General features: G+C 42.4%; 1 protein-coding gene across 1 annotated transcript; it reads left to right on the top strand.

The window, feature by feature from the left end:
- Window positions 1-31112: 31112 nt before the first annotated feature.
- Window positions 31113-131342, top strand: LOC124788441 (solute carrier family 22 member 7-like). Its single transcript, XM_047255713.1, has 9 exons — window positions 31113-31136; window positions 38355-38614; window positions 45854-46084; window positions 54071-54228; window positions 63437-63605; window positions 97639-97860; window positions 106923-107137; window positions 110184-110371; window positions 131142-131342. The coding sequence occupies exons 1-9, from the start codon at window positions 31113-31115 to the stop codon at window positions 131340-131342; spliced, it is 1668 nt and encodes a 555-aa protein (XP_047111669.1).
- The last annotated feature ends 12837 nt before the right edge of the window (window positions 131343-144179 follow it).

Here is a 144179-nt window from a genome sequence, read left to right as displayed (position 1 = left end):
GTTCGGTTGATGGGACTGGAAACTACTGTACCATCCACCATAATCCCCGGACTTAAGTCCTTGTGACTTTGATTTGATTCCGAAGACGAAGGAACCACTTCGTAGCATTCGCTTCAGAACTGTTCCAGAGATTCGACAGGCAGGAGACCGCTCCATTCGCACCATCAACAGAACAGGCTCTGCTAACCATATACTACGCCTCCCACATCGCTGGCAACGGGTTCTACACAACGCTGATGACTACTTTGAAGGACAGTGACAGGTGCAAACATGTAACCCTTTTATATCGGTCGTGAATACATAGTTGCCACTATTTATGTTCCAGCCCTCGTATTACATGTGTGATCGTTAGTAGTTTCTATGGGATTTACAGATGAAAACAGCAGCTATTTCGACATAGTGCAAAAAGAATATGATTCAACTGAAACTCTATAATAAATACTACTCAATACATAAGACGATTAACGTCCTGATGTGGAGCAGAAGCAATGGTCATAGTTATTCGTCAAGACCAATACACCAGTAGTTCTATTAGTTAGGGTCTGGGACGGAACTGACCTAAATTACGTGGCCTCTCCTTGGTAGCAGCAACCTTGATCACCTCAAAGCTGAAAGTGTAAACCAGTGCAGGTTGGTGTTTGCTAAAAGATGACCCAACACCATATTTTAGATTATAATAAGTCACACATTTTCGTCCATGGGAAGTTCACTTATTAAATAGGATGACCAGTTCGTTACACTACCAAAAACTATTAGTGCAACTACCCTGGACATAGCCCATCTTGATGAAGAGTGACTGTCCACTGCTGTAGCTGAGTGTTCGATTGTGCCACATAACAATTTTCTATTTATACGAAAATATCCCACTTCTCACTTAACACAGTCCCTGTTAAGACAACTGCACACCAGTGAATCGTTTAAGTGACTCCATCACACAGATCAATGTGTCCAACAATAGTACAGACTGATGACACTGACAGTTCATGGTACTTGTTGATCACATCACAACTCAGGTAAAAAGTGAAGTACTTGAGATTGTAGATATCAATTGAAAATAATTACATCGAATTTTGCCATTACTGGTGTGCATATTTTTGTGCAGAGAATGTACATAATTGTGCAGTACACTTGAAGACAGACATTACTCAAGTACCTTCAAACTGACTATTCTGGATGACATCTGTCTGTTTATAGATGGGCAGAAGATTAAATTGTTATTTTGAAAAGCAAATAATAGTTTAAAATTTGGCTAGGTTGGAATTTATTATGTTTGATGAACTACAACTAGTAGAGTACTTTGGATTACAGAAAGTGTTACTGGTTACAAATTCATAAGAATAAATTGTGAATCCCCTCATTTGCATGTGCGAGTGCCACACTGCCAGTTACAGTGAATTTCATGACATCATTAGTTATGATATTAATAAATCAATGCTGTAGGTCATACTGTGCTGACAAATTATAGTAACAAAAGTAAGTAGTTCAAGACTTCGAATCAAACAATGGCTATTACATCTGCGCTGGAAAATGGTACTGGCTGTGACATTTGATATGGAAGAAAATTATTTTTACGTAATTTAAAGTACTCTACTAGAATGCAGGAATGCTTAACTTCCAAATTAGGTCACCTACCTCAAATATCCTATCCCCATGAACCATGGACCTTGCCGTTAGTGGCGAGGCTGTGTGCCTCAGTGATACGGATGGCCATACCGCAGGTGCAACCACAACGGAGGGGTATCTGTTGAGAGGCCAGACAAACGTGTGGTTCCTGAAGAGGGGCAGCAGCCTTTTCAGTAGTTGCAGGGGCCACAGTCTGGATGATTCACTGATCTGGCCTTGTGACACTAACCAAAACGGCCTTGCTGTGCTGGTACTGCGAATGGCTGAAAGCAAGGGGATACTACTGCCGTAATTTTTCCCGAGGGCATGCAGCATTACAGTATGGTTAAATGATGATGGCGTCCTCTTGGGTAAAATATTCTGCAGGTAAAATAGTCCCCCACTCGGATCTCCGGGCGGGAATACTCAAGAGGACGTCGTTATCAGGAGAAAGAAAACTGGCGTTCTACGGATCCGAGCGTGGAATGTAAGATCCCTTAATTGGGCAGGTAGTTTCGAAAATTTAAAAAGGGAAATGGATAGGTTAAAGTTAGATATAGTGGGAATTAGTGAAGTTCGGTGGCAGGAGGAACAAGACTTTTGGTCAGATGAATACAGGGTTATAAATACAAAATCAAAGAGGGGTAATGCAGGAGTTGGTTTAATAATGAATAAGAAAATAGGAGTGCGGGTAAGCTACTACCAACAGCATGATGAACACATTATTGTGGCCAAGATATACACAAACCCCATGCCTAAGACAGTAGTACAAGTTTATATGCCAACTAGCTCTGCAGATGATGAAGAAATTGAAGACATGTATAATGAGATAAAAGAAATTATTCAGGTAGTGAAGGGAGACGAAAATTTAATAGTCATGGGTGACTGGAATTCGATAGTAGGAAAAGGGAGAGAAGGAAACGTAGTGGGTGAATATGGATTGGGGGAGAGAAATGAAAGAGGAAGCCGTCTGGTAGAATTTTGCACAGAGCGCAACTTAATCATAGCTAACACTTGGTTCAACAATCATAAAAGAAGGTTGTATACATGGAAGAAAAGGAATACAAACGTCTCAAAAAATGATATCGACAGGAAGTGCAAAATGGCTAAGCAGGCATGGCTAGTGGACAAATGTAAGGATGTAGAGGCTTATCTCACTAGGGTAAGATAGATACTGCCTACAGGAAAATTAAAGACACCTTTGGAGAAAAGAGAGCCACTTGTGTGAATATCAAGAACCCAGATGGAAACCCAGTTCTAAGCAAAGAAGGGAAAGCAGAAAGGTGGAAGGACTATATAGAGGGTCTATACAAGGGCGATGCACTTGAGGACAGTATTATGGAAATGGAAGAGGATGTAGATGAAGATGAAATGGGAGATACGAAACTGCGTGAAGAGTTTGACAGAGCACTGAAAGACCTGAGTCGAAACAAGGCCCCTGGAGTAGACAACATTACATTGGAACTACTGAAGGCCTTGGGAGAGCCAGTCCTGACAAAACTCTACCATATGGCGAGCAAGATGTATGAGACAGGCGAAATAACCTCAGACTTCAAGAAGAATACAATAACTCCAATCGCAAAGAAAGCAAGTGTTGACAGATGTGAAAATTACCGAACTATCAGTTTAATATGTCACAGCTGCAAAATACTAACGCGAATTCTTTACAGACGAATGGAAAAACTGGTAGAATCCGACCTCGGCGACGATCAGTTTGGAGTCCGCAGAAATGTTGGAACACGTGAGGCAATACTGACCCTATGACTTATCTTAGAAAATAGATTAAGGAAAAGCAAACCTACGTTTCTAGCATTTGCAGACTTAGAGAAAGCTTTTGACAACGTTAACTGGAATACTCTCTTTCAAATTCTGAAGGTGGCAGGGGTAAAATACAGAGAGCGAAAGGCTATTTACAATTTGTACAGTCACCAGATGGCAGTTATTAGACTCGAGGGGCATGAAAGGGAAGCAGTGGTTGGGAAAGGAGTAAGACAGGGTTGAAGCCTCTCCCCGATGTTATTCAATCTGTATATTGAGCAAGCAGTAAAGGAAACAAAAGAAAAATTGGGAGTAGGTATTAAAATCCATGGAGAAGAAATAAAAACTTTGAGGTTCGCCGATGACATTGTAATTCTGTCAGAAACAGCAAAGGACTTGGAAGAGCAGCTGAATGGAATGGACAGTGTCTTGAAAGGAGATATAAGATGAAAATCAACAAAAGCAAAACGAGGATAACGGAATGTAGTCAAATTAAGTTGGGTGATGCTGAGGGAATTAGATTAGGAAATGTGACACTTAAAGTAGTAAAGGAGTTTTGCTATTTGAGGAGCGAAAAAATTGACGATGTTCGAAGTAGAGAGGATATAAAATGTAGACTGGCAATGGCAAAGAAAGCGTTTCTGAAGAAGAGAAATTTTAACATCGAGTATAGGTTTAAGTGTCAGGAAGTCGTTTCTGAAAGTATTCGTATGGAGTGTAGCCATGTATGGAAGTGAAACATGGATGATAAATAGTTTGGACAAGAAGAGAATAGAAGCTTTCGAAATGTGGTGCTACAGAAGAATGCTGAAGATTAGATGGGTAGATCACATAACTAATGAGGAGGTATTGAATGGAATAGGGGAAAAGAAGAGTTTGTGGCACAACTTGACTAGAAGAAGGGACCGGTTGGTAGGACATGTTCTGAAGCATCAAGGGATCACAAATGTAGCGTTGGAGGGCAGTGCGGAGGGTAAAACTCGTAGAGGGAGACCAAGAGATGAATACACTAAGCAGATTCAGAAGGATGTAGTTTGCAGTAAGTACTGGGAGATGAAGAATCTTGCACAGTATAGAGTAGCATGGAGAGCTGCATCAAACCAGTCTCAGAACTGAAGACAACAACAACAACCTCAAATATAAGCATTAAATCACAGGTTTTGGCCAGTAATGAACTGTTACCCTTCAAATACAGAAACATATCATATGGAAATAAAAATATTAGTCTACATATACGTACATAAACATCAGCTGTCGCCATAGCCTGTGGTAATATTTTGATTACAAGCCAAATCCATTTATATTGTGAATGGGAATCAGACCACTATACAAAAATGTACATTGCTAACATTTGTAGTTATGATATTAATTAAGCAATGCTGTAGGTCATACTGCACCAAAAAATTATGGTAACAAAAACGGAGAAGAATAACTTAATCAGTGAAACATAAAACGAATATATTTCGATATAACTGCTATAGAATGTTGAAGGTATATGTAATCAGTGAAAAACCAAAATCGTAAATTTATAACTAAGTGAAGAACATACTTTCAAAGAAGTACTTATAGAATTGTGTATCTGGGCTGTAAGAGGAACTATAGCTAGGGTGAAAGAGGAGGGTAGTGTGAGGTTGTAGAAAAGGGCCTGATGTTTTTCTGGTACACTAAGCGAGTTGTGAGTACATATATATTTATGAATCCATGTGCTCTTAAGGTCTCGCGGGGCCAATTGTTAATAATGGAAACAATCCTGAATAATATTATTTTACAGTACTACATTTTCAAATGCAGTATTTCTTAAGAAACGCAGTAGACTTAATCACATAAATTGAAAATATTACGTGTTCTCGTTAAAAGCAGATAATCTCCACAACAGTGTTCCCATAGAAGGAACTATTTGAATCTTAAGAAATACTTACTGAAATATAAGGAAGTTGACTAACAAACCACAAATCAGATGACGAAACTTCTTCAGATAATTTTATCTTTCAAATAATTTGTGCCCCACCCTACAGAATGCAAGCAAATATAAGGATTGGAGGAAGAGTGTTGTTTAGCTGGCACATGAGATAATATGTTTTAGAGAATAATTTTTTATTTATAATCCTGTCTTAAGTAGTACGATTTAATTTTAGTGGCGCTACAACTATGACACTAATATCGTCATTTATGGGAGAGACAAAGACATATTTTTAGTTGTCTGCATGGTAATTTAATTTCATGATTGACAAAGACGTAGGCAAGAGGATAAACTTTTTATATCTAAGGATTAGGCGTAACCATTGGGAACATTTATTAATCATTTGTCATTAACCTACCGCCTCTGAGTATTTCTTTCATAAAAGCCTTTTTTCATCCAGTGATTGACACAATGCTGCGTATTCCACTTTCAGGAGACAGTAAGTGTTTCAAACTCTCAGATTTATTGGCACTAGTGCAATACAGAGAAACAGGCAGGAAGATAACAAATGATTAATCGTCATTATTAGGTCTACACATGGTAGTAAATATATAAAATTTCCCATCATTCCATACTTTGGGAAAATCTCTGACAGAATTGCATACACTTTCGAAAATCAGTTGGGAAAATAAGTTTTCTTACAAATACACAGTTGATTTAAAATTGAGAGAAAACGTTCTCACTGTCATAAAGTATGAGTCTACGGTATTAAAGGTGGCTACAGCTCTAACATAACATAGGTGAAAGAGGCATTACAAGAACCATACTGATTAAATGCTTCTCTAAAGGAAAACCTACATTCAGTCAGTAGTACTGTAGGGAATCAGGCTGGTGTGAGAATGTGAAAAAAAGGTCAGTAATGCAGGAATGGAAGAGGACAATAAAACACCGTCAGAGACAGGTAACCACTCAAACCAACCACACTATGATCCCCTCTGAGGAGAGATGTGGGCAAACGGCCGGTCGGCGAGATGGTCGCCAATCGAGCAGAATGGTAACCATCAGGCTTCCAGTCCACAGCCCTCAAAACTAGGTCCAAGCAGTATGTGGAATGTCAGTAGCTAAGTCTGGAGTGCGTATATAAGGTGTGTCGTTGGTGTGGTCTGGACTGGGCTGCTGCACTGAACACCAACGTATCTCCTCAGAGAAGATCTCATTGTTTTCAAGACATACAGTGTATAAAGTCTATAGAAAATACTGAACTGCGTACTACATCGGGTCATATGAAGAAAAAATACCTGTTAAATCTGTAGCTTTCCATGAGACACTTGATGGTCCATTGATTGTTAATTGAATTTTGATCTAGATCTTAATGATACTTGGTTTTCCATTCCCTACCGAATTTTTGGATTTGGTAGTTTGGCTCGACACATAAACTGTATTTTGTGGCAGTATGGTTCAAATGGATCTAAGCACTATGGGACTTAACATCTGAGGTCATCAGTCCCTTAGACTTAAAACTACTTAAACCTAACTAACCTAAGGACATCACACACATCTATGCCTGAAGCAGGATTCGAACCTGCGACCATACTAGCAACGCGGTTCTGGACTGAAGCGCCTAGAACCGCTCGGCCACAACGGCCGGCTGTGCCAGTATTTGTGCAGTTTATTCTACTGAGTGGAAGTGTCTGTTAAGTTGAAAATGGAAGAGCAGAAAGAAAGAGAGATTTCTCATGTACTAAGTGGGTCGAGTTTACAAACAGCTCCAACAATATGAACTTTGACAGCAGGAAGAATTCGATACTAAAGGGCAACTGAGATTGAGTAGCAAAGCGCATCTATGATTCACAAAGTCTGTAGATATTTAAAACATGTTGTAGACAATGGTGGTGAAGTTTTAGCATTTACATGCATACTCATTATGAAACATTTGTGGAAGATAGACACAAGCAATAGCGGTGGTATCAAGAAATGCAGTGATTTGTTATCAAAAACACAAAAAAACCTTGTTAATGTACAGACTGTTTGTGGCATTGGTTTACAAAGTATCCAGCATGTGCGTCATGAGGGAAAATGTCCAACATTCGATTTCCCCTGGAAAACTATTAAACAACACATTGGTTTAACCAAATTAAACGACTTTGATAAAGAAGTTTTGGCAGACACATATGGATATCAGATTGGTTTCCCTGGGGAACTGTTGTGCTCAGTGATTGTACAATGATTTGAAAAACAATGTAGGTATTTACAGCAATCTGTCATGTAGTAACCCGGTTTTATTTAAAATGTGTAGGTTCGTGACAAGGCTTTTAAAATATATTAAATTCAAATAATATACATTTACATTTTTCAGCGCAAAATCGCAATTACATTCGTTCTGATGAAAATAGAAATCATTACAACGAGTAACAGGGGTGCAAGTAACTATAAAGTATGGGATCTTGCCCATTCGTCACTAATAGGGTGCCTACAGGGTGCAGCATTCTCCGAATGCTATAAAACAGTTTCAAACAAATAACATTAATGGTTTTAATTCTAGGAAGCAATCGATAGTACTTAACTTTGGAGGTTTGCAAATAGTAGTCGCAAACGAGGGGCTATAGGCAATATAATTTAGGGTCATTGCCACGTGAACTGTTCGGGCAGGTTGACACACGTCACTCTTAACTAACGTCACCGATCCGCAGCCGGTCTGCGCGCTGGGGCTAGCAGGCTTGGCGTTTATATTCGCTTCTTCCAGGTGTCGCTCTTGGCGTGGCACGGTCCATTTCCGCTCACCATTGGCCCCCGTTTCCTCACTGCCTTCTCTGCTCTTGCGTTCCGCATCCTCGTTCCGGCACTTGCGGTTATGCTAGAACATAAAGTGCCTGTGTTTCACGGTCTGGCAACAGTACACTAACAACCACCGGTCAGCACATCTGAACAGAACTACAGGTCAAGATGCTACCATACTAACTGCACTTATGTTTCTTATGCACCAAGAATAAAATCACACTCAGAACGTTTTAGATAGCCAGTGTAAATTGCCTAACTACACATTTAACCCAGGATTACGTTAAGAAGATGAGGCAAAATAAGAATAAACGTAACCTATAGTTTAGCTAATCACTCAAAAACAATACAAAAACTCAACAAATCACTACTTAAAACGGTACTAATTCCATCGTAAAAATTTTGTATTAGATTAGGGATACATCACTGTAGAAAACAGCGCCATCTATCATTGCTTAATAAATCAAATCTGTAGAACCTCGCTACATGCTACAAAAAATACACCAGTATTCTTAATGTAAGACCCTGTCAAACAGACAAATTTAGTTGTTAGTTAACAGCACGTCTGTCATTGTGGAAGTCTTTTGGAGGATGTTATTTCTCTTCCAGCAACACCAATACTGGTATTATCGCATCTGGTAGACTACACCAAACGAGTAAGTTGTCCTGTTGACAAGGGAGACTCAGCAGTTGTTTTGAATGTGCCTGATTATGACAGTAATATTACCGGCCTATTAGATCAGGATGTAAAGTGTCATTGTATTTGTAAATTTTGAATGTGACACAGGATAACGGTCTGGCTCTCTTCTCAAGCAAAGGGTGGTAAACAGACATTCCACGTAGCTAATAATGCTGGCCCTATCTCAAAGTAATCAAAAATGCTAATATGACATTCCAAGAATTCATAAATTGATATTAATAAGTTTAGGATTTAACCTAAAATGATAACACAATCTCTCCCTCTTCCATATTACATTTAATTTACTAAAGGTCTCAAGAATCAAGTTACAATCAATAAGCAAGTTTAACTTCTTCATCTCTCAATAAATCAATTACTATTTAAACATTGAATATGTAATTAATCAAACTATATCTCTATATGTGAAAATGTTATCAATTTAAACAAGTTAATCTTTTGCAATGAAAATTACACCTACGCCATAGCTGTACAATGAACTAAGTTGGCGGAGAATGACTTTATCTAATCTATTCTCATGTACTCATTGGAGGGTGGCTTAGTAATACGCTCTTGAATTTCTGTATTCAAAGCATACACATGTTGGAGTATGAAACTGTCGCCTAATTGGACTCAACATTTCATTTCGCCAAAGCGCTTTGTACATTACGAAACAGCAACCGCGGCGGCGTTGTCTCCTTGCTGGATCTTGCTAATTCCTGACTCTGGCCGTGACTGAAAGTAATCAGTCTCAAACCCTATGCATTCTGTGGAACATTCAAATTTCACTTGTCCAAATTAATGGCAATTGCACACTCACTATGGGTTGAAGCGATGTGCGCAAAATTCAGCCAGAAGAGATTCCCGCAGGAATATTTAACTATCACTTTACGTTTGTTGCCATGATACATGAAGTGTATTGTCCTCACTTTGCAAACATAAAGTAGAGTCAGAGTCGCGCCTTTACCACATGCAGGTTTGTGGCCTGCCGCTAGACGTGAGCGCCCGCTCTCTCTGTCTCTGTGTCTTAATTCAGTTCTCAGACTGCTTTTATACGACGTTGTCATCCCCACCTTGCTTCTACTACGTCACACGTCTGGCTTCAGCCAACCGCTTCCATGCTAAAGGTAAAATCTTATTTTTCTTGCCCGGATCTCCACTCGTTAATGTGATCAGGCCTGGGCTTTCTTTTGTTAAAGCTAATTGGGTCATTCCAATGTCATTAGCCACCTGCCCTGTCCGTCTCCAAGATTCGATCTCTTTGTTGTATTACTCATGCCCCTGTCGTTAAAAGGGTAAATCGTTTGTTATTCCGTACATGAGATGTCTCTAATTATTTCCAGTTGTCAATAATGTTGTTATTTGCTGGGAATTTTTTCGGTATCGTCATTATACAGCTCATGAAAGGCCCGAAAATATGGACATCTTGTTGTGACCATAGAAAATTTTAATTTTTATTCTTGCTTTTGTGACCAGAAGAAGAGTCCAGGCTCCATAGGTCAACAGCCAGCCGACATTAAGAAATTGTCCACCAGGTTGTAGGGATAAGACAAGTGGAAGAGGCTGCCAAGTATGGCTTTCTGATCAAATAACTTATTGTTTGACTTCCTGCCAGAAGAAGCAGCAGGAATCAAACTTGCGCAATGGAAGACGCAAACACCAGGGTGATAATACAGCAAGAGAGAGTGTCAGTCACATGCAGAAAAGACTCTTGATGATCCAAATTATGTTGTGTGCAGCTAGAAACGAAAGTGTCGTGTGGAACCAAAGGCATTCTTGTGCAAGCCGACCAATTATAAACGGGAGTGTAGTGTGAACCATAGGCATTCTTCTGCAATCCGATCACTTAGAAATGAAAGGGTCGCTTGAAACAAATTAACTCGTGTACATCCAAGTACATGAGAAACGAAATAAGATGCCATGCAGCGGAGTAGTTAGAAGCAGAGATTCAGATGCAGCTTCAGAGCTAGTGCCAGCAGTTTGGAGGTTCTTCAACCAGATGCTAGCGGGGCGAGTACGCCCATAGCAGCCGATATAACTGATAAAGACTTCAACTACGAGACGACGGTGATAGACTCTGGTGGACACTCAGGAACTGCAGGTCAAGTCGGATTTTTAGTGTTTCATTGAAATAGTGTTAAACAGAGGCTGTCAGTCTTTGTCTCAATTACTTACAGAGATTTCAGTGCTAACCAAGAACAAGTGATTGCTTTGTACTTGTTTCTTATATATACCGGCAAGTAGCTTTGAAGTAGCAAATCTGAATAAATAGACTGAATCTTACTAGGTGGTTTATGGTCCAACACCTCACATAAGTATATGTGAGAATAAACTTGGTAGAAGCTGACCAGTCTTTTCTGCCTACTGCAATTCTGTAACCTATTTTGAGGAAACTTATTTGCTTTAAACCAAGGAGATTCTCTTCCTCTCATCTCTCATTTAAAGTTGAAAGCAATTTATTATTAACCCATTGTGGTTAACGTCTCAGTTGCACTACGCAGTTTGCACTTACTTCATTCTGATATAGTGAGGCTGTGCCGGACGTGACAATCTTACACATGCTGTTCCTTCCGACTTCATTTAGTACTGCTGTGAACAGTGGTTGAGGCATTGGTCATTGCAGTGCAAAATTATTATACCAATCAATTTTACATTGCCCAACTACTGGTCTAACCTATTCTAGATAACCTTTTTTTTAGTCTTGAATTTCTAATTTGAATCCTGACTTTACATGTTACATTCTCTTCATGATCTTGTCTTTAGTCCTTATAAGAGTCCTGATTTATCCTACAACTTCTTTGTTTTGTTGAGTATTTTAAAATGTTTCATGCACCCTGATATTGTCCTTTGTCAATAATAATTACCATCAATACATATTTGATAATCTCCCGTGAGATTGATTACGAGGATGATTTGAAGTTATGGAAAGGTTTTTTTGGTCCTAATATCTATAGTGCCAACCTGTACATATCTGCTACTGAAATTCAGTTCTCATTATATTAATGCAATCATTATTTGTCTTTACAAGTATGTTTTCTATATTTACAATATACCAATAATTAAATGACTGGACTTTACATACGAAATATAAACATATAAAATATGATAATTCAGATTAAATGAAACATCTTTAAATGTGAATTATATAACATAAATGCACGGGACATTCTTCAATTACGTTTTAATGAATTTACAACATTAGAAGGAAGTTACAAATGCACAGGGGTACAGGTCAACTGTCATGTAAAATTTTGTATTGTTTGTTTGAAGGAGTGTCACTTCTTTTTCCTTTTTTTAATGTTTTACCGTGACTATGCTACACACATCACTTTTTCTCAGTACACTTTTACTTTCTGCTGGTTTTCTTTTCCACATTGCTGATTAGGGGTTGCTGATGTTGATCAATGGCTGTAGACTCTGCTGTAATTGAAATTTAGTGACATCTACAGTTCAGTGATTGAGTATGACTGCTAATACATGCTCGATTTTGCCAAGGTACTGTCATAAGGCCATGACATAAGTGTCCTTGTTCCTTTTCTGGTATGGTTGCCATCAAGGATGTCGAATGTAACTCCACGATGAATGAGTACTGTATATTGCCCCAATGTGTGCTCTGCTCAAAGATTTAACCGCTGTTCTGTTGAATAAGATATTTGTTGCAGCTTGTTGACTATTACTTGTAGTGAATTTGAGAAATCTGATACTGGTGTTGAGGTAAGGGATTGGAAAAGAAAAGGAATCGTCTGTCTTCTGCCCAGATCTTAGGACCTCTCTTCTCTTTGCTTGGTGCCTCTTTGTGTCTTCTGTCTTGGAACTTGTGCTTCTCAGGCATAGGAATAGGATTTCCTGTTTAGAGGAATCATTTGAAAGGGTTACCAGTTGTTATTATTAGATACTAAGTTTGACTATATCACAGAAGTGATAAATCTCCTTTCAGATACACATGTGTCTATGGGTCATTAAGAGAAATATTCCGTATATACTTTTACAGATGGTCATAATGATATTATGACATTGTATCCTGTCACTATTGTTGTCGCTAATGATGTTTGCTTGCCTTCGTCACAGGTGTTGCAAATGTCTTAATGGCTGTATTTCCCCAATCCTTGTGGCAAAGGGGTGGTGAAGTGTGTGACACATTTCTTAACATCTGGCTAGTTGTCCACCTGGAGCATCATCTGCCCCAATGTATGGTGTGAGTCAGCTAATTCTTTCCCTTGGTTCCTGGTTTATTGCTACGCCATGTTGTGCAAACGTTTTCACTCAGACCCGTAGCTTCCTGTCGACTCTGGATTTTTTTTAACATCAGCTTTGTGGTGCCCTGCTTCCCCCAGATGTTGGTGATGACATGTGACTCGTCTTCTTGACCTCTTGACCCTTTACAATTCTTTTACATATATTTACAACAATTTTAACAATAAATGATTACATAGATAATAAAATAAATATGAACTTTACACTAAATAGTTATGCAGACTTTGATATTTAATTTTTGTATGTATGAACATGTTCATGAATAACATAGTGAATGTATATTCGATATTTAAATACTTTTTTTGAGTTTCAAACGTTTATCATTTATATGTTTGTATTACGTAAGTTTTCTTGACTTCATATATGAATATGATGGATGATATATGGACTAATGTGTTAATTTGTCATGCTATTAGTTACCTGTTTATTATTTCTTTTTGATCTACTCTACTATTGTAATTAATTAGTGTAATGAGATTTAGAGATGAATAGTTACTTTGTTATGGTTCTTCTGTCTGCATCAAGATATCTGCTGCAACCTGTAAAATAAGTGTAATTTTCCTATGTTATGTGTGGTCTATTGATTATTCTTTCGCTATTTATCGTGAAATTAGTGTAAAACATTTTATTCATTATAAACTTTAAGATGGCTGACATTATGTAAGCCTATAATCTTTCCAGTTCGTGGGTTTACCAATTCCACTGCATTGGCATGAACTATTTTATTAATTACCATAGCTCCTTTATATAAGGGATAAAATTTGTGGCAGACCTGTTTCCCTTTATCTGATAACAGATTTGTTCTAACAAGAACAACTGTCCCACCGAGAATTTTCTTGTGGATGCGCTTCTGTCAGCTCTAATCTTCCATTTTCTCAGCTGCTCATGTAATGTTTTCCAGTGCTGTTTTTATGTTCTGTTGGTATGATGGTTTTCTGGATGGGGGGGGGGGGAACAGTACCATTTCTCTTACCACATCCACAGGTATTTTGTTTTAGAGGTCTGACTAGCAGTAAATGCATAGTACTGGGTGAGATTTCATTAATGATATTTTGTAACTGATTTAATTTTGCACCCAATGTCATGTTTCATGAGCTACAGTACAACCAACACCATGTTTCAATATCTTTCATTGTCCATTCGGCACTGTTAGCGCTTGATTTGTACCAGGATACGAATATGGGTTTAATTTTGTGTCTTTTCAAAGCCGCTAAACATGATTGTGACCTGTATTGTGGCCTATTGTCTGATATTAAACATCTACATGTCCCACTTGTTTAAGGAAATCAGAGTGTAGTGCTTTACTAATTGTAATACCAGTTGCACGTTTCACTGGGGCAATGTGATATATTTTGATGCTAATTCTATAACCACGAAAATAAATGCGTTCCTATTCCTTTTTCTTGGTAATGATCCGAATAAATCTGTTGCTGCCAAATGTTTTAATTTTTTCGGTACTATAGGTGATAATGGTGGTCTGGTCAGAAATGTCACATGTTTGGCTCGCTGGCAATCTTTACATCTTTTAAGTACTTCACGAATTCGTCTCTCCATATTGAGGAAATGGGCCATCTCTTTGAGTTTCATGAAATATTTCTTTGCTGCAATGTGTCCATTACTTAAATGAGTGTACCATATATACTTATTTATTAATTCATCAGGAATGTGTATCATCCACAAATAGTGCCTGGTTCTCGTCTGTGGAACAACACATCATTCTTCAGTAGGTAATGCTGACAAATGTCGATCGAGTTCTTGTCCCTCCATTTATGCTTGACTCCCAATACTTCTTGATCCTTGTTTTGTTCACGTGCAATATTTAAGAAGGTTGTTGTAATGTAATTCTCAAAAGGTACATCTCTTATATAATATATTCCAACTTGGTCTTAATCTGTACCGAACTTACCCGCACCTTGCACCTTTTTGGTACTGTGAAAGAAAATCTGCAAAGCTGTCTGCAGGTCCTGGTATGTGTTTTACACAGAAATCATATTCTTGTAAGATTAAAATCCACCTGGGTAGCCTACCATGTGTCAACTTTATGATCCATGTATACAATTGTTTTCCTTCCAAATAGGAAATGTCGAAACTTTCGGAAACCCCAGACGACCGCTAAACCTTCCAATTTTGCAATGGAATAGTTCCTCTCTCTTTTTGATAAGACACGACTGGCAGATGCAATGGTTTTATGTACAGTCTGGCCACCTTGTTCGTAATGTTGAAATAATACTACTCCTAAATCAGTGTTGGCGCTGTCTGATGCCATACAGAAATCTTGGGTAAGATCTGGGTGTGACAGAATTGGTGCTTCCGCTAGCGCCTTTTTTAGTTTCTGAAACTCTTGTTCAGCGGTTTCATCCCATATCCATGGATTGTCTTTACCAGTTAAACTGCATAACCATGGTGTAGCTAGAGTATCTATGCAAATAAATCTTTTCAAAAATGTTACTAGTCCCAAAAAGCCTCTAAGTGTCTTCCTATTATATGGTGTTAGAAAATTTCTTATTGTTTCTAATTTACCTGGATTCGGTTTTATTCCCTGTGCAAATATGACATGTCCCAGAAAGCTTATATGTTTTGTTCCAAACGTGGATTTTTCTAAATTTATTATTACTCCATGTTCTTTAAGTGTTTGCAGTAATGTATCCAGAATGTCACTGTGTTTTTCCCATGATGACTCAGCTATGAGAATGTCATCTACATAACATGTCAACCGTTCCTGTAATTCCTTAGGTAAAATACTTCCTAAACCTCGACTAAAACCTGCAGATGAAATGTTCAGTCCGAAAGGGAGTCTTTTAAATCTATAGCAGCTACCAAAAGCAGTGAATGCTGTATGCTTCCTACATTCTGGCGCTAGTTCAATTTGCCAAAAACTACTTCGTAAATCGAGTGATGAGAATACCTTTACATTATAAAATTTTTGTGGTAAATCTTCTAGTCTCATGGGATGATCTGTTTCTGGAGTTATGATTGTGTTAATTTGTCTGGAATCTTTTGCCAAAAACTACTTCGTAAATCGAGTGATGAGAATACCTTTACATTATAAAATTTTTATAGTAAATCTTCTAGTCTCATGGGATGACCTGTTTCTGGAGTTATGATTGTGTTAATTTGTCTGGAATCTAGCACTAAACGTATTGTTCCACCCTTCTTTTCTACAACACATAACTGCCTTTTATACATTGACAGTAAATGTTCAATAACATCCTCCTGTTCCATCTTGTTTAATTCTAGAATACAGCTCGTCGGTAACTCAATGGAATGTTATATGGGCCTACTCTAAAAGGTCTTTAACATCGAATCTGTATTGAAAATTCTTGATTGCTCCCGGTTTTGGTTCAAATACAATAGCATGCTTGCCTACTATTCCATCTAAATCCCGCCTTTGTCGATTTGTTAACCCCTCTAGACTTTGTATTTTTTTCGATCTTTGTGTGAATATCTTCAAGTATGTCTACATCCATAGGCTCTGACTCACTTATCCTTAGATATCGCGGATTATCCTGACACACCATATCTCCTTCTACTTGCATCTGTAACTGTGAGTAGTCTCCACAGATTTTTTCGCGTCTCAGGTTGTCTTCAAAATATAAAGTAATTTCTCCTAAAGTGAGACTTCCTCTGTCCATATCTAGTACCGCTTTCTGTTGACTAAGAAAATCAGCTCCAATAATCAAATCAACTGACATTTTCGGCACTATGACGAAGTTGGTTTCTATTATATGACCCTGGCGGTCAAATATAAGTCCTGTCTGCCTTGTGACGTTCGACGAACGTCCTGTAATTGGACCATCTACTTTAACCTTGCGTGTTTTAAACTCTAACAACTCATTGTCGCTATTGCATCGATTAAATAACGTCAACGATACTGCCGTTAACTCACTTCCGCTATCTATAATCGTGTTAACGCAAATATCTTTTACTGTTACACGCAGTATCGAACTTATTTCCAAAATGTTATCATCTTTAACTTCCTCCAATAATGTATCCTCAATTACATCGCAATTTAATCTATTTATTTTTGTCTATTCAACTATTTGGGGAGAAGTACTTCACGTTTTCTATTCGTGTAACTGTATTTTTGCTACTTTTAGATCAGCTGCTACCTTAGCAAATATCAATTCTAAAATCTCATTCTGACACCTAGCTCTCTCTTTTAAATGTGTTTGTTCGTCACACATTTGCGTGTTCGAGCTAGGTTGGATATTAAGACATGACAACTGTTCTTTAACTGTGACAGTATCTCTCGCTTACATTCTATGGATTCAATAAATTCTATATTAGGTGTGTCTGTACTCGCACCCTGAGTCAATAAATCGTTCTCATGTTTGTTGTCTGCCACTGAAGGTTGCACATTTACCTTTGTACATCAATCGCTTCTTATGACGACGCTGTTTTCTGTAGTTGGCTTGATGATGTCACAGTTTTGGTAATATTGCCGTACTACGTCCTCATATGTTGTTGTTGTGGTCTTCAGTCCAGAGACTGTGCAAGCTTCTTCATCTCCCAGTACCTACTGGAACTTACATCCTTCTGAATCTGTCTAGTGTATTCATCTCTTGGTCTCCCTCTACGATTTTTACCCTCCACGCTTCCCTCCAATATTAAATTGGGGATCCCTTGATGTCTCAGAATATGCCCTAGTCAAGCTGTGCGACAAACTCCTCTCCTCCCCAATTCTATTCAATACCTCCTCATATAATCTTCAGCATTCTTCTGTAACACCACATTTCGAACGCTGCTACTCTCTTCTTGTCTAAACTATTTGTCGTCCACCTTTCACTTCTATACAAGGCAACACTCCATTCAAATACTTCCAGAAACGACTTCTTGACACTTAAATCTATACTCGATGTTAACAAATTCCTCTTCTTCAGAAACGCTTTCCTTGCCATAGCCAGTCTACATTTTATATCCCCTCTACTTCGAACATCATCAGTTATTTTGCTCCCCAAATAGCAAAACTCGTTTACTACTTTAAGCGTTTCATTTCCTAATCTAATTACCGCAGCTTCACGCGATTTAATTCGAATACATTTCATTATCCTCGTTTGGCTTTTGTTGATGTTCATCTTATATCCTCCTTTCAAGACACTGTCCATTCCGTTCAGCTGCTCTTCCGTGTCCTTTGCTGTCTGTGACAGAATTACAATGTCATCGCCGAACCTCTAGGTATTTATTTCTTCTCCATGGATTTTAATTCCTACTCAGAATTTTTCTTTTCTTTCCTTTGCTGCTTGCTCAGTATGCAGATTGTATATCATCGGGGATAGGCTACAACCCTGTATCACTCCCTTCCCAACTACTGCTTCCCTTTCTTGCACCTTGACTCTTATAACTGCCATCTGGTTTCTGTACAAATTGTAAATAGCCTTTCGTTCCCTGTATTTTACCCCGCCACCTTCAGAATTCGAAAGAGAGTATTCCAGTTAACGTTGTCAAAAGCTTTCTCTAAATCTACAAATGCTAGAAACGTAGGTTTGCCTTTCCTTAATCTATTTTCTAAAATAAGTCGTAGGGTCAGTATTGCCCCACGTGTTCCAACATTTCTATGGAATCAAACAGACCTTCCCCAAGGTCGGCTTCTACCAGATTTTCCATCGTCTGTACAGAATTCGTGTTAGCATTTTGCAGCCGTGACTTATTAAACTGATAGTTCGGTAATTTTCACATCTGTGAACACCTGATTTCTTTAGGATTAGAATTATTGTATTCTTCTAGAAGTCTGAGGGTATTTCGCCTGTCTCATACATCTTGCTCACCAGATGGTAGAGTTTTGTCATGACTGGCTCTCCCAAGGCCATCAGTAGTTCTAAGGGAATGTTGTCTACTCCCGGGGCCTTGTTTCGACTCAGGTCTTTCAGTGCTCTGTCAAACCCTTCACGCAGTACCGTATCTCCTATCTCATCTTCATCTACATTCTCTTCCATTTCTATAATATTGTCCTCAAGTACGTTGCTCTTCTATACACCCTCTATATACTCTTTCCACATTTCTGCTTTCCCTTCTTTCCTTAGAACTGGGTTTCCATCTGAGCTCTTGATATTCATGAAAGTGCTTCTCTTTTCTCCAAAGGTCTCTTTAATTATCCTGTAGGCAGTATCTATCTCACCCCTAGTGATATGCGCCTCTACATCCTTACATTTGTCCACCAGCCATCCCTGCTTAGCCATTTTGCACTTCCTGTCGATCTCATTTTTGAGACATTTGTATTCCATTTTGCCTGCTTCATTTACTGCATTTTTATATTTTCTCCTTCATCAATTAAATTCAATATCTCGTCTGTTACTCAAGGATTTCTATTAGCCCTCGTCTTTTTACCTACTTGATCCTCTGCTACCTTCACTATTTCATCTCTCAAAGCTACCCATTCTACTTCTACCATAATTCTTTCCCCCATTGTTGTCAATCGTTCCCTAATTCTTTCCCTGAAGCTCTCTACCACCTCAGGTCCCATCTCCTCAATTTCCCACCTTTTTGCAGTTTCTTCAGTTTTAATCTACATTTAACAACCAATAGATTGTGATCAGAGACCACATCTGCCCCTGGAAATGTCTTACAATTTAACACCTGGTTCCTGAATCTCTGTCTTACCGTTATATAATCTATCTGAGACCTTCCAGTGTCTCATGCTTCTTCCATGTATACAACCTTCTTTTATGATTCTTGAACCAAGTGTTAGCTATGATTAAGTTATGCTCTGTGCAAAATTCTACCAGGCGGCTTCCTCTTTCATTCCTTAATCCCATTCCATCTTCAGCTACTACGTTTCCTTCTCTTCCATTTCCTACTATCGAGTTCCAGTCACCCATGACTATTAAATTTTCGTCTCCCTTCACTATCTGAATAACTTCTTTTATCTCATCATACATTTCATCAATCTCTCCATCATCTGTGGAGCTAGTTGGCATTTAAACTTATACTACTGTGGTAGGCGTGGGCTCCATATCTATCTTCGCCACAATAATGCATTCACTAAGCTGTTTGTAGTAGCTTACCCGCACTCCTATTTGTTTTATTCATTATTAAACCTACTCCTGTACTACCCCTCTTTGATTTTGTATTTATAATCCTGTATTCACCTGACCAAAAGAATTGTTCCTCCTGCCACCGAACTTCACTAATTCCCACTATATCTAACTTTAACCAATCCATTTCCCTTTTTAAATGTTATAACCTACCTGCCCGATTAAGGGATCTGACATTCCACGCTCCGATCCATAGAATGCGTTTTCTTTCTCCTGATAACGACGCCCTCCTGAGTAGTCCCCGCCCGGAGATCTGAATGGGGGACTATTTTACCTGCGGTATATCTTACCCAAGAGGACGCCATCATCATTTAACCATACAGTAAAGCTGCATGCCCTCGGGAAAAATTATGTCTGTAGTTTCCCCTTGCTTTCAGCCATTTGGGGTACCAGCACAGTAAGGCCGTTTTGGTTAGTGTTACAAGGCCAGATTAGTCAATCATTGAGACTGTTGCCCCTGCAACTACTGAAAAGGCTGCTGATCTTAGAAAATCTTGTAATGTGTCAAACTTTTGGTTAGTTGTACGTGTTTGTACTTTTTTTTTATCTCGGACCTATAGTAGCCGTATTGGGTGCTGTTCAGAATCAAATATTTGCGTCATATGCGTCAACGCTTCCTCATTGTCATTTAGTTCATGAATAGGTAAAGCTTGGAGTTCGTTCTCGTGTCCATATATGTCCGTTCTGTCTCATACCAACACTTCAATAGTGACTTCCTTCCAATCTGAAATATCGGTCCTGATACTTCTAACGAACCTTTTCTTCCCTATTTCCAGTTTCGACTCCTGACCATCCTATCGTAACCTTCTTATCGCTACATTTACTATCTTGTCCGTCTCTGCAGAAGGTATATCATCTGCTCATACCCCTGCAATGCCAACTGTTAGTCATTCTGGACGCTTCCCTGGATTTGGTGGTCGTAATTCCACCTCCCTCTGCGATTCATTTATCCTGAAATTTCCTGACGTGTTTGGTTGTGGCTGCTTTCCAGCACCAACTCCCCATCTGCTTTCTCTCCATGGACCTGGAGATCGCTGATTGAAATCAGGCTGTCGGTTTTCCAGAGTTCTCCAGTTCAAATGGTTCAAATGGCTCTGAGCACTATGCGACTTAATTTCTGAGGTCATCAGTCGCCTAGAACTTAGAACTAATTAAATCTATCTAACCTAAGGACATCACACACATCCATGCCCGAGGCAGGATTCGAACCTGTGACCGTAGCGGTCACGCGGTTCCAGACTGAGGCGCCTAGAACCGCATGGCCTCAACGGCCGGCTTGTTCTCCAGTTGCCATTCCGATTATCGTCCCTGTTTGTCCTATTCCAACCATTATTATTATTAAAGCCATATCCGTTACTTTGTGGTAACGTGTTTACACTGTTCCCACCTACGTAATTATTGCCATTTCTCCCAGAATTCAAGCCCATTACCTGTCTACCATTACTGCCAGTACTGTCATTCTTATTACTTGTCCTTTCAAAGTTATTCTGTCCTGACTCGAGACGTCTTTGAGCGTCGTTTTCACACATGAATTCGACCTCTCGAAAAATATCTTTGAATGTTTCAACATTGTCACCCCCTCGTTCTATCAATGTCTGTTGATATCTCATCAGTAATTTCGTCTTGCATATTTGGATTGGACTGTCTAAATATTGATTTCGCTTAGCCAAATTCTCGAATAATTTGACTGCGGTTTTCTTTCGCGAGTTTTCAAATGAGACGTTTTGCAATGGGCCATACTTTATTCTCGTTAGTGCCTCCGGTGACCAATATCTAGCAATAAAGGCTGCACGAAACGATTCATACGAATCACAAGTCTCCGCTATCTTTTGCATAGTGTCCGCTGTATTTCCGTCCATGTGTGCACAAACGAAATTATGTTTCACAGGACAGTGTGTTGGTATCCCTACTTTGAATTGATCTATGAACGTGCGAGGGTGCAGACTGTTTGTGTCTTCCTTATAGTGCTGATATTTTCACACTGTAAGAAAGTGATTACCATCAAAGTTTCGTAATTCGTTCTGCGATGTACCTTCCGTGTTTTGGAAACTAAAATTCTGACCTAGTTTTGCATCAAATCTCCGCATACGTGTGTAATTTGGCTGCTCATTGTGTGACATTTGCGCTGCAGAATCACTTGCAGGTTTCTTTTCGCAATATGCGTGCATAACACCCGCTACGACCGGCTCTGTATCTTGTCTAGAAAGTATTTCTGGCCCGTGAGATACCGTACAGTAACCTGTCGGTGCTCGTGATACTGGTTGTGGTGTATGCGTAATGTTGTGCTTTCGCTTGGTCTGCGTACGTCACGCTTCGTGTTTGACGTATGTAACCTTGTTGTAAACCACATTGTTCCCTACTGTTACTGTACTGTTCTCGAATATGCTGTTTTGAATTAATTTCCCGATCTCTGTTTGTGTTTTCAGAAGGACATTCACATGTGCCTTTCCGTCGTGTGTCACACGTACTTTCACGTTCGTTTTCTGTTGCGTTGGTGGCGACTGCTGACTTTGCCGTCTTCACAGTAGTATCTACTGGTATTAACGTGGATTCTGTCGTCGTCTGCGACCCCCCACTAACGCTTTCTGCGTCTAATCGACTATCAGTTGAACGCATAAATTCCGACTTGAGCCTTTGATGTTCGTTTTCTCTTGTATCTTTACTGTACGAGCATCGAATTTCCGTAATGCAGCTTTAGTTGTTCCTTTATGAGACATGGTTTCAGCAATGACATGTTTCCTTTTTGTCGACGCTCTGATGGCAAAAGCTTCGACCTGTTGTTTTACTTTCTTGACACTTTGTTGGTATCTTCACGTAGCGTATTCACGTTTGCTTGTACAGTGTCGATATCTGTTTTCATTTACGCGTGCCCTGTCATAAGCGTTTGATGCGTGACTTGTGCTTCTTGAGCTTCAGTTCGGATTTGATCTAATTGTCCTTGTATATTATCACGCGTTTTCTGTATTTCTCTATTACTTTTTTTCAGCCCCTGTGTTATTTGTCCTTCTTAACACTCTGCTAATTCTTTTTGCCCTTTATTAGTTTCTTAAGGTGTTTGTAGTAAACGCTGGAACATAACCAATATGTTAGCATTTTCTAAACTTACATCATTCTCACATGTTGCCATGTGATGCAACCATTCCCCATCTCGCCTTTCGTAACAGTGTTTCCCTCTCTTCCGAACGCAGTGTATGTGCACTAACATTCTTACTTTCATATGACTGTAAAACTGTCTGATTCATTATTATCACATTCAGTTCTACGTACAGTAAATTGCTGTCTACTGATTCCACATGTGAATCATGTGCAACACTATTCACATGCCAATTACTTTGACCTGATTGAATGCCATGGGTTGCATTTTCAGTCTCATTTGGTATTGCCGCGTTCTCTGTTTCGGGTGGTTCATGTGGCTGTTGTGTGTCCAACTCGATCCTATCAAGGTTTGCCATTATATCGCTCTGTCTTGACCTATTATTATCTGTCAATTTCGATCGTTCTTCTACTTACCTAATGACATAAAATGCCTGACAGTGAACAAAGTTAAATTTGACACAAAAATGAAAACTTTTCTCTTTGAGTGTTATTGTAATGTCTAATGGTGATGAGTAGAAATTAATGATTAGCATCTCTCTGTCTTTAATTAAAAAGCAAAAAAAAAAAAAAAAGAGAGAGAAGGCTAATGCATGACCAGCATGGAGGCATATTTACAACAAAAATTTATGTTAATGTAACATCATTATGATGTTAATATAACATCGTTACGATTTAACGTGCAAATGACACGTGGAACATGAAACTAATTAACTAACTAGCTGTTGATGTATGACAAAACATGGTATACATTTACAAAGTTTGAAAACCTTAAAATTAAATCGAAATGTGAAATGAAGCAGATAATCAAAGTAGACTTAGATTCCAATTCTGATATGTTTGGCTATTCCTGAATAACTGACAGAGTTACTGGCAACAAATATTCTGGGAAAAGAAGAAAATAGGCTATTGTTGGAAAGGTAAGCCTGTATGTTAAGGCAAAACATCCCTTTTACAGGGCCTAACATTTTGGGGCAATCCTTGTTTAAAAACTATATCGTTTTCTTATCCTGTAAATTGCTATCATTAGTCACACACTAAATGACGCGTCATGGTAAGATTTCAAAGTGAGAACATGTGTAAATTATGATTTGAATAGCGCACTGACAATCTAATAAGACAAGAACTCTATTCTTCTTGGAAGTATACTGTATCTGTATGCAGTTCCGTTTCTTTGACATTTCAGTAATCGTTCACTTTGTTGAAATGTGCAAGGTACGATAGCGTGCCTTGCTTCTTTCGTCATTTAACGCCTTTGCGGTGCGATAACAAAGAAAAATGAGTATTTTTTTTTTTTTTGTAAACTTGAACATTAAAAGTGCATACGAGATGAAAGTTGGAAGTGCAACGAACAGCACAGTATCAATAAGCAGACAAGCATTTGTTTCGGTGTTCCACAGTTTATTTGCTATCGATAGAAATATAGCAAAAGTGGAGTTAAATGGCTTACTAAGGTATCCTGTTCACGACATATCCTTCTCTTCTTTGTTATTCGAAATATATCGACAAAAGACTAAGCTGTTACTATTTGCTGATGATACTGTGGTGTGGGGAACAAGCAGTAAGGAGGTACAAAAACAAATAGACATCCTAAATGATAAGGTCGAGGAATATGGAATGAAATTTAGTGTGGAGAAAAGCAAGACCATGGTGGTAACTAGAGGGGATAGAGAGGGCGAGGGACAAAATTCATATTAAGGGACGGGATATTGATATAGTGGACATCTTTAAATATTTGGGAAGTGTATTAATGAGGAATGCTCGTTTGGAGACAGAAATTAGCATAAGAATACAACAGAGTAGTACATTTTACCAGTGTGTGAGGGACTTGGTGTGGGGAAGGGAAGTGCCAATGAGATGCAAGCTGGGCTATACAAGACTTACTTCACACCAATACTAATTAACGGCTCAGAGACCTGGACTGTGATAGAAGAGAGGAGAGTAGGAGACAATCCAGTGAAATGAAGTTTCTGAGAAGTATGCTAGGGAAGACGAGGGGAGACAGAGTGAAAAATGAAGATGTTAGGAAGGAAATTGGAATGGTGGAATGGAGATGTTGACTGAGAAAATTGAATAGAATAGACTAAAACTGTTTGGGCATGTGAAGAGGATGGGAGAGGGAAGAATACCAAGAAGAATTATGGAGTCCAAGATTGAGGGCAAGAGGCCAAGAGGAAGACCGAGAACAAGATGGATTGATACAATAAAGATGTGTTTAAGGAGAAACCTGCTATGGAACCAAATTGTGGAAGAAGAATGGTGGAAGCCAAAGTAAAGTGGCGAAGCACCATTGATGTCCGAACGCGACAAGATGTTGGATAGAGGGGAAACGAAGATGATTATGACGACTAAGCTACATTAACGAGGCCAAATGTGTCGTACTATTGGAGGAGAATACGCATTCAAGACTAGAAGAATGTTCGAAATTGTGTTCCTGACACTATATTGCTCATGTGTGCTCTATAAGTTTTAGTTTTTGAGGCAGTTGTTGCGCGTACACACGAGAGAAATAATGAACAAGAAGCAATCACAAACAGTAGTGTGCTAATGTTTTGGGCTATTTACGATGGCAGCAAGCCCAAAGAACTCTGGCTTCAAAAGAACATACAGCGTAAATATGTAGCGCCAACCGCGGAGGTCAGGAAAAGAAGGGACTTGTCATCACATCACAAACTTGTAGCCGACATCCGCCATCCGATGTAGCCCAAAACATAGTTTCAACGCATATATACTTCCATGGCACACCGCGGTCATACTTTCCCATTATGTCATTGACGCGCCCATGTCCAGTTTCGATCATTGGGAATATTTATCGGCTTTTGTGGTCGTATCCTAAATTGTATCTCGTGCTTTTATCGAGTGGAGATGTAGTGGCATTATGAAACTGGCAGCTAGCGTCGTTTACGGATGTACTAATCGATCCGATCGTAATCTAAAGTTTAAAAGAATCACATTTCGTTCATAAGTGGATCCATTCAATTACTGTTTTCTTTTTTATAAATGAATTATGGTTGCATTGTTTACTTTTATTCTTCCCTGTGTTTTTCATTGCCGTAAACGCTCCGATATCCGAGCCAAACTGTATCAACGATCTCGTTGCCACACAACACACGGCTTAGTTGATGCAGCATGTCATGCGTTAAATTTCTCCCGCCGATAATTATCCATTATTCATATTTCGTCCCTCTTTAAACAAAAACGATTCTGGCTAGAACATGCGGAGACCGCTGTCTTGCTGTCTTGTGTGTGTAACTTTTGTGTGTAGATTCTGTCAATGTGTGCGTATGCTTGGATTGCTTTGTAAGTAAGACTTTGGCCCAAAACGTATGCCTGCTTGCTATTCGGTGTGTGAATAGCTAGCTAACCGTTTCGCAGTACAGTTATTCCTTCATAAAGTGTATTGTAAGTAATAAATAATCCACTGCACTTCATGAGAAATAATGATGTAGGGAATTACAAAACCAGAAGCCAAAGCAAAAACTGACATTCATTACGCCACATTAAGATTGTCCGTAACACAAACACAGGGGTTCTCAATGCTACAACCATAAGTTTTGATAACTTAACCAGTGATATAAAGTGTCTGAAAGACAGCAAAGTAAAATTTGAAACTAAACTGAAAACGTTCCTCTTTGACAACTCCTCCTATTCTGCAGGAGACTGTCTATTATTGATGTGTAAATAGCAATGGATAGGAATTACTGAGCAATATCGGTCTGTGCTTAATTAAAAAGCAAAGAGACTAATAAATGATCAACATGAGGCATATTTTAAAAACCTGGTGCTAATATAAAATGACTCATCCATATCATTACATTTTACTGTGTAACTGGTACATAGAACATGAAACTAATTAACCAACTAACTATTGGTATATGACAAAGCATGGTATAGATTTACATACTCTGAAAACTTCAAAATTAAATTCAAATGTAAAATGAAACAGATAATAAGAAATGAACTTACATTCCATTTGTGATATGCTTAGTTTTTGCTGAAAAACTGACTGTTACCGGCGAGAAATATTGCGGGTAAAGAAGAAACTAGGCTGCTGTTGGATAGGTAGGGCTATACGTTACACTAGTTAGGCTATCATTACTGGAAAAGGACTTACATGCATGTTAAAGCAAAATATCCGTTTTACGGGCTCTAACCGTTTGAGACCATTCCCTTAATCACATTTAACAGTATTGGCCATTGCTGGAACGTATTTAAAAGGTTGTACTGTTTTTTTTTTTTACTCTGTAATCTGTTATTATTGGTCGCATGCAGAGTGAGGCATCGTGGGTAAGACATCAAAGTGAGAAGATGCGTAAACTACAGTGAAACAAATGCACTGACGATCTAATAATACAGAACTCTGTTTTGCATGAAGGTATGCACTTCTGATTCTTTGACATTACTACATTCGTGTACTTTGTTGCTATGCACAAGATATAATAGCATAAATTGTTTCTTTCCTCATTATATACGTTTATGGGGTAGCAAAGAACACAAAGGAAGTTTTTTGAAAACGTGAACTATAAAAATGTTGTGCATACGAGTTGAAAGCTGAAAACGCAACGAACTAGAAGTAGTACCAGTAACAAACTAACTCTGGCTTCCGAGTTCCAGCTTCATTTGCTATCGATACAAATACAGCAAAAGCGGAAGTAAATGAATAACGAAACTATTCTTCTCTCATCACTTCATTCACTTCTTGCTTATACGAAACATATCACATTAACGAGCAAATACGCATTCAAGAAGAGGGAAACGTTTGATATTGCCTTTCTGATACTATGTTATTCACGTAAGCACTGTAGTTTGTAGTATTTAAAACAGCTGTTGCGTGCCCACGACAGACACAGTGAACAACAATCAATCTGCTAAAGATCTGGCACCCTCTCCGTTCTTTCTTTACCTCCATGGTAACAATCGTCTCACATTACTTCCTACAAACCCTGAAGTCACTTTGACACCACAAGCAACATCGACTACATGCTAGGTTTTGATATCGACAGATATAGTATGATAACCGCGACATGTCACAAATATCTTATGATTCAGTCGTAGCCGGCCGAACGATTCTACACACTTCCGTCCGGAACCGCGTGACTGCTACAGTCGCAGGATCGAATCCTGCCTCGAGCATGGATGTGTGTGATGTCCTTATCGTAGTTAGGTTTAAGTAGTTGTCAGTTCTAGGGGACTGATGACCTCCGATGTAAAGTCCCATAGTGCTCGGAGCCATATGAACTAAGTCGTAGCGTAATGAATAATGTCGAGGTCCATGGCGCCGAATGTTGTAGGTTCTCATCCTGCTATATGCATAATATCTTTTATTACAAATGTAATAAAGGTATGTTCTGTAATCTTCGATGTCATTTAACATCCCCCTCTGCTTAGACAACGAAGGATGATATGAATAATTGGCTATTTATTTCAGAATATGTGGTGATTTCCGAGGGTGTGGCTAGGTAGGAACGTAAGAGCACAGCTGAAATTGGTTCTGTGAGCAATAACATCATACTCTTCCTTATCACAAATATTTCGTAACACTCATCTCACAAGACTTCCTAAAAACCGTTGGCCTGTTACCAAGGCGAGAGCAACCCCTACCTAAGGACAACAGAAGTCGCCAGCAATTACTGCGGTTGTCGATATTGCGTGGACGCCAAAATGACGTCACATTTGCAGGAAGCGTTGTATAAAGGGTGTTACCCCAAAATTCTGTGTGCCTAAGAGTAAAACAAAGCAAGTTCAGAATCGGGGAATCCGCTGTGCTTACGAATTATGTGGTTGACTGTTATGGGTGGAATATGTTCAAATGCCAGGCAGTGAAGACATAGAGCATATTTCCTTTGGGAGCGCAGACGTGAAATGAGGGATTTTCATGGTTTAACGAGCTGAAAACTTTTGTCTCAGTTAAGCAGGTTGTCTATTAATTGTATTTCCAACGTTTCCTTGACCACTGAAACCCAGTAAGATTAGGCTGAGGCTAGTTTCTTGACTTCCCCGCAATCGATGGAATGTCCACTGCAAATACAAATTTCGACCATTGAAGATTTATTGAGCTGTAGAAAGCGGGTTGATAGCAGCTGTTCAGTGCAACGTTCTTGTATTTCCTATGTACGTTTTACCATACTTGCAAGGAATTCCATATGTACACCAGTCTTTCGTAAAAGCAGATCATCATTCACAGACTCCAGAAGACCTTGCATCTTGGTCAGTGGAACAAAAATCACATACACTTTATGCTCCTTCACCATTCTTGCAATTTTTGGAGCAATATTTCCTGCACACGGTAAGAAGGCTATAGGCTTTCTCTTCTTTCGGTTGTCTGGTGTTTCCTCTTGCAGACATATCTTAATTTGGTGTTCTTGACCAATCACGTAATGCGATTTTGTGGGCAGTGTGGAGACAGATGTAATGGGTTGGGTTGGGTTGTTTGGGGGAAGGGACCAGCAAGGTCATCGGCCTCATCGGATTAGGGAAGGATGGGAAAGGACGTCGGCCATGCCCTTTCTAAGGAACCATCCCGGCATTTGCCTGGAGTGATTTAGGAAAATCACGGAAATCCTAAATCAGGATGGCCGGACGCGGGTGTGCTCCCGAATGCGAGTCCAGTTTGCTAATCACTGCGCCACCTCGCTCAGTAGAAATAATGGGATAGCGATATACACATATACACTAATGAGTAAACACTATGACACCGACGTGCTAACGATTTAAACCCGTGCAGGTGACAGCAGCATCCCCTGGCGAGGAATGACTGTTAGTCTACGATCGCAGGTTCGAATCCTGCCTCGGGCATGGATGTGTGTGATGTCCTTAGGTTAGTTAGGTTTAATTAGTTCTAAGTTCTAGGCGACTCATCACCTCACAAGTTAAGTCGCATAGTGCTCAGAGCCAACTGTTAGTTAGACACACAGAGGGTGCGTTTAGTATCAGTGAGCGTGCTGTCCGTTGTAGAACGGGGAAGGCGCGCTGTCTCAGTCTGACTGAGGGCAGGTTAAGATGACCCAGAGGCTCAGCGCAATCATTTCGGAAACAGCACGACTTTTCGTGTGTTCGTGGAGTGCTGTGGCGCGTGTCTTCAACACGTGGTTAAACCACGTCCAGACATCATGGGGTTGTGCGGACAACCTCATTACTTATGCACGACGTCGCAGACTGGACAAACTGGTAGAACAGGACAGGCGGCGAACTGTTGCCGATCTAACATCAGACTTCAGTGGTGGGTAGAGTATAACTGTGTCTGAACACAAACACACAGTGCAGCGAACAGAACGCTCCTACAGATGGACCTCAGCAGCTGCCGAGCCATGCATGTACCAATGTTAACAAAATGACACCTACCACTGAAACTAGCACGCGACCATCATCACTGAACGTTGGCACAGTGGCAGAGTGTTGTATGGTCTGATGAATCATGATATGATCTTCGTCATTCCGATGGGAGGGCGCAAAACCATCATCTTTCAGGGGAATACCTCCTTGACACCTGTGCTGAAGGACGGAGACAAGCTGATGGTGGCTCCATTATGCTCTGGAAAACCTTTGTGTGGGCATTCATAGGTCCAGCAGAGCCCTTGCAAGGCTCCATGACAGCCAAGGAGTATCGTACACTGGTTGCAGACTACATACACCCCTTAATGATGATCATGTTTCCCGACGGCAATGGCACCTTTCATCAAGATAATGCGCCATGTCAAAAGGCCAGGAGTGTGATTGAGTGGTTCGATGAGCACAGGTGCGAGTTCCAATTGATGTGTTTGCCATCCTGCTCACCAGATCTGAACCTGATCGAACACATCTGGGATGTGACTGAACGTGATGTCAGAGGTCAACGCCCCATCGCCGTAATTTATGGGGATTAGGTGACATGTGTGTGCAGATGTGGTGGCAACTCCCTCCAGTCTCCTACCAAGGCCTCATTGTCACCATGCCACGAAGCGTCGCCGCTGTTATCTGTGCCAGTGGTGGATGTACCAGCTTTTAGGTAGGCAGTTATAATGTTCTGGCTGATCAGTGTATACAGATGTCCGCCCCCGGTGACAGAGTGGTCAGCGTGACGGATTGTCAGTCCTATGGGTCTGGGTTCGATTCCCGACTGGGTCAGGGAATTTTCTCCTCCCAGGGACTGGGCGTTGTGCTGCCTCATCTTCATCCTATCATCCTCATCGACAGCAGGTCGCCGAAGTGGCGTCAAATTGAAAGACCGGCACCCAGCGAAAGGTCTGCCCAACGGGGGACCCTAGCCATAGGATTAAATAAAGGTGTATACAGATGACTGTAGTGTTGTGTACACAAGGTATAAAAGGACAGTGCATCTGTGGAGCTGTTAACTGTACTCAAGTGATGCCTGTGAAAATATTACCGATGTGATTGTGCCCTCAGGATGGGAACTGCCAGACTTTGAACGCGTAATGGTAGCTGGAGCTAGACACATGGGACGACATTCAATTTCCGAAATCGTTAGGGAATTTAATATTCCGGGATCGACAGTGTCAATACTGAGCCAAGAAGGCCAAATGTGAGCGATTACTTCTCACCATGGACAAAGCAGTGGCCGACGGCCTCCACTTTGCGGCGTTTGCGTAGAGTTGTCAACACTGAGTGAAATAACCGCAGAAAGCAGACCGCATCCGTTAGCACAGTGCGGTAAAATTTGATGTTAATGGACTGTGGCAGGAGATGACCGACTCGAGTGCCTTTTCTAACAGCATGACTTCACCTGCAGCGCCTCGGTTGTGGCCTAGACTGATGGAAAACCGTGGCCTGGTCATATGAGTCCGCATTTGAGTTAGTAAGAGCTTGTAAGTGGGCTGTTTAGGTTTTTATGTTGGTAATGCCACGTAGCGCTCTGTATGAAAATCACTGATTGCTGTGTGCAGTCTGTGGTTGGTTGGACTCATTGTTGGAATATTCGCTTGTGTATTGTTGGGCAGTTGGATGTGAAACGCACGTAGCGTTGGGCAGTTGGAGGTGAGCCACCGCAGTGGTGGACGTGGGGAGAGAGATGGCAGAGTTTTGGGAGCGGACGATGTGGAGGGGTGTCTGTCGGAAAAAAAAGTTTGTAAGATTGGATGTCATATATATATATATATATATATATATATATATATATATATATATATATGACTTTTGAACACTTTTAAGGTAAATACACTGTTTGTTCTCTATCAAAATCTTTCATTTGCTAACTATGCCTATCAGTAGTTAGTGTCTTCAGTAGTTGGAGTCTTTTATTTAGCTGGCAGTATTGGCGCTCGCTGTATTGCAGTAGTTAGAGAAACTAAAATTTTTGAGAGGTAAGTGATTCATGAAAGGTACAGGTTATTGTTAGTCAGGACCAATCTTTTGTAGGGATTATTGAAAGTCAGGCTGCGTTGCCCTAAAAAAAATTGTGTGTCAGTTTAGTGACGATCAGAATAAGTAAAGAGAGAAATGTCTGAGTACTTTTACTCAGCTGTTTTAGACGTTTCAATCTGACGGTAGGTTTCAATTGTGGTGCAGACCCCACGAAGCCATGGAGCCAAGTTGTCATCAACAAGGCACTGTGCAACCTGGTGGTGGCTACATAATGGTGTGGGCTGAGTTTGCATGGAATGGGCTGGATCCTCCGTATGTTATGCTACTTGGAGGCCGTTTGCAGCCACTCATGGACGTCATGTACCAAAAGAACTATAGAGTTTATATGGATCACTATTCCTTGCGATTGGTTTGAAAGAAGTTCTGGATAGTTTGAGGAAAGATAAAGTCGCTCCGATATTCCAACCTAATTCCAATCGAACATCTGTGCAATGTAATCGAAATGTAAGTTCGTGCGCAAAATTCTTCACCTTCAACACCTTCGCAGTTATGTATGGCTATAGACGCAGCATGGCTCACTGTTTCTGCAGGTGACTTCCAACAACTTGTTGAGTCCATGCCACGTCCAGCTGCTGCACTACACCGGACTAAAGGAGGCCTGACAAGATACTAGGAGATTAGAAGGTGTCTCAGGACTTCTGTCAGCTCAATGTCTGTCTCTATGCCAACGCCTAAGTGTTGTTGCAGTTCTCAAAACGAATATATATATCATTCTCTTGCAGCTGTTCGTAGCTCAATTCAAAGCTGACAACACCGCTGCCAAGAGCCAGCGACCTTCCTTTGACGACTCTGCTATTCGGACTACAAATTTACTGTATGGGCTATGGCTTGGTGGCGTCTCCCACCAGTCCAGCTAGGTACAGAGACGTAACTTGTTGCAGATGTTACCACCAAACAGAACGGGTAGTCTTTTTGATGTAAGGGTAAGGGGATATAACTTTTGACGCTAGATGCACAGGTGCAGGGGCTTTACCCTTTTCTCTGGCAAAGAACTGTTTTGGTCCCTGGGTGGTCGACCGGCCTGCACAGCTGCGTGCTAACGCACCCTCCTACAGATTTTCCAGCGGGCTGGTTGCCTCCACCGAACAAAAACTCCTGTGGCCGTCGTGTCTTGAATGTTTGTGTACGCCAGCGTCGACTTTTTAATCTCAGAGAGCACTTGCGATTTATTTATTAGATTTGCATATTGATTAAATGGAAATATGTAAAACTGACTGTACCCTATCGAGTTGGGGCTCGAATGAAACGTCTTGATTCGCAGAATACGATTGTGAGGTCGGAATATATCAGAAATGAAGGTCAGGAGAGCACGCCACCTTACAATGATTAGAAAAGTTAGTCCTTTGGAAACTACAGTACAAGTGGAACACGTCCTAACTGGCTAGGTGCCACTGCCAGGGAGTGTATGTTAATTGGAGGCGAAGCCCTTCAGCTGTCTTTAACAGTCAACACATCGTTCCTCTACTATTATCTGCATTGGCTATAGAGAGCGAGGGCAGACTGTCAGCAGGTCACACCCTTATCTAGTATGGATGGTCTCTTAGATCGCTACAGTTTTTTGTCTTGTAATACTTCACACATCCCTGTGAGGTGAAGTACACTCTTATGTGAACTTTCCTATTGGATGGCAAGTGACACATGCTAGAAATCTGTCATTGTTGCTGCGATTTGTTTCTTATTTTTAGGCCTTGAGAGGACTCATAGATGTGCCATAGTGTTCGCATGCCGTGTTTTTGTCGAACGTTACAGTTTCTCCATGGTGAGAAAAGCTAATCTTCTACATAGCGTTTTCGATGAAAGAGGGATGTGTGTATTCAGGAATGCCTCAGTGAATTCTCAGATGAGAAGTTTGATGAAAGTGATAATGACCCTGATTTCTAGTATTTAGTGATCGCGTACTAATTTGGAGAAGGAAACTGAAGGTCATGAAGAAGTGATACGTGGTGATGACTGAGAAGCGTACTTCTTCGGTAAGAACACAAATATGTTTTCGATGGAGAAAACAGAACTCGCTAACTAATATAAGAACAAGGCATCGCAATATTGTCTTCCAGCTCCCTCGTCTTCAAAAAATTCCGGAAGTCTCGGAGAAAACTTGTTGTTATGGAGATATGAGCCTCAAATACAGAAATATATAATTTTTTTTTTTTTGAGAAACGAAAAACATCAACCCTTTGTTATCCTTGTTTGACGTAAAAACGAGATATCCGCGTCAACATTGTGGTGTTCCGGTTTGCTTGAAGAACGACAGAGGGTCTGTATGAAACACATGCAGGCTGAAAGCAATTACAATCCAGTTCAGTTCCTCAGAAGAATACGGAAGTTAATTACTTTATTCTTGATTTTTAAAATAAAAATTTGGCATAATTTCAGCCATGGTAGTATCATGTGGTGGAATAATCGCCCTAAGGTTGAAATGATATTAGTAAACTGAAAATGATTCCAAATACAATTTGTCATAATTGAAATGCGTTTTTCCGTACAGTTATGTTGCGAATGTGTAATACTATCTCCCCGATGATAATTGGTGGGTGAATAGAGAGGTAACGATGTGTTGTTATTTTAGCAATACATAAAATTAAAATAAGCTGCCAATTTTGATGTGTTCCAGTATTCAAAGTGTTTTAAATTCTGCTTTGTTTAAAAAACGCAAATTTTCATAAAATTTGTTTCCAAGAAGTGTAACAAACAACAGAAAAGTCATGAAAATATATATTCACCAAAACAGAAGTTTTATACATAAAAAATAAAAAGGCAGTGTGAGAGATCATTCCATACTAATGGTGGTCTTGCCAGCATTCACAGTAGCTATGGGTTAAAATGAACACACAACAGCTGAACCAATGATTTTACGTGGCATGTAGGACACAATAAATTATGCTTGAATGATTCAAGAAAGTATTTTAAGCAAAGTTGGAGATGGTTATTAAGCTGGCTCGACGAATTACACATTTGGCCATAAATAATACATGTATGATCGCCCGTAGCTTCTGTGGGATTTGCGGATGGCAAATAGAATATGGCTCAGTTGAACCTCTGTAATAAATACAACACAGCACACAAGACGCTAAATATCCTACTGAGGAGCAGAAGTAATAGTTAGGGTTATCTGTCAAGACCAACACACTAGTAAATCTGTTACTTAGAACCTGCGTTTCTCCTAGGGAGCAAACATTTTCACCACCTTGAAGCTGGATGTTTAAAGTATTGCGAGATGGTGTTTATTCGAGGATGTACCATTCAAACTTTAGATAACATATATGATGTATTCCATGTGAAATTCAGTTACTAAGTAGGGTGACTACGATGTATTTCTCTTGAAGTTCAGTTAGTAAGTAGGGTGAGCAGTTTGTTACGCTACCAAAAATTGTTAGTACAGATATCCAGGACACAACCGACATTGATAACAGTCACTGTCCAGTAATGAAGTTGAATGTTAGATTGTTTAGACGAGAATATTACGCTTCTCTCTTATTACAGTTCCTGTTAAAGACAATTACACTCCTATGGTTCATTTAAGTGGGCCCATCATATACATTGCTGAGCCCAACATTAGTTTAGTTCACGGTACTTATTGATCACATCACGGCTCTATTAAAAAGTGCATTAATGTACATTACAGATTTCACCTGAAAATAATGACGTATTACAATTTCTGAGTTTCGCAGTTAAATGTGCGCGTATTGTTGCGTACTGAATGCACATGACTGTGGGGTGAACCAACACTGAGGGTGCACTCGAACGTAGACATTACTCGAGTACTTTTCAACTATCGACTGGCAATTCTGAGTGACGTCCCAGTGCTTACAGACTGGCGTAAGAGAAAACCGTTACTTTGAGAACTAGGTTGTTCCTTTCGTCTTCAGTACAAATACTGGTTTGATGCAGCTCTCCATGCTACTCTACCCTGTGCAAGCTTCTTCATAATCCTTCTGAATCTTCTTACTGTATTCATCTCCTGGTCTCCCTCTACGATATTTACCCCCACGCTTTCCTCTAGTACTAAATTGGTGATCCCTTGATGTCTCAGGATGTCCCCTACAAAACGACACTGTTTTTCTTCTGTCTGTGAATCTCCTCCGTTACATATGAGAGTGCCATATTGCCAATTATGGTAAATTTCATGAAATCATTAATAAGTATATTAACTAATCAATGCTGTAGGTCATATTGTAGTGCGAAATTAAGGCACCAAAACTATGCAATGTGGTCAGAAACAGTGTGAAGAACCTGTAAGCGTGTTGCAGGGTGGGCCGTGCTGAGAAAGAAATAAATTCTCTATGGTGTGCCAAGTCAATTAGCACTGAAGTTAGCCAATCAGGCTGCTGCGCACGCAAATTAAAGTGGGCGACCAGACAGTTACCGTCAACTGTTCTCAAGGCCTAGACGACAGAACAGGAGAATTCTCAGCCTTTGGCTCGGATTAGATCCTCATTACCATCAAAAGTGCAATTCTTGTGTCGCTGCCTTATTCGGCTACAAGAAACCAAACGAAGGACATGTTTTGCAACACCGTTTAACGCAGGCCACATGAATTTGTTGGCGCAACGGCCTGGTTGGCTAACTTCAATGCTAATCAACTCGGAAACGGGGAACGTATCGAATTCTTTTCTTGACAGTTGTTACTCAGCACCACCCACCCTGCGAGATTCTTACAAGCTTTGCGCATTGTTCCTGATCAATCCGTATACCTGACGTCCGGAATCTAACAGCAGTTATTACAACATCTGCTCTGTAAAATAGTACTTGCTATGAGCTTTCAAGTTAATTTCTACGGAGATAATAAATTGTACATAATTTAAAGTATTTATTGGAACTTGAGAATGCTAATCTTTCAGGTGGTTTAGGTCACCTTTCTCAAATATAATTACTCGCTCGTAGGATTTGGCATGTAACGAACTGTAATACTAACTGGAATTAAATGTAACTTTTAATTAACAATGTCCTAATGAAACCCAATTACAAAAATGTAATCAGAACACTTTATATGAGAATCTGAATAATTAATTTAAGTGAAATTAAGTCTAAATAGAAGCGTGAGGTTTTAATATAGTTATTGCATGTCAACGGATAAATAAATTCAAAATTACATGAAAATAAAAAAGTAAGTTATTTACAGGGCTAGAAAAACGTAACAGATGGAGATGATCCATCTGGTACGTCACGATGATATTGCATTTCCAAAGGCACGGGCACTGTGGCAGATACAGCTGTTATGAAATACATGAAATGTATTCACAGTTGTGAATATGGACAACCATCCGTTGTATAATGGAGTGGCTCGAAAACAGATTTTTCGGTTATTGCGAACGGTCCCTTTATTATTAGGTTATCCAAACACGCTTTACGGTCAGACTAAAACTTCCATATGTCGTCAGCCAAGTGTCTACAACTGCCACTTTTACATCCATTACGTATATTCCCATACAGAACAGGCATTTTAACTGAAAGTTGTTTGCTTGGTGTCAATGTACAAATACGGAACTGCAGTACCCGTGACCATCGGAAGTAAGATGCAATATTCCTTCTGACTTGAATGCATATGAGCAAACGTTTTCACTTGTCATGCAACAATGGGCAGATTGTACAATTCATGCTCCGTAGCAATTGCTCCGGTTTGACATTCTCTAGATGCGTGTAGCTAAATGTATAATACTTTTCATATCATTACAGAGTATTCAACAAGATCACTACGTAGCTCACATATTTCAGTCTCTTGTAATTCATTCTTGTCTTTATCATAAATGCATGTTAATACATGAAATTTTGTCACATTTTTACCTGATTACAGACGACTTTAGGCAGAATAAATGAAGTTGTGTCTGTGTTATACCCACCCTCGATTATTGAACAAATAGGTTAATTGGCCAGTGATTTGTGCAATGAATAATACCTTCTTCGGTTACAGACTGTCAACCAGACCAATGAATACCATCAGGATCGAGAGGTTGTACCAGCTTTTGAGGACATCATGGATGTCATTGGTTCTAGAGGAAAGTTCCAGAAGAGATTAAACACTGTTTTCATTTGCTATGGCACAATCGTCGGTGTGCTGAGCTCGCAAATGTACAATTTCGTTATGCAAACTCCTGATCACTGGTGTCACGTCCCTGGGAGAGAGTTCACCAACTTAACTCTTGATGAGTGGAAGAGCGCCACTATCCCCAGGTAAGATATATATTTAGATATAGTCCATGTGATTTTTCTTTAAAAGAAGCTGAGAAAATGCGATCTCTTAAATCAGTAACAGATATATATCAGTAGGAAAGCAATAGTGACTTCCAATCAGATTTGACCTTTGGCTGTCAGGTCGCCTACATGGAGAGACAAATGCATGACGTCATCATATCCTGCCCCCCTCCTAAGCAACGCCCCTCGTAACCCATGCCCCATTCTCCTACTCACACCCTCTCCTCCTCCTTTATTAAGCTATGTTCCCTTTGCAAACCAAACCCCCCTTTTTGGAAACAGGCCTACGAGAGGGTTTCTAAGCCTCACACATATTTAGCTCTCCCAATAACAGCTCAGCATATACCTGCCCAACCACATCCTTAAGCTACACCTCCCAGTTTCTTGGGAATGGGTCACTCAGAGAGCTTCTAAACCAATGCACATGCATCTCTCCACCACAGCTCAGTATTTTTCTGCTCAGTTACATTCCTCGACTCCTTCTTAAGTCACATACCACTTCTTTCGAAAAGCCCATTGCGATGGGAGGTACTTAACATTATTCTCGTCCAGTAGTGTTAGCAATTGCATAATGTATGCATGGCGTCGAACATATCTGCGCGATTGCTAATGTTAATCTATTTGCTGTACTCTGAGGCCCTAAAATGGTGAAACATAATTACTTAAAGAATTTTAAAAGGTATTATTGGCTTAATTTGATATATTTTCTGATTTCGATAAGGCTGTTGCGAGTAGTTTGTGCATTAATATTTGACTATTGAACATTCGTAATTTTCTACTGACCTTTATCTCGTAATTTGAAGTTTTACAAAAAAAAGACATGAATTTACAGCTATTTCCACAGCAAAATCAATAACTTTTTTTTGTTTAGCTATATTTGAAAGTATTTGTAAGCGGAACTTAAAAACATTTTTGCTCACTTACTATGTACTATAATTTTGAGGTTCTTAAACCACTCTATTCTAAGTAAAAGGAACTGAATTTTGATGATGCGATGTCGGGGCTGCATCTGTCATTCCAAATAATGTTCAAGGTATGGTGGGTACAAAAAACGAAGTATCATCACCTGAAATTTGTAAAAGTGTTTTGGGAACGGTTCACTTTGGCTTACCTTATTCGAACACTGTTTTCCCCCAAAACTTACCAAGGTTAGAGCAAAGTCTACAAAAAAGCCATGGATTACTCGAGGAATAGGGGTATCTTGTAAAACATAAAGAAAACTGTATCTGTCAATCCGAAACAGTTCCGATGTTGATGCTATAGCACATTACAAGAAATACTGCAAAATATTAAAGACTGTAATACGGATGTCCAAGCAAGTATATCACAAGGAAATGATAGTCATATCAGATAACAAAATAAAGACAATACGGGATATAGTGAAGGAGGAGACTGGTAGAACCAGACATGAAGTGGAACAAATAGCATTAAGAGTAAATGATACATTGGTGACAGATGTGTATAGTGTTGCAGAACTTTTTAATACACATTTTATAACTGTTACCGAAAAGATGGGGTTGTCAGGTTCGCCAGATGCTGCTATGGAATACCTCAGACCAGAAATTTCAAGCAACTTCCATAATATGAATTTGACCGTCACTACCCCAACAGAAATAATGTCCATCATTAAATCTTTAAAATCAAAAACATCTAGTGGGTATGATGAAATATCAACAAAGTTAATTAAAGAATGTGATTCTGAGCTAAGTAACATTATAAGCTATCTGTGTAACCAGTCATTTATCAGTGGAATATTTCCTGAGTGACTGAAATATGCTGAAGTTTTAGCCACTGTTTAAGAAGAGAGATAAAGAAATAGCATCAAATCTCCATCCAATTTCACTGTTGCCAGCATTCTCAAAAATTTTCGAAAAAGTAATGTACAGTCGGCTTTGTAACCATCTTATCTCAAGTAACATACTGTCAAAGTCACAGTTTGGATTTCTAAAAGGTTCTGATATTGAGAAGGCTATCGACACTTACAGTGAAAATGTGTTTAATTCATTAGACAAAAATTGCAGGCAACTGGTATATTTTGTGATCTGTCAAAGGCATTTGACTGTGTAAATTATAGTATCCTTTTAAGTAAATGAGAGTATTATAGTATAACAGGAAATGCTGCAAAATGGTTCAAATCTTATATGTCTGGCAGGAAACAAATGGTGTTATTAGGAAAGAGACATGTATCAAGCTATCAGTCATATTCCAACTGGGAATTAATTACATGTGGGGTCCCACAAGGCTCCATTTTAGGGCCCTTACTTTTTCTTGTGTATATCTATGACCTTTCATCAGTAACATTACCAGATGCCAAGTTCGTTTTGTTTGCTGAGGATACAGACATTGCAATAAATAGCAAATCAAGCATAGTCTTAGAAAGATCAGCTAATAAAATATTTGGACAATGATTACTGGTTCCTAGCCAATTCTTTGTCACTATACTTTGAAAACTACATGCAGTTCAGAACTTATAAGGGGTGTCCCACGAGTATGTGTCTAACATATGATGACAAGAAGATAGAAGAAGTGGACAGTGTTAAATTCTTTGGATTACAGCTTGATAAATTTTACTGGGAGGAGCACACCACAGAACTGCTGAAGCGTCTTGACAAATCTCTGTTTGCAATGCGAATTTTGTCAGACATAGGGGATATAATAATGAAAATGCTGGCATACTATGCTTACTTTCTTTGCATAATGTCACATGGGATTATTTTCTGGGGTAATTCATCAAGCCAAGCTAAAGTTTTTTGGGCACAAAAACGTGCAGTAAGAGTTACATGTGGTGTGAACTCAGGAACATCCTGCAGAAGCCTGTTTAGGGAACTAGGGATACTAACTACTGCTTCTCAATATATTTATTCCTTAATGAAATTTGTCATTAAGAATATATCACTTTTTCAAACCAACAGCTCAATTCATGGAATCAATACTAGAAATAAGAATAATCTTCACAAGGATTTAAAGTCACTTAGTCTTGTACAAAAAGGTGTGCATTATTCAGGAACACACATCTTCAATAACTTGCCAGCAGCTATAAAAAGCTTAACAACCAATGAAATTCAGTTTAAGAGAAGCCTAAAGGATTTATTGGTGGACAACTCCTTCTACTCCATTGATGAATTTCTCAGTAAAACCAACTGATTTGTATATATATATATATATATATATATATATATATATATATATATATATATATAAGTACAATATAACTTCTGCATAATTTCAGTGCAGTAATGTGTTCATTGTAAATGTGTGTGTGTGTGTGTGTGTGTGTGTGTGTGTGTGTGTGTGTGTGTGTAAGTACAATGTAACTTCTGCACCATTTCAGTGCAGTAATGTGTTCATTGTAAATAAGTATTATAGTAGTTGTATTACATTTTTATGACCTTATAAATGAATAAAAAACATTTTTATTTTAATTTCAGTGCATTAGTATTTGTAAAATGACTTTCATATATTGTTCATTAAAAGTGACGATCATTCCACTTGGGACCTGTGGAATGGTACATTAGCTTATTTGTTTTAGTTGTAAATATTCGTCATGTATTGTTTTTTTTCTGACATGTTCCACATCCTGGAGGACTTCCTCACTATGGATCAATTGGAATTAAAGTAAATTTAATCTGATCTAATCTTACCAAACACCATTTTGGGAGGGGTGGATGGGCGGTAATGACAATACAGTACGTTGTGCACAAGAAAAATACCCCAGACGTTATGGACTGGCTGATATAGCTTTTGATTCCTTTAGATTTTAGGTGTACTGGATATTATGTTCCACTGCTATCACAAAAACAAAATTTCATCGCCTAACGTTGTGTTAGAAGTTTTTTGTTGTGAAGACGATAGTGCGTAATGTTCTACATTGGAAAAACTGTAACTGTCGTTGTTTTCTGGCGAATATGAGTTCTTATTCCTATTTTGTTGGTTTTTCCTGTGGAGCCTAGAAAGGTGAAACATTATTATTTACTATTAGGAGTTTCGAGAGAAAGCAGCATCTGTTATTGCAAATAATGCTCAAGAAACAGTGGATACAATAAATTAACTATCATCAACCGACGTTTTTAGAAATTTTTCGGTAATGGTTCCCTTTACCAAACACCATTTTCGGATAAACGATTGCAGGCTTTCAAACAACTACGCGCCCTCCGACTCAACGTTGAAATCTTTAAAGTTTTGGCTGGTTTCGTTGTGTAGGGGCTGAGATACGTAGTTGCCACATTACAGACCAAATACTGCTGAGTCTACATTATACGATAAGAATGCACACATGAATCGAATAGTCAAAGGTTTCTATCACTCGGCAGTTGCGAATTATGAAAGTAACATATAAATTTATAAATGAAAGATTGCAATTAAATAAAATTTTCAGGTACTATCTTAACGACTTTAAATGATGAGTACGATAGTAGAAGTACTTTTGAGAATGTGGTATATCTCTGCAAAACACTTATTGGTTTCGATGCCCCAGCAATTAAATAAAATATAAGTTGAATAACAGGGAAACAATAGATTCCTACAGGGCGTAATTAGTTATGAACAACAACACAGCTCGCGAGACATTCACATCTAAACGCACACTACGTCTTCACTGTAGAAGCGACGGAATTCTCACAAGTGCACAAGTCGGCACTGCGAAGTTTCTCTATCTGCCGCGACCACGCGCAAACTGCTCCGCTGTCCTAGTCTTTCCGCCGACTGTGCGTCCGTCGCGCTGTACTGTCCGCATCCAGCACTCACTCCCGTGTGTTCTGTCCCGTACTGTCCACAACCGCCCCTTGTCCTCTCCGGAAACTCGCTTCCATCCAGTCTCCCGATTCACGACCGCTCCAATTGGCTAGCGTCCTCGCGCCACGTCTTCATGCCAACGCACAGTCACAATCATAATGAAACATATACCAAATACTGGATTTACATTTTAATAACTTGAAATTAAATAAATATTCCTATGGCTGGACCATAAACATGCTCTAACACACATTATTAAATACATAAACAATTAAATAAACATATATCAAAAGAAAAGAAGCAAAAGGTAGGCCAAGAGTCTAACATCTCTGTGCTATCTAAAACACAGTAAATATTTAACCAATTTCTTCATGAATAGTATATATCGGGTATAAACAAAGACATAGATGAATAAATATATTTATAAGCATTCTGCTACTGTTTTTTCGTGTAACTGTGGAGTACTTATGCATGCCTGTAATTCATACCAATTTAGATTTACACTAATAGCGTTCTAAAGATAAGGCGATCGACAAAATCGGATGAAGAGTTTACATTTTGGAAATTCGTTGCTGGGTGTTACTTGTATAATTCATCGTCAGATACTAATCTTTAAACTAATAAAGATACTGGAAATCTGATTACAGCATCTGTCTACTATTAATTTCTATACGAACTGTGAAATGTCTGCCATTATTTAAAATATCGGGGCGCCAATGTTTCGAGTCTGCAGTAGGTGCAGTGTGGTGGGTACATAAGGGAAACACAACTCTTCGAATCCTCACGTCTTTTGGGGCAGCAACCAACATTCATGAGGGGCACCAATTGGCAGTAATGATTCTGACAGGAAAGCTTAAAGTGACAGTGCTGCTCATGACACAGAAGCGTAACAGAAGAGAATGCACGGTCAGCTCGGACTCTCTGCCGCCATTAAGCTACATCGTGCCAGCTACAAGGTACTGCAGATTACCTGAAAACTCTACCCAATATACATCTTGGAAGGCAAAATTAAACAGACGTACATACACAGATAATTCTGTCCACCGGCGTTACCTTTCTTATTTTTCGTCATATTCCACACCTCAGCCATCTAAAAATATTACTAACATGACTAGTAGATATCAAAATTAATTAAAAAAAGCAACGCTTAAGAATCTACAACCGATGCAGTTCACGGGTGTCTTTCCCACTGTCTTACACACTAAATACGCTCAACAATGTGACCAAAGCAACGAATTAAAATTTCACAGCTACCAAATAAACTGTTCTACCTATGAAATAACGATCGCTAACGAGTCAGAAACAACCGCTTCCTAATGAAAGTGTCACGACTTGCACACTGCCGTCATTGATTCCATAAAATAAAGTTACGTACCAGTCTGTTTTCTGTTATCTCGTACCTGCTGCACCCGTTTTTTTGTTTCTCACACTTTAATTTTCTCTAACAAGAACCCCTTTAGTGCGAGGTCGCAGGTTAAATCTTTGGTAAGACTAATTTGAAAGTCTTGTGTTAATAATTATGACGTGACAAATAGTGGCAGCTAATGACTCACCATGTACGTTAGGAGAATCACATAAAATTACTATCCAGATGTTGCAGAGATCAACCTTCTATGGGATGTATGTATTACACTTCACAAAAAGGACATCTTTGACATTCAAGAAATTGTCAGAACAAGCCATTAACTTGCACCATGAACACAGAATGGAAAATGATTTCAGAAAGGCATCCGCTTTTAAGGAATGCGTATAGAATCATACTGGTGTAACGGCGTGATGAGAGCTGATGGAATGTGATGGTATGTAATAGAATGCGAAACTGTCTGCCTTATAGCTTATGTGAAACTGGCTAAACATTAATGCGTAGTTAGACATAGTGCGATAATACGTGGTTCAGACACGGGAAAAAACATCCATAGGCTGAATTTGTCATGTTGTTCTAGGTGGCGTGATCTGCAATGCCACGCACTTTTCAGGAGCGATAGTACGCCTTAACGAAGTATGATTCTTATACGGAGACCAAGAATCAAGCGGAAGCAAGTTATTTTGATCAGCTGTGGCCCAAAAGTAGTACTCATACAGTAGCTGTATTTTCCTTAAGCCCATTTTCCCACTCTTGCTTTCTGTGACGTAAATATTCACTACTGCCCTTCCAAGATCACCCACATGAGGAGGAATCGTATGTGCCAGAGCACCTCAAATTCTCGAAGCACAGTAAATAACTTTCCAGCCAATTTATCATCCACATTAACAGACACAAAAATTGTATACAAAATGCAAGGCCTTGATGTTCGTTGATATTGATACAACTCACCTGGTGCCTCTAATTTCCAGGGTTCTTTTCAAATGCATTTCTTCTTCAAATCCCGATTTGTCGAAACTGAGATTTCTGGATTTTGTCCTAGATTACTAGTTGTGTCCAGTGCTATAGTTTTCAAATTGTGTTCCAGAATGCATTAATAATGAGGTTCTACGTATGTCACACAGGGAAGGAGGGACATTCAGCAAGTGCCTGATGTACAACGGAAGCGCCCTGGACGGTGCTTCCGAGGTGCCCTGCCAGCATGGCTGGGAGTACGACGACACGTGGTACACTCAGACGGTGCCGTCAGAGATGAACTGGGTCTGCGACGACATGCACATCGTCAGTGACGTCATGTTCTATGCACAGAACATTGGAGCAGTCCTGGGACTGCTGTTCGGCTACATGGGTGACATGTAATTAAAAAAAATCCTTCTATTCTTATTACCTTTGTATTTTCTGTTACCATTTGGTGTTAAAGTATATGAACAATCCCTGTTTGTCAGTACAAGAACGGGTAGTGGCATTGCAATCGCCCGTACACCAGAGCGCTACATATGACTGAGGGGAGCAGTGAGCCACTTGGAGAGCTGGCACACGCTGAGTTCAAAGTTCACAAACAACCAGCAGAAGTGGCCGCCAGCTCTCCATGCAACCACGTGGCGGTAGGAATAATGCACAGTACGTCCATTAAATGTAGTTCACAGTTAGGGAGGAACCTTTACTTGAAGGAAAATGACTTCCTGCAAAGGAGAAGAAGATTCAGTGAGGTCAGGCTGAAGCAGGTCTTATCTGAAAAATCGCCCCAGATGTCTGGCAAATGTTTTATGAGTGCGTGCATGGCGAGAACAGGGCCCCAGGGAGTCGCGTTATTTCTTCCTAGCCAGTGCTGATATTTAACTCTCTGACTATACTTTTTCTTCGAATTCTTGTGGAGCAGCCACAATTGTATTTTGTAAATTTCAGTAGCCGCACAACAGCTGCTGAATCAAAAATATTTTTATTGCCTACACGACTGATTTCTGAAGACTAAAATTCTGTCATCTGGAGTATAAAAAAAGAAGAACGTTTTACCGATTGAGGTAATCTCCCCCCTCCTACCCCATCCCCCCCTTCTCCCCCAGCGTTGTCATGGAACGAAAATTTCGGTCACACAGCATGGGTTCAAATGGCTCTGAGCACTATGGGACTTAACATCTGTGGTCATCAGTCCCCTAGAACTTAGAACTACTTAAACCTAACTAACCTAAGGACATCAGACACATCCATGCCCGAGGCTGGATTCGAACCTGCGACCGTAGCGGTCACGCGTTTCCAGACTGAAGCGCCTAGAACCGCACGGCCACAACGGCCGGCTTCACGCAGCATGGGAACTGTTCACGGCATCCTTGGTCACCCATTTGCAATTCAGGTGCAGAACTTTACATCAATGACAGCACTGGAACGGGAGACGACCTCAGTCAGTTAGGTGTTTTTTTTTTTTTTTTTTTGTTTTTTTTTTTTTTTGTACACCAGACGATGGAATTTTTGTGGTAAGTAGTAAACAACAAAGATGTTGTTGATCCAGTAACTGTTGTGTGCATCGTTCAACTTACAAAATTTTGTATAAAATACATAATTGAACCGTTAGGAACTTTTATATTAAACCCAAATATCTTCCGGGTTCAGTCTTGGACCATATTAATCGATACTACAAAAAGATACAAATAATTGTATGTAGTATTCAGAAAATGTTAACTGTTCTTTACAAAGACGTGCAAAATAACACGAATACTTACAAGGTTAAAATGGTTTAAGCCACCATATTGCATTAGTCATTACTAAAAATCTGTAGTGCATGCCATCAATGTAAATTTATGACACAGGACTTTTGAAGCAAACACACAAATACTAAATGTACACACAGCAGTACTGAAGAGAAGATCCGAACCGTAAATTTTACTTTATAAAAAATGTTGATAGGCTCGTCAAAGATCTTTAAAAGAAAATTTTTGTTGTATGGTATAAAAATATCTTAATGACATGTTACATGGTAATGTAGAGGACTAGACCATCTTTGGTAAACATATTAGGTATAGTTTCACATGTAAAGAGAAAATGAAGTTTCTATCTCCAGGCATAAGATAACATAGATGTTACAATGCGAGGTAGGAAACATTTTATAACCCTAATAATAAATGAACCTAATGTTAAACAGTATCATATTCATTGCATATACGTAATGAAATGCATGAGTATATAAACAAACGTCAATTATATCATAAACGTAATGGAAATCGCACCTGTAACATTAAAACAAGCTAAAATACGGTGCTCTTAAATGGGTTGAAATGTCACTCAGTGTTCATATGCATCCAGGTTATAGTAGTACTGTCACAAGTCGACTATATTTAAAGGAAATCTTCATCTGTTAATGAAGTTACATTACAGTGCGTAACTAGAAGCTTAGTATATCAGTAGTGCTAGTATCATAATGAAGGGGAGGGACTAAATAACAACAGTGTAAGCAACCATGTACTCAAATTGGGCTTAAAGGAATATTGACAACACATGTATGTAGTAGCGGTAGCGATGAGTAACATTATTTAAACAATGTAAACCTTAAGATAAAGGCATTAGGGGCTCAACTATTGAGTGTACATTTTGCAAAGCATATAGAAAAAATTCTGCTCATAATCAATTAAAGTGATTGCTAAACAAAATACGTACTTGCATATGTACACACTTAAACACTTTAGCTGGAATGTAGATATCGAGTTACAGATGAATTATCTAATATATCAATACATATTGGTTATGTACATAACAGTATTTAACAACACAGTTTTAAGTGAAAAGAAATATGTGACCTGTTGTTCATTAAAATGAGAACTACATCTTGGAAGTACAAACGTACTTTAGGTGAGGACAACTTATTGACCAGTAGTCCATGTCAAACATAATAAAAATTGAAAATAGAATTACTGAATGTTTAGCATATTCAGTGTAAAACAGCAGGACAGAAGTTACAAACATTTTATAAATGTTTATAATGAACAACTGTAATACACTGGATGTGGATAACAAACTATAACATAACTTATTTGTACTGCAATCGCGCAGTGAAGAATCCTGACAGGGGTATAAGAAAACTGTGTGCAATAAAAGTGTCATTAACATCACGTATTGGACTCCAGAAAAACTTTTTGGTCGGACGTACATTTGGAAAAGACCACGCTTATATGGCCTAATTGGCGTGAAAATCCTAGAAGGTGTTGCAATTTGTGAACAACGTAAAAATTCGTTGAGTCTACGAGAAACATAGATCTGAATATATCCGACTTTAGTGTGGTTTACATACTTTACAGCTACTTCTAGCAGTCGAATGGACCACTTTCATTTGGCTGCTTCACTACGTATTCAGCATTTGTCGGTTGAAATAATTCCTGCCAACTTCACTGTGTTGGTTCAATGACTCTTAACCAGGTCACCCAGCGGGTACATCTTTCTCGCCATATTTGGCAGCAAAATATGTTATATCTGGCGGTCCCCTCTCTGGATGACGTCATCGCTGCCGTGTGCGGGGGGAGGAAGCCGTTTGCGAGTGCGGTATCCCTCGCTTATGGAATGGTGGGCTGCCACTGCCACACCTCGGCTTTGCACTGCACTCATGCCATTTAGCAACGTTAAAGCGGATGAAATGAGGAACTCTCGGGAATTTTATTATGCTGTCCTTCGCGATCTTTATGACTGTGCTCGAGACGTCCCCGTTACCTGACGGCGAAACTCCCGTAACTCAAAATACTGCAATTAGATGGTCTTCGTTTGCCTTCCCAGACACGTTCGGTTCTCCAATATGAGTTGGCGTCTGTGTATGATCTAATTCGGCTTCGAACGTTACCTCCAAGGAAGTGTCTCAGTACCATTCGTTCTGTAGGTGGTAGCGAGTGGTCATCCCAACCAGATATAACGCGTGAACTCTCTCGGTATTTTTCCGATCTCTACACCGGAGTGGAATATGACGAAATATGGCCTGCTGATTTTACTTCCTCCTTGATAGTGTTGTTACGCCAACTCTCCATGAGGAGTTTTTGGCAGTTTTCATCGTGATTACGTTCATGAGATTGCAATTGACTCTCCTTCCCGCACATTGCCGGGTTTGAATGTTCTTGCCGAAGAATTTTATTTTCGGATTTGGCCTCTGATAGGAGATACGATAACGTATATGGTGCATGAAATGGTGCAAGAGGTCTAGATCCCACCCTCCATTAAGATCGGAAGAATTGTTTTAATTACCAAAAAGACGGGACGCTACTCTATTTTGGTCATAAAATAGTCGCACTGGCGATAAACAGCCGTCTGTCGGGTTTGCTCGCTGGCGTGGTCGCGCGTTGTAAAAGCTGTCTTCCGGGTCGTACTCGCTTGCTGAATGTCGTGATCTCGACCGCCTCCTCTGTCCTTTTAACGGGAGGTCTACTTTCCATTGATTTTAATCGTGCGAGTGACGGGGCTAGTCAAGTTATTCTGTAGCGACTGTTGACAGCTGTTGGCTTTAATGATGCTGCACGAAGGACGTTCACGTCTCTAGTTACTGGCATTGAGGCGTCTACTGATGTGAACGGTGGTCTTCCCCCCCCCCCCCCCCCATAGAAGTGTGACGAGCTGTAGTCCGCTATCTATGTCGTTACTCGCGCTTCTTCTGGAACCCATTTTGAGGCTCATAGTTGCTCGACTGGATAGCAGGTCGTTATTGGGCGAAAGGTTTATCGTTTGCGCGTGCGCCGTTGGCTTTATGGTGCTTCTTCCTTCTCATGACGACATACCGATACTCAAGGACTGTAGGATGCATTTTGTCGTCTTACGAGAGCACAGGTTAACGACCGGAGACACTGATTATTCAGTGTGCGGGGATCTGACGCGGTTGAGATTCCATGGGCTTTTGCGGTCGCCCGCAATCGATCGTTGGGAATTATTATCGATTGTTGTCCGATGAAGATTGGTGGGTTAAACTGGATATCCGTCACGGACTGGATTCAACGAGCGATCCTTAAACACTCGCGTCGCTCTCTCTCGTTACTTCATAACTTTCAGTCCTTGGAAACTTACGTGTTGTGTAAATCTTATTTTGTTGCCCAAATTTGTGCCTTTCCTGCGATGATGTCCCGAACGTTACATCGATTATCTAGCAAGTTTATTTGGTGAAACCCTATTTTTCGAGTGCGCTATCCGGCTATGGCGCGACCCATGTTGGAGGGTTTTGGCCTCCCTGATGTTCGGGATGAGGCTTCTGATTTACTTCTTCGACGCACTACTTTTAAGTGTCTTCGCGTCCCCCAGTGACTTATAGCTCGCCTTTTTGTCTGTCTCCAACCCAAGAGCTTAACTCCGCCAATATATGTTGGTAGGATAAATAATAAATTAAGGCATATTCGTGAACTTTTTTTTATGTCTGTTACTTCAGGACTGAGAGGTTCTAGGCGCTTCAGTCTGGAACCGCGCGACCGCTACGGTCACAGTTGCGAATCCTGCCTAGGGCATGGATGTGTGTGATGACCTTAGGTTAGTTAGGTTTAAGTAGTTCTAGGGGAATGATGATCTGAGCTGTTGAGTCCCATAGTGCTCAGAGCCATTTGAACCCAATCTGATCTCTCTGTAAAAATGCTAGTATGCCGCTGGACGTTTCCAAATCACGTTTCCTCTGTGGAGTACCCCTTCACCAGACACCGAATGGAAGGTTGTTTGATCCAGTGTCAGCCTACCCCTGTGTTCTCGTAGTACCAAGTCGTTCATAACCTTGTCTCCATCAACGTTAGACTTTTTCCTATTGGACTGATGCAGTTGTTGCCATGAAACAGATACATTTATGTCACCGCTTGGTCGCATGCGCACACAGTTATTGCAGTTGGCTCCGCCGACAATTGGCATTTCTTGCCAGGAGGACGGAAACGACAATCTCCACTGACATTCTCCTGCGTCCCGATTCAGCCTTGTTCCCCAGAACAGAGAACAATACAGTTGTGTGGCATATCGGGCTCTGTGTTCATTACGTGATGGGGAGCGGTTATGACACGGAACCTTGTGCCTTTTTCCAGTATATGGTTTCTGCCCAATGGATAGGTTGCCACACTGTCGTCCACTTTTTGCGAACATGCTGTATCTCGTCTTTAGTCGTCAAGGAGTTGGATGATGTGTAGAAATCCTTTACTGTTGGAATGTTTCATTCCTGTTACCTTGTTTTTGGTAAAATTGACAAAAAAGTGGTGAGTTAACCGGTCGTCGTGGAATTCTCATTGCCGTTTCCTTTCAGATGTATCTTTACACAGTTTATTTCATTTTTGTGGCTCTGTTAGACTTTTTGTTGTTTAAGTAATGGAAAAATAAGTTGTTGCACGGTAAGACTAAAAATGATACACTTTTTTTCTTTTTAAGTGGTGGGAGCCATGTAGGATTTTGTCCCACCATGTTCCTTCCTTTTTAGAGCAGCAAGTAATTTCAGATAAATAAAAATAAAAGATAAATAAAGAAAAGGGCGGTACGATGTGATAGTCCAGCGCAGTGACAGTAGGGGGGGAGAAAGGGGGGGGGAGGCATCGTGGTTAGGCCACGGCATGCGACCCTTGCCCGCCTTGTCTCCACCCAGCCTTAAGTTGCCCCTGTGTCCGTTCTTTCTTGCCGTTACAATCAAAACAAGAAAAAAATTAATATTGTCCAATAACTGTAAGGTAGCAGCGTGTGGTGTGTTCCTGGTTCGCACCCCACCGGATCCTAAACTTTCAGTATTAACCTTCCCGATTCATAATGAAAAAAATTAAGGAGGAGACAGACGTTCGAATCCTGGTCAGGCACGAATTTTCAACTTTTCCCATTCATATAAATGAATTCTGCCTGAAAGCTAACGTCTTTAATTCCTTTGTGTCTTGAATCATAATCGCTGCAGGATCAAAATAACCGAACGACGAGACACCAGATATACACTACTGGCCATTAAAATTGCTACACCACGAAGATTACGTGCTACAGACGCGAAATTTAACCGACAGGAAGAATATGCTCTGATATGCAAATGATAAGCTTTTCAGAGCATTCACAGAAGGTTGGCGCCGGTGGCGGCACCTCCAACGTTCTGACATTAGGAATGTTTCCAACCGATTTCTCATACACAAACAGCAGTTGACCGGCGTTTCCTGGTGGAACGTTGTTGTGATGCCACCTGTATGGAGGAGAAATGCGTACCATCACGTTTCCGACTTTGATAAAGGTCGGATTCTAGCCTATCGCGATTGCGGTTTATCGTATCGAGACATTGCTGCTCGCGTTGGTCGAGATCCAATGACTGTTAGCAGAATATGGAATCGGTGGGTTCAGGAGGATAATACGGAACGCCGTGCTGGATCCCAATGGCCTCGTATCACTAGCAGTCGAGATGACAGGCACCTTATCCGCATGGTGCTAACGGATCGTGCAGCCACGTCTCGATCCCTGAGTCAACAGATGGGGACGTTTGAAAGACAATAACCATCTGCACGAACAGTTCGACGACGTTTGCATTAGCATGGACTATCAGCTCGGAGACCATGGCTGCGGCTACCCTTGACGCTGCATCACAGGCAGCAGCGCCTGCGACGGTCTACTCTACGACGAACCTGGGTGCACGAATGGCTAAACGTCATCTTTTCGGATGAATCTCGGTTCATTTTACAGTATCATGATGGTCGCATCCGTGTTTGACGACCGGCGTGATGGTATGGGGTGCCATTGGTTACACGTCTCGGTCATCTTTTGTTCTCATTGACGGCACTTTGAACAGTGGACGTTACATTTCAGATGTGTTATGACCCGTGGCTCTACCCTTCATGCGATTCCTGCGAAACCCTACACTTCAGCAGGATAGTGCACGACCGCATGTTGCAGGTCCTGTACGGGCTTTTCTGGATACAGAAAATGTTCGACTGCTGCCCTGGCCAGCACATTCTCCAGATCTCTCACCAACTGAAAACGTCTGGTCAATGGTGGCCGAGCAACTGGCTCGTCACAATACGCAAGTCACTACTCCTGATGAACTGTGGTGTCGTGTTGAAGCTGCATGGGCAGCTGTACCTGTACACGTCATCCAAGCTGTGCTTCACTCAATGCCCAGGCGTATCAAGGCCTTTATTACGGCCAGAGGTGGTTGTTCTGGGTACTGATTTCTCAGGATCTATGCACCCAACCTGCGTGAAAATGTAATCACATGTCAGTTATAGTGTGAATACTCGTTTGCCATCTGCATTTCTTGTTGGTGTAGCAATTTTAATGGCCAGTAGTGTATAATTACGGCGAGGATGGCAGCTAATGTCTTTAATTCCTTTGTGTCTTGACATATTTTACAGAAATATCTGGGAAATGGAATATTTGTGAAGCAAGCGGATATACGCTGGTTGCAGGTACGGACGTCGCCCGCTGCAGTTGGCCTGCGTGGTGATGCATGTCGTCAGCAGGGTGGCGATGCTGTTCACGCCGTCTCTGCTCCCGCTGTTCGTCATGGCGGAGTCACTGGTGGCGGGCGCTGGAGGCGTCATGCTGGAGTCGGCGATATCTGTAGGTGAGTAGGGGAAAACAATGTGTTGCAGCATCGCGAGAGCGACGTTTAGAAAAAACCTTAAGAAGTATTTTTCATAGAAAGAACGGGAAACTACTCTGACAGAGGGCTTCTCCTGTTTCTTTACTCTTTTCTTCCTTGATAACTTTTCTCTAGCTTCCAACCGGGCCACGTGGTCATATGTCCAGGAGCTTCGAGCTAAGAAGTACACTCATGCTCATAAATTAAGGATAATGCTGATACATGGTGAAACAACGCTCTGGTGGGCGGTTTGCCGCTTTAAAGACCTCGGGGGATGACCATGCGGGTTCATTTGACCTGCGGTCGGCGCTCGGTGGCGCTGGCAGCAGTCCACATAAACAGAGGTATGTTGGTGCATTTCAGAGTACGGGGCAGCGAGTAAGTGTGCAGAAGTGTTTAGACGTGCTAGTGGTGTGTTGAAGATGGCTCGAAGAGCACATATTGATGACGTTATGAGGGGTAGAGTACTAGGGCGATTGGAGGCTGGTCAAACACAGCAGGTCGTATCACGGGCCCTCTGTGTGCCACAAAGTGTGATCTCAAGATTATGGCAACTATTCCAGCAGACCCGGAAACGTGTCCAGGCGCTACAGTACTGGACGTCCACAGAGTACAACACCACAAGAAGACCGATATCTCACCTTCAGTGTCCACAGACGGCCACGGAGTACTGCAGGTGGCCTTGCTCGGGACCTTACCGCAGCCACCGGTACAGCTGTCTCCAGACACACAGTCTACAGACGACTGAACAGACATGGTTTATTCGCCCGGAGACCTGCAAAGTGCATTCCCCTGACCCCTGGTCACAGGAGAGCCCGTAAAACCTGGTGTAAAGAACACAGTACATGGTCACTGGAACAGTGGTCCCAGGCTATGTTCACGGACGTCCAGGTATAGTCTGAACAGTGATTCCCGCCGGGTTTTCATCTGGCGTGAACCAGGAACCAGATACCAACCCCTTAATGTCCTTGAAACGGACCTATATGGAGGTCGTGGTTTGATGTTGTGTGATGGGAATGATTGATGCACATACACCCCTGCATGTCTCTGACAAAGGAACTGTAAGAGGTCAGGTGTATTGGAACGTCATTGTGCACCGGTATGTCCTCCTTTTCAGTGGTGCGTGCAGTGGGTCCCACCTACCTTCTGATGGATGATAACGCACGGCGCCACCGAGCTGCCATCGTGCAGCAGTACATCGCAACAGAAGATATCACGCGAATGGAGCGGTCTGCCTGTTCTCCAGACCTAAACCCTCTCTTTGTTGACCTATTGCTACACGTCTTCAAACCCCTAGGACTCTGCAGGAGCTCCGACAGACACTGGTGCAAGAATGGGAGGCTGTACCTCAGCAGCTGCTCGACTACCTGATCCAGAGTATATCAACCTGTTGTGCGGCCTGTGTACGTGTGCATTGTGATCAAATCCCATATTGATGTGGGGGTACATGCGGAGGAAACAGTGGCGTTTTGTAGCACATGTGTTTCGGAGCGGTTTTATCAACTTATCACCAATACCGTGGACTTACACATCTGTGTCGTGTGCGTTCCATATGTGCCTATGCTATTAGCGCCTGTTTTGTCTAGTGCCACGTTGTGTGGCACCGCATTCTGCATTTATCCTTAATTTATGAGCATGAGAGCAGTTGGCGAGCCACTGAATGTCGTGTGAACGCTGCTGCTGTCCTTATGTGGCCAAGCTACCTTCTGCGAAAACACTGCTACTCACTGCGGTGCCTTATATGGTAATTTTATCGTTGCGAGCCCGCATGAGCCTTCCAGTGGCTGTGTTCCAAGCTGTGTTCAGCTGCAGAGCTGAGTGTTTATTTAGGGTGTTGTCAGTCTTTTATGACGCTACTCCAGAAATTATTGATCCGTTTAATAACAGATGTCTTGTCGAATGCAGTTCAGTGTACATTTTCTGTTTCCTGCTGTCAGTGATTTCTCAGGATATCGCAGGCGGTAACACCTCTCGTGTTCCACAAGGCGTGGTACGTACAGTGTATCCGACATAAGTGTGCCCACAACTAGACGGCATTGTATACACGCCTTGCGTTGGAAGGCTTACATCGTCTTTCAGAGGGCTCATGAGCTGTCGAATTTTTGCTGGAGCCCTGAAGACCTGACTATTATATTATTTGTGTTATTAAAAATTTGTAGACTGCCAAATAACATTGTAAATTTAATAAAAGTTCATCCCATTATATCAATTGTAATATAAATAGTAAAGAAAATGTCTGTGTTGAAAATAAAAAAAACTGACGAACGGGACTCGATCCAGCGATGCAGTGATTACAGAGCTTGAACGCTAACCACTCGGCTGCCGCCCCTTCATGATAAAAATGGCCACTCACAGATGTATGTTTGACGACCTAAATTCTCTTGCGATTTTCTCAATAACGCTTGAGAAGTACGCGCTACTGCTTACACATTTTTTTGTCCTCGTGGAGTACTACGAGTGTATGAAGTTTCCAGTAAATCCGCGTTCCAGACGTCGTGGCCTCCCTTTGCTAAGCAATGCTCTAGGCTGCGTATAGAGCGACGCCGTTGGACAGTCGGTGATTGGAGACGAATTGTTTAGAGTGATGAATCACGTGTTCCCCTGTGGCAATATAGTGGAGGGGTTTGTGTTCGGAAAAACCTACTGAACGTTGCCTAAGATCATGTGTAGTGTCAACAGTAAAGAACCCTGCAGTTGATGTTATGATATGGCAATGTTTTCAGTAATTACTGTCTACTGCTTTTCCTGCGCTTAAGAAAACAACGCTAAATTCGGAAGCATATCAACTCATTTAACAGCACCGTGTACTGCGCACAGTACAGGGTCACTTAGAAGACGTTATTTGTTTGGATTAGCACGACAACGCACCCTGTCACAAAGCAGCATATGTGAGGCAATCGTCTGTGGACAATAACATTCCTGGAATGGACTGGCCTGTCCATAGTCCATACCTGAACCTAATGGAACACTTTCCGGGCGAGTCAGAACGTGTGCTTCGCTTAAGACTCCAGTGGCCAGCACCTGTTTCTTAATGTGGAGAGGCCTTGCACTGCACTCGACATCAAATGGGCAAACAGATGTAGTCAGTACGACTACACGTAAAGAAATGGTGGCAGTTGACGAGGATAAAACAAATAATAACGCTACAGTTAGAAAACCACTCAATATGAAGCAGCTGTATGAAGACATGATGGTATTTATTGAAAATGAATTTTCTGGGCAAAAGATGACACAGCCCAAGAATAAGCGGGCTAAAAGTGGAATTACTGGCAAAAATATCGCAATGCGCTATAAAGCAGGCCTTATTAACTGGCAGTGCAGTTCGGAACACCTACAAAAATAAAACGAGAGAATATTAACGAAACTAGAGAAAACATGCAGATGTGTGGTACTAACAGAGCGACCAAGTAGAGATGCAAGCAAAACAGCTCCTGCAGCTGAAATCACAGCAGAGCAAGCAATCGAACAAAATATTTTGCTCATAAAGTCAAGAACAAATGAAGAGGCAAAGACAGTGCAACAAAAGCTGACGAACTTAATGAACCAGACCAAAGAGAAAATTTGTATGAAGAAGGTCAAGCAAACCGATAATGTAATCGTCTTCGAAATTGCTACATGATGGTCACGAAAAAGATAATCAACAACAAAAAGGTGCAAGACAAACTGATTTTTGAATAGCCTAAGATTAAGAGACCTTTAATGATTGTGTACCACATCCCAGTGGACACAAATGCAAAGACACCGAAAGACACAATACACTTGAAGAACCCTGAAGATGAACTGCCCAAGGAAACCTTCCGAAACGGCTTTACAGTCCGATTCAGGACAGAACCAGTGGGAAGAAAAGTGGTCCACCAAGTTACTGAAATGAGAGCCCCCTGGTTATAACAGCACTCGTGAAGCGACAAAAAGTATTTCTTGGATTTCATTCGGCTTCAGTGAAAGACTTTCTAGTAGTGAGGAGGTGTTTTGAACACCAAGACCTTGGTCATCTGGCAGAACATAATACATTGTGATAAACAATTAGTAATTTGTGGACATTGTGAGTAAAAAGGCCAGATCAGAAAATACAGCATTAAAAACAAACAAGTGGCAGTGTGTGTGCCATGTAAATACAGATGTAAAAATACACGGGGAAGAGAGATGAATGTTACACATAAAATCCTCCTAACAAAGAAGAATTTTAAGAACGAATTATGGAGAGGCGTCTCATGCCATTAGAAAGCAATGAGCACTCTAATTATACCATGAAGTGTGTTCTATGTAAGGAACATAAATCACCAAATAGGAGGGGGAGGGACGACGAAAGAGCAAGAAATTTCTGCCAATAAGTGGACAGTAAATACCATAGAAGAGAACATGTGACACAGACCTGCGAAAAATCAGGAAAAAAGTTTTCGGAGAAAATTCAAAGCTATGTGATATAAGACAGAAGCAAGATCACAGATGGTTATAGGAGTGACATTATACTGCAAGTTATCAGGATTTATTGATAGAAACTGGGTAGTTCTTGGTAGAATGCGACAGCACAAAACCTGAGGAAAATACTGCACTGCCTAAAGAAGTAAAAGATTCTACAATGCAGGGTACGAATCAGCAACAAAAACAGTACGAAACTCAGAGACAGTTCATACAGGAAACAAGCATCTACTACAGAGAAGTAAACAATAAAACACAGAGGGAAACAGATCCACGACACATTCATAAAAGTGTAGTGTAATGGCGACTTCTGCTACAGAATGTATCAGGATGACCAAATGTAGCAGGGAGACACCAAATGCAGTGGGTGGGTGCCAGGAAGTGCTGTATTAAAATTCGGTGAGAACTTTCCCAAATGATTTATTGTTTCAAACTACAGTGTCCTCATTCACCTCTGTCTGCGTCACTGGGCCCCGCAATGCTGAGGAAGCACCGCAGCAGCCTGTGCAATACAATGCTGTGTCGTGCCGGCCTTGACTGGCCTGATGATGTCAGGATGGGTGCACCAACAGCTGTCTCAGCGCCCACCATCCTCGATGTCTCCGTGCTGCTCTGCCGGAAACCGTAGGCCATTCCTGCTGTTGCTTCTTCATCACTGGCGTAGCTGAGATCACGGCGGCAAGCGCCCATGATCTGGCTTCCGAATCTGTGACCCTCATCTCGGGATGTCTCTGGCGTTCGTTGCGAGCTGAGACGACTGCCTGTGGTACCGATCCAAACAGTGGTGCACCACTGTTTGGCTGTGGACGCCACGTCGGCCTCAGAGGGTCGAACTAATGATCTGCCGTGGACTGGGACACTGGCACTACATCTGTTGCTGCGTGTAGCCGGTGGTGTGACATGCCTCGCCATCCAGGAGAGATGCCACACTTGAATGAATCTCGTTGGAAAACGACACCCATTTGTATGTGGCTGTGCGCCTCTGTTTTGCTAATGTGCCGCTCCAAGTCACATATGCACCACAACTGGGTTGCGCCAGTGGGCCCCTTCTGCCTGTAGTTAGGCCATGCAAACTGCTGCGTTTACTCTTTTCAACAGTTTGACGACTCCTTACTTTGCAACCGCTGCTCAGTGTAACTTACTGCAATCTGGCCCGCACCTGGCTGTAACTTGTGCTCAGAAATTTTGCACCGAATCTAACTTTCCTATCTTAAACTGTGGTGCCGCTACATTATTCCCCTTTTTGGAAAGACCCAGTCCCTGGGTCGACCCTTAACTAGCTCTTAACTTGTCTGGGTCAGCACCTATTTCATATTTCCTTACTACTAGAAAACTTGAATGTGACCTAGTGCCCTTAAAACACATTACATGAAACAAAACGTAAAACTTCCGTACTGGATGACCACTGCCCGATCAACCCCTTACCTACTCACCTCACGCCCTCGGTATCCAATGCACTGGGACTTGGACTACCCTTGGTTCCCTTTTGGAATTAGCTCTCCGCCTGATCAGAAAGTAAATAACACACAACAAAGTTAAGGCTGTGATAACACTTGGCACAGAGGTGCTCAAAATGATTGTTATTTGCCGTTGTCTTTCCCTATACTGAGCGACATCTTGATCAAGCTGTTCGGCTGATATGCGCCCCTCTTACCCTAAAATGAACTGGTTTACGGATCTCAATCCATCATTTTATAATGTGATGTTGATATAATACAAAGTGATTTTTACAAGTTCAAGACCTCTTGTGAGGTAATAAATCACACACAAATCAGTTTGTACATACATTTTATAAGAATGCGGAGAGACGATCTGGTAATGATGGCTCATTGTTCTCACCATCATAAGCTTTTAGTTCCCTTTTGTTTAGTCACAAGCACTGGCAATTATTGCGTTGGTAGAACACCATTGGTTCGCTTTGTCATTGTCTTACCTGTACGACATGAAACGAACAAAGAAAACAACATTATAGTAGAAACGTTATATGCAAAGCATGTAATTAAATAATACATTTCAGTACCTGCCTGGTGTGTTGGTCAAGCAGGAACTAAGGATGGTGCATTTAGCTAATATCTGGAACACCATGTATTCCTCACTCCAAGCTGAGCGACCTTAAGGTTGATTTTAGAAGTTCACCATTGGGAACAAAGATTTGATACATTTTTTAACGAAACTGGCTCTCTTCTCAGTAAGGACTGACGGCGTCGATAACTAGTCGTTTCGCAAATTCATCGCCTTTATATTAATAATGGTAGTGAATGACTAACATCACTTACTTTGTGACGTTTATGCGGTCGCTTAGCAAAAGTTTTAATAATGTTTTCTAAATAAATCTACTTTAAAAGCCTCATAAAACTAAGTTTCATGTAACTTTCCACTGAGTGTCTTTAACATTAGTTAGCCTTCGAACTCTCTCTCTCCCTTATACGAAAACACGGGGCAATATTAACTGTACTACTTAGAAGACAGCTTAACGAAAGGTGAACTACATTTGTAGCATTTGTAGATTTAAATAAATCTTTTGACAATGCTGGGTGGAATACTCGCTCTAAATTTCTGAAGGTAGCAGGGGTAAAATACAGGAAGTGAAAGGCTGTTTATAACTTGTACAGAAACTAGACGGCAGTTTAAATGGCTCTGAGCACTATGGGACAACATCTGAGGTCATCAGTCCCCTAGAACTTAGAACTACTAAAACCTAACTAACCTAAGGACATCACACACATCCATGCCCGAAACAGGATTCGAACTTGGGACTGTAGCGGTCGCGCAGTTCCTGACTGTAGCGCCTAGAACCACTTGGCCACCCCGGCCGGCAAATGGCAGTTATAAGAGACGAGGTGCATGAAAAGGAAGTAATGGTTGAGAAGGAAGTGAGACAGGGCTGTAGCCTATCGCCGATGTTATTCAGTCTGTTCACTGAGCAATCAGTAAAGTAAACCAAAGAAAAATTTGCTGTAGGAATTAAATTTCAGGGAATAGAAATAACAACTTTGAAGTGTGCCGATGATATTGTAATTCTATTAGAGACAGCAAAGGATTTGCAAGAGGAGTTGAACGGAATTGACGAGGAGGATATAGGATTAATATCAACAAAAGCATGGCAAGAATAATGGAATACAGTCGGATTAAATCAGGTGATACACAGGGAATTAGATTAGGAAACGAGACACTTATAGATGGGTTTCGTTATATGGCAGAAAAATGACGGATGATGGCAGAAGTTGGGGTTAAAAAATCTAGACTGTCAACGGCAAGCTTTCTGAAGAAGAGACATTTTTAACATCGAATATGCGTTCAAGTGTTAGGAAGTCTTTTCTGGAAGTATTTGTGTGGAATGCAGCCATGAATGGAAGTGAAACGTGGACAATAAACAGTTTAGATCAGAACAGAAGGTTTTGAAAGGTGGTGTTACAGAAGAATGATGAAGGACAGATGATCAGATCACGTAGCCAATGAAGAAGTGCTGAATCGGAATAGAGAGAAAAAAATTTATGACGGAACTTGATTAGACGAAAAGATTAGCTGACAGGACACATTATGAGACATCAAGGGATCACCAATTTAGTATTTGAGGGACGTGTGGGAGGTAAAAATTGTAGAGGGAGACCAAGAGAAGAATACAGTAATAAGATTTAAGAAGATTCACAAGGATGTAAGTTGCAGCAGTTATTCGGAGACGAATACTTGAGACTTCACATAACAAAATTACAAGATTGTTGCATAAGTAACGTCTTTCATACACTGAAGAATCATCATTCTTTCATACCTTAGAACTGCTGTGTTTAGTCCCTATTAGTGCTGAGTTATTTTTACATTCCATAATTTAATATTTCTTTACACGAAAAAAAATATCATTTTAGTACACACATCATACACAAAATACGTAAATAAATAATACACTTTTCTTGAATACCTAATTTGGCTGAAGGGGAAACTAAGGACTGTACAGTACACTAAAATCTGCAGCAGCACAAAATGGCAATCTAACAAAATCACATACGGCTAAGGGTATGCTCAATCTGAAGCAGGTTCTGTCTTATGCTGTACCCTTGGTTTCCTTTGAACTAGCTTAACTCTGTTAGCTGTAGGGAGCCGCTTACCTCCAAACTACAGCGCATCGTGGTACTGACGCATGAAGATCGCAGCCACAGGTAAAAAAAAAAACACCCTGGATACTGCTAGTTTAGATTTGTAGACACACTCTAAACAATTTAGCCAAAAGTATGAAAATATGTCGCAAAACATATGTCCCGAGCCCCCTGAACCAATTTCAGTATGTCAACCGACTACTTCGAATAATAAGAGCACAACTTTTATCACTTTGAAAACACGCAGTTTCATGTTGTGACATGTGAAATGAGTGCGTAGAAATTTGTCTGTAATCACATTATAATAACAACACGCACATGGTTCCTGTCAGCTCCTTTATGTTCTCTAAAGCCGTTTTTATTTTTGTGCTTTGTTGGTAATATGAAATTTCTCCGAGGCAATTTATATGATCTCTTCATTATATGTTAATCTGATCGAACTCTGGTTTTGGTCGTATAATATTTTGCTCTATAAATTTAATGTATATGTTATGTAACCTTAAGCTGTATGTGGTCTCAGTATTATTCATTTGTTTGTTGTTATGCTAAGTGTTGCATTTTATTTGTAAATGTTACTGTACACGGTAATATGGAAGTGTATCACGTGAAATAACTTAATATAAAAAAGCGCGACATTTTAAATTTAGTAATAAAATAAGATGCTGATTTTGATGTTTCAGGGGCGGAATTGACGGATATCAGAAACCGCTCTTGTATCAATTGCATGGCATGCATTGGTATACCTATAGGATTGGTGTCCGCCTGCTTGTGTGTTCAGATGTTTCCCAGCTGGAAGCACTCCTTGCTTTTTGCAGTCCTGTGCTGCCTTATATTACTACTCTTCTGCAGGTAAGATGATGGGTATATACGAAGGCCTGCTGATAGGCGATTTGAAATTTAATAATACGAGTAAGTTGAAAACGTAAGTAATGTCAGACTTACTTGTTGTTGCAGAAGTATCAACCGATATGCAATATCGATGTCTCTTCCTATGTGCGTGTAATAAATGGTACTTCCTCTTCTGTAACCCTTTTCTTGTGGACAATGTATAGAGGTGCATCTCTGAAGGAACGTCGAGCACCCTTTTTCATGCTGATGTCGGTGGCCAGATGTTGTGGCGTGACATCGAAATCGTTGACGAGCCGTTATCATTCATGACCGCCGAAATGTCGCCGACGCGCACATATCTCCTAATGGCGTTTCACACGCTATCTGATTAAAAGTATCCGGAGACATACTGAAACCGGTTCCGTCTTGTCTTGACTTGTGCTACGTCGCAGTAAGTCTTGTAATTTATTTCTTGGGCTTTTCGTGGTTCTTTTTGTAGTATGCCGCCGGGTGCAGCCATCTGGATGCGTCACTGCGACCAAAAAAATCCTGCTATTGTTTTACTTTGTAACGACAATGCTATTTTGTAAATATTTCTAATCATTTTTAGGCATTAGCAAGATACACAACCTGGCCCCAAGCAACATAGTTCATTGTTATTGAAACCTGGTTGGTAGGTACTCAGAAAGCGCACAGGATAAAGTTATGATTGTGGATGGGGCTGTAAACAGTTACTGTGAGTTGCACAATCAAACACACAACTTTATTTTTCTAAGAACCACTTGGTTACACATTGTTTTAAAAGATCACAATTAGACAATACGGCTGAAGGCCTAGTTAAAGAAAACTTGAGATGCTTTCTGGGCTGAAGGCCCAACACCACACCAAAAACCAGAATGGGTCAAGGCCTGGCTTAGAAATCAAAAGCCATTAAAAATAGAAGGTAAAAATTTAAAACAATCATGCAATTGAAAACAATTAGCGGCTGAAGGCCTACACTACACATCTGAAGGACAACTGTAATTAAAACACATCAATAAACATTTTTTTCTAACCAAGAAGTTTCTTTTTAAAGTTACAACAAAATTTGAAACAACTGCTGAAGGCCTGAAAAACAAGTCAGACAAACAATTTAAAATAAAACTCTTCCTCCTTATAAAAAATTTTTCCTTTGAAGAATACACACAGCTGAAGGCCTTATAAAAGGGGTTCACGTAAATCCTCGGCTGAAGGCCAAACATAACACGTTGAACGACTAACGGCTTAGGGCCTGGATTACAAACAATATCAGATAGAACAAATTTTCAAGAAAAACAATTTTTTTTAAATAAAATGAATATTCAAAATTTTAATTTAACACGGCTGAAGGCCTTTACGTAAAATTAAAAAAAAACTGAATTAATACATGGACAAAGACCTCGCACAATACTTCAAACTAAAATGAAAATCACAATGTAAAACAAACAGAACAAGTGGTGCTCAGAAGTGTTCCAAGTGTCAGCCTGAGAAGGTAGCTCAAACGTAAGATGAGATGAGAGAGACAGCCTAGAGTTGAAGTTAAATAATCGGATGGCCATCCAAACTGGAGATGGCCCAAGGGCCAACCAACAAGTTAAACAATTCTCTTCCGTCCGACCAACAGCAGGACGATGGAAAATATCGGCTGAGGACTAGGATATGAACAGCACTACAACTTCAGAAATTGGCGTCTAAAAACAGCCAAGGGAACAAAATATGAACCAAACAACTTAAAAGGCTGTCGAACTACATGCCTGCTGGACAGCATCAACACAAAGAGAAAAGGCACACTGCCGGAAAACTATGCAAACTACCAGGGCAGGTAACTGGGGCGTTAATGGCCACAGGGCAGAAAATACCGCTGGTGCACTTCACTGGCAAGTAACAGTCAATCTAATAATTAATCACAATATAGGAAGACGGCTGCAAGATTTCGCTGACTCCAACACATCGTACATTGCTGCTAGCCCAAATGGCCCAGGGAGCAACAACCCAAAAATGAACGAAGAGATGTCACAATAGCTGAGGTTTCGTTACAGGTTAACTGATCACTCAACTTCAGCGTCCATGTACAGTGGGCAATGAAAATTGTCGCTCTCGCAGCTAGCACCTCACGATCCGACAGTGCATGCACGCCGCCAGCTGTCCCAGCCTGCCCTTGCGCCGCGGGACTTCCTCGCTGCTCCGTCCCAACCGTCTGACTGCCTGCAGCATGCAGACAGCATTAAAATAGCTGCTCAGTCAAAACAACACAAGCCACACACGGTTCCACGAAACACTTCCACAAACAACTCGAACAATACTAAAACCAGTGACTGAACCCAGAAGCGGTCGGCGACCAAATACACGTCGTCCAATGAGACAACCGACCGAACGACCAACCAAGGTCGTCCGCACTCAATTCATGTGTGTCAGCAATGATCGAGCGAGTCATGGCTGTCTCGACCTCACTGCTGCTCCGTCCCAACTCAACTCCCGATACACGATCACCCAGAAATACTAGCAGTCGCTCCAAAGATAGAACGACAGTGCTCTTATCGATAAGCGCTGCTGCTGCAACTCACGGGCGCCCAAGCCAGCAAGTTAGTGACGCCAGTAAATCGAATAAGAAACGGGACGGCAGTACCGCAAGGACAAGATGTCAAGTAATAAACGGCACGAACACGAGCCGCACACGGCTCAATTGTGTATTTTTTTAACATTCTTAATATGGAGTGCGTGTGATGCGCCATCAGTTAAATAATTTTATTATGTTAAACTTCCTAGTCTTTTCTAACACACAAGGACCAGAAATATGATTTAATTAGCTGTCAAAAAAAGTTCTGGCTAGCTAACGAAAACTATTACCAGAGATTTTATTATCTCCTTCGTACTGAACTTTAAAGTAAACATACAGCTGTCGCTGTTAATATCTTTGTGGTTCGTATCGAAATGTTCACACTAAAAATTCTGATTACACTCATTTTTTAAACTTTTCGGCCTGTTTAGTAGAAAGTTACTTCTGAATGAATTCTCATTAATGATCAGTAATTTCCAAGAATGAATGAATATCGAAGTCGCTGTGTCCAAACGATATATATCGAACTTGCGATCTTAAATCGATCATGCGTCTCTAATGGCGGGCGTTATGGGCATGTTTACGGTGGTCGCTACAGCAACGACAAAAGAAGAGCGTTACATAAATACTTGTAATTGCAAAGGAGATTACTTACCTTACTCATCGTCGATGTTGTAATCATGTGAAAGCCAATTATGGTGGTCTGGATGGATAATTTGGAAGAGTCGAACCAAGTATTCTTCCTGATACTCGTTCGTTTTCCGCACTGTCCGCAGTGAAACTGTAAACGGTATTTCAGCATCGAAACTGTGCTTACGAAGTTTTGCACACTTCGAACCACCACAGTGTACTTAGTCCCTTCTTTTCTCTTCCGGTGGTACTCCATATTTGCTACAAAAAGTCGAACAATTTTCATCGCTAGATAAACATGGAATTAGATTTTTCCATGTGAGAGACTCCGCCGAAGAAACGTCAAGAACACGAGACATTCCACCCACAAACGATATAGATCGTCTAGGATTCCCTAGTGACTCAATAATTATTCATGGAGGTATGTAATTTAGAGCAACTGCGGGAACGATGGAAAACAGATAAAAATGGCGATCACAAATAATTGATCATAACGCCCATCACAAGAGTCGCACGATGGATTTACGATCGCATGTTCGATGTGTATCGTTTGGACCCCGCGACATCGATAGGCAATCATTCAGTTAATTAATATTTCTCTCTCCCCATACATTCAACTTTGTGAAGTAATCATTTCGCAAGATGAAATTATTGCCGACTTGGCAAAGGGATATCTTTTGTTAAAGAACTTACACTGTTTAAAATAAATTTTGTTGTATTTTCAATATTATCTTTACACAGCACGGATGTATAAAACTTTTACTGAAATCTCAATTAAAATGCCTGAAATCAAATAAATAACCATATATTAGCAACTAGAGCGAGCAAAAAGTTAAGTATGCGAGAAAAAGAAGTGAGCTAATAATGTCGCGTAGTAGCCTATATGGACTGCAACAAATTACGACATTTCATTCATTCATTCCTTTACTTACTACTCTTACAGACTACATTGTATTTAAATACTACTGAACTTAAATATCTCATTTTATTACTAGAAAATAATAAAGGCAGATTAAAATTCGTTACCTACAGCTGGCGAAAATACGAGAGTGGTTTCAATACTACTGGACATAAATATCGGGGTATTCCACTGAACGTCTTTGTCGCAGCCTGAACTGTGCTGTGAACACTGACCTTCTACTAAGTCATCCCAAAGGTGTTCTATTGGGTTCAGCTAGGGCTCAAGGAGAGCCCAGTCAGTATCAGGAATGTTATTGTCTATAAACCATGTTTACGTATCGGGTGGTCCCATCCTCAGAATGCATTGTTGTTGTTGTGGTCTTCAGTCTAGAGACTGGTTCGATGCAGCTCTCCATGCTACTCTATCCTGTGCAAGCTTCTTCATCTCCCAGTACCTACTACAACCTACATCCTTCTGAATCTGTTTAGTGTATTCATCTCTTGGTCTCCCTCTACGATTTTTGCCGTCCACGCTGCCCTCCAATACTAAATTGGTGATGCCTTGATGCCTAAGAATATTCCCTACCAACCGATACCTTCTTCTAGTCAAGTTGCGCTACAAATTTCTCTTCTCTCGAATTCTATTCACTACCTATTGATTAGTTATGTGATCTACTCATCTAATCTTCAGCATTCTTCTGTAGAACCACATTTCTGAAGCTACTATTCTCTTCATGTCTAAACTATTTATCGTCCACGTTTCACTTCCATACATGGCTACACTCCATACAAATACTTTCAGAAACGACTTCCTGACAATTAAATCTATACTCGATGTTAACAAATTTCTATTCTTCAGAAACGCTTTCCTTGCCATTGCCAGTCTACATTTTATATCCTCTCTACTTCGACCATCATCAGTTATTTTGCTCCCCAAATAGCAAAACTCCTTTACTACTTTAAGTGTCTCTTTCACTAATCTAATTCCCTCAGCATCAATTCCGCTACATTCCATTATTCTCGTTTTGCTTCTGTTGATGCTCATCTTATATCCTCCTTTGAAGACACTGTCGATTCCGTTCAACGGCTCTTCCAAACCCTTTGCTGTCTCTGACAGAATTACAATGTCATCGGTGAACCTCAAAGTTTTTATTTCTTCTCCATAGTTTTCAATTCCTACTCCGAATTTTTCTTTTGTTTCTTTTAGTGCTTGCTCAATACACAGTTTAAATAACATCGGGGATAGGCTACAACCCTGTCTTACTATCTTCCCAACCACTGCTTCTATTTTCTGCCCCTCGACTCTTATAACTGCCATCTGGTTCCTGTACAAATTGTAAATGGCCTTTCGCTCCCTGTACTTTACCCCTGCCACCGTCAGAATTTGAAAGAGAGTATTCCAGTCGACATTGTCAAAAGCTTTCCCTAAGTCTACAAATGCTAGAAACGTTGGTTTGCCTTACCTTAATGTATTTTCTAAGATAAGTCGTAGGGTCAGTATTGCCTCATGTTCCAAACCGATCTTCCCCAAGGTCGGCTTCTACCAGTTTTTCCACTCTTCTGTAAAGAATTCGTGTTAGTATTTTGCTGCCGTTGCTTATTAAACTGGTAGTTCGGCAATTTTCACATCTGTCAACACCTGCTTTCTTTGGGATTGGAATTATTATATTCTTCTTGAAGTCTGAGGGTATTTCTCCTGTCTCATTCATCTTGCTCACCAGATGGTAGAGTTTTGTCAGGGCTGGCTCTTCCAAGGCTATCAGTAGTTGTAATGGGATGCTGTCTACTCCCGGGGCCTTCTTTCGACTCAGGTCTTTCAGTGCTCTGTCAAACTCTTCACGCAGTATCATATCTCCCATTTCATCCTCATCTACATTCTCTTCCATTTCCATAATACTGTCCTCAAGAACATCGCTCTTGTAGAGACCGTCTATATACTCCTTCCACCTTTCTACTTTCCCTTGTTTGCTTAGAACTGGGTTTCCATCTGAGCTGTTGATCTTTGTGCAAGTGGTTCTCTTTTCTCCAAAGGTCTCTTTAATTTTCCTGTAGTCAGTATCTATCTTACCATTAGTGAAATACGCCTCTACATCCTAACATTTGTCCTCTAGCCATCCCTGCTTAGCTATTTTGCACTTTCTGTCGATCTCATTTTTGAGACGTTTGTATTCCTTTTTGCCTGCTTCATTTACTGCATTTTTGTATATTCTCCTTTCATCAATTAAATTCAGTATCTCTTCTGTTACCCAAGGATTTCTATTAGCCCTCGTCTTTTTATCTACTTTATCCTCTGCTATCTTCACTATTTCATCTCTAAAATCTACCCAGTCTTCTTATACTGTATTTTTCCCCCTATTCTTGTCGGTTGTTCCCTTATGCTCTCCCTCAAACTCTGTACAACCTCTGGTTTACCCAGTTTATCCAGGTCCCATTTCCTTAAATTCCCACGTTTTTGCAGTTTCTTTAGTTTTAATCTACAGTTCATTACCAATAGAATGTGGTCAGAGTCCACATCGGCCCCTGGAAATGGCTTACAATTTAAATCCTGGTTCCTAAATCTCTGTCTGACCATTATATAATCTATCTGAAACCTGTCAGTGTCTCCAGGCTTCTTCCCTATATGCAGCCTTCTTTTACGATCCTTGACACAAGTGTTAGCTACGATTAAGTAATGCTCTGAGCAAAATTCTACCAGGCGGTATCCTCTTTCATTCCCTACCCCCATTCCGTATTCACCTACTATATTTCCTTCCTTTGGAAGTACAAAAGCTAAAAAAATAGGATCATCGATCTGTTTTGTAACACCTCTGTTTTGTAACACCTTGCATAATCATAGCGTTACCCGGCCTGTTGGTAGCTGTTTGGAAATCACGAGTGATCCCTTATGCTCACTTCATGCGTTGTTTTACAGCCACCATCAGCAATGCTTGGCAGTCCCTCTTCGTCAGTATATGAGGTCTGACTCGATTTGGTTTAGCTGTACTTGTTGCTTCAGGTCTCCAATTCAGAATCGCATTACGGTCAGCAGTCTGGAGCAACTTTATGTAAGTTGAAATGTCCCTGATGGGTTCCTCACTCAGGTGGCATCTAATGGCTAGTTTATGTTCGAAGTCACTGAGCTCTCCTGATTGATAGATTCTGCTGTTAGGTCTGCTGTTTCTCTGTCAACTGGACTGTACTCTCCACCTCAGTTCAGCCGGGCAGTGTGGCCGAACGGTTCTAGGCGCTTCAGTCTGGAACCGCGCGACCGCTACGGTCGCAGGTTCGAATCGTTCCTCAGGATTGGATGTGTGTGAAGTCCTGAAGTTAGTTGGTTTAAGTAGTTTAAAGTTCTAGGGGACTGATGACCTCAGATGTTCCCATATGGCTCAGAGCCATTTGAACCATCCACCTCAGTTCTTCATGGCGAGTCCAGCTCTTGTGGTATCTAGTAGTCAATTTGCGTTACATGGGTGCGTGCGGATATCATTGAACAGACAGTGTATATTGAAACCTCCCTTCAGATCAAAAGGACATGCCAGACTAGGGCTCGAACCCAGAATTTGGGGCTAGAGCTTCTCAGCAGTATAGAAGAAACATTGAACATAATCTAGCTGTACAGTCATTACAAGTTTAGGTTCACTCTAAGTCATGACGTTATGGACTGTAATCATACAAATATTCCAGGCACTAGATTCACATTACTGGCATGGTTCACTCGTAGTTTCGTCATATCTTCTGATTCCGATTATCAGACTCCTAAATATTCTGAAAAATTAAATTCTCAGCTTCCTGGAAACTTCCACTGCAGAATGTGGTACAGTTGTCCGTACTAGCAAGACTTCAGAATGATCTGACTTGGATTCAAATTTTAGTAAATTACTTTGGAATGCCGGAGACTTTCTTAATCAATGTATAAAACATAACAGCGCTGGAAGCAAAATACGTTGCGGTTTTTACAATAGAACTGGCTTTTGCGTCATAATAAGGCTTTACTTTTCGAAAGTTTAAATGCATTATTGCATAAGGACTTGTTTTATTTCCCCTGGCTTTCGTGTGTTGCAGATAAAGTACGTTGTAAAGTACACTCATGCTCATAAATTAAGGATAATTGCAGAATGTGGTGCCACACAAGGTGACACTTCACAAAACTGGCATTGATAGCATAGGCACTTAGGGAACACACCGACACAGATCTGTAAGTCCACGGTATTGGTGATAAGTTGAGAAAACCCGTCCCGAAACACATGTGCTACAAAACGCCACTGTTTCTTGCGCATGTACCCCGACATCTGTATGGGATATGATCAGCATGCACATGTATACAGGCCGCACAACGGGTTAGCATACTCTGGATCAGGTGGTCGAGCAGCTGCTGGGGTACAGCCCCCATTCTTACACCAATGCCTGTCGGAGCTCCTGAAGCGTCGTAGGGGTTTGAAGACGTACAGCGATACGTCGACCGAGAGCATCTCAAACGTGCTCGATGGGGTTCAGGTCTCGAGAACAGGCGGGCCCCTCCGTTCGCCTGATATCTTCTGTTTCAGAGTACTCCTCCACGATGGCAGCTCGGTGGGGCTGTGCATTATCATCCATCAGGGGGAAGGTGGGACCCACTGCACGCCTGAAAAGGTAGACATACTGGTGCAAAATGACGCCCGATACAACTGACCTGTTACAGTTTCTCTGTCAAAGAAATGCAAGGGTGTATGTGCGTCCATAATTCCATCCCACACCATCAAACCACGACCTCCATACAGGTCCGTTTCAAGGACATTAAGGGGTTGGTATCTGGTTCCTGGTTCATGTAAGATGAAAACCCGGCGATAATCACTGTTCAGACTATACTTGGACTCGTCCGTGAACATAACTTGGGACCATTGTCCCAATGACCATGTACTGTGTTCTTGACACTAGGCTTTATGGGCTCTCCTGTGCCCAGGGGTCAGTGGAATGCACCTTGCAGGTCTCCAGTAGAATAAACCATGTCTGTTCAGTCTTCTGTAGACTGTGTGTCTGGAGACAACTGTTCCAGTGGCTGCAGTAAGGTCCCGAGCACGGCCACCTGCAGTACTCCGTGGCCGTCTGCGGGCACTGATGGTGAGATATCTGTCATCTTGTGGTGTTGTACACTGTGGACGTCCCATACTGAAGCCCCCGGACACGTTTCCTGTCAGTTGGAATGGTTGCCATAATATGGAGATCACACTTTGTGGCAAACAGAGAGCCCGTGTTACGACCTGCTGTGTTTGACCAGCCTCCAGTCGCCCTAGTATTCTAACCCTCATAACGTCATCAATATGTATTCTTTGAGCCGTTTTGTGCACATAGTCACCATAAGCACGTCTGAAAACGTCTGCACGCTTACTCGCTGCACCGTACTCTGACATGCACCAGCACACCTCTGCATATGTGGAGTGCTGCCAGCGTCACCGTGCGACTACCGCAGGTCAAATGCACTGTATGGTCATACCCCGAGGTGATTTAATCCCGCAAACCGCCCACCAGAGCGTTGTTTCACCATGTATCAGCATTATCCTTCATTTATGAGCATGAGTGTACTTATACTTTGTTATTTTTCTTGACGAATATATCTGCTCCAGTTGTACTTGACAACTCTTTTGTGTGGTTCTAAGCTGAGGAACAATATGTTACGTACAACCTATTAAAAGAAAACTGGAACCAAGTTTTGAAAACAGTATCCGACGCCATACAGCTGAAATGCCACGCAACCTCCACGATCTTCAGTCTTCCCTCCTAACACGGGTATTAGTTCCGTTGACGGCCACTCTCCCAGGAGTTGCATTGCCTGCTGGCCGGTCCTGCTGGGCTTCCACGGTATGCGCCGGACTGGGCACTTATGGTGGTAACCTACTTTTGAGGTTCACAAATTGGTATTCTATGGCTTCTATTGCCTTCACGTTCATTTCTTAAGCCCATACCACATGTGTTGTCGTTCACTGTTGGTTCATAGGTTACGTTACTCTGGCACTGTGTTATTATTTCCTGTTCCATTCATATCATGTTTCAGTTAGGGTCCGTTTACCCAGTGTGGTACTGGTTGACTGAGAGAACTTTCTCATGCCTCACCTGCGCGGGTTCTCGCATGCTACCTGATAATTCCTGATTTTGTTACATGACTACTGCGACTTTCTCGTATGCAGTCAAGGTGTAACTTGATTTGCATATTTGTATGGGTTCCTTTAATGTTAATTAACTTGATGAAGGCTGCCTATTAGTTTTCCTTGTTCCTTTTTTGTAGCGCTTTGCAAGCTCCCAACGACTGGTATTTAGATCGTAAATGTCGTTAATTCTCTGTGTGTGTGGCAGGCTGAGAAGGGAGTTTGCTTAATTTTATCAGCAGGGATTACTTTTATTCATTTTTATATAAGCCTGCTGTGGGGAAGGATCTTATGCACACTTTTTCTCTCTCGGCAGCGTAACCTTCCCTAACCATTCTGGCCGCTTTAGAATTGATGTTTAGGCCCATCATAGTTCGGAATACAATATTATCGATTGAATTTGAAGTCGCAACAGATAACGCAATTGTAATTTTGGGGATGGTCAGAGAAAACTACATCCTGCACGAATCTAGTCTTGTGCCAATAATTTTAGTAAGGGGGTGGCGTCACTGATATTCTCTTTTCTTAGGTATGGTTTAAATGAGCAAGCCTAGAACGGAAATTACTTCGAAAAACAAAGTTAATTTTATTTTAACCATCATTAGACAAATTTACGAAGTCACTTCTTAACAATCTTTTGAATACACATTTCACTAATTCTGCTTTGAATTTTCATTTAACTATGGACAAAGATTATTTATCTATGCACATAGATTATTTCTCCTTTGAATTACAAGCCGTGTTGCCTTTGATTTGCATCGTCCTGTGGGGGGAAGGAAAATCTTGGAGAGCACGTGGTCACTACTACTATGCTGATACATGCACGCACACTAAGTTATCACTGAAATGCAAATATCGTAACTATTTCTCTATGCTGATTTTCTATGTACAGTGGCTGGCACCGAGCAGGACTCATGGCTGGTATCTCCAGCGCGAAGTGCTTGAATACGAAACGATTCATCATAGAAAAGCTACACTCGTCACTAAATTTTCAATAAGTAGTTAAACATCGATACACGCTAGCATAAATGTTCAGCAATCGCAAAAACTGGCTACAACTCCCTCTATTAGCTTTCTCGGCGGTTGCAGTTTGAAACCATGCACCACATAGTGGTTCGTAACGGAAATCTCGAACGCAGAAGATTATTCTTATAGCGGATAAATTGAACAAAAATCAATAAATGATTCTTAATTAATCAATCGCGAAAAAGCCCCTGATAAATAAATTGTTAACATTAAACATATTTAAACATTCAAATACCTTTGTCCTAATTTCGACGCAGCATTCTGAAGGAACGTCCGGTCGCTTACCTGACTCCCAAAAAACTCCTCGTAACCGTTGCGTGACTCTTTCTCCCGAGTAGCGCAAGGTGGTGGGGGAGGCCCATGACCAACCTCTGATAAGAAAACGCTTTTTTTAGACTTTGCACCTCTGGTCTAACCACCCTGTTCCTGCTCTTTGCCTTCCACTGACTATGTTAAGATTCTGAGACCCACTACATCTCTGGTTTGTCTGCTACCACACTCAAAATATTCACACCTGACCCCGTACTTTAAGGAGAGGTGGGGAAACGTAAATAGGGACACAGGACGTCCATATTGTTATGAGAATAAAAGACTTTGATCCATAATTGTTTCTACATGCATGTTATTTGGGGCTGAGATTGTTTCACTGTTCATTAATTATGCAAAGTAATTGAGTTCACGCTGATAATGTCTATCAGCTGATAGCAACATAACACTGATTTTAACAATGTAACGAAACCTATTGTGACGTTACAGCCTGAAGATGGAATTTGTATCCTGAAAGCTGGGTCGTGTCAATTATTTCATCCAAATAAAGGATTCGTCAAGTGCAAATGGAACGGATTTATTAGTCATGGAATTAGCCACAGTTGTGAATATCACGCAAAGAGTATATTGTGTTTGTATGTTATGCCTGTACTCATCAGAACGGAATTCCAGTACCTTGCAGTGCTAGATTCAAGTTGCCACCAAATAGTGGTGTTAACCTGTTGTGGCGTAGCAAGACAGCCACGCCACGGAAGTAGCCGAAAGGCACGCGTTTAGCAGGCAAGAGATAGGTCTGTAACAGGATACGTAATGAGTGTTATAAAGAAAAGTACGTAGCTTCTGGAATACTTAACTTTATTCCATCCTTGGTACATCGCTATTGAAGATATAAGTGAGACTCCATAGATACATGCAATGTTACTAATGGCGCCTTGCTAGGTCGTAGCCATTGACTTAGCTGAAGGCTATTCTAACTATCGGCTCGGCAAAGGAGCGAGGCTTCGTCAGTATAGTCGCTAGCTACGTCGTCCGTACAACTGGGGCGAGTGCTAGTCCGTATCTCGAGACCTGCCTTGTGGTGGCGCTCAGTCTGCGATCACACAGTGGCGACACGCGGGTCCGACATGTACTAATGGACCGCGGCCGATTTAAAGCTACCACCTAGCAAGTGTGGTGTCTGGCGGTGACACCACATAACCACCTCCGAAACTGGACTATACAGAGATCGATTAACCCATACACAACTCAGAACAATAACAAAACCCACAAAAGTTTTTGGTAGTCGTGACATCGGCTCACGTAGGTGTGATAAGCTCACTGGACAAAAAAGTTGTCACCCCTGTGCGCAAGCGCAGTAGGATCCTTAAGACTTTACAGATGGCGCAGCGATCGAGTCATGCGCTGAACTGTGCGCTCACTACGTCAGCGTGAGCTCAGTGAAATAACATCCAGTGGGACATTTATGTTTCTAGCGGACATTGGACATAAATGCGAATGAAAGTAAGGACGTGACCGAGTGGCAAAAAAGGGTACTTGTGTTCCGCTGTGAACTGTTGACGTGACTAGAGGGAGAAGTTTAGCATACGTGGCGATGAAACACGACATAATAACCGGAAAAATATCTGGACTGGAGGGACCGGAGACGCGAATCACGGCTTGTGAATCAAAACCGCTTCCCAGTCCGACAGGAATCGCTGCAGTCAGTGAATAAATATCCACCCGCACATGTTAGCGAGAGAACATAGCAACGGGAATTGCATACAATGGACATTTGGAGTCTGTCACACAACCACACAAAGACGACAGTACAAATGTTATGTATTTACAACAGAAAAAAGTTCAAAGGATTTGAGGAATATGTGACTGGTTTTATGAACACTGTCCCCACTTCTCACTATATTACTTCTCGACTGACGTGCAACATCATCCGACTTGAATGCCACAGTATATGTGTGGGATAGGTTGGAACAGTGGTAGAGCGCATCTCTGCAGTTTATTGGAACTGCGTCCTGAGATCCACGGCGAGTGGCTTAAGTCGGCTGTGACGTACCTGCACAATCTTGTGGACACGTATCCCAACCGAATAAAGGCGGTTATCAAGTCCAGGGGAGGAATTATACGGTATTTGATTATGCTTGTAATGATTTCTACAGGGTGACCAGTATCTTGTCCGGTGAGCTTATCATCACAAATAATGTCTTCGTATTGTGTAATCTGCTATGAATTTCCTACTTCACTGCAACAACTTTAAAAATGGGCGTAATGAGAAACAACGAACGCAGTAAAAAACAAATCGAGGATACCACTGTAAATCGAGTAATGTAACCAGACACGGCCAACCATTTCGTCTACTGTAAGACAAGTCATTTGTGTACAGACGAAGACTGTAATATATTTTCGTTCAGCATCCTCAGATTTTGGGAAAAATAACACTTCATGATGTGAAGTGGATTCAAAAACGACGGTATCACTAGATAATTTGCAGCTGAGCATTTTTCCTCAGCGTTCATGAGTCTGCAAATGCGTGTTTACCTAGATATCGAGGAAAGAAACTTTTACAACTGTCGTTTCTGCACCCGTAAGGTAAATGAGCCATGCTCTCTCCCAACTATGCGTTTTCGTGACGTTCGCTGTCTATCTGTGTTTGGTTTCCCCCCCCCCCCCCCCCCCTTGTCGCGGTTACGTCGTGGTTCTTCTTCCCTCTAACTGCGGCAGCAGTGATGTGTATCGATATTTGCGCCATGTACCATCTTTGGTTTGGTGCATACAGTTTCCGGCAAGGGGGTCTGGAGGGAGTCGGTCGGTTTTTGCGAACGAGGGAAGTTCTCCGCGTGGTGCAGTCGGCTGGGGCCGCTGGCAGCCCCTGTGCAGTGCTGGAGCGTGTGTGGAGTTGTCCGATCGCTATGTGCTTCGTGGTTCACCGACCCAGGACGTCAAAGTTGAGTAGTGGTTTCAACAACCCAAGCCACGTCTTTTCATGTTGTGGTGGTTCGCTTCGGTGGTTCGCTGTTGGGCATGTTTTCCGGTGAGTAGCACTGAGTGGTTCTGCTGCTGAGATTTAGCTGCCATCTGGAGCAATGAACTATATTGGTCGACTACAATCTGAGTGCACCATGGAATTTTCTGTCTTGTGGCCGTTGGTGTTCTGGTTACCTGCTCTGGGCACTGACGTAAATTCAGGCAGTGTTCTTTTGAGCGAGTTAGCTATTACTGTGTTTCAAATTCAAGTGTTCCAACGGAATTTCCTGCCTAGTGGCCGTTAGTGTTCCGGTTACCTGCCCTGGCCACTAACGTAATTTCTGGCAGCGTCCTTTCCTCCCTATTGTCGCTGTCCCACATGGTGTGCAATTTTGACAGCTGATACGTACTTCACGTTTGTAAAATTGCCGGTTGGGGTTCTCATGTACTGATAGACGGGAAGCAAGTTGTTGTGTCGGTCGGTCCGTGGCTGCACCCTAGCTGGGTTCCGACGGATCAAGAATAGCTGGGCTAGCCACTTGTTTGACCTAAGTGAACGAGGGCAGACCGACCTCCCTGGAGGCCTTCTGAGTGCCACTTGCTTTTAATTATCTCTTGTCAGCTATTTTAAATATTGGGCTTATGGTTATTGTTTGTTTCTTACAATTTTGCAAAATTGATTTTAAATTTACCTTTCAAGCTTAAACACTGCGGCCTTCTGCCTTTAAAGATTATGGTAATATATTTTGAAATTTTGAAGTTTGATTGTGGCCCTCAGCCACTGGTATTGCACCTTGCATATGTTGTTTCTTTAAATTATTTTATTGCTACGTTAATCGGATTTTTTATCTTGTTGATTTTTAAGATCTCTGGTTGTTAAAAATGCTGGGCTTCTGCCTTTAAAGGTCTATGGTAATAAATTCTGAAGTTTTCAAATTTAATTGTGGCCCTCAGGCATTTGTGTTGCACCTTGCATATGTTGCCTTTTGGGTTTTAAATTATTTTATTGCTATCTTAATTGAATTTTTGAGCCCGCATCTCGTGGTCGTGCGGTAGCGTTCCCGCTTCCCACGCCCGGGTTCCCGGGTTCGATTCCCGGCGGGGTCAGAGATTTTCTCTGCCTCGTGATGGCTGGGTGTTGTGTGCTGTCCTTAGGTTAGTTAGGTTTAAGTTGTTCTAAGTTCTAGGGGACTGATGACCATAGATGTTAAGTCCAATAGTGCTCAGAGCCATTTGAACCATTTTTTTGAATTTTTGATTTTTTAAGGTTTCTTGTTGGCCTTCTGCCTTTAAAGGTCTATGGTAATATATTCTAAAATTTTGGAAATTAATTGTTGCCCTCATCTATTTGTATTGCACTTTGCGTATGTTGTTTTTTATATTATTTTATTGCTATCTTAATTGGATTTTTATCTTGTTAAGATTTCTTGTTGGAGGCCTTCAGCCGTGAAAGAGTTGCTAAATTACAATAAATGACAATTAGAAGCAGAAACTGACCCCAACCCTTGGCCCTGTCCACAACCCTATCACCTGTTCTGCCCAGCAGGTTTAAGGGCGTATCAGTAAACACTGTTCAGTATGCACTGTGGTGACAAAAGTCACTGAAAACCTCCTAATATCGCGTCGGATATCCTCTTGCCCGGCGTAGTGCAGCATCTCGACGTGGCACACACTCAGCTACTCGCTGTTGGAAGACCTTTGCAAAAGTATTGACCCGTGCTGTTTCCATTGCCGTCGAAAATTGCGAAAATCTCTCCCGCTGCAGGATTTCGTGTACAAACTGACCTCTCGATTATGTCCCATAAATGATCGATGGGATTCACGTGGGGCGATATGGGTGGCCAGATCGTTAGCTCGCATCGTCCAGAATGTTCTTGAAACCAATCGCGAACGATTTTGGCCTAGGAGGATAACATTCCTGGTAAACGTCGCATCGACAATGGGGTCATTACAGACACATTAGGGAAGGATGGCGAAGGAAATCGGCCGTGCCGTTCCAAAGAAACCATCGCGGCATTTGGCTGAAGCGATTTAGGTTCAAAATGGCTCATCAGCCAACAGTTAGAAGCATCTTTGGAAACAACGCACACCAAGTTTCAGCCGTATTGGTCTATTTGTTTTTGTTTGGCATTCGTGTGAATCCAGGAAGTCGAGTGATTGTCAAAAAGTGAACAAAAAACTCTTTCGTGTGGTGATTAAACATTACTTTATGAAAGGAAAAATGCCTCAGGAGACCATATCGAAGCTTAATAAACATTACGATGACTCTGCACCTTCGAGTAGAACAGTTTATAAGTGGTTTCAAAATTTTCAGACTGCCCATATGGGCACAAGTGATGCTAACGTTCTGGACGCCCTGTGAAAGTTGCGACTCCAGAAACCATTGATAAAATCCATGATATGGTGATGGATGACAGAAGAGTTAAGGAGCGGCCGCTGTGGCCGAGCGGTTCTAGGCGCTTCAGCCTGGAACCGCGCGACCGCTACGGTCGCAGGTTCAAATCCTGCCTCGGGCATGGATGTGTGTGATGTCCTTAGGTTAGTTAGGTTTAAGTAGTTTTAAGTTCTAGGGGACTGATGACCTCAGATGCTAAGTCCCATAGTGCTCAGAGCCAGTTAAGGAGCGTGATATTGCTAGTGCTGTGGGCATCTCGAATGAACGGGCACATAATATTTTGCATAAACATTTGGAGATGAGGAAGCCATCCGAAAGATGGGTTCCGCCATTGCTCACGCTTGATCATAAACGGAATCGTGAGAAGTGTTGCAAGGATGGTTTGCAGCTGTTCAGGAAGAATCTGCAGGACTTTAAGCGTCGTTTCGTCACTGTGGATGAAACATCGATACATTACAATACTCCTGAGGCCAAACCACAATCTAAACAATGGGTTACCAAGGGAGAATCTGCACCAAAGAAGGCGAAGACCATTCCTTCGGCCGGAAAGGTTAATGTGAGCGTCTTTTGGGATTAGCAAGGGTTAATCCTCATCGACTAACTGGAAAGGGTAAAAGAATTACAGGTGCATATTATTTATCGTTATTGGACCGTTTGGAAGCCTAGCTGCAAGAAAAGCGCTGGCGATTGGACCGCAAAAATGTCCTCTTCCATCACCACAATGCACCAGCACACACCTCAGCAGTTTTGGTCGCAAAATTAATGGAAATAGGATTCCAACTCGTTTCACATCCCCCTATTCTCTCTCGGACTACTATCTGTTCCCCAGTTTGAAGAACTGGCTGGCGGGACAAAGATTTTTTTCAAACGAGGAGGTGATTGCAGCAACTAATAGCTATTTTGCAGACTTGGACGATTCCTATTATTCGGAAGGGATCAACAAATTAGAACAGCGTTGGACGAAGTGTATAAGTCTAAAAGGAGACTATGTCGAAAAATAAAAAAGGTTTACCCCAAACACGAAGTAGTTTTTATTTTTGCGCGCACTTTTCAAACACCCCTCGTAATGTCCATTGGGATATGTGTTCACTGGCACCTTTGTTATTTGAGCGAATACAACACCGGGGAGGGCTCTCTGGCATACTTGCAAAGTTCACCCCAGGCTGTAAGCCGCATGTAGCCATGCACCATGAATCGTGAGTGCCTTGGCAGTCTGGGCTGGACGAACGCCAGAGTTATCCTGCCACTGCCACTAGGAAGAGCCACCTGGTCGCACTGGAAATGACTGTACAATGCGTACTGCCGATTGAAATGCCTAACATGATGTGATACTGTTTGTAATGGCACTGCAGTCGCAGCCCATGTGACATAAGTTAAAACGGCAGGAGGAGAAGGAGAATTTGAAATGCGAGAAGCACACTTGTGCGTTACCGCACATTGAAACTGTCAGGGAAACTGAAAATTCTTCCCAGTTTAAAAATGAACTATAACCCACACGTTTAATTCTGCAAGGGCAAGTTATGTGTATGTGTGTGTGTGTGTGTGTGTGTGTGTGTGTGTGTGTGTGTGAATTAGTAAGGGACCAAGCTGCTAAGGTCGTCGGTCCCTCGGATTTCACACTACTGAAACTAACTAACGATAAGAACAACACAGACACTCATGCCCGAGGGAGGACTCGAACCTCTGGCGGGAGGGCCGCGGAATCCGTGACATGCCGCCTCAGACCGCTCGGCCATTTGGCGCGGCGGGCAATCTATGAAAAAGGGAGATGCGCACCTGTCATCCTGGGGGAAGACTTGTACAATGGGTGAGAAACTGTGAAAAGAGCAGGTTCTTTAAATTCATAAAAATTTATATGTGGGGTGGACGAAAGCTATGATGAAAATTGTGGTAATTGCTTGTCACAAGTTATTCTATAAACTCGTCTTTCGTATGTGCTGCAGCCACTTACCAACGAAAATGGAGAATGAAACACAATTTTTCTTTTTACAAGTCGAGTTATAACCCTCAACAGCATGGCAAATACACACTGATCGGTCAGAACGTTATGACTACCGACCTGCTATTGATATAAACACGTCCAGGCGATTGGAACATCGCCTGAGGTGGAATGACTGTTAGTCAGACACAAACCTGTGCGCATAGTATCAGTCTGCGTGCTGTCCACGTGTAGAATGGGGAAGGAGCGCAATACATCTGAGTTTGACCGAAGGCTGAATGTGATGTCCCAGAGACTCGGCACGAGCATTTCGGAAACTGCACGACTTGTCAGATGTTCAAGGAGTACTGCGATGAGTGTCTTCGACAACTGGTGAAGCCAACCGGACATCGTGAGGTTTGGCGGCCATCCCACATTGTCGACGTTGGATGTCACAGGCTGGGCAGACTTGAAAAACAGGAAAGGCGGCGAACTGTGCGGAACTAACATCAGACTTCAACTCGTCGCAGGGTAAAAGAGTGTCTGAACACACAGTGCACCGAACAAACCTAACGATGAGCCTCCACGGCCAGTGGCCCGTGCATATGCCGAAGTAAACACCACTACATTGGGAACTACTATTGAAATTGACACGCAACCACTGGCACTGAACGTTGGCGCAGTGGCGGGGCGTTGCATGGTCTGATGAAACCACATCTTCATCATGCCGACGGGAGGGCGCGAATCTGTAGTCTTCTAGGGGAACAGCTCCTTGACACCTGTACTGCTGGACAGAGACAAGCTGGCAGTGACTCCATTATGCTCTGGGGAACGGTCACGTGGGCATCCATGGGTTCAGTGGAGCTCGTGCAAGGCACCATAGCGGACAAGGGAGTATCACACACTGATTGCAGACCACCTACATCCCTTCATGACTAACATGTTTCCGGATGGCAGTGACATTTTTCAACAAGGGAATGGGCCGTGTCACGAGCTCAGGAGTGTGATGAGGTGGTTCGAGGTACACAGTGGCGAGTTGCAACTGACGTGCTGCCCCCCCCCCCTCCCCCCAACTTGTCAGGTCCAAACCCGATCAAACACAACTGGGATTTCATTGAATGTGTCATCAATCGCCCACCTCCAGGGAGTTCAGAGAATTAGGTGACCTGTGTGTGTAGATACAGTGTCAACTCACTCCAGTGACCTACCAAGGCGTCATTTCTTCCAAATAACGGTGAGTCGCTACTGTTATGCGTGCCAAAGGTGGACATACCGGCTACTAGGTAGGTGGTCATTATGTTGTGTCTGAGCGGTGTACGTGATTAAAAAATAATGACATTTTTACAAGAGTGGAAATCAATAAACTAGGTGCATAAGCCATTTACAGGCGGAATAACTCTGCTCACGTACCTGAAACGGGATTCTCTGGTGAGAATCGCCTCTTGATGAGATGCAGGTGGACAGCCCACAACTGGCTGCCCCTATGTCTACCCACAGCAGAGGCATGAGTGAGACTGCGCTGCTCAGAGGATGGTGGCCACCACACATTATCAATCGCTGTGCTCCGTCCCAATTCACCTCAGTTGCAAAAAGACATCGAAGCAATTCAGAGTCTTTTGACGATTTTACTGAAGCACAGAAACGTTTCTCCTTTCTAAGCTGTTGCTGGTTTTATATGTTTTGTGTAGAATGTAATGAAATCAGATATTTCCACTGGATATCTATGTCAGATGCCAAAATATTGATAGCAAAGTGAAATCGTTGCAAAGAAATCCGAAAACATAATTATGATATTTACTGCCTCTTTTTGAGAAATGGTAATCATTGCTTAATAGCACATTTCTGTACGTTACATCATCGATACTGTGTGACACAAAATGAAAAGGTTTCTCATGGCGTTGATATGAGTCCAATTTGGCACATAAAATATAATGCATAGTATTGTCCAGTAAGAAATGTAGTTTATGAAGTCAAAGAACGATTCCACTGTAGCTGCAGAAAGTTTTCTCGATCGTGATCTCTCACTCACACAGATATTTTGTATGTTTCATACTTCTAATAATGAACTACTAAGTCCAACAACAGCTACAAAATGCTTGGACTGTTAACCCTCTCACTCTTTATGACACTGCATCAGTTGAGTTTTTATATAAGTTTCATCTCATTTAAGATGTGTTAAGTCCTTTCGACATAGTGACGACTTGAACTGTAAAGTCAGTCTGTAGGTACTGTGTACTGTTATACTTCTACACCTGTCTGAGGGGCTTAGTTTTGAGAGTTCACTATGTAAAGCTGTACAACATTTATAAATAATGGAAGCCAATTTGTTACAACTTTTTCAGTAAAATGGGGCATATTGTAATAATTTTCGTGTAACATGAGGTATTTTGTTACATCTGCTAATGCTCCATTACCCTATGGCATTGAAACAGCTGAATTATCAAGATTTATCTCATGTAAAAATGTGCTATATCTCTTTGATACAGCAATACTGGGACTGTAAAGTCACTGCTCCTTACATCAAGAACTTGTCTACCAGATGTAGATGTATGCTGTACATGTACAACTATTCGTTTGTACTTACATAAAAGTTCTACTACATGCTCCTGCCTATACGTCAGTGTAACACGGTCGCCTCTTTGTCTAGATTACTAGACATGTAAATCACTCTGTATGTCAAATATACTTTTGTTATATGAACTGGAGAATTTATTCAACATGTTTGAGCTTTTTAATGATATGAAACACAGTTTAGAAAGATGATGTTTTCTCATTTTAAACTTGAGCTAACAATTTAAAGTATACAAATACCATATATACAAAAATGCACATACTTCTCTAGCAATGCCAGGTAATGATGTTGCTAATGGAGCTGCATACTGAAGCACAACATACATCGAAATTAGTATCAAAGGCCTCCTCTGATATTTTCTGATTTGTGATATTAGTAAACGCATGCCATGTATTTCCAAAAATCCGTCAACATTATCTCAGCATCCAAGGCGATCATGCAGTGCACACTGGATGGCCGAGCTAGCACACATTACGTTGGTGACTGTAGATTCCTGTTAGTGAATGGACTATGAGGTATTAACGTTGTTGTATATTTTCACTGTTCTTGGGTAGCCCCCAACATATTTTGTATGAAAATCCTACATCTACGTACATACTCCGCAATCCATCATACGGGGCGTGGCGGAGGGTACCTCGTATCACAACTAGCGTCTTCTCTCCCTGTCCCACTCCCAAACAGAACGAGAGAAAAATAACTGCCTCTGTACGAGTCCTAATCTCTCTTATCTTATAACTGTGGTCTTTCCGCGAAATGTAAGTTGTCGGCAGTAAAACTGTACTGCAGTCATCTTCAAATGCTGGTTCTCTAAATCTCCTCAGTAGCGATTCATGAAAAGAACGCCTCCTTTCCCTTTAGAGACTCCCACCCGAGTTGCTGAAGCATTTCCGTAACAGTCGCGTGATGATCAAACCTACCAGTAACAAATCTAGCAGCCGGCCTCTGAATTGCTTTTATGTCCTCCCTCAATCCGACCTGATAGGGATCCGAAAAGCTCGAGCAGTACTCAAGAATAGATCGTATTAGTGTTTTATAAGCGGTCTCCTTTACAGATGAACCACATCTTCCCAAAATTCTACCACTGAAACGAAGACGACTATCCGCCTTCCCCACAACTGCCATTACATGCTTGTCCCACTTCATATCGCTCTGCAATGCTACGCCCAAATATGTAGTCGCCCTGGTTGTGTCAAACGCTACACTACTGATGGAGCATTCAAACATTACAGAATTCTTTTTCCTATTCATCTTCATTAATTTACAGTTATATATATTTAGAGGTAGCTGCCACTCACATACTAGGGAACCAATCCCATATGCTCGTACCTTAGTTAGTAGTCTCCAGTGGGGCACCGAGTCAAACGCTTTCCGGAAGTTAAGGAATATGGCATCCGTCTGATACCCTTCATCCATGGTTCGCAGGACATCATGTGAAAAAAGGGCGAGTTGTGTTTCGCAGGAGCGTTGCTTTCTAAAGCCGTGCTGATGCATGGACAGCAACACCTCTGTCCCAAGGAAATTCATTATATTCGAACTGAGAATATGTTCGAGAATCCTGCAACAAACCGATGTTAAGGATATTGGTTTGTAATTTTGAGGATCCGTCCTTCTACCCTTCTTATATACAGGCGTCACCTGCGCTTTTTTTTCAGTCGCTCGGAGCTTTACGTTGGGCAAGAGGTTCGCGATAAATGCAAGCTGAGTAAGGAGCCAATGCAGTAGAGTACTCTCTGTAAAACCGAATTGGAATTCCATCAGGACCTGGCGATTCAACCCATTCAGCTGCTTCACAACCCCAGGGATGTCTATCACTATGTCCTCCATACGGGAATCTGTACGAGACTCAAACGGCGGTATGTTTGTACGATCCTCTTGCGTGAAAGATTTCTCAAATGCTAAATTTAAAATTTAAGCTTTCGTTTTGCTGTCTTCCGTTGCCAGGTCAGACTTATCAGTGAGTGACTGGATGGAAGCCTTCGACCCGCTTACCGATTTTACGTAAGACCAGAATTTCCTTGGGTTTTCAGCAAGATCTTTTGCTAAGGTATGACGGTGGTAGTGGTTGAATGCTTCCCTCATCGCTCTTTTTACAGAAGCACGAATCTCTACTAACTTTTGCCTGTCCTCATTCTCCCGATCTTTCTTGTACCACGAGTGCGACTGCCTTTGCTTCCTGAGCATTCTCCGAATTGCACTGTTAAACCGCGGTGGGTCTTTTCCGTCCGTAACCCACTTTTTCGGCACATACTTGTCCATTTACAATGTGTTTAAAATCTGCCCATAATTCTTCCACGTCCATCGTACCGGAAGTAAATGAAGTCGATTCATTTACTAAGTGGGATGCTAACAACTGCTTACCTGCTCTTTCTAGTAAGAATACTCTCCTAGCCTTCTTGATTGACTTTTTAACCATCGTAACCATAGTCGTAATGACTACATCATGATCACTAATCCCTGTCTCAACACTGACACCGTCGATGAGGTCTGGTCTGTTCGTGGCTACCAGATCTAAAATATTTCCATTACGCGTTGGCTGTCGATTTAGCTGCTCAAGACAGTTTTCGGATAATGTATTCAAAGGTAAATCACACGACGGCTTGTCTGGACCACCTGTAATGAATCCATAGACATCCCAGTCTATACTAGGTAGGTTGAAGTCACTTCAGACTAATATAGCATGATCCGAGTACTTCTGCGATACAAAATGTAGACTCCCTTAGAATGATTCTAGAATTGTCACGGTGGAGCCTGGTGGTCGGTAATAACACCCCACAGTTAACTTTATTTTCCTTAGCCCTGTTAAACGTGTCCAGATAACTTCACAATCACACTCTACTGCGAACTCAGTAGGCACAATATTTTTGTCAACTGCAATGAAGACACCACCTACTACGGTGTCTAATCTGTCTTTCCGATAGACGTTCCAACCCTCACTAAATATTTCAGAAATTCCTATCTCAGGGTTCAGCCAGGTCTCAGTCCCGAGAATAATTAGCGCGCCACACGCTTCCTGGAGGGCAGTAAATTCAGGAACTTTATTCCGAACACTCTGAAAATTTACTGCTAATATCTTGATAGCTGAAGTGTCTTTACACTGAGCGCGTCCTGATTTCCCTGCCTGCACGTCGACTGGTGAGTGTTTATCAGGACACCTCGCACTACTGCCTAGCCTAAAAAAAAAAACCATGTGCACGCCACAATCCAGGCAAACCAGTAACAATGCAGGCATTTGAACGTCGAACATTCATCATTGAGCATTGCAGTTATTTGTGCTGGATTCTGACATGATTGGTATCATTCACACCCTGAAAGCACTACTTTCATATCATTAAATCGTGGGTTTTCAAAATTTACCAAAACATTAAACTCATGATCTGAGGACATGCCTACAACCATGTGTTTACTGTCACTTGTACTCACGCCCAAATCTCCAAAACAACGATTTAGTTTGTGGTGTGTGCTGTCGTCCAGTAGAAGATGCGTAAACGGTTATTAAAAGTAACGCCAATACTACAGAGTATAGGCAAACCATATCTGTGAGTTCTAAACGTGACGTATTCTCTGTTTGGTGACTAGGTAGCGCGTCGGATTGTTTTGCTAAAGATCCCGAGTTCCAAATGCACTGGTCGTAATTTTATTTAACAGATTACGCGTGAAATTGTTATATGGGAGATCATTTTTTTGCCTTGTGAAAGGACGTTTCATAGTTTGTAGTAATCTTGTTTTGGCAGTCTTCCTTCGCTTCATTAATTGAAAGTATCAAACCTGTAGCGTTCATTTGAACAGATAACATCACACTTATCTATACAATGTACTCTATAGGACTGCTCCTTTCAACTAATGTAGCGAAGCAGACTGCCAAAACCACATTACTACAAACTATGAAGCGTCCTTTCACAAGGCAGAAAAATGTTCTCGCATACTACAATTTCATGCGTAGTCTTATAAAAAAAAAAAAATTCGCAATCAGTGGGTTTCGAACTCGCGACCTTTAGTACAACGATCTGGCGCTCTACCGGCTCACCTGCTTCTTTGTTGATGACGTTTTGTTCGTTATTGGTCGCTGTACCTCGTCTGGGCGGACGTCCCATGACGACTGCTCAAGTTCATCGTTGATCTATTCATTAATTTTTATTTTATTACAGAGGGCAGCTAATCTTCTGACCGAACACGCTGAGCTACCATGCCGGCAACCAGAGATCTTCACATTATGATCTCACAGATACGGTTTGCCTATACTCCGGATTTATGGTGTTACTTTTAATTACCGTTTACACATCTTCTACTGGACGACAGTACACAGCACGAAATAAATCGGTGTTTTTGTTGATACTCTATCGATACGCCATGTTTGGTACCTATCTGAGTGTCTGTCACCTGGATATTTAGGCATCAGCTGCAAAGTTACTGAGAACACCACCACTTTGATAGCTGTACTATACCAAGGGTTGAGTAGTGCAGGCGTTGGTGATAGTGGTAACGCTGTGTCTGAAATGAATTTAGCGTGCCGACTTCGTATCTGCTCCTTGTATCAGGTGCACTAGACAATGTTGGTGGCACGACGACATGTGCCTACGTTGGATTTACTGGAAACTAAAAGTGTGGAGACAGGGTAGCGTAGCTCCACCCAGCTTGGTATGGCACTGACAGCATTTGGCTTTACGCCGCTCGTGCCCTGGTGGTGAAATTTCTGTGAAAGGAACTCTCCACTTTGTGTTATATCTTTCAATAATAAAGGTGTAAATGAACAACTGTATCACTACATATGATAGTGAAAAGTATTTGACAACCAAATATGGGCTATTCAGTTTTAAAGATAGAACAGGTCAGCACTTGGGTTTCAAACTTAGAGTGTCAGTTATCGCCACTGCGACCTTGGGAAGGGAGGGGGTTGGCAGAATTGTAGAGAATGGGTAAAACCGATGATTTTATGAATTTCTGCACCATTTTAAACTTGGAGCAACTGATCTTCCAACCACACAGGCTATCTTCCTTTACCTAGACAAACCATCTTGGATTTGTCCTCAGATCCCCTGTTCACCATCTTGGATTTTCTTCTTGGATTATAATGTCATAGTGAACGTCCTAGTGTCCCCTGCTCACCACCTTCGATCGTAGCATTACTGAGAGTGTCCTCGTATGCACAGGTACACCGGTACGTTGTGTTCTGATGTCCTACAGACTGCCCTTGAATTTCACACTAACAGACCTATGCCCCATCTCATTTTTCAAAAATTTCATGCCAGTTTATACTTAAGGCAATACCCTAAGTTCTACAGTGATATCATATGTCTGGAGACACTTGTACTATTTTAATTTCCTACCATTTTTCAGTTTACCATAATTTTTTACTTAGAGCAATTAATCAATATCAGAGGTGTGCCTGCAATCTTGTAACAATGCATGACATCATGAATCATATGGGTGAGGGAAGAGAAGAGGTGGGGAGGGGGCATGGTAGGTGGGTGGACAAGAGAAGGGGAATGGAGCAGTGGGGGAAGGATGAGAGGGAGGGAATGTGGATGTGGTGAGGGAGGAGTGGAGAATGAGCAGGGGCAGTGAGTGTATGACAAGGCAGATGTGGAGAGAGAGGGGGTAGGGGGTAGGAGGAGGATAAAATATGGCAACAATGCAGACTGCTCTAGTTTTCTTTTAGCTATATTACTGAAAAGATTAACATCATGTTTAGTTAGTTAGTTATTTAGTTAGTTAATTACATGTTCTAGTGATCATGTGAACGTTTCTTTTATCGAAATGAACGAGTCAGTTTACAGGTTTTGTATAATGTATTCATGATAGACTGGCCCAAATGCTGTGTGCCATCAGACTGTGTAACGCCAGCCTGGTCGATACTCCCTCTTCTTCAGACCTTCACATTTTGTGTCCTAGGCGTCCATTAACTCCATTGTTGCCCTTTCTCCATTTGATGATGACACCACTCTGTTGTCTCCCAGCCTTCCAGCTGTGCTGACATAGACATGTCACCTCCTGTCTGTCACATCACTCTTCGCTCTGCCTTCCTTTCTGCCTGCTGCTGACGCTTTCCCCCTTTCCCCCGCTCCACCCTCTCCCCTATCCCCGATTTCCTTCATACCCTCCTGGGCCCCTTCTTTCTTGTGTGTGGGACATGTCCAGCTCATGCATTCACCTTATTCTCCAACACATGGTTCCACATCACACATTGCGCCTACTGTGCTGCCCTTCCTGGTGTCGCCGCTAGCTATTCGTCGCCCCCACTATTCTCTCATTGCGGTCGTGTTTTGTAGCCTTGCAGACTTCCCTGCACCTTCTGCTCTCCATTCTTAGAAGTTTCACTGCAAGGCCTGACTGCACCTGACCTTCCAGCCATTGGCAGCTGGGTTGTGGCATCTGGTCGACGACTTTGCCTGTTTCTTGCTTTTCAGGTCCACTTCTACCCTTTTCTGCACTGCTGTTCTTCCTGATGACTGCCTTCTGCGAACAGCACCCAAACCTGCTATAATGCTTCACTTGTGTGATGAGACCTGATCAGCTCTGCTGTTGAAGGTGACTGCACGTCCAGATCTGAGCCATCCACTGGTGATGAGTCCTCTGTTGACCTTCCTTGGACACACATCACTGTGCCTGACCTCACCCATGATCCTCCCACTGCTGCCTCTGGCTGTGTGCCTGCTGGTGCTTCCATCCTGCTAACAGTCCACTACAGTACTGCAGCTGCCAGCCATGGTGGCCGGGCGGTTCTAGATGCTGCAGTCCAGAACCGCAGGACAGCTACGCTCGCAGGTTCGAATCCTGCCTCGGGCATGGATGTGTGTGATGTCCTTAGGTTAGTTAGGTTTATGTAGTTCTAAGTTATAGGGGACTGGTGACCTAAGATGTTAAGTCCCATAGTGCTCAGAGCCATTTGAACCATTTTTGACTGCAGCTGTTGCCCACAAATATGGGGCACCATATACACCAGCTCTGTGGTCTCCACCTAGTTTCCCTTCCTCCATGCACCACCACACTCCACTGCACGCTACCCTGCTCCTCTGCCCACTCCCGCACTTTCTCTGCTCACCACTGCGCTCCAACCCAAAACATCGCCCTCTTACAAGCAATGCCGTGATGCTATGTGCAACAGAGCACTCCATTGCTCTCCCACATGCATCACTGCACATGTCCACACGCGCCTTACAGCTTCCCGTACCTACGGCTGCTTCAGTAACTAGTCATGGGCCGCCATATGTTGCAGCATTGGTTCCATTTTCCTCTCTCCGACGCCACCCTTCCCTAGTGGGTCTTCCAGTCTCCTTTCGTCCTTCATAGATGCTTGTTTTTCCTTCTGTGCCTTCTTTGTGCACAGGTTTTGCTCTCCTTTCAAACCCCCTTTTTGCAAGTTTCAGTCCATCTTCAAAGTTGCAGTCTACTTTCTCTTCTTCTCTCTGGAGCCCCCCACAATGTATCACTTGTCCACCCCTTGGGCTCCTTGCGTGCTCTCTCCCAGCTGCACTTTTCGGAATCTATATCGCGCCCGGCGCCTATGGCATTTCTCTGCCTCCTGTTCGTCTCCTTCTTCTCTCTGGACGACTATACCCGATGGCTTCACCATCTCTGTAGAGGGGGGAAGCTGTCTGGCCACTCGCCTGGTACCCTACAACCTCAGAACACACACCTAGCTGGCAGATTACTGTACCCCAGATGTCCTCCACTGAAGACAGACACACGAGACTATCACATGCACCTCAGTGTGACATTAGCAACATGTTACACTGTGTATAGGACAATAGCAACATAATCATCCATCTGAGCACGTGCCAGACTCCAGCAGGCTCCATGAGAGAATCCAGCATCGTCCACCAAAAGTGTGCGCAATCGACCATAGCACTGCAAAGACCATACTAAATTTCGTCAACATGTCACGTGATCCACATGGAAATCCTTCCATTAGATTACTCAAGATACTGCACGACCAGTAGCCAGCACCACTCGCTGTCGCTCTGGGCTCAATGCTGTCTGCTCCTTCTCGACCATCGGTAGCGAACTTCGGTAGCAGCCTTCAGTTCCATCCCAATCTCTGGCTGGACCTAACCTAGCGTGTTCGAGGGCTCCGACCACCACATGAGTCTGCCGCATCTGACCGATCCGGACACACACCCAGACACCAGGGAGATGACTGCCCAAGACATTAACCGCATACTGAGAAGACTCCAATGAAGGACATCGATTTGGATTACATCTACTATATCTACGTCTACATACTGTACAGACTCCGCGAGCCATCGTATGGTGCGTGGCATTTACTTCCCTGTTCCATTGGCCAACAGAGCGAGGAAAAATGCTTGATTCTATACCTCTGTACCAGTACTGATTTCTCACATCTTACCTCCGTGCTCCTAACGTGAAATGTATGTTAGCGACAGTACAGTCGCTCCGCAGTCTGTTTCCGTTGCCGGCTCTCTAAATTTTCCCCGTAGTGTTTCTCGAAAAGATCGTCGCCTTCCCTCCTGGGATTTGCATTTGATATCCTGAAGCATCTCTATAATACCTGTGTGGTGTTCGAAGCTACCGATAACAAAACTAGCAACAAGTCTCTGGATTGGTTCAATGTCTTTCTTTAATCCGACCTGCTGCGGAATCCAAACACTCGAGCAGTACTGGATGAGAGATTGACTATCTTTCTACATGCGATGTAATTTACCGATGAGCTACACTTTCCTAAAACCCTCCCGGTGAACCGAAGTTGACCACTCGCCTTCCCTAGCAGAGTTCTCACATGCTGGTTACATTTCACATTTCTTTGCAACGTTATGACCGTGTATTTAAACTAAGTGATTTGTTAAGGTCCACGCTACTAACGCTGTATTCTAACATTACAAGATTGTTTTTCCTACTCATATGCATTAACTACATCTACATCTAGAGCTAGGTGTCACTCGTCACACCAACTAGAAATCTTGCCCGTCACATCAACTACAAATCATGTCTAAGTCATCTTCTGTCCTACAGTAACTCAGCTTCGACACCTTCCTGTACACCACAGCATCACCACAACCGTAGTTTGCTGCCCACCCTGTGCACTAAATCATTTACGTATATAGAGAACAAAAGCGGTCCTATCACTGTTCCCTGGGATATTCCTGACGATATCCACGTCTCTGGTGAACAGACAACATAGTGTGTTCCGTTACCTAAGAAGTCCTCGAGCCAGTACGTGCCTGGGAACCTATTCCATATTCTCGTAGCTTCGTTAAAAGTATGCAGTGAGATGCCGTGTCAGGTGCTTTTCGGAAATCTAGAAATATGGAATCTGTCTTTTGCGCCTCTACTTAGTTCCGAGAATGCCATACGAGAAAAGTGCAAGCTAGGTGTTGCCCGAGCGATGCTTTCTAAAACCGTGCTGACTCATGGACAGAGACTTTTCGGCCTCAAGGAAATTTGCCAAATTCGAGCTGAGAGTATGATCAAGAATTCTGCAGCAAAACGTTGTGAAAGATATAGGTCTGTAATTTTACGGGTCCGTTCTTTTACCCTTATATCAGGACTCACCTGCTTGTTTCCAGTCACTTCGGAGTTTGCACTGAGTGAGAGAAATCCGGTAAGTGGAAGCCAAATAAGAGGCCATTGCCATGCAGTACTCTTTGTAAAAGCGAAATAGGGTTCCATCCGTGCCTGTCGACTTATTTGTTTTCGACTCTTTCAGTTGCTTCTTTACACCAGGGATGCTTATCACTGGAGTGAGAAGTCTATGATTGTACCAGAAGTGGCACTTACTTTTCGACCTCGCATCAGAAGCGTGAAATATTCATCTGTGTTTTACCAGAAAAGTGTTCTTGCATTGTAACTTGTGTAGTGACTTTATTATGTGCTGTCCTTGCCAACTCGTAAGACCGAGACATAATGAGACTCCTTTTTGTACTGTAGGTGTTTCTGTTGCCAGTATAAATAACATTCAATGAGAGAAGAAGCTACCAACATGAAACAGACAAGCGGTTAAAAGGATTGACTTATATTCATCAATAAAGAGCAGATTAAATGCGAACACTGTGGAACGATATCAACACAGAATTATGGATCTGCCAGCGGTAAAGCATGTTCTGGACATTGGGGTAATAACACAGAAACACTGTAAAACAAATATCATGAAATCGTCCGCCGGCCGGTGTTGCCGAGTGGTTCTAGGGACTTCAGTCTGGTACCTCGCTGCTGCTACGGTCGCAGGTTCGAATCCTGCCTCGGGCATGGATGTGTGTGGTGTCTTTAGGTTAGTTAGGAGTTAGGTTTAAGTAGTTAAGTAGTTCTAAGTGACTGATGACCTCAGATGTTAAGTCCCCTAGTGCTCAGAGCCACGGTGTTTTTTTTTTTTTTTTTTTTTTTTTTTTTTTTTTTTTTTTTTTTTTGAGAGATCTTCCAGTGAAAGAGAGAGCCTGTTTGGTCATGAGAAATTTCAGATATAGATGCAAACGGGGAGAGCGCGAAGATTCTTACGTCAGTAGTGGAGGATACGTACACTGGCATCTCGCAAAGCAGTCAAGAATCCTGTAATGAAGCCGAATATCGCAATACAGTCTAACAGCTATTGATCTAAATTTAAGCAAGACACATTCCATGATTACGGAAGAAGTACCTTCAGATGTCTGCAGCAGGATGGGAAGGGGGCGGTTGCTGGAGAGCGTCTCTCCATGTTTTTATGGACACGGACAGAGCACAGCACTGTGTGTGTACTCTGGGAGAATGTAGTGCCTGAAGCCAACATTACAGATGGTGGGAAAGATTACGGCTCCTGCAGAGTTGGCCGACCGTGTGGGTAGATTTCCAGAAGTTACAGCCTGTCATGGCACCAGGACTACGACCACAGGAATAGAGCTTTCACACACACGACGGGATTTTTGCAGCTGAAATTTCAACCCATTGGTTCCGAATTTTACTAATTTACACCGTCATGTAGCTGATTATCAGATATTGAAAGTGAGTCGCCCATCGAACCGGTGGTCCCTTATCCGGCAACACACCGATGGGTCCAGATGGCTGAGGAAAACTGATATTAATGTATAAATTTGCCAGTTAAATTTATCTTCTTATCAGTTAACTGTGAAACATGCTCTTGATTACATACATTGTAATCGAAATTAAGTATATTGGAACTTTTTTTTGTTTTCTTTATTGACTTTGACTCCTCCCAAAGGGGGCGGGCTGGCCGCAGCTTAGTACGCCGCTCATCAGCCTACAGAATTTGTTTTAAAGAAAGGAAAATAATAAATAATAAAAGCAGGCGATAACATCGGTGACTTAAATGGCAAAATGGCGGAAAATCGTGGAACTTAAAACATAGAACAAAGAGTTGATGATGCTAATAAAATACATATGAAGCAGACAGGTAAAAGAATAGACAGACAATTAAAAAAACACGGCAACAGTCTGGTTTCTGTTCGCAAGAGATATAAAATTCACACCCAGCTTCAGCATTGGTTTCTGTTTGCAACACTTTGGAAAGAATAACAACACTGACCATTGACTTGAACACTGCACTAAAAATTTGGCACAAATATGATATACCACAGCCGAGGGCAGATGGGGGGAACCTGGACAGATGACAGGAAAGGGGGGGAAGGAGAGGAGAAAACGAAGTGGGGCGGGGGGCAGGGGGGAAAGGAGCCGATGAAGGACGTGGACCCATAAGAGGGGGGGCGGGTGCTGGGCAGACATGACAGGGTGTGGGGAAAGAAAGAGGAGCAGTATGCAAAAGGACTCGGGGCAGGGGGGGGCCAAGAGGGGAGGTGGGGAGAAAACAGGATGGAAGGGGGGGAAGAGGGAGCCCGGGGAAAGGACAGAGGGAAGGAGGGGGGGTGGGGATCAGAGTTGATAGGAGGGTTAAATGGAGGGACAGAGGGCATTATCTGGAAGGGGTATCTGACGGAAGCCACCTTGGGAAAGGAGATGAATGGTGTAGAGATGGAGGGTAGGGGGACACAACAGTAAAGATGTGGCAGAGGGCGGGGATTGGAGAGGAGAGGAGCAACCAGGGGGTGAGGGGGATAGAGGCGGCGGGAAGTGTAGAGTATGCGGATATGTTCGAGGAATAGGAGCAGATGGGGGAAAGGAATGAGGTTGTAGAGGATCCGCATGGGTTCAAATGGCTCTGAGCACTATGGGACTTAACATCTGAGGTCATCAGTCCCCTACAACTTAGAACTACTTAAACCTAACCAACCTAAGGACAGCACACACATCCATGCCTGAGGCAGGATTCTAACCTGTGACCGTAGTGGTCACGCAGTTCCAGACTGAAGCGCCTAGAACTGCACGGCCACACCGGCCGGCATCTGCGTGGGGGACGGGAGGCGTTTACGGAAGGCGAGGCAGAGTGCGTGGCGCTTAAGGATCTGGAGGGACTTATAGAATTTGGGTGTGGGGGGGGGGGGAATCCAGGCGGATCTGGCATAACAGAGGATGGGACGGATTAAGGACTTGTAGGCACGGAGGATGGCAGATGGGTGCAACCTCCATCTGTCGCCAGACAGGAGTTTATACTGGAACATAATTATACATACTTAAAGATTCTTTCTTTGTATGGGATTGGACAACACAGTACACTGCAGAAAAGCCTCAGGATTACACCACGTCTAACTTTTTCAACTAACAATGTACTCCTTCTCGAATGAAAAAGATTCTGGCAAAACGTGAAATTCAATCCTACGAGTCTTCCTGCTCTGTTTATAACGTAAAATATTGCGAGACAGGTGGTTTCCTGCAGGTGGTTCCCCGAGTCGCCGCGCTGGCTGACGTGCAGGGGGCGCGAGGAGGAGGCGCTGACCGTGCTGCGGCGGGTCGCGGCCACCAACGGCTCCAGCCTGCCGCCGTTCACCCTGCAGGTGCTGCACCGCGTGGCCATGGTCAAGCGGGACCGCGTCGGCTACCTGGCCATCTTCTCCAGCTGGAACCTCTTCAGGAACACCCTCCTGCTCATCATTGCCAAGTGCGCGCAAGTTACTGTAAAACTAACATGTTTCCATAAACACAAGAAATTGAGATCAACAGCTTTTATGTCAACTGGTACACGTTGTCAAAGTTACATCGCATAGCTGCGATTCTTCCTCAACTGACGAGTACCATAAGAACCATCCAACCAATCATGGGCTGCAGTGTCTGGAGGTGCCACATTTTACATCTAAATCTACATTTACATTTATACTCCGCAAGCCACCCAGCGGTGTGTAGCAGAGGGCACTTTACGTGCCACTGTCATTACCTCCCTTTCCTGTTCCAGTCGCGTATGGTTCGCGGGAAGAACGACTGCCGGAAAGCCTCCGTGCGCGCTCGAATCTCTCTAATTTTACATTCGTGATCTCCTCGGGAGTTATAAGTAGGGGGAAGCAATATATTCGATACCTCATCGAGAAACGCAACCTCTCGAAACCTGGACAGCAAGCTACACCGCGATACAGAGCGCGTCTCTTGCAGAGTCTGTCACTTGAATTTGCTAAACAACTCCGTAACGCTATCACGCTTACCAAATAACCCTGTGACGAAACGCGCCGCTCCTCTTTGGATCTTCTCTATCTCCTCTGTCAACCCGACCTGGTACGGACCCCACACCGATGAGCAATACTCAATTATAGGTTCACCGAGTCTTTTGTAAGCCACCTCCTTTGTTGATGAACTACATTTTCTAAGGACTCTCCCAATTAATCTCAACCTGGCACCCACCTTACCAACAATTTATTTTATATGATCATTCCACTTCGAATCGGTCCGTACGCATACTCCCAGATATTTTACAGAAGTAACTGCTACCAGTGTTTGTTCCGCTATCATATAATCATACAATAAAGGATCCTTCTTTTTATGTATTCGCAATACATCACATTTGTCTATGTTACGTGTCAGTTGCCACTCCCCGCACCAAGTACCTATCCGCTGCAGATCTTCCTGCATTTCGCTGCAATTTTCTAATGCTGCAACTTCTCTATATACTACAACATCATCCGCAAAAATCCGCATGGAACTTCCGACACTATCTACTAGGTCATTTATATATATTGTGAAAAGCAATGGTCCCATAAAACTCCCCTGTGGCACACCAGAGGTTGCTTTAACGTCTGTAGACGTTTCTCCATTGAGAACATGCTGTGCTCTGTTTGCCAAAAACTCTTCAATCCAGCCACGCAGCTGATCTGATATTCAGCAGGCTCTTACTTTGTTTATCAGGCGACAGTGCAGAACTGTATCGAACGCCTTTCGGAAGTCAAGGAAAATGGCATCTACCTGGGAGCCTGTATCTAATATTTTGTGGGTCTCATGAACAAATTCATTGGAACTTCCTCTACTACACACAATGGTGGATTACGTCTCCAGAGTCCGAAGCTGCATCACAAGTCCATCTTCCTGTGACACGTGGTATTCACTTATAATGGAGATAACTGGAACCATTTCTAGACAGTTTCCTACAATGTTGGAACCAAGCAGCGTACCACCACCTGCGAAACTATCACAAAAAGTAAAAGTGTGGCATTATATGTGGAAATATTGTTTCAAGACGACCATGTATAGGGCATGAAACCCTGGAGGGCGGGAGAGCAGACGTAAACTTAACCCTGACAACGATGTAATTGCTTAGTTTATGCAATAAAAATTCACAAAAGTGTTAGGTAAAATTTACACAAACGCCAGTTTTACAATGTGCTCGACTGAGACAGTGGCTTCATAAGGCGAATCAATGAAGACCAAAGAAAGTAAAATTTGGGAAACAATTCGTGCAGTCGCATATTTTTGTACAGTAGTTAGAGGGAGTGCCATGCACAACATGTTAGAAATGCTGAACGGTGGGGACGGAATGTGGGAATAGAGGTGGGTTTCGAGGTCTCTTCCGTACGTTTCTCTTGAACAACTCGAAACTTACAGCCTCTAACGAAAACGTTTCCTAGGACAAAATATATCCACATTAAATTTCCTACAGATAGGACTTGTTCAATTATTTCTGTAGGCCTCACAGGTTGCACGTAGCGAGCGAGAGAACAGGAAAATCTCGCGCATGGTTTCTGAAAGAAAATGTAGAACTTCGAGTTGTATGAAACGACATCTGAAGGGGGCATCTGTAGGGGTAACAAAGAATGAAGGAAATTGAATTTGAAAGTAGGTTTGAAACCATAATAAAACTAAAATAATTCTAAAGTAAATACGAATAATAAAATAGTAAAAGCAGCAATAAAGTCATTGAGCCAGTGAATGACTTTCTATGTTTAGAGTGGTTGGAAGAAAAAGAACCAACAGGCAGAGTATAAAAGCCTGAGTAATTTTTGTTACCTAGCAACGATGAAGGCTATCATTGACGCGTGTTGTCGCAATTTCAGTCGTGAATTCGGATCGGAAAGCTCTTGTAAAAATTATACATTATTCGTGTTTAACATTCCGTCTTTCGGCTTAATTGCATTGCTAGAAGTTTGGCGAAGATTACCAGCTCTACCGTGAACATTTTATGTTTGCTGATTTATTTCTACTGTTTTCATTGACTCTGTGCTCTCGAGTAAATAAAGTTCAGCAGTCACATACGTGGTAGTGGTCATTTCTTTAAGCTGAGTTTCTGTTTTCCAAACAGTTTATCTTTTTATGAACTTTTCAGTTTAGTTGCCGATTGTTTCCCATACGTCTGCCCTAACTATCGTGCGCCATTTTGTATCAGCATAGTCCTGGCTGACGCACAGTAACATTTTACATTTAAAACCTACAAGATCATGAATTTCAGTTAATGTAAGTAAGTACGTCTTCTTGATTAAGTTCGAGCACGGGAGCACCAACATTAATATCTGGCTTATCCTTGACGGTCATCAGCTATTCTAGACAGGTGTTTAATTAAAATAGAGGAATTATGGTGTGTTCTACGAGCTTGTTTTGTTGGGCACAGTTGTTTGGTATGTCAGTGTAGGACACCAGTTTAGACATTTTGGTTCTCCACTCAAACACAGTTAACTTACGTGGCTGAAGCCAGAGATTCTTCCACACTGTTTCGATTCTCATGATGCAAATAAGCCGTTGGGTGAGATGGGAGGTATCTTTTGTAAACCCTCGTCGCCAGTTTTGTAAAGCCTTGTCACTACTGCTGTGGAGGGTGAGTTTGAGGGTTCGTGAAACGGCTTGGGGCGCAGTACACCGCTAAGACAAATTCTCCCTGCCACTATAATACAGCTATGCCTCTTGGTCACGTAACAGGGTAGGAGAACGAAGGTTCTACAACACACAAACAAATTAGTAACAAAGTCACACAAATGAGTTAAAAGCTTTACTTATCTTTGTGACTTGTTGAATGATTTAAGTCTGGAACACTGTAAATAATACAAGACAAAAAAGGCCCTCAATGACTAAGTGAAAATAATCGTGGGTAAACTTCACAGTACACAGCTAATGCAATTTACAGCAACTGTCTGTTCACTTCTTAAGAGTTCATTCACTATACGACGTTCCGTGTCTAAGCCAGCCCTAGAAGATGATCTGTAACAAAGTCGGCGAGAGCTGCTCTTCTGTCTTCCGAATAGGCTTCTGTCCGTTGTCGTCTGGTCACTGGCGGATTGTACTCGGCCGGCAATTGGCCGAGGCGAAGTCGATGTCTTCATCCTAAGCGCCGCCCGTGGCGCTGGTGGAATTTGTGCAAGTGGCGAATCTCTATGGCGCTGGCACCTGCTCGCTCTTTGCGCCTGTGGTGCTTTTGCCCTGGCTGTGTCTTGTCCGGTCGACACAGTGGTACCAAATTGCGAACTTTTCTACAGCAGTTAACTTACAAATCCATAAGCCCCATACGAGGTCAGTCACAGCTATAGTCATAAGGCCGCAGCACTTGCCGAGGTAAAACTGTAACTCTCGACAAGTGTACTTGCACAGTTCGATTGCTTTACTGGTCACTCCTTATTATTTCCCAGTGTTGAATGTGACAGCGATTGAACATCAGTGCCACGAGTCGTTCGCGTGTATCTCTCATCCAGTCTTTTTCTTTGGATCATGTGAAGCGTGAGTGTTTAACATATAGTTCTTCGTAATGTTATCGTTGCTTTCATAAAGCCACATTAGCTGTGTTCTTTGACACAAATGTGAATTACCTCTTTGACTGCCAATGTTAGAATAAAAGATGTAATACATTCTGATACCGCAATGTATCGCAATATTAACAATTAACCAAAACTTCCACAAATGAACTGGAACACATCTGTCACGACCTCCTTCGTGCGTTACAATATCATGAGGTCGCCTGCAGTCAAACACATCAATAAATTATGCTAAAAGCTATAGGATCTTAAAGAATAAGTTAATCAGCTCACACTTCCAATAGCCTCATAATGAATCGTTACCTAGTTGTGTCCATACCGCGATTCAAGAGATCAAGATGCCTTACCCAACGTAGAGGCAAAATCTGGAAATGACAGTCATATAAACGTTCGGCCGACCACTTGGCGGAAGTAAAGCGAGCTGTATGACTATGCGACACGTCATTCAGTGTGCACTAGACTGTACAGATAAGGCCGCACCACGAAAGAGGTGAACGTGTGAACATAATTCTTGGGTATCTTCTGGTAAACTTTCCGGGATGTAAGGTCGTGGTCCATGAAACTCTTCAGCTCCTAACGTTTCGTCCAGAGCTGCGCTGGACATCTTCAGAGGGGTGTTTCTCCTCCGGTGAGTCTTGCCGGAGGAGAAACACCCCTCTGAAGATGTCCAGCGCAGCTCTGGACGAAACGTTAGGAGCTGAAGAGTTTCATGGACCACGACCTTACATCCCGGAAGGTTTACCAGAAGATATGTCATCCGGTCGTGAAAGCCTTCATACTATGATAATTCTTGGGCTTTGATCAAAAATGTTCAAATGTGTGTGAAATCCTATGGGACTTAACTGCTAAGGTTATCAGTCCCTAAGCTTACAGACTACTTAACCTAAATTATCCTAAGGACAAACACATCCACCCATGCCCGAGGGAGGACTCGAACCTCCGCCGGGACCAGCCGCACAGTCCATGACTCCTGCACCCTAGACCGCTCGGCTAATCCCACGCGGCGGGCTTTGTCGAGTGCGATATATCGATTGCGTCATCGCATTCGTTGCAGGTAAAGAGAAAACCTTAAACACAGAAATCACAATGGAATGTGATAAACACTACGCAAACACTTAACGCAATTCCAAATATCCACTGACGGAAAAAATCATCACAACACCAAGAAAGTGTTGTGCGACATAAACGAAAGCCAGTGGGCGTATTTCTACATCTGAAAGATGATGTCTATTCAAATTTCTCGCCAGTCGCTTCAGAGTGGCCCTAGTAGTGCCCACTATGAGAATGCAAATCAGGTTTGTTTTACTTACACGATGTAACGGTCGTGAGCGCTAGTTATCTTTGAGATTGGACGTAGTGAGTAGCTGTTAGTCAAGAATGCCTTTAAGACGACAAAGACCGCATTGTCAACACCTCACTGAATTTGAAGCAAGTCGTGTAATATGGCTATGAGAAGCTGGATGTTCCTGGTAGGAATTCAGCCATTGTACATTACTGCTGGCAGCGGTGATCACGCGATTGTACGGTCACACGAAGATCTGATTCCGGACGGCCACTTAACACTACCGAGAGAGAAACCATCACGTTCAGCGTATGGCGGTGACGAATTGTACTGCATCTGCAGCAGCAGTATGAGCGGTAGTTGGCACCACAGTGACACAACGAACCTTACAAATCGGCTACTTCAAGGACAGTTCCGTGCCAGATGCCCTGTAGCGTGCATTCCACTGGCCCTAAGCCACCGCCATTTGCTACTTCGGCCTTGCCGCGGTGGATACCCCGGTTCCCGTGAGGTCACCAAAGTTAAGCGCCGTCGAGCGTGGCCGGCACTTGGATGGGTGACCATCCATCCGCCATGCGCTGTTGCCGTTTTTCGGGGTGCACTCAGCCTCGTGGTGCAAATTGAGGAGCTACTCGACCGAATAGTAGCGGCTCCGGTCAAAGAAACCCATCATAACGACTGGGAGAGCGGTGAGCTGACCACATGCCCCTCCTATCCGCATCCTCAACTGAGGATGACACGGCGGTCGAATGGTCCCGATGGGCCACTTGTGGCCTCAAGACGGAGTGCTATTTGCTGCTTCAGTGGTATCAAGCGAGATCTCCTTGGAGGACATTGTGAAGGTCTGTTAAGTTTTCTGATGAAAGCTTGTTCTGCCTCGGTAACAGTGATGGCCGTGTGTTGGTCAGAAGGAGGCCAGTTCAGGAACTAGAGCCACCCTGTCTTCTTTCTAGACACACGTGGGACCTACACCTGAATATATGACCTGGGATGCGATTTCGTATGACCGCCGGAACAGTACCGAGGTTGCCCCACGCACCCTAACCGAAAATTTTGTGCGTTAGTCTGGTGATTCGACCTGTTGTGCAGTCATTCATAAACCTGTTTGGCCTCGATAGTTAGCTGGATGTGCTCCTGAGTTCACTGTGCCCAGTTCTGTCCAACTGGTGCATTAGATTGTCAAAATCCCAAACTGGTTACAGGGCCATGCCCAAATTGCTCGAAACGTTCTCAACTGTGCGGGAGATCAGGTGACCTTGCTGGCACTTGTCAACCACGAAGAGAAGCAGTAAAAACCCTCGTCTTGTTTGGGTGAGCATTGTCTGGCTGAAGTGGAAGCTCAGGATGGCTTGCCATGAAGGGCAACAAAATGGGAGGTACAATATCGTCGACGCAACTCTGTGCTATAAGGGTGCCATGGACGACAACCAAAGGGCTCCTCCTATGAAAAGAAATGGCAGTCCAGACCACCACTCCTGTTGTCGGGCCATATGATGGGCGACAATCAGGTTGGTGGTATCCATCTGCTCTCTGGGGTGCCTCCATACACATCTTCGCTGGTCATCTGGGCTCAGTTCGAAGTGAAGGTGATCACTGAAGACAATTCTAGTTCAGTCAATAAGATTATAGCCCGAAGCTGTGACTGGAGACATCTTGGACACTGCTGGGATACCAACCTGATTGTCGCCCCATACAGTCCGACAACCAGGAGTGTTGGTTTGGGGTGCCGTTTGATTTCGTAGCAGGACCCTTTTCCTTTCAACCCCGGCACCATTACAGCACAGTGGGACCTTGATAAAAGTCTACTCCCTCTTTTGTGGCCCTTGAGAGCAATCCATTCTGGGCTTAGATTCTAGCAAGGTAATGCCCACCTCCACAAGGCGAAAATTTCTGCTGCTTATATACGTGCTTGCCAAACAGCTTAGCCAGCAAGATAGCCCAATGCTGAGGTACTACTGCAATACAGATGCAGAGCCTCTGTAATGCTGTTCAAGTGTAGAGGGAATACCAAGTTGGCTGTGGCATCGGTGGGAATTTAGACTGAGGTGGGAGGCGTCTGGAGTAGCACGAGCAGTTGTGCAAAGCCATTGTGCCACGGTGGCATAGCGGTTAGCGCATATTCTTAGTGAGGAGGATAACTGGGTTGGAATCTGGGCCTTAGTTCAGATTCTCATTCATCACTTCAGTCTGCAAATATATACATTTTTTATTGTTGCTTGTTTCCAGTCGTGCGTCCTGGAAACTGCAAGTGATTGATGACGGGCAAAGTAGATACTCCATTGGGGCATACCCTGTTTAGTCAGGCTCTGGTTATTGACCATACACTCCACTGACACTACTGCTCGTATTCACCGGTCAGAGCTTGGGTGGTCTGATAGTGGTACCTGTATGTACTTCCAGTGGTGTCACGTTCCAGCGTTCAGAAGGAAGAAGTCCTCTGTTGACCCCTCACTGGACGTGGTGACGGCTGAATCCTCACAGCAGCGAAGTGCTGAGTTACATGAGCATCCAGGTGATTAGGCGATTGGCGGGGATTTGGAGCCCATTGGCTCGGCGCCCAGTCTGGCGGGCGCGGACCACAGACGGAACACTCGACTCGGCGCAGACGGATTAGGGAACGCCCAGCTCCTTCCAGGAATAAATACTGGATTCGATCGATCCAAGGACCAGTCTCAGGTAGCACCTGAAGAAGACAGCGAGGCACGCTGTTGAAATATCGTGCGAGAACGACGCGAACATCTGGCTGGATTCCCAAATATCAAAAGATGTCACAAAGACATTGTCTTCTAATTTACGAGAAAGTGAGATGACCAATGAAGCGCTGTCAGCGTCAAAGCTAGCTGCCTCAGAAAGGATGGTTTCCTCCTTCCCTCCGTTAACTGTCCCAATTCCATCTGCGCCTGAGCTACTTCATCTCTCAACTGCTGAATCGCACTCTGAGCTGAACCGTCTTGAGCTATATTGAATGTTTAATAATAAATACTAGTATACCATCCTCATCCTCAGCATTGCTTCTGACACCAGTCGTTACGGTCCGAAGGGTGGCTGGCTTATGCACCATCGGTTACAATTTTATTTCGAAGATGGCTGGTTGTGGACAGGGACTCTCCGCTGTAGAATGATGCGATGTACAGCAGAAGAAGGTCCAGCTGCGGTTACAACTTTTTTATTGCTGTTCGTTTACAATCAAGGGTCTAGGAAACTGCGAGCGACAATGGCAGGCGACGTGATTACCACATCACAGTGTCTCCGGTGCGTCATCCTCTGGCTGCTGAACATGCACCCTGCTGCCACTGGTGCTGTGTTGATAGGAGGTTCTTACTCCATGACTGAAGTATGGACAGCCCAGCGGTGGTAGCTGTGTGAAACATCTGACTGCAATGTGTTGCCGTGACCCAAACTGAAGAGGTCCTCCATTGACACCTCAGGGGGATGGGAGGGAGATGGGTGGCTGGTCCATCGTGTTGTGCTCTGAAGATGGTGGCAAAGTGTGGAGTTGTCCAAGCTTCCGGGAGCCCTGGTGTGGGCAGGGATTCGTGAGCCTACAGCGGTAAATATAGCTGCGTCACAGATGGGCCCAGATGTTTGATAATGACGATCTGATTCAGTCTGGTTTAAATGCTGCTACTGCTAATTGCTGACTTTGGTGTAGAAGCTGAGTTTGTGTCTATTCTAAGGTGCGTCCTTTCTGAGAGGATACAGAAGCGTCCCATATGTTGTCAGGTCCCTGTGCTGGATGACGATGTTAGCGCTGGTGCTGAGCGTGGGCATCATCAGCGTGAACCCGCTGGTGGCGGTGTCTGCTCAGGCCGTGGCGCAGGTGGCGTCTGTGTTGCTGCAGCACTACTGTGGGACCCACTTCGGGCGCCGGTGGTCCAGCGTCGCGTGCCTGGCGCTGGTCAGCCTCCTGGGTGCACTCTGCGTCGTACTGCTCACAGGTAAACAACACAGCCCGTGAAAGCACTCACACACCTCTCACACTTGCTTGCTGGCGCCCTCCTCCACCTGCTGTGGATTGGAGATTTCAAACATCTGCATTGCGACTAAAATTACTGTCAATCGAGTCAGACCGTTTGGCAACAGTCGATCTCCATTGCCCGACAAACAAAGTGAAGCACTCAGAAGTGGAGGAGGAAACACAATGAAAATTCATGGGTTGAGAGGGTATGTGATGTTGTTTCAGCAATTACAGAACCCAGTCAAATTTACAAAGAAGTTGGCCATATGAACCCACTTATCGGTATGATGTTGTACCTCTACTCTTAAGGGTGCATGCAGTGATTTTTTTGGGAAGGGTTTTATAAATCCGTTGAATCTTCTCCTGTGGCTAGCTGGCCCACCAGTGTTGTTACCATGTCCTTGATATCCCGGGTATTGCCACCGGAATCGAATTTATGATCGAGCTGCTGCCACTCGTGTTACATCTGGGACAGATCTGACGATCTAGCTGGTCACAGGAGCACCTCAGCATCATTCGGAGAGTTCATATAGACGTGTGCCACATCTGTAAGAGCATTGTCCTGTTGAAAAAAAACATCATTATACTGTCAGATGAGAGGTAACATTTGGGTTTACAGGGCATATGCCAGTGCTCCCTCAATCTCTGCCAGTCGTGACCTCATGTTATACCGAAAGGTTCCCCAGACTATGACGCCAGGAGCAACACCGTTGTGCCTTTCCGAAACATGGAAAGAATGGAACCTCCTCCGAAGTCGCTTCAAACCCATCGTCGACGGTTATTGAAGGCCGCGCAGTACCACGATTCACTACTGTAAAAAATGCGAGAATATTCGTCAGCAATACATGTTTCCCAATCATGACGCTACTACTAATGTAGCTGGGTGTGTTGTGATGGGATCATAATTCGCTAGACCACCTACTGCTATGCTCTGACGAATGGTGTAGAATGACACAGAATGTTGCATGAAGTCTATCACTTGTTGGATGGCAATCGCAGATGCGAAGGGGTTATGATGTACTTGGTGCGGAATATGATCGCCCTCCTTTTCACAGGGCAGATTCGGTCGGTCGGCCTGAACTTGAAAGGCGGATGTCCCACAAATCTTGATACTTCACAATTCGACGAGCTGCTCAAATGGAGACCCACAGTGAGGTCTCTCATATGATAACGAAGTCTCATACAAATATGCAGCGTCTCGATGTTTTTTACAGTGGTCACTCAACATCTGACGTACTTGAGTCCCCTCATATAGCACAGCACACCTGATAACAACACTAAACGTAAAGAATACTAATGCAGAACAATGGCCATTCTACCAGTCACAGAAAATTGCAACACTAACCATTTGCATACAGACCAATGGTGAGCATGTGTACAAAGTTGTATTCACATCTAAACACGTCCCCTTGTTGCTTCATTTTTTGTCAGGCAGTGTATGCTGAGAGGTACTAATTGTCATAAAAAATCCTGATCCCGGATAAAATCGTTTGTTTCGACTATAACCATGTCGTTTCGGCCACTTCTGAACTATTTTTGTATTGGCTGTTTCTTGTGGTACTTGTGATACATAAAACAGTAACTGTCGATGACATCCCCTAGTGTCATCTCACAAAGACTTGTTTAGCCATTGTTACACTGTTGGTTTGCACGTTTTTCGGGCTACCTGCCATCTCTTGTGAATGATGAGTGCTACAGTGATTTACAACCAACTGAAGCAAAAAACGCTACAGTTTTGTTTCAATGGAAGAGGTAACACAATTGTTTAAATTGTAAAGCTTGGGCAAGAATCCTACATCCTGCGAAGAGGTAGCTTACATTAGCATTAGCATTGCCCTACTGGCCAAAGTGGAATCACAGGAAGATCTCCGGATCTAGTTCGTTATGCCAGCTAGTCATAGACTGAGTTCCTCTTAGTCATGCATAAATCTGTTTGCATGCACTTACAGGTAAACGGCATAATGTGACATGCAGAGAGTAACGAAGTGGCGTCAACAAAATTCTTCCGCCGTCTACCGGATACCCTGATAAGGAATTCTAATTTTCTAGTAGACGCAATGTGAGACGCTTCAACAGCACGTTGGAGACGAAAGCGAAAAGGAAGATTGAGAAATGAGAGGAGAAAAAAAAGGGACAGATGCTCTTGGCAGACTGGCAGGGAGTGGCACGCAGAAATCATGAACTGAGCCAATCGTGACGATATTAACAGAAGGACTGGTCCTGCAAGAAGAGTGGAAGGGGACCTGAAATTTTTATACGGGCACAGAAAATGAATTTCGAAATCCAGAATGAGATTTTCTCTCTGTAGCGGAGTATGCGCTGATATGAAACTTCCTGGCAGTTTAAACTGTTTGCCGGACCGAGAGTTGAACTGGGGAGCTTTGCCTAGGTGACGAGATACTTGCGGATGAATTTCGGAATGTTCCACGATAAATCGAGGACTGGAGGAGACTTTCATTTGAGGCCACGGGAGACGCCTCGGAACCGTCTTCATAGCATAATTGGCAGACTCTAGACGCTGCATTGAAGGCAGCCACGTCAATCATTCAACTACGTAGCATGGACTGTGCGGCTGGTCCCGGCGGCGGTTTGAGTCCTTCCTCGGGCATGGGTGTGTGTGTTTGTCCTTAGGATAATTTAGCTTAAGTAGTGTATAAGCTTAGGGACTGATGACCTTAGCAGTTACGTCCCATAAGATTTCACACACATTCAATTACGTAGGTGGGCTTCAGAATATGCAGAAAACGTAATTCTGTAACTTTCACCGATTACGTCGCTTTCACCATTCAACAGGCTTATTCACATCGGCAACAGGGCAGATGGTACAGCACCACCCTAATGATTGTGGTAATGCTTAGTTCCTGAGAACGTGAAATCCAAAAGACTTTTATCATTTGTACATTAACAGGACAGTTCATTAGAAGGCACTGGAAAAATCATTTCGATTTCCTTTACTCTTGTGTGGTTCAAATTTGTTTCTAACAAGTCTGTTTCAGCCATACAGCCCATGTGTTTTGACTTTGCAGTTGGTGTTCCGAGTGTCGCCATGGCAGTGGTAGTGATGGCCATGCAGTTCTGGGTGTCGGCTGGTGGAAGTGTCATCAACCTTCAGAGCATCGAGGTGCACCCCACGTGTCTGCGACAGATCACCGCCAGCGTAGAGTGCACGGTTGCTAGTGTTTGCGCGTCTCTTGTCCCGTACATCGTCTTTCAGGTACTCCGTAACAATGTGCTCAGCTTCTACTGAGAGTTATATTGAACCCATGAAAGCAACTGTGGCCTGTAACTAGATACTAGTTGAAGCGCCAAAAATCTGGTTTAGAGATAATTAGCAAAATGTTTATAGCAGCAATTTAATCTTGCAGCTCTTCCATCGGTCCGTCTTTCCATACAAAAACAACAATATGGGAAATTTGGCTCTGCCTTGATGCAAAAAACTTTTATTATTTATTTATTTATTCCTAAACTGGTTCTGACAACAAATATCGCCATCTATAGTGGCATCCTTAATTCTGAAATATGCAGCAATAGCATAGGTACAAAACGTTGTAAAAGATTACTACATGTTCACTGTTTGTTTTTTAAGTATACTTTTGTATATGCTATCTCCGCACGTTTTAGAATTAAAGAACCCACTAAAGATGGAAATACTTGTGGCTGAAATTAGTTTTGGAAGGCGGTCCGACAATTAGCATATTGTTGTGGTTATGTATAGCAGTTGTACAAAAGCAATATAAAAGTTGGAGATCACGGTACAACATAAAAACAGTACAGGTTTCTTTTCATATACATGTTGTTATTCTACGGTAAGAACAAAATGATATAAAATTTGAAGATAATAAAATATTCTGTATGCAACGTCTTTAACTTAAATAAGGATACAAGTGCCCTCATAGCAATTAGCACTCAGTTCAGAATGTTCTCGTGAAACCACTTATTCTCCTCTTTAGCAAATGCAATCATTTTAGCTAAATCCCTTCTCTTTCCTTTAGGAAACCTAGGTTCACAGGGTAGTGTTTCCAGCTGCACCTTCTGATGATCGGAAGGCTTCACATTCCTTCAGTTGCATTGAGAGTTGATGAATACAGAGTCCTTAGGCGTTCAGTAGCCAGTCTGATCCACTGTGCTATTGAAATATGCACACTGGTGAACTTTTATATTTTTCGGCAGCTGACTTAAAGTCGTAAACGTAGGTTTGTTGTGTCGTGCGCGTAGGTTCAGTGAGAGGGGAACTAAATCTTTCGTAGCTTCACGCACCGTTAGCCTCTTTCATCTCTCAAAATCACGATCGCAGAACATAAAAGTGTAGTATTTCCGTAAGCTAACCCTTTGCTGTTAGGTAAAGCCACAGAAACATCGTCCCATTTTTGTTCTCCCCACTGCAGCAGTCAGTTCATGTTATTAGTTTCTTTTTAGAAGTAAATTTCGATGTAAAAGTTTGGTGCACACAGGAAGCAGTTGCATTCCCATCCCTGCCACGTACGGCCACATGCCAGAGAAACATGTTACCGGTTTGATTATCACCAACACGAATGCAAAAGTTGTAATTTGAGAGCTCCAGTAAGTAGTACATTTAACAGTGCCTGAATGAAGGAAGAGTACATTCGTTGCCTTCGATGCGTAGTTTCTTTCTTTCACTTTGAGTTCTACCTTCATCTCTCTTCCTCCATTTTGGTGGAATTTTCCTTTACTTTTTGTAATATTCTGTGCTGTTTCTGTAATAATTACTTCAGCGTTGCCCTATTGTTGCAACGCTCAGAAATTCACAATAATGTACGCTAAGGCATTGCCAGAGGCTTGGCACAAGACTCATTATTTGTACGTCGACAGTGTTAGACACGAATGTCGTTTTGTGGCAGCTGTAAGCATTGTTTCCCGCTGTTCTCGTGCTCGTGTCAGAATGTGTGTCATTGGCCTTGGCGATCACAGCGGAATTTCAGCTACAACTCAAATTTTCATTTTTTGGCGCTTCACCCGTTATTTACTTACATGCCCCAATTTCGAGTACGTGCTGAACCATCCAGTCACTGATGGTGATATTTTGAGTGTTTGCTTCATTGCAGTGAGTCTCATGATTTTAAAACAATTCTGATCATGTGTTTATCACCTCCTAATTCTGCTTGTTTCAACTTCAGCACAACTTGATCTTCAGTGACTCAAACGACTCTTTTTATACTTGATGCCGTTTTATCAAAGTAAACAGAGATTAAACAACTGTGTGCTCTGCAGTAACTCGTTGCAGTGTCTCACTGGCCCGATGACAAATGTGCTTTATTCATAATCTGACTCTCTCTCTCTCTCACACACACACACACACACACACACACAAAATACTGCAATAAATTCTCTTTACGTTATTGAACTGCTAAATATCTGCACTGATAGATAACTTTACTATCAGAGCACTCTCTCAGTTCTTTACGTACTGACGCATCTAGCATTTGTACTCAAACACTCACACAGTCATACTACACTGAGGCGCACAAATAACTGCGTAGTGAAGTACAATAGTACTAACTTCTTGAGTAAATGTTGGAGTTAGTATTGAATACTGGACAATGCCTGTTTAAAATCAAGTAAAACTATGAATTCTCTAACGTGACGTTACAAGAGCTCCATCTGTAATGACCCTGCTAGAACTTTACAAAACATCTTGAGGGTAAATAATTGTAATCGCACTAAAACTGTATGGAAAATAACTACAAGAAAAGCCACTATTGCCGTGTACACAATTACAAATGTGCTGAGCACTGACAGCGTGAACATATTCCTATAGTTTTTTAAATACAAAACAGTTTAGATTTAATATTTAATTTTTGATTGTTCAGTACTCTTCTAATACGTTGTAAATCATAAACTGCACTCAAATACTAAATGGTGCATATTATTACGTTCTCGTACACACGCCATGCTGTAGATGTTTCCAGCGTGGAGTCAAAAATGTGATTCGACTCTTTTTCTACCAGAGATAGTCGTAAATGCTGACAGTGGAAGATGATTGCTGTGATTTTCGACTGTCAAGGTGTCGCTAGACTGGGCTGCTGACAATACGGCGCCAGTACTCGATTCAGCCCTTTTGAATTACGTAAAATATATTTTTCTGTGTCCTACTGCTCTAAAACTCGATTTGATTACATGAAATGCCACAAACACTTTATAGAAAATTGCAGCTGCGATTTAAATGTGATCTATGAGTAAAACAAACATCGTATATGTGTAAGAGAAGTGAGAGCTCGCAGAGAAAGATTTAAGTGTTCATTTTTCCTGCATGCTGTTCGAGAGTGGAACGGTAAACAAGTAGCTTGAAGGTGATTCGATAAATCCTCTCTCACGCATTGAATTGTGAATTGCTGAGTATTCATGTAGATGTAGATCTAGATGTAGAGAAGAACGCGCTGGCATAACAGATTTATATGATCGAGCAATGTGTGCTTTATATTTAAACTTTCACTCAAATGTGCTACGTTTCTACGCTACAAAGTTAAACAGATAAAAATTGTTTGTTAATAAAGTAAGTCCGTATAATATTTGCTGATTCAGATAAATACATCACATGTATATAACAATTTTATCTCACTGAAGCATGAAAGTCCACTTAACTTACTCCAACGACAATCCAGTGTGCCTATCTTCTGCTAGACAGATTCAAGTCGAAGGACAGTTTCTAACTAGGTTCTACGAAACCACGTCACATCTGCTTTCCACCATTACGCGACTGTTGATACCTGTTGATTCTCCTCTTTTTCTTTAAATCTTACTCAGAAAATTACTTTCGCTTCTTCTTCCGTAAATATAACAACATCCTCTCTTCTTGAGCCGTATGTACTGCTTGCGGATATTTTGTATACTTGATGTTCAACATAGATTTTGACACTACATTTCTTCAAGACGGAATAGCTACCAAAACTCTTCGTTGCCTCTGATGATCCTCTAAAACTGTAACAATGTAACTTCTTCACATGATTGTATCTCTCTTTCTTTCAGCCCGCCGGCTGATATGGTGATGGATGACAGAAGAGTTAAGGAGCGGCCGCTGTGGCCGAGCGGTTCTAGGCGCTCCAGTCTGGAACCGCACGACCGCTACGGTCCCAGGTTCGAATCCTGCCTCGGGCATAGATGTGTGTGATGTCCTTAGGTTAGTTACGTTTAAGAAGTTCTAAGTTTCAGGGGACTGATGACCTCAGCAGTTAAGTTCCATAGTGCTCAGAGCCATTTGAACCATTTGCTTTCAGCTCAACGCATCGGATTCCGGGACTTGACTCATAAAGCTTCTTCTTCCCACAATGTATATAACGATCCTCCCTTAACGTATTTCCGCGACGTAGACCATAGCTTCACTTTCAGGTTTCTTCGTTTCAATTACACAGATACACAGTTGTTTCCTAGTGGGCGTAATACTTAGTTTACAGTAACCACAAAATTTAAGTTGAGTTTATGTAAAGGTGCTACACCAAAGCACATGCTTACAGATACGATTATATATTTAAATGTAAGTTACTTTTACGTTTACGATTTGTCTAAGAAAAATCAGTAAAAATATATATTAAATCAAAATTACAACCATGATCAATAAATGTGGCGAAGAATGTTAGTAGAATCACTGTATGTTAATTCCAGCGTAGAAAATCTCCGGTACCCTTTCCCAGAATAATTCTTTGTAATGGCCTTTGCTTATCCTGCAGATCATGCAAAAACTATTTTTACCTGGGCTGATGAAGAGAGGAGATAATGTCACCTTGGCGAACCTTCGGGACTAGTTCAGTGACCATTGATGTCATCCTCTGTCAAAAGACTGTCGTCCAAGTTTCAAGTGTCGCTGTTTAGTGTAGTTTACTATGAAGAGAATGTGTAGGCTGCGCCATTTGTACTGATGAACTAAATGAGAGCAAGCGCAGCGTGAATACCAGAGCCGCCACATGGTGTAATCCTGCCTAATGGCACCTCTCAGACTGCCGAGCTTAATTTTATCTGAAATACTGTTCAAAAAATGCTTCAAATGGCTCTGAGCACTATGGGTCTCAACTGCCGTAGTCATCAGTCCCCTAGAACTTAGAAGTACTTAAACCTAACTAACCTAAGGACATCACACGTACCCATGCCCGAGGTAGGATTCGAACCTGCGACCGTAGCAGCAGCGCGGCTCCGGACTGGAGCGCCTAGAACCGCACGGTCACCGTGGGCGGCTGAAATACTGTCACCTGCCATATGGCGTAGGGCGTACAAGGATTGTGTCTTAAATTCGTAGCATTACAGCTTAATAACAGATTTAACTGGGAGGAGCATACCACAGAATTGCTGAAGCGCCTAAACAAATATCTATGTGCCGTGTGAATTTTGTGAGACACAGGTGATGTAAATATTTAAAAAAAAAAAAAAACGCTAGCGTACTATGCTTACTTTCATTCCATAATGTCATACGGAAATATTTTCTGGCGTAACTCATGAAGCCAAGGTAAAGATATCCGAGCCCAAAAACGTGGAATATGAAATATTTGTGGTGTGAACTCAAGAATGTGCTGCAGAGGGCTATTTAAGGCTTCCCAATATATTTATTCCTTAACGAAATTCGTCATTAAAATATATCTTTTTTTCCCAAATCAGCAGCTCTGTTCATGAAATCAACACTAGAAATAAGAATAACTTTAACAATGATTTAATGTCACCTACTTGGTTCGGAAAGGTGTCCACCATTCCGCAGTGTACATTTTCAATAACATGCCAGCAACCATAAAGCTCTAATAACGAAGTTCATTTTGAGAAGAGTCTAAAGGATTTAATGGTAGCGAACTCTTCGTATCCATTGATGAATTTCTTAGCAGAACCTATTGAGCATGTATGTTATTAATATTATCACACAATGTGAATATTGCTTACAATCTGACATCGGCCCCAATTTTGGGGTGTGATGCAATCATTGTAAACAAGTGCTGTACATTTTTTTTTATTTGATGATAAGTGGCTACAAATTCTCAAGAATTATCATATGCACCTAAGAGTGTTGAACATTTTAAATGAAAATAGGCTTAAGATTTGTTTTCTAACCGACTCCACATCAAGAACGGAATTTCATTTCGAATATGTGGAAGCTACATTACCATTTCTGGGCGTATTTTGTAAATATTTACTGTGTATGCTTGCTTTCTGAGATGGTCGACGTCCTTGAGGATGTCCTCACTATGCCGCGCGGGGTAGCCGCGTGGTCTTTGGCGCCTTGTCACGGTTCGTGCTGCTCCCCCCGTCGGAGGTTCGAGTCCTCCCTCTGGCATGGGTGTGTGTGTTGTCTATAGCGTAAGGTAGTTTAAGTTAGATTAAGCAGTGTATAGCCTTAGGGACCGACGACCTCAGCAGTTTGGTCCCATATGACCTTACCACAAATTTCCAAATTTCTCCTCACCATGGGCCAATTCGAACGAAAAGTACATCCAATCTAATCTAATCTGATCTAATCTAATCGATCTGCGCATGCAGTCTCAAAACGTGGTTGGCACAGACTGTGACGCACACACCTCATATGCTCCAAAGCTAGAAGTGGCGTGGCTTCACCACGGGTGCCGCCACTCGCCGAATGACAACTTGCCTGGTGACGTCACCACCGTTGTGACGGCTCCCTATCTATTGCGGCTGCAGAGACCACCCAGTGACTCGACGCTGGCGTGACGTGAGCTTACCTCCTGTAGGTGTGAGGTGGTCCGCTCTCCACCTGCAGAGGGCTCTCACATTTGGCAGCGGAACCTGTCCAATTCCAGCCAGGGAAGCCGCCGGATATGTTATTTTACCTGCCTGGCAGAGGAGGGGACGATTTGTTGTCTCACCGATGCTGCTGGGATCGATTGTGGACAGTCTTTTGCTCCTTCAGCACTATCATTCTTTTTACAAAAAAATCGATACAGGTTACTAAGAACATATATAAGAACATTATAACACCCAGCCATTTCTCCTAGTAAACATGAAAAGAAGTCAGAAAACTAGCTTTAATAACAGAAATTCAAAATGTAGACAGGATTGCATAGACTCATCCCCTCTGGGACCAAAATATAGTAATTGACAAACAGTTATAAAGCTTTAAATGCATGATGTTCATTTTTAAAATGATTTTAAGAAAAAAATGTGATGATTATGACACTGAGGTACTCTTGGCACTATTGACAAGAAGGTATATTACTCATCACAATAATAAGTCCTATCTATAAGTAACTGGGATGAGGTGTGAGGTGAAGCAGAAGGGACTAGTTCCTGCTGCTACCATTTCCTTCAAACTACATAACTACTCCAAGTATATTTTCTTCAAACTACATCACTATAGCAGATATGTGCGTCCCCCTTCTCACTACTGTCAGCATTCGCACAGTCCACAGATCTACAGGAAAACTACTGTGCCAGGACAACTTGCAGCTGGTTAGTCTATCTCAGGCTACTTTATCACAAACACCGGTTGTTGTGGACAATCTGATATATTCAGATTTCCCCTTCCCAGTTACTATTGCTGTTTCGTAGGGACTAGTGACTGTCCACACTTCTTCAATACATTTTTTTCAATCTTCATTGGCCAAAGAGCAAGAATCCCACTTTTCGTCACAGAAAACCTAAATCTGGAGAAACACCTATAAAGTAAACAGTAACATATGGGCACAGCACAACCATACAAGTACATGACAAAACTCTCATATACATATTATTTAATCCACTTTTAACAGTTGTCCCTGCCTCCTCTCCATATCTGCTTAATTTCACAGATGACACTGAATACCTCACACGAGGGCCGTAGTCGATCTGTATCATGAACTTTTTCATTTACTGCGTCTCTCATCAGTACGAGTGTCATTCTCATTTAGACACCATTTTTACGAAAATTCTTTCTCACAGTGAGAATTGTCATCATTATTTACATTACACTGCTCAATAATATATCTCGGTTGTCATCCTGGATTGAGGGTTCCATGCCAGAAAAGCGTAAAAAATAACAGTACACTATTAATCTGCAGCAACAACAAAATGTTATTTTGACATTTCACTATGTACAAATTAGTTGCACTATAATCCTTCTTTCAGGTGGCGTTTCCCTCAGTGTGTGCATAGTGTAAAGGTAATGATGCTTTCATCAGTGGCTGACACATAAAACTTCTGTACAGTCGCACTTCCTACATTAACATGAGCAAGGCACTTCCTTTCAGCCAACATTCTTCTCATTACAGCCACACATTTCTATAAGTTGACATATAATATTCCTCATTTACTCTGATTCATTGATGTCAAAACCTTGAGTGACTAAGAAATCTGAGATGTTCTGAAAGACACAATGCTACATAAAAAGGCGTTCATATCATCTAGCAGACTTCCGAAACACAATACTAAACGTTGACTATACTTGTCTTTGTAACAGATTACTTTCAGATTTTACTCTATAATACGAGGGCTCTTCGGAAAGTAAGGAACGATAGGTCGCGAAATGGAAACCACAGTGAAAATCAAAATTGTTTTATTTGAAACAGTTAGCTACAACTTCCAGCTACTGATCTCCATAGTCGCCGATCCGTCTTAGACGTTAGTCGTAGCGTTGTACCAAATTTCCAATACCCTCGTCATAGAAGGCAGCCGCCTATGCTTTCTGCCAATTCTCTGCTCTGGCCTACAGTTCGTTGTATGTGCCAAAATGTTGTCTTCATAGCCAGTGGTTCATGTGAGCAGGGATGAAACTCAGAGGGAGTCAATTACAGGCTGTATTGTGGGTAATCAAACATTTCCAATTGAAAATGATGCGGGAGCACCTTCATTCCCCCTGCAGAAAGCGGCTGAGAATTGTCTTGAAGAAGAAAACGCACGACAGTTTGGTAATGTTGGCTGCATAGCTTCAGGCAAAATTTCTCACCAGGTCCTCAAACTTGATGGGAAACACTATTGTTCTAGGTATCTTTATGTGATCCCTGTGTGCTCAGAACTAAAAATAACGACGTAACGCGTTCGACCGACGTAATAGAGACACTGCCTAATACACCTTTGCAAAACTTCATTGGATTTTCACTGTGGTTTCCATTTCGCGACCGATCGTTCCTTACTTTCGGAATAACCATTGTATTTTAAAATTGTGACAACCAGTCTCACTTACAGTTTAACCGGGAAATATTTAGACAATGATGACACACATACAGGTATAATGCCAGCGACAACCTGATAGGCTATTCTCTTGACATAAGGATAGTTAAGCACACAAGCAAACACACACATTTATGATGAAGAAACTTTATATCCTATGACCAACTTCCGTAATTCCATAGAAACTTTTACATTTGACACATGGTGCACTTCCTTGGAATGTTTGAATTGTAGAGTTTCTAGCTCCACAGCAGTCTGATGCACTATCCTGCATACAGATTCTGAAAAACTTCTGCTGTGGACTTAAGTCCAGAGACTAGTTTGATGAGACTACCATGCTTCACTATCCTGTGCAAGCCTTTTCATCTCCGAATAGCTACTTCAACCTACATCTTTCTGAATTTGCTTACTGTATTCATCTCTTGGTCTCACTCTACGATTTTTATGCTCCACGCTTCTCTCCAGTTCTAAATTGGTGATCCCTTGATGCCTCAGAACGTGTCCTGTCAGCCGATCCCTTCTTCTAGTTAAGCTGTGCCACAAATTTCTCTTATCCCCAATTCTATTCAGTACCTCCTCATTAGTTACGTGATCTACCCATCTAATCTTCAGCATTCTTCTGCAGCACTGCATTTCGAGAGCTTCTATTCTCTTCTTGTCTACACTGTTTATCGTCCATGTTTCAATTCCATACATCGCTGCACCCCACATAAATACTTTCAGAAAAGACTTCCTGACACTTAAATCTATACTTGATGTTAAAAAATTTCTCTTATTCAGAAACGCTTTCATTGCCACAGACATTCTACATTTTATATCCTCTCTGCTTCGACCATCATAAGATTTTGCTCCCCAAATACAAAAACTCATTACTTTAAGTGTCTCTTTAATAATCTAATTCCCTCAGCAATCTCGGATTTAATTCAACTACGTTTCATTATCTTCGTTTTGCTTTTGTTGATGCTCATCTTATACCCTCCTTTCAAGGCACTGTCCACTCCGTTCAGCTGCTCTTCCAAGTCCTTCGCTTACTGTGAAAGAATTACAATGTAGTCAGCAAACCTCAAAGTTTTCATTTCTTCCCCATGGATTTTAATTCCTACTCCAAATTTTTCTTTTATTTCGTTTCTGATTGCTCAATATGCAGACTGAATGACATCAGGTATAAGCTACAACCCTGTCTCACTTCCTTCTCAATCACTTCTTCCCGTTCATCCCCCTCAACTGCTCTCTGGTTTCTACACTAATTGTAAATAGCCTTTCGCTCCCTGTGTTTTACCCCGTCACCTTCAGAATTTTGAAAGAGAATATTCCATTCAACATTGTCAAATGCTTTTTCTAAGCCTAAAAATGTCAGAAACATAGGTTTGCCTTTCCTTTATCTTATACGTCGTATGGTCAGCATTGCCTCGTGTGTTTCAATATTTCTGCGGAATCCAAACTGATCTTCCACGAGGTCGGCTTCTACCAGTTTTTCCATTCGTTTGTAAATAATTCGTGTTAGTATATTGCAACCAACACTTTTAAAGTGATAGTTCGGCAATTTTCACACCTGTCGACACCTGCTTTCTTTTGGTTTCGAATTATTATCTTTTTCTTGAAATCTGAGGATATTTCGCTATCTCATACATCCTGCTCACTATATGGAATAGTCTTGTCATGGCTGGTTCTCCCAAGGCTATCTGTAGCTCTAATGGAATGTTGTCTATTCCAGGGTCATTGTTTCGACTTAGGTCTTTTAGAGCTCTGTCAAATTCTTCTCGCAGTATCATATCTCCCGATTCATCTTCATCTACGTCCTGTTCCATTTCCATAATTTGCCCTCAAGTACATCTGCCTTGTATAGACCCTCTATATACTCCTTCCACCTTTCTGCTTTCCCTTCTTTGCTTAGGACTGGTTTTCCATCTGAGCTTTTCATATTCACACATGCGGTTATCTTTTCTCCAAAGGTCTCTTTAATTATCCTGTAGGCAGTATCTATCTTACCGCCTATGATATATGCCTCTAAATCCTTACATCTGTCCTCTACCCATCCATGCTTAGTCATATTGCACTTCCTGTCGGTCCCATTTTTGAAACGTTTTTTTTCCCTCCTCCATCACTTAAATTCATTATCTCTTCTATTACCCAAGAATTTCTATTAGACCTCGTATTTTTACCTACTTGATTCTCTGCTACCTTCACTACTTCATCTCTCAAAGCTACCCATTGTTCTTCTACTGCATTTCTTTCTTCCGTTCTTGTCAATTGTTTCCTAATGGTCTCTCTGACACTCTCTACAACTTCTCGTTCTTTCAGTTTATCCAGGTCCCATCTCCTTAAATTCCCACCTTTTTGCAGTTTGAAACTTCCTGACAGATCAAAACTGTGTGCCGGACCGAGACTCGATCACGGGACCTTTGCCTTTCGCGGGGAAGTGCTCCACCATCTGAGCTACCCAAGCACGACTCACACCCTCTCCTCACAGCTTTACTTCTGACATTACCTTCTTCAGTTTTAATCTACAGTTCATAACCAATAAATTGTGGTGAGAGTCCACATCCGCCCCTGGACATGTCTTAGAATTTAAAACATGATTCCTAAACCTCTGTCTTACTGGTATATAATCTATCTGAAACTTTCCAGTGTCTCCATTCCTCTTCCACGTATACAACTTTCCTTCCCGGAAAACTTACGAGATACAAATTTCTGTGTCTATGACAGTCAGTGTATTGTGAATAAAACCTTTTGTCTGACTCTTAGATCCTCTTTCGGATCCGAACCCTTATCTAGTCATGTTCCCTTTTCTGACTCTTTGAGAACAGTTTCAGTAGCAAGCTGAACAACGACCTTTCGCCTTCTCCCTTCGCCAGGTAGAAAGCTGACCAATTCCCAACTTCTGTTGGGATATGACTTATTTTTCAAAAGTAATAGGGGAGCTAATTCTACGGATCTGCGATGTAGCTCATTTATGATATTTTAGAAGTCTTTAAGTAGACATCCGAGGTCTATGATGCTACGAACGATAAACCTGCCATAACTTACCTAATTCCTTAATTAATTCATGATCTTACTGAAGGGTTACAAGCAAGGTGGTGACTTGAGATGTAACCGGCTTGATTCTCCTCCATGCGAGTGCCACTTGCCAATATCTCGAACAAAATTGCCGACTACTGTCTTAGATAACTTTTCTACTCATCCTATATCAAGCAGGAAGTGAGTGTGAAAGGTGTTTACTACCTTGTGTGTGGTTGCGCTCCACAATGGGAGTGGGTGTATCAAATTCCACTGTCAATTCAGTGGCTATGGAAACATATTGGAAACCTCTTTTAATTCATTGGAGTGGCTCTTACAGATCCAAGGTGGTGAACTGACTAATTCGTATAGAAAATATGGGACACAAAAACAGCTAAATTACTATTAGTGGACAGTTTTTCCTTTTCGCGTATCTTGCTAGTTGCCAAGACTTTCTTTATATGCCTCTTCATGCCACTAAAATACAATGATTCCCTAAATTTGGTCAAAAGTTTCCTCACGCCATAATTTGCATTACTATGATGCATGTACGAATTGAGTTCGTCTATGAATTCCCCTGGAACGCAGAGAACCCAGTGTGTGTCACAAAGCCCCTTTCTATTGAACAGCGCATTATTTTTGACGAAATAAAACCAGCATATCACGATTTCCCTATTCTCTCCTCTTTGTCTTCATAGTTTTAAAAACTGTGTTCTTATCTTATTCTTCGTCTAGGATCACAAGTGGTGCCACGTATTTTTCCAAACGGACTTGTTATAGGTATATGAAACTGAAGTTATTTCTGCCCTGATCTCAGGCAGGCGAACAATCATATGGCACGCGCGACTAACAATCATACGGCACTGCAGAGAGACATTTTGAACACCCCGTACAATTCCTAAGTCGCTGGTCTTGAAGTGCCTAATGTTGATGCTGCTGTAGAAGTGGGCCGCGGCTTGTCAGCGTGGCGCTTATGTTCTCTTCGTATAGAGGCCGCTGCTGTCGCGTTGTCGTCTTGGAGAGGAGACGGTCAGTGTGCAATTGGCTGACGTCTTCTTCACAGCCCTCTCTGCTCTCTCGTTTACGACTGGCGTGCCAGCGCTTGCCTTTACAGAGTAAGAGAAGTATTACTGTTAGAGGCTGTGTACCTATCATGAGGCAGCGTAACACGTGGATTGCAAATTACCTAGGTTATATCCATCCTGTATATGTGAATAAAGGTACTTAGACGCTTCAGGCCAACTTTACAGATGTGATTCTTGAGTTTCTCCCGGCGTATTTGATAATCAAAATATCCACAGTGTCCAACGGGCACAATATTTCATACATGTCGCCATCATCAGGTGAACTGACGGACTTAGCTCCTGTGAACGTGCCGGCACGGAGATCCGTACACTATGGCTGCTCAGTTGGACACTGTAGACCGGCAGTACACCCGTGGATATTTTGATTATCAAATACGCCGGGAGAAACTCAAGAATCACATCATACACCTTTACGGGGAGGAGATGTACCGCAGCATGAAGAAATTTGAAAAGTTGCGCTACCGTGGATGTCGTTTGCTAAGTACTCTTGCCTTTCTAAAGAGATGTCGTTCTGAGAATGTTGTTCCAAATTTTGCTAAGGTTATGCATCACATCGATTCTGCAGCAGCTAAGAGAATCAAGAAGCGAGCCAGCCTCGCATTGGTACGTGAAAGAGTGCAATTCACCCGCCGGAGCCTTGAGTTTATCTCACAGGAATTACTCAAACTACATTTGCAACTGGCTAGTAATTTCACTTCTTTTTCCTGGGATTGGATTGATGGTGTCACCTGGGTTGCAGCTGATTCCGCCCATAAGAAGGCAACGGGACGTCAAACAGCTAAGTTCTCACGTCTCCTTGACAAACCATCTCTGCAGGTTCCGGGCAAGACTGTCATCAATTTGAGTGGCATGGTGTTAAGTGATGATGCGGTCTCGGTTTTGCAGAAAGGTCTCAACTTCGCTCCCACCCCCAAGTTCACTCCGGTCGCAGAAATTGTTAGTGCTGTTGAACAGGTTGAAGCTCGACTTCCGCCTGAATCAGCTGAGGAAATACGTCGTGAAACTTGTCGTGCGTTGACGAAATCCAAGCCGATGAAGTCAAATATCACTAGTAAAGAGAGGGCGCCCATTCGTGATCTGAGGGAGCGCTCTGAAATTGTTGTCTTTCCGGTTGACAAAGGCAATGCTACAGTTGTTGTCTCCCATAAGGACTACACTGATAAGATGCACAGCCTGCTAAATGACGATTCCTACCGGAAGATCAGCGTTGACCCTACAAAGAAGGTGGACAACAAGACAAGGTCGCTTCTCAAGGACTCAGATTTACCAGAGGGTGACGCTAAGAAATTGTTACCCCAAGGTCCGGTACCGCCTAGACTATATGGACTCCCGAAGGTTCACAAAGAGGGGGTACCATTACGCCCCCATGTCAGCAACATCAGGGGCACCTACATATTTGTTGGCCAAATACCTGACCGGAATATTAAGTCCTTATGTGGGTAAATGCCCTCATCACATCCGTAATTCCGTGGATTTTGTTAAACGCCTTGATAGCTTCACGTTGGGTGAGTCAGATATCATGGTGAGTTTTGACGTCGTTTCCTTGTGCACGAGGGTACCCCTGCGAGAGTCACTAGAATTGATTAGTCAGAAGTTTGACGAGAAGACCACTGAACTTTTTAGGCATATCTTGACTTCCACGTATCTTCTTTTTAATGGAGAATACTACGAACAAACGGAGGGAGTCGCCATGGGTAGCCCACTCTCACCGGTGGTAGCGAATTTGTACATGGAGAACTTCGAGGAGGAAGCCCTGTCGTCATCCGAATGGAAACCTACTTGCATTTTCCGTTACGTGGACGACACGTTCCTCATCTGGCCACATGGTATGGATAAACTCCTCGACTCTCTTACACATCTAAACTCCATACACCCCGACATCATTTTCACTATGGAGACTGAAACGGAGGGTAAACTACCTTTCCTTGACGTCTTGGTCAAGAGAAGGCCTGACGGCACCCTAGGCCATGGGGTGTATCGGAAGACAACACACACTGATCTGTATTTGGACGGAGACAGCTGCCACCACCTTTACAGAGGAATGGGGTGCTTAAAACTGTAGTACATAGGATGCGCACTATGTCTGACGCAGAGGGTCTACCCCAGGAATTGGAACATCTGAGAACTGTATTTCGAAAAAATTGGTACTCAGAGTGGCAGATTCAACGTGCTCTCCGCCCACCCACTACAGCACAACCTGTGGAGATGGATGAAATCACGAGGGAGGAGGTAGGCACTGCGTTTATCCCATATACAGGCGCACTCTCGGGGAAAATCTCCCGCATTTTGAAGAAACACCAGGTCGGAACTGTGTTTTGTCCTCCGAATAAAACTCGTGCACTGGTGGGGAGCGCCAAAGATGACCTCGATTTGAGGAAGGCCGGCGTGTACCAGATTCCGTGTCAATGTGGCAAGTCGTATATTGGTCAGACGATGCGTACCGTCGAGGATCGATGCCGTGAACACCAGAGGCACACTCGACTGATGTATCCGAGCAAGTCGGCGGTCGCTGAACATTGTTTGTCGGAAAATCACGCTATGGAGTATGAAAGCACGAGGATTCTGGTACAGACGTCGAGATACTGGGACAGCGTTGTTAGAGAGGCCATCGAAATTCGCACCAATGACGATCTCATACACCGTGACTGCGGCTATAATCTTAGCAAGGCTTGGGAACCAGCGATTGGGTTAATCAAGAGTAAATCGAGCTAATGTATAGTTGTGACGACCACGGCGGACAGAGCCATCACACCGACGTCATCTCAGACGCCGTCGCAATCTGTTCCACCGCGCGACCGTGGCGCGGAGCGCGGACGGCGGAGTGAGCGCGCCGCAGGCGGAGGGTATTTACATCGGCCGCCACCGCGACCGAATCCGGTTCCCCATGAGCAGCCATAGTGTACGGACCTCCGTTCCGGCACGTTCACAGGAGCTCAGTCCGTCAGTTCACCTGATGATGGCGACATGTATGATCGCCGAAATATTGTGCCCGTTGGACACTGTAGACCGGTAGTACACCCGTGGATATTTTGATTAAATTTACAGATATTTTCAAAACTACTAGAAACTTGTAATCGCTCACAGCCCCCAGAACATAATGAACTGAAACAAGATATAGTGTTTTGAGTGTGGTGGCATGCCAGCCTGTCGCCAACCCACCACCAGATGTTTCTTGTTCATTCTGTAGAATGTGCTGGACAGGGTTGCCGTCGAACACCTCCTGTTCGAGGCTAGCTCATCACAGCACAGGCAATAAACTATCTTGTGTTACATTGTTGACAGATAATTCCATGGACATCTCTATGGCAGGGCACTCCCACCATCCTAAAATACGACCTAATTATGCCCCTGGTGTCCGTAGTATCCGCTAAGTTAAGCAGGCGTGATCAAGTTGTGCAATCAATGACAGCCCATAAAATAACACCTGCCACAACACTGGTGAAATCTAGTAATGTTCATTTTCGTTGGAGCCTTAACACATGGATGTGTCCACCAAGCTATTCACATAACTGGGAATCGTCTAATATAACGACATTAAACCGCTTCTGCATCCAATGTCATCGCTGAGTGCATTACTGCTGGCATGTCTGCTGATGCTTGAAGGGAAGCTGCTACGATGGTCGCAGTGCTGAGAATGTATGGCGCTTCAGATGTCATTGCACTGTCCGTGTGGATACCCGTCTAGTTCCAAACAAGCCTACTTCCTGACTTTGTGGCTGTATTATGCTGCACCTCTGAGTGGACAATACTTCTGTCCTCTCAGGCCCTAGTCGCGTGGGGCTATTGAGATCGTGCACAGCGTTGTGCGTGATCCTGCTGAACACATAAATGCGAAATTCGCGTGACAATTGTAAGACCCCGACCAATGCGAGCAGAAACATTGTTGTTCCGCTGCTGTCACACTTAGGCAGGTGCAGATGGACAACCTCTTTACACGAACACATAAAACGATCTTCTCAGTAAACAACAAACATTCACATGCTGTGTCTTAGTAAGGAATCTGTTGGGTAATCTTTCATTATATACAGAATATAGACAGCTCTATACCTATACACTATTTTCCACTGATATGCTCGTCATTTGCATATCCAAGAAAGTACGAGGGTAATCCCAAAAGTAAGGTCTCCTATTTTTTTATAAGTACAGAACTCTGTTTGTATGGCAGTTGGTCACACTGTTATCAAGAGTGCTTCACTCGCTCTGTGTGTAAACATGCGCACTCCGCGCTGAGCCGCTCAGTTTTGGCTTGGCAGCCGTTGAGAATGGAGCTCCCGTTGGATGTTACCACCAAGTGCGAATTGCGTGCAGTCATTCGGTTTTTGAACACAAAGGGCATTACGCCGATTGAACTCCATCGCCAATTGACGGAAGTGTATGGTGAGTCGTGCATGGATGTTAAAAATGTTCGTAAGTGGTGTAGAGAGTTTGCAGCTGGTCGGACCGAAATTCACGACGAACAAAGGAGCGGGAAACCATCAATGTCTGAGGAGACAGTGTTGAAGATTGAGCAAAGCATGCGTGAAGATCGGTGGATCATCCTTGATCTGCACGCTGGTTCCTGAGGTTTCCCGAAGCTCCGCTCACAGATTTTTAACGGAAACATTGAACTACCGGAAGGTGTGCGCAAGATGGGTGCCACGCATGCTGACTGAGGACCACATCCGCAACGAGCTGATGCTTCCCGCGCATTTCTTCACCGCCTTACAGCCGGACAACTTTCTGGACTCAATTGTCACGGGTGACGATACTTGAGGCGGTTCTGGCGCTGCAGTCCGGAACCGCGGGACTGCTACGGTCGCAGGTTCGAATCCTGCCTCGGGCATGGGTGTGTGTGATGTCCTTAGGTTAGTTAGGTTTAAGTAGTTCTAAGTTCTAGGGGACTTATGATCTAAGATGTTGAGTCCCATAGCGCTCAGATCCATTTGAACCATTTGACGATACTTGAGTGGTGAAGAGGCCAAAGAAGAGGTTCATAACTTCCTGAACAGCACAGCGGCGAGCTGGTATGACATGGGCATACGAAAACTGCCACAGCGTCTACAAAAATGCATCGACAGAAATGGTGATTATGTCGAAAAATAGCTAAATGTTCAAGCTGTAAACTGACGTAAGCCATTGTAGAAATAAACAGGTCCTCCAAGGTGTTGCAGTTTTACTGGCTAGCAGTATATTTTAGAGTGCTCCTTTAAGAAACTTAACGAAAAAGAATTTTTCTGTTTAAAGCTTTCTAATACCTCTCTTTGCTTTTCAGTGACTAAACAGAGCACTTGGACTGCATTTCTGATGTAATCATTTCCCAGGTTGAATATCATCATACAGCACAGCACTTGTAGAAGTTTTTTCCCTTCATACAAAAAAACTAATTTCCAATTTTACTGCTATCAGTGGGAAGAGAATGCAGCTACCTTCCTCGAACAGGTGGTACACTTATCTAAGAGAAAGGAATCATCAATGTTACCAGTTTTTTGAACCGTTTTTCACTGGAACTTGTCTCTCTCAATCAATGAAATATCGTATGCTGTCTGGTCTCAATCACGAAAATAATATGTCTGTCTACTGTTTCCTTTCTTTTTTGTATGTTAAGCTTACACGTGCACACAAGCTTTCATACACTCCTGGAAATGGAAAAAAGAACACATTGACACCGGTGTGTCAGACCCACCATACTTGCTCCGGACACTGCGAGAGGGCTGTACAAGCAATGATCACACGCACGGCACAGCGGACACACCAGGAACCGCGGTGTTGGCCGTCGAATGGCGCTAGCTGCGCAGCATTTGTGCACCGCCGCCGTCAGTGTCAGCCACTTTGCCGTGGCATACGGAGCTCCATCGCAGTCTTTAACACTGGTAGCACGCCGCGACAGCGTGGACGTGAACCGTATGTGCAGTTGACGGACTTTGAGCGAGGGCGTATAGTGGGCATGCGGGAGGCCGGGTGGACGTACCGCCGAATTGCTCAACACGTGGGGCGTGAGGTCTCCACAGTACATCGATGTTGTCGCCAGTGGTCGGCGGAAGGTGCACGTGCCCGTCGACCTGGGACCGGACAGCAGCGACGCACGGATGCACGCCAAGACCGTAGGATCCTACGCAGTGCTGTAGGGGACCGCACCGCCACTTCCCAGCAAATTAGGGACACTGTTGCTCCTGGGGTATCGGCGAGGACCATTCGCAACCGTCTCCATGAAGCTGGGCTACGGTCCCGCACACCGTTAGGCCGTCTTCCGCTCACGCCCCAACATCGTGCAGCCCGCCTCCAGTGGTGTCGCGACAGTCGTGAATGGAGGGACGAATGGAGACGTGTCGTCTTCAGCGATGAGAGTCGCTTCTGCCTTGGTGCCAATGATGGTCGTATGCGTGTTTGGCGCCGTGCAGGTGAGCGCCACAATCAGGACTGCATACGACCGAGGCACACAGGGCCAACACCCGGCATCATGGTGTGGGGAGCGATCTCCTACACTGGCCGTACACCACTGGTGATCGTCGAGGGGACACTGGATAGTGCACGGTACATCTAAACCGTCATCGAACCCATCGTTCTACCATTCCTAGACCGGCAAGGGAACTTGCTGTTCCAACAGGACAATGCACGTCCGCATGTACCCCGTGCCACCCAACGTGCTCTAGAAGGTGTAAGTCAACTACCCTGGCCAGCAAGATCTCCGGATCTGTCCCCCATTGAGCATGTTTGGGACTGGATGAAGCGTCGTCTCACGCGGTCTGCACGTCCAGCACGAACGCTGGTCCAACTGAGGCGCCAGGTGGAAATGGCATGGCAAGCCGTTCCACAGGACTACATCCAGCATCTCTACGATCGTCTCCATGGGAGAGTAGCAGCCTGCATTGTTGCGAAAGGTGGATATACACTGTACTAGTGCCGACATTGTGCACGCTCTGTTGCCTGTGTCTATGTGCCTGTGATTCTGTCAGTGTGATCATGTGATGTATCTGACCCCAGGAATGTGTCAATAAAGTTTCCCCTTCCTGGGACAATGAATTCACGGTGTTCTTATTTCAATTTCCAGGAGTGTAGTTTAGAACTGATGTATGTGACGGAAATGCAGCTAATGATACTTCCTCAGGATTGAAATTCCGTACTGTAACAAGCTGGTTTGTTATGTGGAGTGTGCAGAGAAATTTGGTGGTGCTAGTCTACTGTGAAACTGGAATCATTAGTGTTTCTCACACTTGTCACTTTCTACCACCATTACCTTTTTTCAATTACCGTACGTGAACATTGATATTCAGCCGGATATCAGTTTTATGAAACTAGCTCGAACTACGTAGAAATAGCCAGTAAGAAGACTTTAATCAATAACTTACGTGTATCAAGATAGAAACTTCCTGGCAGATTAAAAGTTTGTGCCATGTTGGGACTCCAGTCTGGGACCTCTGTGTTTTGCAAGCAAGTGCTCTACCAACTCAGCTACCAGAACACGACTCACGGTCCGTATTCTCAGGTTTGCTTCCGCCAGTACCTCGTCTCGGGTGGCTCGCTTGCTAAACGCCAGATTCGAGTCTCGGTCAGGCACACAGTTCTAGTCTGCCATAAAGTTGTGTAAGAGCTCCCATTCCACTGCAGGGTGAAAATTTCTTTCTGGATGTGTCAGTATCGTTGACAGATACATGGTACGGTGAAGTGGTTTAAAAAGGCCAGGTGTGAATAGCAACCCAAACGATAATTTTTGTCCTAACACATCACGTGTCGTATAATCTCATTTTCATCTCCAAATATTGTTCCTCGTTATTTATTTTTGTACTTTCCATACTCCACCGTCCTATGTCTCATGTCGTGTACCATCTGTTACAGGGAGGCTCGGTGGACCGTAGGCTGCCGTTCGCCATCTTGTCAGCGATGCACCTGCTGGTAGCGCTGTCGGTGTCGTTCCTGCCGGAAACTGCGCTGCAGAGGCTGCCGGAATCTCTGCAGGACGCCGCCGAGTTTGGCAGAGGGCGCCCCTACTGGAGCTGGAGACTCACAGCCCCGCCGTCATACGTTCAGGGACAATAGGCGCCCTCGGAGACGGTCCAGTCTCCCTTTTCGTCTCACATACTTCAAACTGAAGAACAATTTGTCTATTGGAGTATTGGAGTAGGGAAAAGCGTTTTCAACCTAGTAGTTTACATATGTTAAATTATCACACGAAGTATGCTCTTGGGTCACCGTAACCCTCAATGATTTGCAGGCGAAATGCTTGAAAATATGATATTTTGTAATGAAATTGTGCGCTAAGGTACTAAACTCACTTCATTTCACCTCTCTCATGTTCTTTTTCAATCAGTATTATTACAAACAAATCCAAAATTCGAGACTAAGTAAAAAAAAAAAAAGTCATGGAAGCTTATTAGCGAAGAAATCTGAAAGTGATCCGGATCTAAAGACTTTATTGGCATTCTTCATTTGCGTGGCCATAGTGTCCGTAGTTCATTTATAATTCATGAGGGTATTTTAGATCCGTCGTTGCAGCTACAAAGTTGCGTGATTTCTTCACCAGACGCGTTTCGCTTTATTGAGGTAAAGCATCATCAGTGGTCTGTAATTAAGTTTATTTACATTTTGATTTGCTTTTTGGATCGAAAAACACTTCGTTAAGAGTAGGTTGGTTTGTACTTACGGCAATTTTTCGGCTGCTTTCGCGCTTACATCGGGAAATGCCATCTGCTAGCATATCGTTGTTTTTCTGTGTTAGAAACATAATTTTCTACTTTTTAGATGTTCTGCAGCACTGTGCATCTCTCACAACACGCATTTATGCACACCACTGTATTCTGTTTGCTTTCGTACTTCAAGTATGTGTTGGTGTTTGCAGTGTTGCCGACAAACCTTTCCACTACTTTGTCTTTGACGTACAAATATTCTTTTTTAAACTAGATTATTGTATGTGTGTAATTCTATTTAAGTATGTGTCTCTGTATTTATATACTGTGTAAGAGTAGAGAAGGAATAGGCCTGTCGCCGCTCATTGGGCGTCAAGTTTCGGTAGTGGCACGCAAATTCCAGCCTTTTTTTAAAATTAATATAATATCACTACAACAATACATGTACAGAAAAATGTGATTGTGAATAGCTGGTCTATACTTCACATAGTCGAAATCTTTTAAGAACAGAAATAAATACATATGACATGTGTGACTAGTAATTTACAGAAATCTTTCAGTCTCAACTATAAAAAAAAATAAAAAATTGTGTGTGTTGTGAAATGTAAATAAGTGCATCAGGTAAAAAAACTAATAGAAAATGGAAATCACTAATGAGGAAAGATACTTCTAGCGAAAGTATTCATTGTAAGTAAAGCGTCCTCTGATGTCCGTACAATAACGCAACTGATAATGTGTTGGCTAAATGTTCGCTGTACTGCGGTGAACGGTGTAGTCGTTGATGACATTACCACAGGTAGGCCATGTACTGCACGGCGTCACTGAGTTGTAACTCAAAAATGGCGTAGGCAGTGTGTCCCAGTAGCCAGGCCACGCCGTTGGCACTTCGCTTTTGGGTGCAGTTCGTCGCTGAAGAGCACCAGTTAGCAGGGGCGCATGAAGCAGGCGCCCGCTGCTATGGCCCCCTATGCTGCAACATTCACTGAACGGTGGCTGCGTAGGCACTGTTGGTAGCCTCTTCGTTCATCTGGGTGGTCAGGTGCTCAGCAGGTGCACGTCTGTTCGCCCGTACTCATCCACACAGCTGTCGTTCGTCCCTGTCATGTGTGGGGTGTGGTGCACCGCAGTTGCCTCTGCCCCGGTTTAGGATGGCGCCATTTTTCCATGCGCAGTTCACTTTAACCTCACAGCCATGAGCAAAGTTTAAAAACTCGGCCATTTAGAAAATGCTTTCACTCTTGTTCCAGAAGCCCATGATCATACCCTTTCGGACGTCAGATAAATTGCTCCGTTACCTCATTGAGGCATTAATTTCACTGTTCCCGTGTCCCCCGGAGGCGCTTTATATACCCTCACCTACCAGTGCTACCACCAGCTGTCTGTAAATGGTTATTACACACTGACGTCTAATTTAGTAGTGGTCAGTGTGACTGGTCTGAGCCTAACAATGAAGAACATTTCAGCTACTGCTGATTGCACGCTCATTGTTGGTCAAATAGAGAAAATGACCGCAATCACACGCCTTTTTTGGTATTGTTAAAATAAGTTCTGGAGCGTCCGTGAGGTATGTCGTAATTCATCAAATGCAGTAGTTGCCTTTTGAAGATATGTGCAGGCAAAGATACGATCGACAGAGCAACTTCATAGGGAAGGTTTAGTAGTAGGAAGGCCAGTCAACTGATACTATGTAACTGTTAATTTTATGCTGTGAAAATTCACAGTGCTACCAGGTAAAATTTAAACAAACATCTATTTTATATTTTGTAAGTGCAACATGTATCTTAATACATGTGCTCGGGAAGTCGACAAGCGAGAAATTTTAAAATGTATCATGAGAATGGGGTTTGGCTGCAAGGGCTTTCCTGATGGGCCACGTGGGTCGACAAAGGACCAGCCAGCTCAGGACAATAGTAGGGTTGTCCCCCAGTAGTAGGCAGAAAGTGGCGAACCTCCATCCTGGGCTACCATGCTTCTCCAGTACAATGGCGGCTTTTGCTTCAGGATGAAACGTGACCAAATTGAAATACGAGGGCTATCCACAAAGTACATTACGTTTTGGAATCAAAAATAAATAAAGTATTGGAAATTTTTTTTTATTATATACAGATGAAAGCCACACTTCAACACTACTTTTCTACATAGATGCCATTTAAATTAGGGCACTTAACGTAGCGATGGACGAGCTTGGAAATTCCTTCGTCGTAAAATTCGGCCGCCTGCACCTTCAACCACGTGGTTACCTCTTCTTGAAGCTGTGCGTCGTCATCAAAACGGTGCATAGCCAACCACTTCTTCATTGCTGGGAATAAGTGGAAGTCGCTCGGTGCCAGGTCGGGACTGTACGGCGGATGAGGAAACAACTCCCACTTAAAAGATTCGAGAACTTCACGAGTGGCATTTGCCGTGTGGGCCCGGGCGTTGTCGTGAATCAGCAAGATCTTTGAGCCCAACTTTCCCCTGCGCTTGTTTTGTATTGCTCTTCTGAGGTTGTGCAGAGTTTGCCAATACCATTGAGAGTTTATTGTAGTGCCTCTTTCCAGGAAATCCACAAAAATCGTATTTCTACCGGGTTACTGATCAACCACGTGGATGAAGGCGCAGGCGGCCGAATTTTACGACGAAGGAACTTCCAAGCTCTTCCATCGCTACGGTAAGTGCCTTAATTTAAATGGCAACTATGTAGGAAAGTAGTACTTAAGTGTGGCTTTCATCTGTATATAATAAAAAAAATTTGCAATACTTTATTTATTTTTAATTCCAAAACGTAATGTACTTTGTGGATAGCCCTCGTACTTCATAATTACATAATATTTCGATGTATATCAGTACGACAAATCCAAATATATCGGGGTACTTGTGGCATTGAGCCACATTTATTAAGCCTTTCATATTACAAATATAAGAACTATATGAGTTAGCTGACGACACTTAACAAATGTAGTTACAAGTGACTACAAATTAATAACTGCTCAACTCTTTTTGCTGTCTATATAACCAACGTATTGGATGATAGATCAGGACTTTAGCTACCATCTCTGATAGTCACACATTGATGCATATTTTATTTGTTGAGTTATTGTGTTTATACCCAATTAATAAGTAAAAGGGATTAGAGCTTGTATCCTACACAGGTACACAACCAATGGAACCAGTATGACAATTGTGAGATCTATCCGTATCTAATCACGTATGTTTATCTCAGTTATTAATTGTTTGTTAATGAACTTAAGGAGATTAAATTAGCTGTGTGATTTAATACCATAAGGTGTGTGAACAGAGGCATCAGCTGAACAGACCACACTTATATTTCATGTTTTCCAACATGTATTATTTATCATTTATTATAAGGGCATAGGCAGTCTAACATATTTAATTAAATATTTCTATGCTTTCATATGTACAATAAAATGTTTGGTCTCTGCAGAAGCGGGATAAAATGTTCTTTAATTTCATCATTACATTTGAACTGTAACAGAGAGAGGGTTTGGTGTGGAGGAGTGATACAGTGAAGTACATGTCGAAACGTGATAGAGGATAGAATTATGTTGCAAAGCAGTTGGTGAGATACGAACGGCTAGCAGTTGTGAATACTCCTACTTTAAAATTGGTTCGTACTCGGTAAAAACTTTGACACAGTACTTAGTATAAACTTTAACTGTGAGCGAGCATCGTATGAGATGCTTCGAACAACTCTGAAGTGATTTACTTGTTTTTCTGCGATTATTTGTGCCTAGTTAAAAGCATGGTACTGTTATTTGGTAAATTATTGATTTGTAGGCATTCCACCACCACTTTGATAAAGCAGATTAACACAGTCTCAACTGCAACTGAATATTTATCAATTTGCATCCTTTAAACTGAATTATTGTACGACCACCATACCTAGTTATTCTTCATGTATATCTACACTACTGGCCATTAAAATTGCTACACCACTAAGATGACGTGCTACAGGCGCGAAATTGAACCGACAGGAAGAAGATGCTGTGATATGAAAATGATCAGCGTTTCAGAGCATTGACCCAAGGTTGCCGCCGGTGGCGACACCTACAACGTGCTGACATGAGAAAACTCATACACAAACAGCAGCTGACTGGCGTTGCCCGGTGAAACGTTGTTGTGATCCCTCGTGTAAGGAGGAGAAATGCGTACCATCACGTTTCCGACTTTGATAAAGGTCGGATTGTAACCTATGGCGAATGCGTTTTATCGTATCGCGACACTGCTGCTCGCGATGGTCGAGATCCAATGACTGTTAGCAGAATATGGAATCGGAGGGGTTCAGGAGGGTAATACGGAACGCCGTGCTGGATCCCAACGGCCTCGTATCACTAGTAGTCGGGATGACAGACACCTTATCCGCATGGCTGTAACGGATCGTGCAGCCACGTCTCGAACTCTGAGTCAACAGATGGGGACGTTTGCAAGACAACAACCATCTGCACCAACAGTTTGACGACGTTTGCAGCAGCATGGACTAACAGCTCGGAGAACATGGCTGCGGTTACCCTTGACGCTGCATCACAGACAGGAGCGCCTGCGATGGTGTACTCAGCGACGAACCTGGGTGCACGAATGGCAAAACATCATTTTTTTCGGATGAATCCAGGTTCTGTTTACAGGATCATGATGGTCGCATCTGTGTTTGGCGACATCGGGGTGAACGCACATTAGAAGCGTGTATTCGTCATCGCCATACTGGTGTATCACCCGGCGTGATGGCATGGTGTGCCATTGGTTACACGTCTCGGTAACCTCTTGTTCGCACTGACGGAACTTTGAACAGTGGACGTTACATTTCAGATGTGTTACGACCCGTGGCTCTACCCTTCATTCCATCCCTGTAAAACCCTACATTTCGGCAGGATAATGCACGACCGCATCTTGCAGGTCCTGTACGGGCCTTTCTGGATACAGAAAATGTTCGACTGCTGCCCTGGCCATCACATTCTCCAGATCTTTCACCAATTGAAAACGTCTGGTCAATGGTGGCCGAGCAACTGGCTCGTCACCATACGCCACCCACTATTCTTGATGAACTGTGGTATCGTGTTAAAGCTGCATGGGCAGCTGTATCTGTACACGCCATCCAAGCTGTGCTTGACTCAATGGCCAGGCGTATCAAGGCCGTTATTACGGCCACATGTGGTTATTCTGGGTACTGATTTCTCAGGATCTATGTACCCAAACTGCGTGATAATGTAATCACATGTCAGTTCTAGTATAATATATGTGCCCATTGAATACCCGTTTATCATTTGCATTTCTTCATGGTTTAGCAATTTTAATGGCCAGTACTGTAGAGATTCCCTATTCGAAATCGAGTTCTCGTGTCGTCTATATACGCAGGTAATAATCTATTATTGTCATTTAAAATTATTCATACATTTACAGTTTGTGTTTATTTAAAATTTCGCCTAACTTCTCAGTACTTTAGCTACATGACCAGAGGATCATTATCTGTGATTTTAGCTATCTTCTCTAATTTGCATTTAAGCAGTCTTACACGTCTAGGGCCGATGACAACGTCGAGCCATATTTTGTGAACAGAGCCATGCATAGCGTAAATAGTATCCGCCTGCCAGTACCTTAATCTGGTATGTCACAGTTAAGGTTTTCCGTGTGGGACTCTCATAATAAAATGTATCCCTATTCTTTAACAGTTGGTACGTCTGAAAGGATAAGAGGTTTTAAATGTTCACGCACGATATTTGCGAGGAAACGAAATGCACTCACGCAACTCGCTTGCGCTGTAGCTTAAGCGGCTTCTACAGGCCAGTTTGAGACAGTTTCCAGGCTTAAAAGTTGCACGTGTCTTCCGTTAGTTTATTCTTCGTGAGTTCACCTACACCACTGTGGTACGTTATAAACAGTGATCGTTTACACCCAGTTAACACCAACGTGACCAATCATATGTGTAAGTGGAGAAAAGAAGGAAAATCGGCAGCGATATTATTACAGACGGAGATCAAACTCGCACTAGGAAAGGGAGGGGAAATACATGCGTCGATGCTTTGCAAAGCATCCATCGTGGTATTCGACTTCAACGTTAAGGTAATCTCAGACTACCTGAATAAAGAAGGCTGGTTAGCAATGGGTCATCTAGCATGGTGTATAAGAGATCGAAGTCTCCATTCAGAAAGTAATTAATGAGTTGAAAAAGACCGGAAAACATCTTAAGAAATCGGCAGAGTGATTAGCAATTACGGAAACGTTTAGGAGATGTTGGATAACTGATCCATGAAATTGACATTTCACCCAGAACTTAAAGGTCGATAAAGGAATGCGTCTATTAGGAATGAACATAATTACGTATTGCTGACACCAAACCAAAATTCAAAGCGAATTTCTAATACTTTGTGTTGAACACGATATGCACTCTCGCCGGGGGAAGTTTTAAGTACTTTCACGAAATGGTAAGAGTGTCATGTTTCTTGTATTACATTAAAATCCAAAAAAGGGAAGATTAAAAGAAGTCGGACTGTGGTATGCAACTAGGAAAAGATTTAAAACAGCCTAACGTGGAAGGAAATTTCTTTCTCTTTCTTTCAAATGCATTGGTCTTACCGGACTTTGTTCGGAGTTGTCAGGTGTAAGTAAACTCATCATAAAAACGTAGCTGTTGAATTTGTGGTGACACATGTGGCAGAACAAATCGGAAAAGGGTTTGCCTAACTATTTTTTGTTCTCTGCATTTTTAGCGATGCCACTACCAGTTACACGTGTGTAGAGAAAGGTTTTCGAAATTATAGTCAATTAAAAAAATACCTTCATAATTCAATGACGTATGAGACACTAGTGGACTTTCAGCAGTTTTAATAGAGTATGACGCAGTTTAGTAAGTTCAATAAGATCACAAATTTAGATTAAGCAATGAATGATATTAGTATATACAAAAATCTTAATGAAAAATGAGAAGGTTTACATCACAGAATATTAATCGATTATGACTAATCATATCCGTAACAGTTTATTCAATGCATTACTTATTGAAGAGAGGTGAAGTTTCAGTGTCATACTTTCTGTAATGGTTCATGATAGTTTTTCAACACATGTAGGGCCAGAGGGTGAGCTCCCAAGTACACGTTGTTTCTGATTGTAAGGAAATAACTTTTCACGACCATAGAATGGAGGATGGAATGGTATCGCTAAGTATAGGGCGACTCATCTTGGTAGAGCTGGCTGCTCACAACCATATGTTTTGGTATGGTACTCACCTGGACCCCATTTGGCCTCAGTACATTAATGAGCCTCCTCCACAATGGTCCAGGATTTGGCTTGGGTCTAGTACCAGAATTATTTCTCTTGCTTCTCTCAAGTTATGCAGGTCAACTTAGTCACCTTCTCTCTCAAGTAATTGTATTTTTACATGTAACATTATAAAAAAGTATAAGCCTATTGGTATACCATTTCTAGAGTGTTCTAGTAATCAGATGTGACAACACAACTAAGCATAGACTCTTGCTTAACTCCTAGTTGCTTCACCGTTTTTCACATCCCTCAATAAATTTTTTTATGCTTTCTTTTAACATGATTACGTGCATACACTACAGTGTACTTATTAAGTGCGCTCCTTATGTAGAGTTCAGAAGTGCTGCAATTACCTCTTTGTATATCTTGCCATATCTATTGCTAATCACTGACCCTACATCCCAGTACATTTTCTACAACTAACTACAACAAACTGCAAGTTCTATACTACAGGAAATACATGACAGTTATGCATCAATGCTATCATTCATAAAGAAAACTCTGTTACATTTTCAAGAAATGTCAACACTTACAGACAAATACTAGGTCAATAAGCATGCAAGTCAATGTGAAATTATCAGATGACACATTCATTTCCTGTGCAGAGACATTAATAACAAACAAATAGAAAGATGCACTGGGCAGGCCTCAATAATCATGTCAAACTATCTCTCAAACATAATAAATTTCTCTTCCTTTCATTATCACCTATTTACAAGTACCTATGGTGCATTCAATGTTGCAGTCATTGTCTTGATCCTATTCTCCTTTGCCTACGTCAGATTTCTCTCAGATATCCCTATTAAATTTTCGTACATCCATAGTTGAAATGGAGGACAGTGGGACGTCAACTGGTATAAATTCATATTAAAAATGAAGAAATTCCTCCAGCTGTATTCAAGGTGTCGATTTTATTTTGACTACTTAGTTCAACGCTGTAACAACGTCATCTTCAGGCCCATATACTTGTTGACGTCAACTGCGTGCGGCTGATATTAGACGTCAGTGGTGAGATATGGACGTGCTCCGTGTGGAAGGTGGGTAGTGACTACTATGACTGGAAGCATTGGACGATTAATACGTGATGCTGCTAGCTGTGTTTAATCACGTGCGTGCACGCATGCCCTCTAGCGATGGGCTGTGAAATTCCACGCTCTGTTCGGAACCACACGCTACGATATTACCCTCCTGTCACCGGTTTGGGCATTCCAGACTCTGGCTCATTTCAGTTTGAAGGCCCCTTATAGTAAATAATTATTTATAAACTGGGCTACTCAAGAGACGTGAATAACCCATGACAACTTCCAAAGTGTTAACCCAGACTAGTGAAGCAAGTAACATATAGCAGCGACACAACATTTTTACTCTCCAAGATTCACTTATCTTCACAGTTATTGAAAAATTAAACTTGTGCCTAGTAACTATCAACGCAAGAAGTGGAAATTGAACCCAGCTCCGTATGTGGCGCGACTGCAATTTCTTCGCAATGCAGGTGTTCCACATCTGATAACAATTCTGACACCTCATCTCTCTAGAGCGTATCGCAGCCTGTTCAATAGAGTCAATCTTTTTCTTGTTCGATTCAGTTGCCATTAAGCAGTTGCATTGGCTACCCGATGCGTACATTGGCCTTTATTTCGAAATCACTGAAATAAAATCACGTAAAGGTCATCTGCACAAACTGTGAACACTGAACTATGTGAAGCTTTCACAGGGAGTGTTGCTTTCCGTTGAACTATTCTGCTGCACAGTATGGTCATGCTAAACGTCACACAGTGCAGACGACAAGCGGAGTTACTGAACTACATTTTTCCGTAATTTAATAAACCACACATCCTCTGCCTGCTAACAGGGTCAAACTGTAGGAAGCTCAGAAGTAATTTACTTCTCTTTCTTACCCGCCAATAATAGTGAAACATAAGAGGGACATTTCTGTGAAAGAGCTCGTGACTACCTGTCCTGGTCAGAACAATATCTGCCTCAACGGCCTCACACTAACCAGCGTCACCGAAGGTGATAGCGACGTATTGTGCCTTGAGTCTATGGTCTACAGGTAACGTTGTTGCACTAACATACCCAATAATGACGTGCTTTGATATTGTAGTATGGTTTTAAGGGTAAAATATTTTCGCGAGAAAATTTTACCTGGATAAAGGAGGTTGATGCTTACATTCGTGACGGTTTCCTCTGGCACGTTGGTACGTATGTAGCTACGTATCAACTTCATTTTTCATTTGAGGTCCTGGCGCTGTTCTTGCATAACACTTCAACGTTGCGTATTTTAAAGTAATGACTAGCGCTGTTATGGATTTCTCTCTTCTTTTAGGATCATTCTGACAACAATTATCCGTGACATTCAGAACACCAAGGGCTGTAGATATTACGTAAAAGGCAACATGCTGGTTTCCCGTGATATTGGAATCTAGAACCAACGCAGGCTTTACGGCTCAATGATGTTTCCATGGACGTAGCGATCAAATGTGGCATCCAGAGCTCCTAGTGATGGCTAGTTTGCAATGGAAAGACGGAGAAAGTCGTAGTTTGTGCATGGAATGACCTGAACTAAGAACATGGATTTGGTAGTTATATGACACACCATAGCTGCAAATCGTTAGAATACTTAATTGGAATACCGAGATAATAGAGAATGAATCAGCAAAATACTTGCACGTCATTGTAGGAGGCAGATCTGAGTCTTGAACTGGCTGGCAATTCAAGAGAAATCTTGCACTTCAAAGACGTAGCGGAAACAACCGACAATTTGTCCAATACCCGAAATACAACAGCTTTAAGCAAGTGTGCATAAGCCAACCGAAACACTATAAATTAAGAGGAACAGAGATGTACTGGATGACCCTCCCTGTCTCATGGTTTTATTTTTGTGTTAGTTGAAAGTTAACCCTGTGGGGACTATATAAATGATTGAGAATGAGGCAAAATTTACTAGAATTCTAACAACATTTATTTTTTAAAGGAAAACAACAGACAGAAATTATGCTTAACAAGTTATTGATTTAATACTGTAAACAACTAACAGGTGGTTTAAGACCACAATGGATAACGATCGTGGTTGGCAGAAGTGAGTCAAGTACTCAGGCCCTAAAAATGTAGATAACGCAATCTGAATTGATATGACGATGAGCAGACTTTGATTGTTCAAATCTACAGAAGTTTTTCTATATAGGTGCAGCTGAGAGCAAGGGTGATTGACATTTGTACGCCCTGTCAAGGCCAGAGCTGCAGTACGTTATCCTGTTTGCATTGTGCGGCGATGTAACTTGCAGCTGGCAAGACGTGTGTGGCGGATTCGAGACGTGAGGCTTCAACTTTGAATACATCGCAGCCACGGAAGAAGTGCAAAATTCTCACGCTCTAGCAATCAGGCAGACGCAATTTACTCTCTACCAGAACCCTGAAACCACAGTAGATTTCAGTGTGTGACACACCCGTTTGCTGGTCATACCAAGCGCCAATTTGGCTCATTTGCACGACAAAGCCCACAAGGATACCAAACTTCAAGATTGATACCAAAACTAATAAGTGTGCCCTTGGCAAATGAGCAGTCCGAGATTTTTGAAGTCACACTGTCGGTACAGTAAGAACTTCACCACAGGCTCCCCAGTCTAAACTACTTGAAAGTGAAGTCAGTCTCAGGACAGGTCCCAAGTACCAACCACCACACATGCCAGAGCATCAACCAGAAGACTCATTACCAGACCAATGTCCAACCCCCAAGTGCTTTAGACCTCTCTAGAAAAAAATCAGTTTTTCTGCAAAGTGCATGAACGACACCACCTTCATGCTGTCTTGAACCAATCACAGAGATCTAGTGGTGCTAAATCTCCACACCCACACGACAGCACAAATTCATGCCGAAGCAGGGAAAGATTTAAGAAACCTGCACCTCTGAAAAAAAAAGAAACCGCCAATTACTGTTTTTATTTAAGTTTTCATGGAGGTGGAAGATGATTTTCTCCAAAGTCAAGTCACTTCCCATGGCAACAAGCAAACAGATACATTCTTAAAGCTCTTTATCTAAATCGCCTGTGCCTTGGAGCTTGTTAGTCCAAGCTATGAGATGTAATAAAGATTCTATCTCTAAACTTTTTTCAGACGCCAGAGGTTTTTATACAACTGAGGTGGCCGATGGAAGTGGGTCACAGGCCTATTTGCAGTACTGGCGAACACGTAAAAAAGGTGAATTTTTATTATGCGTGGCTCTGCACACACTGCCCAGTTTATGACTACACTGTGCAGCCACATTCCTTCAGTCCATCGCCTCCAGCCCAGGCTTCAGCTGACGCCAATGCAGGTGTCGGGGCATTGTTCTGCTGGAGGCCTGTCTCGATGAGGGGCTGCTCTCTCTGCCCTGTAGAGCTGTGGACCTGCCCCGCAAGATTTACTGAGGGATGAGCTCGCTGCCAATTGCTTCCAGCTCGCAACATGCCATTTCTACGAGCTAAGAACCATAGAAATACCTCATGCTTTTTGTGCCCTACCAGACTCCATCAACATCTGCTCAGGACGTTAACTTTGTAGAGTCTCGCTCAAGGTGTGTCAGGTTGTAACAAAATGTTTAATAATTTTCTCGTATACGAAAATTGGTGAGAGAGTAACTTGTCCTCTCTCAGTGCCCCCTGCCTGCTGTTGATTTCTGCATGGGTAGTGTCTCACTTCAGTATTGTTCAGTGTGAGGAAATCATTCGAAAATAGTAGGAGAATCTCATCCTCATAACTGATATATATGTGGAAAAAGATAACTTTGCTAATCAGGATTGCCCATGGGTAAAACACATCCTAGCTTGACCTCATTCATTCCAGGGGTCATTCACTCACATGATGCTGCAAGCCAGCAAGAGTACACATAAATATTGCTGTGAGTGGTATGAATTATGTTAGATCCAGGGGTCATTGCTACATCACTGACTTCCAATAAACATTTGATAGGCTGTTAAAAAGCCTTGCAGGAAAGAAATATACCCATTCACACCATATCCTG

Source organism: Schistocerca piceifrons, chromosome 3 (assembly GCF_021461385.2).
Source record: "Schistocerca piceifrons isolate TAMUIC-IGC-003096 chromosome 3, iqSchPice1.1, whole genome shotgun sequence".
Lineage (NCBI taxonomy): Eukaryota > Metazoa > Arthropoda > Insecta > Orthoptera > Acrididae > Schistocerca > Schistocerca piceifrons.
Note: the sequence above shows the minus strand (reverse complement) of the source record. Positions and strands in the feature narration are given on the sequence as shown.

Bases quoted from the DNA above. Each gene is read 5' to 3' on its own strand.
- LOC124788441 (XM_047255713.1), top strand. From the start codon at position 31,113: ATGTCCGCCCCCGGTGACAGAGTG. The intron at 97,861-106,922 runs GTGCGCGCAAGT...ATATGTTGTCAG, and splicing joins CTCCTGCTCATCATTGCCAA to GTCCCTGTGCTGGATGACGA. The intron at 110,372-131,141 runs GTACTCCGTAAC...CATCTGTTACAG, and splicing joins TCCCGTACATCGTCTTTCAG to GGAGGCTCGGTGGACCGTAG.